Genomic DNA, 129636 nt, shown 5'->3' with positions numbered 1-129636 from the left:
CTACATGATTATCTCAAAGGACGCAGAAAGTACTTGATGAAATGCAGTATCTTCATGACAAAAGCCTTAAGCCAAGTGGGTGCAGGGGGACACTCATTAGCATACTGAAGGCAGGATATGACAAACCCACCACCAGCATCACACTGAATGGGAAACACTGGAAATCATTTCCACTAAGATTTGCAACCAGACAAGGATGGTCGCAGTCACCAGTGTTAATCAATACAGTTCTGGAAGTTTCAGCCAGAAGCATTAGGCAAGAGAAACAAACCAAAGGATCCACATCGCAAAGGAGGAAGTGAGATTACCCCTGTTTTTAGAGGACATGATTCTGTATTTAGGGGATCCAACCACTCCACCAAGACACTGTGGAAACTAATAAGCATTTGATAAAGACGTGGGATAAGAAATCAAGACACAAAAATCAATAGCCTTTGTATACACACATCATGCCATTATTGAGAAAGATCTTACAAGATCACCTCCATTCACAACAGCTAAAAAAAAAAGAAAAGAAAAGATTAAATACCTGGGAATAAATTCAACCATGAAGGTGGAAGATCTATATAATCAAAAATATAAAACATTAAAGAAAGAAATAGAAGCAGAGGGCCCAGCGCAGTAGCCTTGCAGCTAAAGTCCTCGCCTTGAACGTGCCAGGATCCCATATGCGTGCTGATTCTAATCCAGACAGCCCCGCTTCCCATCCAGCTCCCTGTTTGTGGCCTGGGAAAGCAGTCGAGCACAGCCCAAAGCTTTGGGACCCTGCACCCGCGTGGGAGACCTGTAAGAGGCTCCTGGCTCCTGGCTTCAGATCAGATCAGCTCTGGCCTTTGTGGCCAGCAGACAGAAGATCTTCCTTTCTGTTTCTCCTCCTTTCTGTAAATCTACCTTTCTAATAAAAATAAATAAATATTTTTTAAAAAGAAAAAAATACAAGGAGATACACACACAAAAAAAGTGGAAGAATCTTCCATGTTCGTAGATAGGAATAATTTGTATCATCGAAATGCCCACACTACTTACAGAAATTTACAAATTCAATGCAATTCCAAAGTACCAATGATATTCTCAGATACAGAAAAAAAAACTCTAAAATTCATGTGGAAACCTGGACACGCAGCAACACCCGCTTTTTGACATGCACCTTCAGAAAGGCGGGCAATGAGGGGTACCCACATACGATGCAGAATGCCATCGTGGGGACACAGCGTCACGCTGAGGACAGGGGAGGCCGGATGCCATCGTGGGGACACAGCGTCACGCTGAGGACAGGGGAGGCCGTGGGACAGAAGAAGGGATTCTGGCAAGGACGCAGGCGGGAGGGGAGTCCACGGGGCTCAGTCATTAACCACCTGAGGGTGCTCCAGGGACTCCCCCCAAGTTCTTGTAAAGCTGACAGGGACAAGGAAAACAGCAAAGCTGAAACTGGGAGTTAGTTTAACACAAGACAGGACGGAACTGGAAAAGCTTTAGGCAAGGAAGCGACACAGGTGTGGGTCTTGGGGCAAAGCTGTCTGCAGCTGCTACAGACAGGGCTAGGGACTGAGAAAAGCGTCAAACTAAGAGTCATCCCTAAGAGTTTAAAATAAGTGACAGTTTTTAAGCAATGAGGAAAGAAGAGGTGAGTTTTGGAAATAGTGGGAGCTCAAACAGGCAAGCCGTGGCTGTGCTCACTTAAACAACTAGTAAGACAAAGAGGAAGAACAAATGAGAGCTAGCTTTGTAGCGCGGGTGACCAGCCGGTTTCCCGGTTTCCCCTGCACACCGAGAAAGCGCGCCACGGCCGCCCCTTCGCCATCCTAGAGCGACGTTCGAGAATGTTCTGTGTCTGCTCCGTGCCAGTCCGCTCTAGACAGAGACCACAGGGACAGGGACCCATGTCCGGCTCTGCCCATCCCCGTGTCCTCAGCTCAAGCGGAGAGCGTGAGCGAGCAGGCCCGGCGCTTTAAAATACCCGTGGAAAAGAGACAGTACCTCCTCAGTGCATTTCTCCCACAAACTTTTTAAAAGCCCTTTCATAGTTGTCAAAAGAAAAAAAAAGTAAATACACAGGAAGAAAAGACGCTTGCGTGCGCTCCGCCGTGGCCTCGCCGACGCGCACAGGGGCGCGGGGAGCGCCAGGTCGGCACGAGGTCGGGGTGGGCCCCTCGGACCTCCCTCCTCCGCCAGGTGCGTGGTCCCGGCACCCCGGCCTTGCGGAGGTGCACCCAGCCTCCCCCCGGAGTGTGCTGCCCCCGGCCGCCCTGGAGCCCCGGCCAGGCCCCCCCCACCCTGCCGCCCTGGAGCCCCGGCCAGGCCCCCCCCACCCTGCCGCCCTGGAGCACCGGCTGCCCTGGAGCCCCGGCCAGGCCCGGCCCACCTGCCCTGGAGCACCGGCTGCCCTGGAGCCCCGGCCAGGCCCCACCGACCCTGCCGCCCTGGAGCACCGGCCAGGCCCGACCCACCTGCCGGACACTAGGCGGGGCTGGCGCGGGCAGCCGGCTTGGGGTGGGCAGTCTGGAGGCCGCACTTGCCCCACCTGTGCAGCGCTTTCCGCCCTGCGCATCGTCCGGCACGTACCCGCCATGACCTGGGCTGCAGGAGGGCGAGGAGGGTCGCTCCCGGCCACGCCCTCCAAGCCAGGAGGGGCTCATCCTGCAGGCCCCAGCCGGACTTCCTGCACTTCCCCCTCTGCACGGCTCTCCCCTGCTTCCTGCGGGGCGACTCTAAACCAACTGTAGCAACCTCTCTCCCTTAAGCACAAAAAGTATCGGACCCGGCGGCATGGCCTAGCAGCTAGGGTCCTCACCTTGAGCACGCCCGGGATCCCATATGGGCGCCAGTTCTGGTCCCGGCAGCTCCACTTCCCATCCAGCTCCCTGTTGTGGCCTGGGAAAGCAGTCCAGGAAGGCTCCTTCGCTCACGAGCGAGACCCGGAAGAGCTTCTGGCTCCTGGCTTCGGATTGGCGCAGCTCAGGCCATTGCGGTCACTTAGGGGAAATCAGCGGAAGGAAGGTCTTTCTGTCTCGCCTCCTCTCTGTATATCTGACTTTGCAATAAAAGCAAATAAATCCTGAAAAGAATAAAAAGTATCAACCTCTGTCTCTCCCTTACCCTTTTTCTTTCTGCTGCTTAGTCCTGCTGGTTTGTATCCCTCACTCTCTGAATACACTTTTTAAGCAGTGTTGGTGTCTGCGCTTAAAATGCTATTTAAGTAAAAGACAAACAGCTGGGAAATATTTGGCCTAAAACTGTTGTGGTCTTAGGCGGTTGGCTCAGGGTCACCAACTGGTCCTTTCTGCCCACCTGCGACAGCTGCCGCCACCCGGAACCTGGGAGGGCTGTGGTGTTGTGCAAACACTGCCCTCAGAGCCCCCGGAAGGCCCAAGACGGAGAGGGGCTCACTGCGGGCCACCTGCCGGGAGGGGATAGAGAGAGGCAGAAAGAAAAACGGAAACTGCCAATCGAGTTCTTCAGACTTCAGCGTAAAATAAGAGTAAATCTAAACCACACAATTCCATCTGCACGTTTCCTGTTTTAATCAGGCCTGTGAGCAATGTATCTTAATTTTCTTGTGCTGGTGATTTCTATCTGCACAAATACTTGGAGTGACCTTCTTTTAAAATATCCCACTCTGTAGTATATGAAAATCCTTACCCTCTTCTTATAGATGGTTTATCAAAAACGACTCAAGAAAAAGTTGAGAATATTTCAGGTAATTGGGTGAATGGCATATTTTCAGCCACATGATATTTTTTTTAAATTCATTCCTGGAATTTTCCTGAGAAGTGACAAGAATTTCTTTGGTTGGCAAGCAACAGCACAAAAGATAACTTTATTCGTTTTCCCACAATTCTGCCCTGCTTGCTACATTACATAAATTGGACATAGTGCAGACACAAACGTCATTTTTCCAGAGACTCTTGCACTGAGAAGGGCTTTGTCTCCACCTGGTGGACGCTCATGGGATTGCACTGTCAGCGGTAATTCTCTGAATTGTAAATAGTCCCAAACTGGAAACCTACGGAATATATAATGGGATATAGCAATAAAAGTGAAAAATACAACCACATACAGATAATATCACAAATGCAATTTTGCATAAGGTCAATGAATATATAACATTTTTCATTCTATACTATTGAAAATCAAGATAATAGTTACCATGTTCCTTTTTTTTTTTTTTAATGAATTCTTTTCATTGGAAAGGCGGACTTACCAAAAGGAGGAGACACGGAATAAAATTCCATCCACTGGTTCACTTCTCAAATGGCCGCAACAGCCACAGCTGAACCAATCTGAAGCCAGGAACCAGGAGCTTCTTCCAAGTCTCCAGCATGATGCAGGGTCCCAAACACTTGGACTTCCTGCGCAGCTTTCCCAGGAAACATTCAGGGAGTTGGATGGGAAGCACGGCAGCTGGGACATGAACTGGCGCCCAAGTGGGATGCCGGAGCTTGGAAGTGTAAGATTAGCAGGTTGAGCCATTGCTCCAGCCCCTATCATTTTCCTTTAGATATTTCTTTCAATTATGAAAGTTTTCTCCAAGGGCCCGGTGCAATAGCCTAGTGGCTAAATCCTTGCCTTGCATACTCAAGGATCCCATATGGGCACTGCTCGGTATCCCGGCAGCCCCGCTTCCCATCCAGCTCCCTGCTTGCGGCCTGGGAAAGCAGTCAAGGACAGCCAAAGCCTTGGGACCTGCACCCGCGTGGGAGACGCAGTTCCACGTGATCCAGCAGCTGGAGGATCTTTGTCTCTCCTCTTTATAAATCTGCCTTTCCAATAAAAATAAATACATTTTTTAAAGTTTCTTCTAAACATTCTTGAAAATATTTGTTTTTAAAAACATTTTTTAAGGATTTTTTTTAAAAAATTTTGTTTGAAAGGAGAAACACAAGGAGACCCTCAGTCTGCTGGTTCACTCCCCAAATGGCAGCAGTCAGAACTTAGTTGATCTGGAGCCAGGAGCCAGGAGCCTCCAATGGGTCTCCCACGCAGGTGCAGGGTCCCAAGGCTTTGGGCCGTCCTCGACTGCTTTCCCAGGCCACAAGCAGGGAGCTGGATGGGAAGTGGAATTGCCGGGATTCAAATGAACAGGTGCCCATGTAGGAAGCTGGCGCCACAGGCAGAATCTTAGCCTACTAAGCCATGATGTTGGATCACATGATCTCCTGTTATACTCAAGAACAGAGGGAGGGGTCACTATGGTGACAGAGTGTTACACTGGGGCCTGTGACGCAGACATTCCACAGAGGGTCTGTGTCCTGCTGCCTCCACTTTCGTTGTTTTCTTTCTTTTTTAAGATTTATTTTTATTGTAAAGTCAGATATACAGAGAGGAATATCTTCCGCCCGTTGATTCACTCCCCAAACAGCTGCAACAGCTGGAGCTGAGCCAATCCGAAGCCAGGAGCCTCTTCTGGGTCTCCCATGCGGGTGCAGGGTCCCAAAGCTTTGGGCTGTCCTCCACTGCTTTCCCAGACCACAGGCAGGGAGCTGGATGGGAAGCAGGGCTGCTGGGATTAGAACCGGCACCCATATGGGATCCCGGTTCATGTGAGACAGACTTTAGCTGCTAGGCTACGGCGCTGGACCCTGCTGCCCTGCTTCCCATCCAGCTCCCTGCCTGTGGTCTGGGAAAGCAGTGTACGATGGCTCAGGTGTCTGGAACGCTGCTCCCTATGCGGGAGACCCAGAGGAGGCTCCTGACACCTGGCTGCGGCCATCCGAGGTGTAAGCCAGGGAAGGGCTCTAGAACTCTTTCAAATAAGTACAGAAATTTAATAAGAGAAGCAGCAGAGGGAGCAGGAAAACATGGAACAAACTTAGTTTATAGCAACTTTTTTTTTAAAAAAAAAGGTATGCCACTGTTTGAGATTTTCACTTACTTTTGCTAGTTTTTCTAGCTTTAGCTATCCTGGTCTCTATGAAATAGTAATTCATTATGTATGCTAACAATGCAAAGTACATGATAAAATGCACCCAAATGGACAATTTGCTTAATAGCCGCGTGGAGAACGTACAAAAATGCAAGTATAGAACAATCCTTCTCCTCTGGCCTCTTCGTGTCTTTCAGTCCCATTTCCCAAGCCCGCCCCGAGGCAGCGCCTTCGTCCCGGCATCATCAGCTTTGGCCTCACGTCACTCATCTCACTGCTTTTCCTCCGTCGGTCGCTTTCTGGAAACATCTGTTCACGTCCTCCCTGGTAGCCACGGAGCTGTGCTCTCGGCAGCTCTAAGTTTCTTATCTGTGCTCACACACGTCAAGCGTGCGTAACAGCAATTTGGTGAAAAGCTGATAGATTCAGTGACGATCCCACGAGGTGAGTTGGAAACCCCTGTTGCCTGGTGGCACCGGCCGTGCCGTGCTGCGCTGCGTTGCCCGTGTGCCTGCGGCAGATGCTAACACGGCTACCGGCGACCGAGTTACAGCCAGTGACTGCCCCTGGCTCTTGCCTGTATTAAACCAAAACAGAAAAGGCAGCGCGCGGTGCTGTCCCTGCAGCCGCTTCAGACGTCCTGTGCAGCTCTGCCCGATGGCGCCGAGAGGCCCATCCAGCTTAAGTAAACCTACATTTTCCCCCAAAAGGGAATTCTAATGACTTATGACATTGTAAGAATGCGTGCCTCTGTTGACGCGTCTGTATCAAGTCCTTCATCCAATAAACATTTTACAAGTATGTCCGTCTAGCTGGTAGTTGTAAATAGCGTGTCTGCTCGCAAATTTCCTGTTTTTTGACCAGTTTCACAGCCGTGTTTGCAGCTGTAATTCTGTGCGGATCTATCCTGACAATGGCCAAGCTTCTAGATCCACCGTTTCCTCAGAAGTTGAAAATTTTGGATCACTATTTCTTCAAGTATTGTTTTTTTCTTCCTGCTCTATTTTTCCTTTTATCACTTGGGATCTCCAATTACACAAAGGACACGGCGGCTGTTTTCATTTCGTTCTTCCATCTTTTCTGGTCTGAATTTCATGTTTAATGTCTGAATGACAGACTTACTTGAAAGGCAGTTACCAAGAGGGAGAGGGAGAGAGCCTCCACGTGCGGGCTCACTCCCAATCGGTTGCATTAGCCAGGGCTGAGCCTTGCCAAAGCCAGGATCTGGGGTTCATGCTGCTTTCCCACGGGGTGGCAGCGGCCCAAGCACTCAGGCCCTCTCCCACTGCCTTCCGTGTGAATTTGCAGGCCGCTGGGTCCAAAGTGGGGCAGCAGGGGTTCAAGTCAGCTCGCATGAGCTTCTAGCTCTACAAGGAGGAAATAATTTGCATACATGGTTTTGGCAAACAGAAGATCTACACACACTTATTCCCTTAATCCTAATTATAAACCAGTTAGGTAAAGATCGGGTTACAGAGGACAGGAGTGTGGCGTAACAGATGAAGCAGCTACCTCCGAGGGAGGCATCCCACGTGGGTACCAGCTCTAACACACTTGTTGCTGAGCCCAAGTACGAAGCAGGTGACGTTAGTCAGGCGGGAGGTGCAGCTGCAGTCCCAGGCTCCTGCGGCCGCCGGGGGACTGACGGAGATGAAGGGTCTCCACTGCCCTTTCCTCTCTCCCCGACTCTGCCCTTCAAATAAAATTAGTACATCTTCTTTTTGTTTTTTTAAAGTCAGTTGCACAGTCTAGCAGACACTATTAAATATGAGAAACTGAATAATCAGCCTATGACATCATGTGTAGAAAAACACATGAGAATGACAGCGTCTTTGCTAGGATCTTCACTGCTCCAAAGTGGAAACATAGGCTACTTGGAAAGAAACTGGTTTTTGTCATTTTTGTTTTTTAAGATTTTTAAAATATTTATTGGAAAGGCAGAACAGAGAACTTCGGTCCACTGGTTTCACTCCCTAAGTGACCACAATGGCCAGAGCTGCACCAATCCAAAGCCAGGAGCCAGGAGCTTCTTCCGGGTCTCCCACACGGGTGCAGGGTCCCAAGACTTTGGGCCGTCCTAGACTGCTTTCCCAGGCCACAAGCAGGGAGCTGGATGGGAAGTGGAGCTGCCGGGATTAGAACCAGCTCCCATATGGGATCCCAGCACATGCAAAGCAAGGATTTAGCTACTGAGCCACAGCATCAGGCCCAAGAATCTGTTTTTGAAAAGGTTTAAAAAGCAGACAAACTGTTAACTTACTTTCTTTATTGCATTAAAATAACACTATGTATAGAGATTACTGTTTTATATAGAGGTATTTAATGAACCATAATATACAGAGTTATCTTTATAGAGTAGAGCTGAACGTTACAATGATTATACACATAAAGTTACATTGTAATGTCCTCCATGAGCCATTCATTTCTCCATTTTTGCTCGAAGTCTTCGCTTTAGAATCTGGTGGTCACTCTCCTTCAATCCTTGGTCCATTAAAATCTGAAATCAGTAATTTCACAGTCTCAGCAAACGTAAGTGAAAAACAAAAAAAAGCTAGTTTGAAATAGATCATAAGCTCATCCACTTAATTAATAACATAAACAAGCATTTTTTTGTCCTCAGACACCAGAGGCAAACCATTTCCTATAAAAATGCATGCCTAAAAAAGTAATCGATTTAGTAAAATATCTAGCTGCACAATTCTAAAATTAAAAAATAACCTACAATCTGTATTAAATTCCAGACATGGATAGTTTGAAACAATTACCAGAAAGTTGGAGGCAATTGCCTCCAATCATTTTTTTTTAAGATTTATTTTTATTATTTTTTACTGGAAAGGCAGATATACAGAGAGGAGAGACAGAGAGGAAGATCTTCCGTCCGATGATTCACTCCCCAAGTGAGCGCAACGGGCCCATACTATGCCGACCCGAAGCCAGGAGCCTCTTCCAGGTCTCCCACGCGGGTGCAGGGTCCCAAAGCCTTGGGCCGTCCTCGACTGCTTTCCTAGGCCACAGGCAGGGAGCTGGAAGGGAAGCGGGGCTGCCGGGATAGAACCGGCGCCCATATGGGATCCCGGGCGTGCAAGGCGAGGACCTTAACCACTGCGCCACCGCACCGGGCCCGTCTCAAATCATTTTTAAGAAATGGATCTTCCACCGTGGCAATGAGTATGTAACTTACAAAGTACAGTATTCTGCCACTAAGAAATAACTCTCAGCCAAGAACTGAAATTACATACTAATCGCACAGACGGTAACTAGCAGGACAGCCCCAATGTCCTAAGTGACTCTAACTCTGTGTCTTCAAGCATCAATCTAACATCTGGCAGTTCCTGCGGCAAAAAACAAACAAAAAGTCTCTCTTGGCTCTTCTTGACCACTTCCTTTTGAATATTTTTTTATCCTTTAATTACTTTTCTGCCTTTACTTTCATCCACTAAGCAAACAAGAGAATTACAGAAAAGTTTGAGCATTCCTTCTAATGACAGAAGGTCCTGCGTGAAGAGGAGGAGCCATACAGGAGGGCGACAACCATCTCCCGAGCAGAACCTGGAGGGCTCTCGGCCAGGGTGCGAGGACACAGCCACATGTCAGCTGCATCTTCTTACCAGGCGCATCTGGGCCCACATTTATACAAGGTTCATGATAAAGATAAAAAAAAATTAATGGTAGATGCAAAAAAATTACAAAATAGCAACAACTTTACTAATGAAAATATATTCCTATGATAAACTGTCAAATACAAAAAGCCTGACACTTGTTTACACTGATGAGGTGTCTATGTGTCATTATGATAAAGGTGCATCGCCAGCACTGGCTGTCTTAAGAAATATGGTCTACACAGTAGAGATTCAAATCATCAGTACCACTAACATTAGGAATTCTTGAGAAAACAAAACAAAACAAAAAAACAGGAAGTTTATACTGATGAAGAGTGAAACGCCAGCTCACCACTTGGCCAGATATATCCAGAGGCGAGGAGATTTCATTTGTGTATAATTTCCGTTTGGCTCGTTTGGGTCGCGACACATTTTCCTTACTTGCCTCTACGTTTGAGAGGTTTGAAGAGCTCATTGTTTCAATGATCTTCTTTGCTATAAAATAAAAATATTAATTTCTGAATTAAATTATTTTGTTATTGCAAAGCTTGAAGTCCTTAATAAAGAAACAACAGATACAAATTCAAAGAAAAATACTATAATATGAACTGGTATTAGGACATAAACAGAGAATTCACAAACAGGAAAAATTAAATGCCTAAAAAATGCATGGAACAATAGCAAAGGAAACAAAAAGATAAACGATATACATATATAAATTTAAAGATTTGTCTATTTATTTGAAAGGGTTACAAACACAGGGAGAGACAGATCTTCCATCTGGTGGTTCACTCCTCAAATGGTTGCAGTGACGAGGGCTGGGCCAGGCCAAAGCCAGGAGTCAGGGGCTTTGTCCAGTCTGCATGTGCACGGCAGCAGTCTACACACTGGCCATTACTGGGAGCTGGATTCAAACTGGAGTAGTTAGACATGAACCAGAACATACATGGAAGCACGTCAGGGGGCAGATTAACCTCATGTACAAACCTGGCCCAACAAAATACAACTTATCTAATGTTTCATCATCTTAAAACGACATGATAATTTGTAACACAATCATCTTTAATTCGTTTGTCACTTGAAAGAGGTTTCTGCAACAGTAAACTCATAACCAGGCAACTATGCACAATTTAAAATAGTAAGGTACTAGATGTACCTATTCATGTGTGAAGGTGTCCAGTGAACATCGGGGATGGTGTGATGGCTTAGTTGCCCAATCCTCTGCCTGCAAGTGCCAGCACCCTACATGGGCACCAGTTCATGTCCTGGTTGCTCTCTGCTGAAGGCCTGGGAGAGCAGTGGAGAGGGCTCCGGTCGTTAGGCCCTTGCACCCACCCGGGAGACCTGGAATAGCTGCTGCCATTGTGGCCTCTAGGGAATGAATCAGCCTGGCAGATCCATCTCTCCCTCTTGCTGTAACTCTGCCTTTCAAATAAAAGTCAAACAAATCCTTAAGAAAAAAGAGAAGGGTTTGCTACGAATACAGTATGTTTTGTCAAACTGTATTGAATCTGTCAGGCATACTCTGATAGTTTTGACGCTCCGTATCTAAAAGTTCATGCCTGTGGTCCTGCTGAACTATGATCATTTTGCTGTTGGTTCAGCCATTTAGTGGGGCTGAGTCTCTGGCTATAATTGAACATGAGAATGTGTTATCTCACAAAAAATTTTTAATTAAAAAAGGACAGCCAAGAGGCCTCACAAATCTGAATCCCCCAAACTGTGGATGAACACGAAGCTGACTTGTAGGAACACATCAGGGTGTTTTCAATCTTCACCGGAAAGAGTGACACTGACTAGCTCAAAACAGGTTCCAGATGACACCATATTCCTTCTAATGATGACATATTTTTGGAACTTTAGACTTTCACAAGCAAATCTTTCCATGGTCCTTTCACCTTAGGTTCTAATGGTCAGAGTGATTTTTGTAAATAACCGTACAAAGAAAATGATTATTCAAAGTTAAAGGGCACCTAAGCAAGACGTTTGAGAAGCTCTGGGTCGTTTTTCATAGCAAATATTAATCACACAATCCGTTTCACTGAGTTAATGTCTCCCACTGCCAGGCCCTTTCCCTACCCTGCCCATTCTCCCCACCCCTGGTGTCCAGTTCATACTAGTGCTCCACTCGTCTAATCCCCAAAACACCTCATCGTCCACGCTCCCCCGCGAAGGGCTTTCCACCTGCCACGAGCAGGACACCTACTGCTGCCTCAAACTGCATCCACACTCCTGTCCTTTACTGGGTCTCCGCAGGTGGTAAAAGCCTTTCTCCTGCACTGTCAGCAAACACCTGGCTATTTCATCATTTCAACTACTTCTTCTCATTGTACACAATGCAGGACCAGGCCTGTTTAAAGTGCGATATCCGCTAAGCAGCTGTTGAGGCTATGTGCTCATGAGAGATGAGAATGTACTCTACATCTCATGGAAAGATCACCATGCATTACAAACCTTTTGACTGAAGAATTGTTGGAGAACGCTGTAAGAAGTCTCCAAATTTCTGAAATGTTCCTTCTTTTTTCTTAGTGGTCAAGTTTACATCTATCGTGGGTGCCTGACTCCGTAAAGAGTATGTTTTCTTAGGTGATGGACGTATGGAAACCTAATAAACGAAGAGTTTTTGTTACTGTTGAGGAGGAATGCCAGAGGAAACAAGTGATGGCTGCAGGTGAATTAAAGAGGCCACAGATAGGTTATGAATTCTCGTGTAGAAACGCAAGAGGAGCCTCACCGGGCACGTATGACATCAGCAGTGCCCATATTGATCAAATGCTTTAGGTTCCTTCCCAAGCAGAGACAGCCCCCAGGAGAGGGAAGATAACTGAGTTATACCGGGCACACCTGGCATTCTAGATAAGTACTGATCAGAATTTGCTATCTTTATTTATCTCCTGGTTTAAATATACATAAGTTAAAGTTACAGAAATGTTCTTGACAATGAAGACAAACCTTCTGTTCTTTTTTGATGGAAGAATTTCTATGCTCTGAAACAGGGAAGTCCAAATTACTTCTGGGAGTAGCATTCTTCTTATTCTCACATTTCACAAAGTCCTACAAATAATGAATGAGACCAAGGGTTAACTTCCTGACAAAGTGCTGCTTCTCTAGACTCAGAAAAGGAAATCCATAAAATACTACACATGTATTGCCATTTAAAATAGTGGTTTGTAATTGAGGGTGATTTTGACCTCAGGTGACACGAGGAATGTCTAGAAATATTTTGATTTGCCTGGAACAGCAAGCTGTTCTTGGCCACCACTGGGCAGAGGCTAAGGTTACCCATGCAATGAGCACCCCCGCCCCCTAGGTATCCATGCCAAAGTGTCAATTGTGTTGAAGCTTAGCAGTCCCGTGAGAAGATGGGAATTTTTCACATACATCATAAATAGTACCTGAGAAGTATAAAAGGCATAACGTGTTTTAATTCAGATTCATCTTTCAAATACTACATAGCAATACACCTCTGTCTCTCCTCCTCTCTGTATATCTGACTTTCCAATAAATAAAATAAATCTTTAAAAAAAAAAAAGATTATTGCACTCTACCACAAATCTATCAGATCAGAAATCTCTAAAAACAGTCCAGGACTTTGAACATGCACTACAGTTATGCACATTTAAAGCCAGTTGCATATTCATTGTTGGTGTTGCCACCTAGAGATGGAGTCTTGGCTGTATTAGCAAATTTTCATAGAATGTAGTAGAAATAATTTGATGGTCCTCAGGCTGTCTTCCCTTTCTCTGGGAATGCTAAGGTTCAGGACACTGCCCGATGCCCCATCTTAGAATCCTGCCACTGTACGAGGAGATACCATGCCCACAAAAGTCACAAGCTCAGTACAGTGGAATATGAATGAGTCATTTTGTGTTTTCAGCCAAGTTCGGCATGCTGAGTTTATGAAGGTGAAAATGGAAGACAGCATTATAATAAGATTCTCCAAAACTCTGAAACATATAGCAACTTCTAGAATTACTAATGGGAAATTGAAATTTTAAAAATTTAGGAAAATACATACTTAGGGTTAAAAGAAATTTTACGATGTATGACTTCATGCAAATGAGAATCAAACCTTGTTTACAGATTAAAAAACTTTACAGATTCATGCTGAGATTTTCCACAAGCTTTACAGTTTATATTAGTCAATGCTAATTACTTGAAACTACCTAGAACAATCAAGGAAAGGCCAGAAAAAAGGAATGGCTCATGTTATCTTTGCATATGCAAGTATCCTTCTCTTCCCTTCTCCCTCCCTCACAGCCTCTCTTCGTTTTTATGATCCAGTTTGCCATCGACACATCTGTCTTATTAGATTCTCATTCCTTGATGACTGCACATCCTCACTTCCAAACAGGGAGTGCTCCCAATAATCATGGTGAATAATTATTAAAGTAATTTTACCTCAAAAGCTTTTAGTAACATAGAGCTAATTCGTGTCTAATGAGAACCTCTGTACACTTCAAGGTTATTCACAGAACTCTAAATTCAACATAAATCAAGCGAATTCTCAGTGAGTTACAGAAGGTTGATGATAGAGTTATAACATACAATTTCAAGACACAGTAGCAAACAGTGTTTTAGGGGATGCTGCTGCGGCCAGTAGGCACGGTTGATGCACCAGTTCCCCTAGAGGCACCAGTTCAAGTCGCAGCTCCTCCTCTTCCAACCCAGCTCCCTGGTATGCAGCTGGGAAAGCAGTGGATGGTCCAGGGCTTGGATGTCTGCAGTTGGGCATCTGTGGGTGACCCAGAGCTCCTGGCTCTGGGCTGTGGACTGGCCCAGCAATGGCCACTGCAGCCATTTGGGCAATAAACCAGAGGATGGAAGATCTCTCTCTCCTTTGTTCTCTCCTTCTATAACTCTGCCTTTCAAATAAATATAAATCTAAAAATAATACAAATAAAAGTAGAAGACAATGTTTTATTAAAGAAACTCTTTACAGTGAGTAATCACTTTTATCTTTGGTGGGATTTTCAATGACTGATCATCAAATTCATTCACACTAACAGATCTGTTTCTCAGAGAAGATTAACTTTGCTTGGTGATCTAGTTTCCCAGAAGAACTTCACCTTTCCTCGGAAATCTCTTCGCACAACCAACTGTGCAGTAAGCAGCCTCAAACAATAAACTCCAATACGCGTGCAAGCATTCATTAGTGCTGAGTAAATAACTCAAAAGCAGACAGTGCCACCTGACACTCACCTCTGCTGCAGTCCCAGAAACTTTAAAACCTGCTGACTGAGGGATGGAGCTTGTTCAAACCCCAGACCGCATAGGCTGTGAGAAGTTTGACATTATTGCCATTTTACATCATAAAATATGCAAATTTCAGAACATGCAGATAAAATAACATTAGGTCATAAGGTAGTGGGTTTTATATATGTGTATGTCTGTATACATGCATACATATATACACATACATATATATATAACACAAGTAATAAGGAGTTAAGGGAATACACATGTGGACAGTGGCTAAGATGCTGCTTGGACAGAGAGAGATCTCCCATCCATTGGTTAATGCTCCAAATGGCCAATAAAATGGGTTGGGTCAAACTGAAGCCAGATGGCAGGCATTCCATCGAGGTGTCCCATATGGCTCACAGGCGCCCAAGCACTTGGGCCATCTTTTGTTGCCTTCCCAGAATATCAGAAGGAAGCTGAACTGGAAGCAGAGCAGCTGTGACGTAAACTGGCTCCTACATAAGATACCAGCAATGCAGGGAGACTTAGCCGGTGGTAATACAACACTGGACTCCCTTTTTATTGTTGGTTTTAATGAATTCAGTAAAGGAAGGATACATATCTGTAGGTATTGCTTTAGAATAATTTGCAAGACATAATTTAGAGAGGAAGAAAGCAAAGCAGAAAATCACTCTACTTATGCAAACTTTTTAAGACATATGTATCCTTCTATATATGTCCACAAATTTCCCATAAGGCTTATAGAATCTTCCCAATGACCATCACTGAAAAGCAGTATAAAGGTGAAGGCACTTAGACTTCTCAATTTTGTTATCACCGTCTTCATTACTTTTTCTGTAATTGGTTTTAAAATAAACATTTGTAGTAATAAACTGTACTCTTCTACTCCTCATCAAAACAAAGAAATAAAAAAGCTTAAAGTATTACCTTACTAGATTTCTTCAGCCCTTGGACTAATAAATCTGATTCTGAAAAAACAAAGAATTTTGAAAATAAGTTCATATCTAAGAAACGATGACTAAACTCATGAAACACAAGTTTCTATAGTGGACACTTTTATCAGCATTACATTCAGGAAAAAGAATTTTGACAGCATTACAAAGGCACAGCATTCGTCTTACAAGAGAATAATGTTTCAGAAAAATGATACTTTCAAAACCCAGGATAAAAATGAGTGACACGTTAAGTAGTAGAGAACTGGCATGACACCAGAGAAGAGACAGAGTCAGGGCTTTCCTGGTCCACTCCAAAGGCAGAAGCATCACTTACCGGCTGTTTCTCTACCCATCTAGTATTACACAGAAAAGGGAAGATGATTTTATCCAATTTTCTCCAACTCCAAATGTTGCAACTAATCATACAGAAAGATACTTCAAAACCACTAATGGAAAATGAGTATTATGAAAAAAACTATCTGTATTTCAAAAACTTTTACTTCAATACAGACTTTCTCTTTTCCTTTTTCCGTTAAAATTTTGAAGTACCCTCCTACAAATGTAAGATATCCTCAAAGACAGAACAAACCTCCAATCTAGCTTCAGCCACCCCATAGGAGTTAGTCTATTTCAAACTTGTAAGCCAAGAGCATAATCTCCTACACTAGAATGCATAAAGAATATGGAAGAATAATTTCTTCATTTACGGAAAAAGCTAATACTTTCTCTTGAAAAGTCCTTGACCTATAGGTTAAGATGGCAGAAACCTTTCTATCACATGGGAGAACCTGGGACTGATTCAAGGTTCCTAGTCATGCAGATTCTGGGAGGGAGCTGTAGACAGGCCCATTAGGTTCCTGTCACCTAATGGAAATTTGGATTGAATGCCAATACGCAGCCACAGACCAAGCCTTCCTATGGCTGTTGTGTGCATTTAGGGAGTAAACTAATAGATGGGAGTGCTTTCTGCCTTTAAAACTAACTATTTCCCAAAAACTAGTGAAATACGTGATGGTCAAATATATTTCTTGTAGCAAATTTGTATAAATTCATATAAATGATTACATACTAAAACTTACTACCCTAGGTTAAGGAATTTCCTGGTCACTGTAATAAATAAGTTGTGTAATTCTCTTATATTTATCAGATTTTATATGTTTATAATATCTACAAAGGAGTAAAATACATCTACTTACCATTCTCTCTCTTTTTTAACTCTTCTTTGGTTTTGATTAATTCTTCTTTAATTTTATCTAATTCAGTTTTAACTTGACTTAACTTTAGTTGAAAACAAGCCATGGCTTCCTGGGGATCAGCAAGAGATGCAATGCATAAGTGAGCAATTTCAGCCTGTTTCTTAATATCAGTGACATCATCTTGAAGAGAGTCAATAATATCTTCAAATCCTACATAATTATGTGCTTCCTAAAAACAGCAAAAACCACATGCCTAATGTTAACCCTGGGTTTCACCCTGACGTGTTACCACATAATACACAGAGCTTTAGAAACAGCCAAAAACTTATGATAGCCTTTTAGGCAAATCATATAGAAGCCCCCAATGGAAAAAAAAAAATTTCATTCTACTACTGATTTTTTAAGGAACAGAATCATTTTTCCTCATTAAAATGTCACAGGGAAAATGTCCGAAACAGTGAAAATTATACAATTATGGTAAGTTAGTTAGGTATCATCTCAAATAAATAACGATACTTAAAAGACTATGTTAGAATAGCCAAGAAAACTAATCTTCATTTAAACAACTCAGTTCAATTCCAAATCATAGCAGTGACACAGAATGGTGAAATGACAGCAAGAGTCTAGACATCACTGTCACAGGTCCCTGAACTGAGTGACGACAAAGCAAGCAAGTGGTGCAGGCGGCCCTGTGCACCACGTTAAGCCACTGCTTCCAACACTGGATTTCCACACTATCGGGGCCTGCTTGAGTCCTGGCTGCTCTGCTTCCAGTGCAGCTCCCTCCAATGCACTCCACAAAGCAGTCAAAGCAAGATGGCCAAAGCACTTGGGCCACCTCCTGCCACCCATCTGGGAGACCCAGATGCTGTTCCAGGGGACTGGTTTAGCCTGGCACACCCTCTGGCTGTTGGAGGCATTTGGGAAGTGAACCAGCAGATGGGAGATAGTTCCTTCTTTCTCTCTAATTCTGACTTTGAAATTAACGTAACTATTTAAAAAGTGACAACAACAACAAAAAAACCTAGAAAACCCAAGAAAACCTAGTCAGTTTTCTGAGGAAACAGCAGAAAAGGATAAATTTTCCTTAAAACTAGGAAGCTGTAATTATTCAGTAAGAACAAATATTTTTGTGGTAATCAAAACAGTAAGTAAATTACTCCTTTTAGAGTTCCTTATATCTTTAGATAGTCTAATTTAAAAACTGGAAGTTTAAGACTAAGCTGGGGAAGGTTTCTTATAATTAAAAACACTGAACCTCTTTGTCAGTCCATATAATGACTCAAGCAATATCAAAACAATTTGCATTAACATTCCTAACAAAACAGATATAAGTATAATAAAAAAAAAAGAGTTATTTTGCGTTAATTCTAAACTAATGTTTCTCATCAATAATGCCACCACATATTATATCCTGCTATCAAACTCTCCCTGGAAATCTAGCATTTGAGATACAATACCTCAGTTTCAACTTTCACAGCACAAACTCTATTGCTTGGTTCTTCCTGAATGTCACATACACCAACCAATTCCTTGAAGATCGCCAAACGGCATTCAGCATTTTCTTCTGACATCTCTCGTTCCTGAAGGATTGCTTCTCTGCATTACACAAATTAGTTCCATTTAAAAAACAGAACAGAATGCTACACTGCCAAGGGCTAGTACAGATTAAAACAAACTTCATGTAAGACGATTAGTAAAAGCTATTTTCAAACTACTGAAAAGAAATGAGAACTCAGAAAGCAAGAAAAGGAAACAAGGCAATGAAATTCTCAGTTTTTACTAAATCATCAAAGAAACAACTTACTTAAAGTCAGCCTCACGTTCAGCCAAATATTGAGTAAATTCCTGTGTAACTTCTTCTCGAATTTTAAGTTCCAATGTTAACTTCTCTTTTTTTTCATTTATCAGTTTTTTTTTCAGTTCTTCTATTAAATTCAATAGTTTCTAAAATATTTAAATATTAGAATTCTTATAAAAGGATAAACATAACCCAAATACTGTCCAACTATTTCAAAAATAATTTTTATCTAATCAACCACAATTACGTATCCTTTTTAAAAATTGCATTCTCACTAAATTTTTGGCATTTGCAGATTCATTACTTTGTAATCTCTCCACCTCATAGGAAGACCTACATGAAAAACAAACTCAAACATCTCAATGCTCAGCTGAACTAAGAAAAAAGTAAATTTGCCTCATGTATTATCCACCAGGAACTACTATTCCACTTAAACCCAACACTGTGAATTTCATTAGTAGGGATAGCCTCTACTTCTAAAAGATATCAACGCTAGATTAAAAATGACTACACAAACGTGATGCTAAAATCAATGTTTTTTTGTAAACAGAAATTAAATGGTTATTCAAGCTATATTAATACCACCAGAGAAATCTCAGGATGGGTGGCCTAACAGATAGCTTTGTTACATCAATATTAGGCTTCTTAGGTGAAAGAACAGTCATGGAAATTATGAGGAAAATTTCTCATTCTTAGAAAATAAATACCATCATAGTTAGTTTTAAGGTATAATTTTGTATAGGTTTTTACCTACAAGCAAAAGAATCTTTACTTACATATTTATAATATGACAACAATTGGTGACCCAACTACTCATTATACTAGCATTTTTATAGGCTTAAAATTTTTCAAAACATAAACTTGAGATACAAAAAATGTCAACGTATGATTGAAAAAATGGGAGAGGAAACCTTAAGAACTATTAACTCTGTATGCCAATAAATATATACCATTAAAACATTTTTAAAGTTATTTATAAAAATTGCTAATGAACTTCAAATTGGAAAGTCAGATATACAGAGAGGAGGAGAGACAGAGAGGAAGATCTTCCATCTGATGATTCACAATGGCCAATGCTATGCGGATCCGAAGCCAGAAGCCAGGAATTTCTTCCGGGTATCCCACGCGGGTGCAGGATCCCAAAGCTTTGGGCCATGCTCAACTGTTTTCCCAGGTCACAAGCAGGGAGCTGGATGGGAAGTGGAGCTGCCGGGATTAGAACCGGCACCCATATGGGATCCTGGTGCATTCAAGGTGAGGACTTTAGCCACTAGGCCACGCTGCCAGGCCCCAATCAATAAGTTTTTAATACCTACCTTGTTCTCCTTGCAGTTAAGTAAAGTCTTATCTTCCACAGTTCTATCCAAATCTTCATCACTAAGTTCCATTTCTTTATTTTGAGTTTCTTCACCTTCTTCTAGATCCTCAGCCAAATCTTCATCTTCTACCAAATCTTCAAGATTATTTTCCCATGAAACAGTGGCTCTTTTTACATTTAACATTTTATTATCTGAATTATTATTCAGCATGAAAATGACAGCACACTCTGTTAAGTTTTGTTAGCTATTATTTCAGAATATCTAATGATGCACACTTAGCCTCTGGGCCAATGAAGCTGACTGAGCCTCTGGAGCCGCCTTATCTTTCTGGCAGGTATGTGTGTAGAGACATTTCAAACAGACTCAATAATGGATGTCATTCGCATGCTTTGAATTCTGACTTCAACCCCCCTCTGGCAGATGGGGAACAAGGTTGAGATCAGCCTATTGGCCGCAGAAAATTTCCTAGGAAACATATGAACTGAGAGGTGAATACAGAAAATGGAGTATTCTGCTAGTTTAGCTCCTGAGTAGCCTTCTGGATAAACTCTCTAGTTTTCATCTTCAAAGCTTTCTTATGTTAATTAAAAAGACAGAGTGAGGCCTGCATTGACATTGTAGCACCATGGGTGAAGATACAACCTGCAATACCAACATCTTGTGCGTGTACAAGTTCAAGACTCAGCCTGGGAAAAGCAGTGGAAGATGGTCCATGTAGTTGGGCCCCTTTCCTCAGGCAGAGATCTGGACGATGAAGCTCTTGACTCCTGGCTTAGTCCTGGTCCAGCCCCAGCCACTGTCAGCTAGAACCAGCAGATGGAAGACCTCCATCTCGCCCCTCTCCAAATGTCATTCACACAAATCTTTAATAAACTTAACATATGTACAGCATAATAAAAATAAAAGCTGTTTGAGTTCAGTTATGTATGTTTACCTTTACATAAAGGTCTACAAAAATTATGTTTCATTAGCTTTAAAAGTTTCACACGACATTGAAGAATTATCTCAAAAGATATTGGGATATGCTAGTTTGTGCCAATATTTCAAAGAGAATGGATGAACTCAGAATTTGTCCACACGATCATTTAATTTTTGAAGCACGCATGGCTTGTGGCAGATTAAACACTGCGGTATTTGTCATGTGGAAGATACAAATGACCAAAATGCAGCATGGACTCACACATACCTCACTAGGCGGGACACAGAGATTAGTCACTCCTCACTAAGGTATTGAAGATTTCTCTGCACACCCCTCCTAAAACTGTTCTGCACCTCAACTGTTGACATATGCCTTGTTAGAGTTATAAGCCAGCTTGGACTATCCTAAAATTCACCAAGTTCAGTAAAAATTATGCTTCAATACTATAAACTGCTAAATCTAAAAATGAAAATAGACATGAGACAGCTGAATAGTACCCTATAGCCATTTTAAGGTGTATGGCAGCCGGTTGTGTATAAACTAAAATTGAAATGTCAATGAAGTAGTCACAGGATGTGGTTAAGAACTTGCATTTTCTAAAATATTGGTCACTCAATACCATGTCAATTAATAATGTTGTAAGTTGTTATGTTGTGGCTTTTCATTGGACGGGATGATATTCTGCCAGCTCTGCTTTCAGACCAGCAATGGTCTCCAAGAAACTGTTGAATTTATCTGGACAATAAGATGCTGGAACTCTATGCATGGTACATGCTTGCAATGAAGGAATCATCACTGGATTTGAACTGTAATACAGCAACAATGTGGAGGAATCCACCATGGGGAGAAGTCATGGGGAGGGATTAGGGGAATTCCAGAGCCTATGAAACTGTCATAAAATGAAATTAAAAAAAAAAAAAGTAGAATTAGGGCCTAGTGTGGTAGCCCAGTGGACTAAGTCCTTGCCTTACACACGCCAGAATCCATGTGTGTGCCAGTCTGTATCGCTGCAGCCCTTCTTCCAGCCTGGGAAAGCAGTAGAGGATGGTCCAAAGCCTTGGGACCTTGCACCCATATGGAAGACAGAGAAAAAACTCCTGGCTCCTGGCTTCAGATTAGCTTAGCTCCGGCCATTGCAGCCACTTGGGGAGTGAATCAGCAGATGGATCTCTCCCTCTCCTCCCGTCAATCTCATTTTCCAATAAATTTTTTAAAAAGTAAAATAAATGACTGATGGATATATGCAATCTACACACACACAGACAAACACCTGAAGATTTGACAGTCACCTAGATCACCTTCCTCAGAAGATTCTCCTTAAACTGTCCTGTCCTAAGCACTGGGCAGAATCCATGGGACAGAAAACCAGGCATGTCCTCATGGACTAACAAAGAATTGAGCTGTATATATAAAGTTCCTTAGACATGTGGTTCAAGCCAGATACTTGCTGGGTATAAAGCAGACCAAAAACCAAGAAAACTTAAAGCTCACATACAAAGTTCAGATAACAATGAATAACTGCTTTATCTCACGTGTGGAAGTTAAAAATAGTTGATCAGAACAGCAACCGTGATTACCAGAGACTGGGGAGAAAGAGTAGGTGGAGAGAGGAAGATAAAGAGGACCAGAACAGCTTTGGATAAAACAGCACCTGGTATGCATTATCAATTATGTGAACAGGAAGAGAGAAACACCTCAAAAGATACATGAAAATGCCGACTGCATGACTTTAGTTTACACTGCACACTTGTGTTAGAATATTGCATGGCGCTCAGTGAAAAGGTACAATTACAAGTTAATTGTATCCCCTCAGGAAAAAAAAAAAACACTGAATATTTACTGTGCTGGAAGGGACGAATAGGGGAGAATATGGATGAATATGGATGAATTCACATGACATCAAGGGCTTTCAAATTGTATTTTTTTAAATCACCATCCATTCTCTACTTTTTAGCAACCAAGAGGTAGAGTGACCACTCTAAGCTGAGAAGCCAACATAGGCTAAGGCTTAGAGAATTCTCTTCCTGGATGCTGGGAGTTGTGGCTGGTTAAGATGCCTGTAATGCCAGCCACCCCTATGAGTGTTAGTCCTTGTGCCAGCTGTTTCATTTCCTAAGTCCAGCTTCCTATTAATGCGCATAGGAAATCAGTGGGAAACCCAAATAATTGAGTCTCTGCCACTCATACAGAACACCAAGAAGAAACGCCTAGCTTCACCCTAGCCCAACTCAAATTGTTGCAGCTATCCAGGGAATAAAGATATAGATTTAATATTTCTCCCACTCTCTCCTTTCCTCTTTCATTCATTCTCTACCCCTGTCATCACACCTTAACCTGTAACTCAAACCAAAATATGCCCTTAAGAAAACTTTCAAAGCTAAACATCAGTAAGCCACCCCCTTCTCATGTCCCAACACTATTTGTAACCTCTTTCAACTTTGTTCTATTGGTAGAAATGCACATTAACTTTGTCCTCCATTCCTGGAGAAGTTAAGTTTTGTTCAAAGAAACGCTCCCATCTCATTCATCTTCAACCACAAATACCTTCTGGACATCAGCAATCATTTTGTTAAAGATTGTTCCTGGATTCACTCAAATTTTCAGGAACAGTAAATGCTTTAAGGATCATCTAAGCTTCCCTCACTTTATACTGTTGTAGCTGGTATTATAAAACTGAGGGTCATTATGAAAGTACCACAAACTGGCTTTGTATCCCATCAGAAAGCTAGATAAACAAAGTTTCAGAATTGATTCACTTGTTTGGATAGTTAGTTGTTCCTGATTTATCTTTATAATTCTTAGATCCATACAAGCAAAAGAGCAGGACTAAGCAGAGACTGAATAGGATGAATCAAGAGCAAGAAAAAAACTCAACATTTTTTTTCCCTTTAGGACATTTTTTCTCTTAAATTGCACAAACAAGGTAAAATTTGATTTTTTCCTGTGGGTATATCACATACTAGTTAATGTCAAATCTATACATGTATACATTCTTCCTTATTTCAAGGTCCAAAAAAAAAAAAAATCAAGAAATTAAGCAGGAACCACTAGTAATTATAGATCATATTGACAAGCCACCATCCGCAAGGTTGGAGTCCTATATCAGAGTCAATTCAAGTCCTGGCTGTGACAACCTATCTGACTTCCTGCTAACAAGCCTGGGAAAACAACACAAGTAGCCTCTGCCACCCAAGTGGGTGACGTGGATGGAGTTCCTGATTCTTGGCTTCGGGTTGGACCAGCCTTAACTGTTGTAGACATTGAGAGAGAAGATGTGTGCTCTTTTTCAAATGAAACAAATAAACTTTTAAAAACATGTCAATTATTCAAGCCCCAATACCATTTCCATCATGTTATCACACAGTGTATGTAGCAATTACAAATTGTACAATCAGAATCCGATACTACCATGTTCTATAAATTCTAACATTTGGGGCAAGAGGTTTTTTCAATCACTTGACTCATTTCTCAGATTTCCCTCTTTGTTTTAATCAGAATGACAGAATTAGAGAAAGAGAAAGACTTTCCATGCATTGGTTCACTCCTCCAGTGGTTACAATGGTTGGAACTGGATCAGTGCAAAGCCAGGGGTGAGGAGCTTCCTCAAGGTCTCCAACACGGTGCAGGGATCTGAGGACCTGTACCATCCTCTGCTTTCCCAGAACATTAGTAGGCAGCTGAATTTGAGGTGGAGCAGCCAGAACTCCAGTCGGCGCCTATATAGGACACTGGCACCACAGGCAAGAGGCTTAGCTAAGTTACCGTACAGGTCCCACCCAAATCTGTTACCCCTCTAAAAACTGCCTGAATCAGAGGAATAGAATCAAGCTTGGGACATCATTTGACTCAGTGCAACTTCTAGTTTTTAATATGTCCCATTTTGTGAATCTAGACACTTCACTATTAAACTATTTTATCTGAATGCTTTTGGCCATCAAACAGCACTTTGGGTTCTCTGTCTCTTTGGAAATTTGAGTGGATGATTCGGAAACAATTTTATGTGGCTGCTGATAGAGGTAACTGTGTGTAGGCCTCAGCAGAAACAATTAAACAGTGTTCATCCAGGCATTCTCCCACAAGTATGTTTACGCAGACTCAGCTCTTGAGAACAGATTTCTCGTAATTTGCACTTATCTTCACTTAGCCTCATCGGGAGACCAGGAGTCTCCATCTCAACTGCCTGCCAGAGCAAGGTTGGTAACAGAGTTGGACCAGCAAAGGTGCAAGAAAAGGAAGTGGTCAACTGCAGAGTACATATGATATCTGAGTATCTGAAAATACTGAAATGAGTTCAAAATGAAAAACAAGGCAAGACAATTAAGCAATACCACAGGACACTGGCCATGAACTCTCAGGGAAAAAAAAAAAATCAAGATTAACCAACTCAGTATTGTAGCATTAACCAGAAGTATCTTCACTAGTTGCTCATTAAGTATTTGTTGAATTAACTTCAGAGGAAGAGTTTGAGATTTAAACGTACTGACATCTGGTGGTGGGGCCAGGCATTGTCTACAGCTACAGTTAAAAGCCAAGGTCCCCTGTTCAGAGTCCGCGCTTGCCAAGTGCTTCCATGCTGTAAGTGCTTCACATATGGGATCTCCTTTAATGTGCACAAAGGCTCTGAGAGTTAAGTACCATCATCTCTCCATTTCAATTTGATGAAACATGGTCCTTAGAGAAGATGTTCAAGGACATAAGGAGAAGTGAGATTTGACAAGGAATTGCAGCCCTAAGCTTTAGTTTTTAGGGAAGAAAGTCTTCCTCCCAATCTGCATCTGCTTTGTATCACATTAGAAATATGCTTCCTAAACAATCATTAAGTTTCTGTGGAATAATTCAAACAAATATGTTTCTCTGGTTCTAGATAAAATTTTGTTTTCCCAATGGTCTTCTCTAGAAAATCCTATCTGAACTCCTCCTCTACCGTGGTTCTGAGCCCTTTCTTGGGTTTAATTCCTCCTAAAATAGAGCAAGCACACAAATGTGTGCCTTATGCCCTTGAGATGACAGAACCTCCTGCTGGCCTGGGTCCTTACACTGCTGTTCAAAACGCCAGTCTAATTGCCCTATCCCCAGTTTTTATATTTCCTTGCCCTCAGGGAGTAACACCCACCAAGAATGAAATGCTCAGAAAAAGCTGGTGCTGTCCCTAACTGGTCCTGCATTTTTGTGGAATTCTTCCACTTTTAGGAATACCTCAAGATCCCAAACTGTTAAAACCCTGTCTGCTTAAATCTGGGCCTCTGCCAAATAGTCACTCTGTCTATGCCCAGTCAAGTGCCCACCCATTTGGAATTTCTCTCATCGTTTCAATTTGGCTATTGGTTCGCTCCCCATCTCTGACTGCACCTCTTTCAATAATTGGTGTTCCATTTTTCTGTTCCACTTTCCTAACACTTCCCAAGTTGGAAATGAGGCATAGCCACAGCCAACAGGCAAGGCAGACAATGGCTAGAGTCTTGCATGATTGTGCAATTTCCCTTCCAGGTTAAAATGCAAGTGTTTGTCCTCCAAACAGCCCTTCCCTGATAAGAACCTGCACAGCACAGCCAGGATCCCTTCCCTCGGGTTTTGTTTCCTATCACTCTATTAATAGGAGTGCTATTTCTGTTCTGCAGCTCACATCTCCTTTGTGGACTTTCCCAGTCACAATGACCCTTTCTTTATTTCGTTCTTCCACTTATGAGGTTGTCATACTCAATGTTCTCACCTGCCACTTAATCAACAGCAAATGGTCATAGGTGATTTAACAAGTTTTTTTTTTTTTTTTTTTTTTTTTTTTGCTTTAGACTCCCCTGAAACAAACCATCAAATTTCCATTTGAAGATTTTCCCATGTGGGTCATCCACCACTTGTTCCCAGGTCCATCTTTCCCAGAAGGACTAAGCAGAAAAAGCCACAACCTTGCCATGGCTACATATGGGCTTCAAAGGTAACATATGCATACACTGAAAGTGAAGGGTTGGACGAAAATATATAAATGAAAACCAAAATCAAGCAGGAGCATATACACATTTATCAGGCAAACTTTGAGACAGAAGGACATCATATGTTGATAAGAGGATCAATTCAGCATGAAGATTTTGGACACAAATATACATATATCAAATGTTAAACTAAAGATAAAGACAAATTACACAATAGTTGGGGGATTCCAACTGCCTGTCACCAATAGACATGAATCTATTTTCCGTCAAGATGACAAAGTTGAGCTGTAACTATTGATCAAATGAACCTGACATTTACATTATTTCACCGAAAAGCCACAGAATACACATTATCAGCAGCATATGGAACAATTTCTAGAGTATACCATTTATTAATGCACAGAGCAAGAGAAACCACACCACACTCAAGTGTAGGATGTGAGAAGAAGTCTATTGACCAAGCTTGGCGATGGCAGTCTCTGCTACACTCCAGGAACCACTGTACTGCATGATCAAAGCCAGGTGTTTTCAAGCTCTTAACACACAGCAGCCAGGGATTTTGAATCAACTCAGGTGGTATGTATTACGTATCAATTGGCTTACAACTTAGGCTAATCAGGTACAGAAGCAGGTAACTGTGTATCCATACTCAAAATCTAGTACAGACTTAGGGTGCTATTATCAGCTGTACCCTACCACATTCTCCACAGTGTTCTACAACTTGAGTCAAATTGGTGATTCTTTCTCATATCCAGGGGATCACTATATGATTGGTACCTTGATTTCCAAATAAGGAAGTTTAGGATTCAAGTGCACCAGCAATATTCCGCAAGGAGTTTGGAAGTCTTACAATAGGCCCAATGGGGTGGGGGACTACAGAGAACTTAACTGACTTTTGTTGATTCAGAAGCCTCATAGCAGGTTCTCCCCATGCATACCTGAACTTATTTCCTCATGTATTCCCACATCCCACACTGACTTAGACCAATGAGCGATCAGATCAGGATGTTTTATGAACACTGGCTGGGGTACTGGTGGTTAAATTTCTAATATCTGCATCCCAGAGCTCCCACTCATACAGGGTAAAGATGTTGACAGAACAGTCTTTAAGGGATCTCCAGTGTGTTGAACAGTCCATTTTTCTTCTGCTTTAGATGTGACCTTCTTTAACTGGGAATGGTGAACCTAGGGGGTGATTCCTGCCACCTTCACAGCTGTAGAGTGCTCAAGGTCACTGGGTAAGGTCCTTTCCAAGCAGATGCTTGGGTCCACAGTTTTCTTAACCTATGACATCTCTGTGTGTAAGAGTGGCAGTTATGTCAGTGTCCACCACAGGCTGGGAGAGCCACAGCTGATACATCTGCTGCACCACCTGGACAGGCCTATTGGGACCTGAGTAGCCTACTGTAATTTTAACCACCTGGCCTTGTCGGACAGGACTGCCAGAGGAGGCTGTAACCATTACTTCGGAAGGCCCCACTGGTGTTAGCTTCACCTCCTTGGCTACTGAGTTAGTATGGTGGTTGCCGTTAGTCTGGACTGACAGTCACATACAGACTCCCCAAAGGGATCTGGAAGCAAGGTGTGACTTAATTAGTATCTTCCAAGGAGGAAGAATTGAGCCAGTGATCTGCCCTTTAGAGTGACAATGCACAGTGATCTGTGTGCACTGTGGTGGACTATCTAAACGTGACCTATTCCATCTCCCAAGTAACTCACAAATAGCTGTTCTCAGATAAATCAGCAAGCTTCAGGTAACAATGTTACGATCTTGTAATAAGATTCAGTCAATTTGCCTAGCCTTAATCCTTATTTCTCAGATAAAGAGATTAAAGATCTTCCTCAATACCTCATTGAGGCTGCCATATACAGATTCTAGCATTAAGTCATCTGTTTTTAAGTGGGGACCCTCTAGAGGGTACATTTCAACAATCACACATAAAGACCCTCCCTTCAGAACCTGTCAGCTTTCATCAATTTGGCTTAGGATTGACACCAGTGACTCCATCTTGATTTTCATGCCCTCCTTGCAATGAAGATTCATTTCCCAAAAATCAGAGCTAATAAATCATGTTCATGTTCAATTTCTCCCTTGTTGCCAGGTTTAATTTGACCAGGTTATTGATCCAGTCTGATTTTTTGGAGGGAAACATCTGACAAGGAGTCAGTGTCAGATACCCTTTTAAGACACATAGCATCAAAGTGGTTTTAGAAGGAATAGGCCTTACGCTAACCTCACCTGATACTTTTTGTCATCTGTTCTATAGACATGGGTTAACACCTGAGAGTACTAGGCCAACATTACCTTACTAGGAATCACATTCTGTATAATTCTGGCAGGCAATGGACACAAAGCTCAAAGTCAACATAAACAAATCAAGTTTGTATCTTTAACCATAGGACAGGCTTAGGCCTGCTTCCCAAGTGTCTCAAAGGTTGATCAACTGTGGCTAGCTCATGCCAACATCTAGATCATTCTGCTGAACAAGTTTAGTTGCCAAGGAAGCACCAGTTCATAAGACCAGAACTACAACTTCAGGAAGGATGAGTTCCCCTGAATAGAACGGTAGCTAGTCCAAAGCTACAAAGATTTTCAATGCTTGCATCTATTGTAGCCATATGCATTGGTCTGTTAACTTGCACATGATTGAAAACCCAGTGCTATGTTGGTTGCAGGTGTGAGGAAATGAATATGCTACGTGAAGTTGAAGACAACATACAACTTTATAAACAGTGTACTATAGTTTACGTGTACTTTATACAAACAGTCACACGACAATCACAGACTTAACAAACTCCCAGAGACAAAATGCCAATCCAAGGCAGACATTAAGTTGCAATGCTGGAGAACGTCATTGTGCAAAGCCAGATTGCTGTCTGCAGTACGCTCCAGGTGTACTCACTACAGTCTTAAACCCTCAGGCCTCATAAGAAACAGGCTTCCATTGTTTGGTACCCGTGTAACTACTTGACTGATAATTCCCTGTGCCTCTATTTCAGCACGGGTTTGGGGCCCACTTTCTTCACTCAGAACAGTTGCAGATGAAGTATTAAAAAGTGACACTTAATCCTTTGAAATTGTAGGGCTTCCTGAGAATTGCTATTTTACTGTAACCTGAGGGACTATTGAAGACAAGCACTCTAATATTTTCAACCCCATCCTGTTAAAACAATCTCAAAATCCTGACAACAGAAATAGTTAAACTCATTGAATTGGAAAGGAGTCACATGGCAGTTTTGAAAAATCCCTCAGGTGCTTTCAAACTTTTGTCCCTTTTAGCAACCATGATTGATAGTAACACAGAACCATGAAATTTCCCCAACATATTAAGCACGTTTGTATCACAAGAATTATATAGCTTAATTTTACATCTTGGCAATATTTTGCATACAATCCAAATAACCAAATTCGTTTTTTTTTAACCAGAGGGGAAAAGAAATATCTGACTTTCGTATTTTCTTCTCCTTTTGAGATGCCCAGGGGCCCATCTTAATGTCAGAGTAACCAAACCTCCCAAATATGCCAGGAGACCTTACTCAAAGCATCTTTTAAAACTTGGCTCTTTCAAAAACAATAAGAACTTGACAGCATCGTTTTACAATTTCAACTTAGACTTCAAGTAATTCAGATAGTCACTCAAATTTTCTGCAAATATTTTACATGCAACCCAAAGACATTCCATCTGCCAAATTCCTTGATCCTGCACCTAGCTAGGAAGTCAGTTTATAATTTAAAATAATCTTAGCACAGTATTTGCACAGTTTAGCAACACATTAGAAACACATTCAGTATATTTAACAGTTTGTTAAATATTTAAGAGGCTGGGAGTATTTGCTTTCACGATTAGAAATATTTTCCTTGTTTATCTGCCAATTTGTACATTTAACATCTCCTGACCCAGCAAACAATGACACACTCTGAAATTTTCCTAAAGCAACACTAGCTAGAAAGGAGTGGCATAAAACCAAGATCTATTACAAGACCATTCCTCATTCAGTTTCAAGGGACACGATGACCAAACAATGCTACTGTAGAACACCACCTCTTAAGCACATCTACCTTTAGTTTTCTGGAACAGAAAATTCTTTAAACTCAAACTTGCAAACTACACCCCAGGGAACTGTTAGAATAGAGCTCTGATTACCAATTGTCGCAGCACTGGACCTATTTAAACACAGTTTTAACAATATAGACAGACATCACAACAGACGAGTGGTTGCCACACTCGATCCAGAAACCTAACAGGAAACCAAAAACTTGATAGACTGTGCTTTGCCCCATGTTCAGACAAAAATGAAGCTCAAATGAGACAGAACAGAACATCCTTAGAACAACAAATTTCCAAACACCGGTGCCTGCCACTCTCACTAGCGGCTGCTACAACACAAAACTGAGAGGAACTCAAACACCTGAGAATCAAACCTGATGGAAACCCAGAAACCTGGGGACCCAAGCCCGACGGCTCATAATTACATTGTGTATAGAACCCAACTCAACAAGTTATGCTGTGCCCAGCCTCCTCAGAGTCCCAGATGAGTACTCCGAATAGAAACAAGTGGTGGGATATAAACTCACCTATAACCAGGAATGACTCCTCCTCCGAAAACTCAGCACGAAGCCCGTGAGTCAGGAAGCTGGATACGCTGAGGGACCTTATCAAGTCACTTCATGGTGACCTCCCCAGATTGCCAAGCCAGATTCCAGAACAAAGGACGGCCACTGCTAAGCTCTCACCAGAGACTTAACTCTGGCTGGGGCCTCCAAAATCTTGGCGAGAGCACCAACGGACACAAGTGCAGGATGTGAGGAGGAGTCTTCATGGACTAAGCTTGGCAACCGCAGCTCCAAGCCACATCGCAGGAACAACTGCACCACCCAGCCAGAGCTAGGGGTTTTTAAGCTCTCATTAAGCCAAAGCAGCTGGGCATTTTGAGTCAACTCAGGTGGTACCTATTACTAATCAATCAACTTGCATACCAGGCCAATCAGGTACAGAAGCAGATAGCTGTGTTTATCCATCGCTGGAAACCTAGTACTGCCTTGGGGTGCCATTAGCCAGCCAGCTGCACCCTATCACAAAATTAGACCGCAAATCAAGTTTCATAAACTGAAGAAGATTTAAACCTTCCATAGATCTTCACATCACAAAGAATAAAACTAGAAGTCAACAAGAACAACAAAAGAAAATTTACAAATACGTGGAAACTCTACAAGCTGCTCCTGGTTGCCAGCGATTTTACTGAAGAAATTAAAAAGGAAATCTTTCTTAAAACAAATGAACATGAAAATGCAACACATAAAATCCCAAGGGGTACAGCAGAAGTAGTACTAAGAGGGAAGTTTATACCATTAAGGGCCTATAGTGAAAAGTACAAGTAACTTCAACAAAAAAAAAAGCTAATGGTCTACCTCAAGAACTAGAAAAAAAAAAAGAAGAGGAAGAAGAAGAAACCAAACCTAAAATAAGAACGAGGCAAAAATAATAACTACAGAACAAATAAATGAAAATGAAAAAGTACAAAAGATCAACAAACTGAAAAACTCATTTAAAAGGATATAAACAAAATGAACCAACCTTTAGTCAGACTAACAAAGAGAAATATTTAAAATTAAAAAGGAGACATTAAGAGAGATTTTGTTAAAAACAGGACATGGAGATACGTTATGGTCTAGCTAACACACTAATAGGATATCAAAGAGATGACAGCTTTGCCATGTTGACAACAATATGGGTCACAGCAGCCACAATAGGAAATCAACCAAGGTGTCCAACATCAGATGAATGAATAAAGAAAATATACCATGCAGCCAGAATGGAAAATGAAGTCCTGTTGTTTGCAGCAAAATGGATGACACTGAAGGACATAATATGGAATGAAGTGAGCCAGAGAAAGACAATTCTGCATATTCTTCCTTATACATCGGAGTAAAAATTAAAAAAAAAAAAAAGCTCAATCTTAACATAGAATACTGATTACTAGAGATTGGAAGGAGTAAGATATACAAGAAGTTCAGATTAAACACAACAGGGAGAGCTGGGGAATGGTCCGTATATTGTGACAAATTTACTAACATAAGATGTTCTTAGGGGAGTGGGATGAAAGGTATATAAAAACTCTATCACTACCTCACAAATTTTATTATATACATTTAAAATTATTCTGAAATAAATTGTTATAAGGAAAAAAACATGAGCCTATGAAAGACTATGATGGGGCTGGTGTGGTGGCTCAGAAGCTAAACCCCCAGCTTACATGTGCTGGGATCCCATATAGGCACTGATTTGTGTCCTGACTGCTCCACTTCCCATCCAGCTCCCTGCCTGTGGCCCGGGAAAGCAGTGGAGGACGGCCCAAAGCTTTGGGACCCTGCACCTGTGTGGGAGACCTGGAAGAGGCTCCTGGCTTCGGACTGGCTCAGCTCCAGCCGTTGTGGTCGCCTGGGGAGTGAATCATCGGACGGAAAATCTTCCTCTCTGTCTCTCCTTCTGTATATCCGCCTTTTCAATAAAAATAAATCTTTTTTTTTTTTTAAAGAATCTGGTCTGGGAACACCTCAGACAAGGTTTCTTTGGGGATCTCCCCAATGGAACTGCCGGACTCAGAACCCCTAACCATGAAAGGACAGAAGATGGAACAAGTCAATCAACCACCTCAGCTATATGTTGGCAGCAAAATACGGGGCAAATGGAGACTCTATGATGGACTATGTCAATCAGTGGATTCTTCACCAACCTCATCATGTTTGGAGTGGCGAGACTGGCAGCAATTCATAACTGGTAAACTATCGAAACCACGTGAACGAGTATCTCAGAGCATGCCCCACATACGGGACTTGGCGTGGGTGGGAAACTGGGTGGGGCTTCTCCCTTAATATCCCCCTTTACCTCAGATACATGAAGGAAACAATATGGAATTAATAATGTGACCCACTTTCCTGTAGCCCTTGAACCTTTTTATCCAAATTAACTATGTAAAGATTGTCAAAATAAAATTTAAAAAAATAATTAAAAAAAAGAAGAATCAGGTGCTGCTCTGCCTTTTTGAGATGGAACATTCATTTTCTCCTGCCCTGGGGCACCTGATTCTCAGGCCATCCCACTTCAGCCCTTAGACAAGTACTCTGCACCCTGTCCACGTCTGGTTTTGAGGCATCTGGCTCCAGAGTAAGAATTACAACATCAGATGCTCATTCTCACATCATTAGACTTAGCCTAACTGCACTATCAGGAATCCTGCTTCTGCACCTGCACACAGCATGTCACAGAGCCTCTTAGCCTCCATACTCACATAAACAAGTTCCTGTAATGCATCTTCCTGTGTCTCTCCCATTGGTTCTGCTTTCTGGAGAGCCATGTTGGCTAGATGGTGAGATATATGTGTGTGTACATTTTTCACATTATTCTTTCTACATTTCTGGTCTGTGTCTGGAAATTTTCCATGAACATGGAAAATTATTATGGTAAGGAATAGACTGACAAAAACAAGAGAAAACTGTTGTTACCATCCAATCCCTTCTCACAAAGTGTTTAACTCTGAGCCAGTTTGACTGTCAATACAGAGAACTCAAGACCCATTATTATTCTCCACCCAAAAAATGAATTTTGCCATTGACGAATCTTCACAATTATCCAAAATAAGCAAGAAAATTGCTTCTATCATGCTTTGATTAACAGTGGCTTCATTCATCTAGCATCTCAGGCATGTATTCGTATACATCAGTTAAATGTATTATTATGTCTTTTTCTCATATTTTCTCTATTTTTTTAATAACATTACATCATTCTACTTATTTCCATTGCTACTTTCCATTTATGGCAAGTGACTCTTATTTTTCATTTACAGTAGTTTCTTTTCCAAATCAATTAATTTTAAAAAGCAGTTTGGGTAAGAATTATAAAGGTGATAACTGAATGGCTGAAAGTTAAAAGCACTAAGCAAAAAAGAAGAATAAAAACTACATGATTATCTCAAAGGACGCAGAAAGTACTTGATGAAATGCAGTATCTTCATGACAAAAGCCTTAAGCCAAGTGGGTGCAGGGGGACACTCATTAGCATACTGAAGGCAGGATATGACAAACCCACCACCAGCATCACACTGAATGGGAAACACTGGAAATCATTTCCACTAAGATTTGCAACCAGACAAGGATGGTCGCAGTCACCAGTGTTAATCAATACAGTTCTGGAAGTTTCAGCCAGAAGCATTAGGCAAGAGAAACAAACCAAAGGATCCACATCGCAAAGGAGGAAGTGAGATTACCCCTGTTTTTAGAGGACATGATTCTGTATTTAGGGGATCCAACCACTCCACCAAGACACTGTGGAAACTAATAAGCATTTGATAAAGACGTGGGATAAGAAATCAAGACACAAAAATCAATAGCCTTTGTATACACACATCATGCCATTATTGAGAAAGATCTTACAAGATCACCTCCATTCACAACAGCTAAAAAAAAAAGAAAAGAAAAGATTAAATACCTGGGAATAAATTCAACCATGAAGGTGGAAGATCTATATAATCAAAAACATAAAACATTAAAGAAAGAAATAGAAGCAGAGGGCCCAGCGCAGTAGCCTTGCAGCTAAAGTCCTCGCCTTGAACGTGCCAGGATCCCATATGCGTGCTGATTCTAATCCAGACAGCCCCGCTTCCCATCCAGCTCCCTGTTTGTGGCCTGGGAAAGCAGTCGAGCACAGCCCAAAGCTTTGGGACCCTGCACCCGCGTGGGAGACCTATAAGAGACTCCTGGCTCCTGGCTTCAGATCAGATCAGCTCTGGCCTTTGTGGCCAGCAGACAGAAGATCTTCCTTTCTGTTTCTCCTCCTTTCTGTAAATCTACCTTTCTAATAAAAATAAATAAATATTTTTTAAAAAGAAAAAAATACAAGGAGATACACAAAAAAGTGGAAGAATCTTCCATGTTCGTAGATAGGAATAATTTGTATGATCAAAATGCCCACACTACTTACAGAAATTTACAAATTCAATGCAATTCCAAAGTACCAATGATATTCTCAGATACAGAAAAAAAAAACTCTAAAATTCATGTGGAAACCTGGACACGCAGCAACACCCGCTTTTTGACATGCACCTTCAGAAAGGCGGGCAATGAGGGGTGTTAGATGATGGCCACCGACCGCCCGCCCGCTTGGTGAAATAATATCGGCAAGTTGTTCAGAGTTGAGATGGAAGCTTTATTGGAAAATCCGCTCCTGGGCCCCCTTCGCGCAGAGGGGAAGGAAGAGGGAAGCGAAAAGGGCGTCTGAGATACGTGTGGAGGAGTTTTATACCCCTCTAGACACGTGGGGAGGCAAAGGGGCTGTCTGTGCCCCAACTATGCAAGGAATGTCCATTCAGGTGTCCCATTGGTCACCTGGAATCCCGCCAGGTAGGTGACGTAACTGGCTCCTGTGGCCCCTCCTCCTGTTACAGGCTGGAGCCTAGGAGATGTGGGGGCAGGGCAGACCAGACCCTAGTCTCCAGTGCCCTGGGCAGCCATCATTCCGGACTCTTGGTAATAGGAAAGGGGGCGACGAAGTCATTCTGACTACTTCCTGCTGAAGGGGGTCGTAGTCCCTAATTGTGGTCCGGAGAGGGCTCAGTGGGCACCGGAACGTAGGGGTGGAACAGCAGTTGGTTGAGAGTGACCCGTGAGGCTTCTTGGATTTTTTCTTTGGCAAACCTTAGAAAACAAGGGGCAATTGTTAATAAAAGGCCTATAACTATTAATGGGGTTAGTATAGGCATGAGCCAAGTTAGTAGGGGGGATTCCCAGATGTTAAAACCTGAATCCTTGCCCACATTTTGCCAACTATTGAGTTGATCCCTGATTGACTGGAGATTTTTTTTTTTTTAATCCCAGTTACCAGATTCGTTAATATAATAACAATACTGTTCCTGTAGGAAGACACAGGTTCCCCCTTTGCTTGCAGTCAGATCTAGGGCTCGTCGATTCTGGAGTGCCACTTCAGCCAGCGAGGTGGTTTGTCACTGTAAGGATGCCAGGGACCAGGCTGAGTCTTCTATAGCCTGATTGAGGTCCGCTTGGAGCTTGTTGACCTCGATGATGGAGTGACCTAGGGCTCCTGTACTGAGGACTACCGCCAACAGGGAGGTAGCAATAGACATTCCTACCAAAGTTGGAATGAAGACTGCCAGTTTGGTTTTTTCAAGATCCTGGGAATTTGAAATTTCCTGTTTAGCTTCTGATTAAGAAAGCAGTGTTAGTTGGTGCACCTGCTAGAAAATTCATCACAGTTGACTGAAATAGAAGAAAATGACATGAAAGAAGAATTCATGCTGGAGGCAAGACAATTACATTGAGCCATGTTTAGACATGGGGCAGGGGCTGGTCAGCAGAATGGAGATCCCAGACACCTTGCAATATATCTCTGCATAGGATGGTGATATGAGGTTTCCCAGTGCGACACAGCTGTTTGGAATAATAACATTTGTTAAGAGGTGGGCTAGACATGTGCCCTTGACAGTGGCATGGGTTGCAATACACTAATGAGGCAAATCCAGCTGAAATGAAGAGGAAGTGGTTAGCTGTTGTCCAGAAGAGGAGTAAGAGAGGAGTGAGGTAGTCGGGTGAGTTGGTGGGTCAAGGAAGTGGCAGACAATTTATCCTTGATGCGAGCACTAAAATGTTTGAGGTGAGAAATATGATACCAGGAAGTGTGATCAAGGAGTTTGGCAGTCACAGGCATGGTCAGGGTCACAAAGTGAGGCCTGGTCCACTGAGGTTGGAGTGAGCGTGGGTGGAGGGTCTTGAGGAGGACCAGGTCACCAGGCTAGAGAAGAGAGGCATTGGGGTCTGATGGTGTGGTAGCAGCCAGGTCTAGAAGATAGCAGTCAACGTGGTCTCAGAGAAGCTTTTGTGGGCGAGCACATGGGTGAAATCGATCTGCCAATTCTCATCTGGTTCATGTCCTTGCAGCTGGTGAATAGGCAACCTGAGCTTAGGGCTCCTTGAGGAGAAACAGTGGAAAACATTAGGCAGGAGGAGTTAGTGAATGAGGCATTGGTGATGGGCATCCCTTTGGTGGTAAGAAATTCCCTCTCCTGCCAGGTGGCAGGATGGGAGGCAATTGGCCTCTAGGGTGGACTCAGGAATGAGTACCACATAGGCTGCATGGTGCAACCATGCAGGTTGGACAGCGAGCTACCATCCACTAAAGAATGAGATCAGGAGACTGTAGAGGCTGGTACAGCAAGCCTTCCCTAGGTAAGAAGTGAGAATCGAGGACCGGCTGGCAAGAGTGAGAGATTGGAAGTTGAGGAAAGTGTTAAGGGGAGAGGACGGTGGGTGAAGTTCTCAGGAAAGACTCATAGTTACATCTCATTGGTGCATAACCGGAACAACACACAAATTCCACAAGCTGTGGGAAAGGGGAAGCAGGAAGCAGTGTCAGGGTCCAGGTTGGGATGTTGGAATCACTCACATTTTTCCTTTTTGTTACATATTGGGGAGGAATGGCAGGCTCCTAGCCCTGCAAAAGAACTGGTTAATGATTTGGTTAGAAGAAATTTATACATTTGAGTGGATGACACAGGAATGGAGGGAGGGGTTACTTATCAAAATGATGGATTGATTTCCTCCTGAAGCTCACTGGAATATGTAGTCTCTGAGGGTTGGTCTTGAGGAGCTTCTTTGGGGTGCCTCTATGGTGACACACGGATCATCTTGGCAGGTGTTGACCTTCTGTGCAGATTCCACATTCTGGCCATTCTTGGATAGAGAGTCCATTTGACTTAGGCAGAGAACTGGGAACACTTTTACTCAGCCCCGATATCGCGGCTCTATGTTGTATGGAATTAGTGGGGAAGCTTAGGCAGGAACATGCATGACAGCTGATTAAAATTATCTAGTGAGACCTTGAGAAACAAGACAGGATGTATAGTCTGGCCTGCTTCTAATCTTGTATTCTTTCCCTCCCTCTGCTCATGGGGACTCTGGCTGCTAGCAGGAGCTAAGTCAGGGCCTATGGTAAGGCCAGGGCTCCAGTAGATAGTGGCCTTCAAGGTTACAGTGCTAGCTAGTAAAAACCGTTTCTAAGGTCTTACATACACGAACTCTGGAGTTTCAGGTAAGGTCAGGACCACCCCTCTCTTCACATAGAGTACTGGAAGAGACATCATAAAGGAAGTGTGAAACTGTGGAGACATCCCATTGACTCCCATTACCTGGCTGGACAGAGAGGTGAGCCGGCCTGAAAGAGAGGCTAGTATAGAACAGATGTTGTCTCTGGACAGAATATACAGCTTTACCTGTGATGTTGCTGACCCCAGGCCATCCCTCCATAGCGACGGATGCTTTGGGAGCTGGGCAGAGTGAAGGGCTTTCTAGCTTGTGGCCCACCATGGTTCTGACCCAGGAATACTTTGACCCCCAGGGCAGTCCCATTTCTAGTGGCCTGGCTCTTGGCAGAGCTAACAAGACTCTTTGAAAGCCACTTCTATCACTGCAGCTGGCTGCCCAATATTCTGGCTTCCCATATCACAAGCAGGTGCTACTTGAGGGTAGACTAGCCTTACTGGGTCTCCTAGAGAACAGGTTACTGTATAAAGCCGCATTAATGAGCCTCCTGATGCCTAGCTCACTACTCTTCCTCTGGGCCCTGGTTAAAGTGGGCCACAGAGGCAACCACGGGATGTCAGCCAAAGGGATGCTCAATTCTATCCCTGAATGCCTTAATGGGCTGATCTAGGAATTTGTAGTTACAGGCATAGTCCTGATAGTTTTAGGGTGATGCCTACGAGAAGATAATTAGGCTGCTTGGTCTGACAAGTTAGCCATCCCTATAAAGGGTCTGGAAATCAAACTGTGCAGCCTGAGTCCCTCAGTGAGAGAGAGAGAGAGAGAGAGAGAGAGAGAGAGATGAAGAAAGTAGTTGGAAGCATCAGATTAATTACCACCAAGTAAAAACTCTCAAATAGAAGTTCTAGAAAGCATTTGCCAAAGGTCTGATGTCCGCTACAAATTTGAAACAAGCACAGCTTTACAATTAGCTTAAATTGTACATTAGAAAAAGCAATAATATCAGTGATAAATATTTAGAAAAATGCTATAGGCAATTTTAAAGGACAATGATAAATTACATTGCACATAAACCATACAAGATGTATTCCTCTCAAAACTTTCATGACTTCCCATTCCTTCTACGCCATGCTTTAACCTGGAAATACTCTATAAAACAATTGGTAAGAGCACGTGAGTTTACCTCATGGCTTGGAATAACTTAGCAGTGGATTAGAGCAACTCTATACTGGATTATTTTGATATACAAATTTTAAATTAAGTTTCGGAACAACTTAGCAAATTACAGTTTTGTTCTTTTGATAGATGTTAATTAGCTTATCTTTTATCCCACCCATGTTAGATAAGGGGTGGGGGTGGGGATGACGAAAGGAAAAAAAAGAGTTAAAAGCAGTTGCTGCAGCAGCAGCAGGGAATCAGGCATTATTGGGGTTAAGTCAGAAGAACCAAAGAGGGAGAGCAGGTTAGGTTGAGGGTGAGAATGGAGAAAGGCAAGATGGCAGACAGGGTCCTGCCACATGAAGGAAGGCAAGATGGTGGACAGGGTCCCATCAGGTGGAGGAGAAAGGCAAAATGGTGGATGGGGTCCTACCACATGGAGGAGTGGGAGGGGAGCTGGGAAGATGGCATCAGAACAGGAAGTGGAGAGAGGGGGCTTGGGAACATGGTACCTGCGCAGGAAGTGAAGGATCCGAAGGAGGAAGGTTCTGAGTGGGGGAGAGCAAACTGGGGGAAATGTAAGGTAGAGGTCAGAGAGGTTCTTGGGCAGGGACAGGGACCTTCTGTGCAGCAAGGATGTCCACACAGAGGGAAAAAGGAGGAACAAAGAGAATGATGGGGTTAGGTGGAATTAGGTGGGGCAAGATATGGGAGTAGATAGAATAAGGGAGGGGTGGGAACATAGCAAAGAAACAGAAGGTAAAGCAAAAGTGGCACTGGAATCCAGTGGCTACTCAGTAAGTGAAGGAGTCTGGAAACATTACAGAAGGACTGGGAGCGTAGAAGAGGTGACCAAAGAGGAGGTGACCTTGGGGAACATGGCACAGGGACTGGAGGAGTAACGTACAAGGTGGATGGGCCAAAGGCTCCGAGAGAGGCGAAAGTGCAGGTAAAGAGGCTGGCAGAGAAGCAGGTGGGGAAGAAGTGGGGGCTGGGTGGAGTCCTAAAAGTTCTGGCGGCTCAGAAAAGGTAATGGTTAGGTGAAAAGTCTAAGAGATCCTTGGGAGAGTGGGAGGGCTTAGCCTTGGCCTGGAGAATCTGAGTCGTGGAACAGGAGGAACATAGGGAAGGGCAGGAACGGAGTTTCCAAAAAGCTTCCACATTACGAACTTAAGACCATTTACCCTCGCGATGACAGAAATTACCCAATTCCGTGAGGATCTGAAAATCAAACGTGCCTTCCGCTGGCCATTTGGAGCCTTTTCCAACACGTACTGTGGCCAGGCCACGGTTGAAAAATGGACAAGGCGTTTTCTGCGTAAGTCCTGGCCCAGACCCATGGTTTTAAAATTGGCCAATAAACAGCTTAAGGGGGTTGGGGGCCATGGGCTCAGGACATTTTGTTGCCCGTCCTGTCCCGATAAAGTATCTTGCGGCTAATCTAAACACAAAGAAGGCGTCCCCGCTTTGAAATTCAGACTAGAGGGGAACCTGGTTCCCGTTAAGGAGGGCCAGTCAGTAGGGGGGACGTCTCACGTCCCTCTGAGGGCCCTGGATTGGTGGGAGCCGGTCAACGACCAGGGCGTCCCCCGTCTCGCTGAGGGCTCAGGACAGGCAGACCACGTGTACACGGTTTGGGGGGTCTGCAGGAGGTTAGGGATTACTTTTCAGGACAGGAGGAGCAGGGCGGAGGGGCTTACCTCACGTCTGTCGCTTCGCAGCCGGCAAAGGCCTTGGGGCTGGCGGCTTAGAGGTGGAGAGAGGAAGGGGGGAGCTCAACCAGTTTAGGGAGCCCACGCATCCCTTCCCGGGTTCCCGGCACCAAATGTTAGATGATGGCCACCGACCGCCCGCCCGCTTGGTGAAATAATATCGGCAAGTTGTTCAGAGTTGAGATGGAAGCTTTATTGGAAAATCCGCTCCTGGGCCCCCTTCGCGCAGAGGGGAAGGAAGAGGGAAGCGAAAAGGGCGTCTGAGATACGTGTGGAGGAGTTTTATACCCCTCTAGACACGTGGGGAGGCAAAGGGGCTGTCTGTGCCCCAACTATGCAAGGAATGTCCATTCAGGTGTCCCATTGGTCACCTGGAATCCCGCCAGGTAGGTGACGTAACTGGCTCCTGTGGCCCCTCCTCCTGTTACAGGCTGGAGCCTAGGAGATGTGGGGGCGGGGCAGGCCAGACCCTAGTCTCCAGTGCCCTGGGCAGGGATCAAGGGGTACCCACATACGATGCAGAATGCCATCGTGGGGACACAGCGTCACGCTGAGGACAGGGGAGGCCGTGGGACAGAAGAAGGGATTCTGGCAAGGACGCAGGCGGGAGGGGAGTCCACGGGGCTCAGTCATTAACCACCTGAGGGTGCTCCAGGGACTCCCCCCAAGTTCTTGTAAAGCTGACAGGGACAAGGAAAACAGCAAAGCTGAAACTGGGAGTTAGTTTAACACAAGACAGGACGGAACTGGAAAAGCTTTAGGCAAGGAAGTGACACAGGTGTGGGTCTTGGGGCAAAGCTGTCTGCAGCTGCTACAGACAGGGCTAGGGACGGAGAGAAGCGTCAAACTAAGAGTCATCCCTAAGAGTTTAAAATAAGTGACAGTTTTTAAGCAATGAGGAAAGAAGAGGTGAGTTTTGGAAATAGTGGGAGCTCAAACAGGCAAGCCGTGGCTGTGCTCACTTAAACAACTAGTAAGACAAAGAGGAAGAACAAATGAGAGCTAGCTTTGTAGCGCGGGTGACCAGCTGGTTTCCCAGTTTCCCCTGCACACCGAGAAAGCGCGCCACGGCCGCCCCTTCGCCATCCTAGAGCGACGTTCGAGAATGTTCTGTGTCTGCTCCGTGTCAGTCCACTCTAGACAGAGACCACAGGGACAGGGACCCATGTCCGGCTCTGCCCATCCCCGTGTCCTCAGCTCAAGCGGAGAGCGTGAGCGAGCAGGCCCGGCGCTTTAAAATACCCGTGGAAAAGAGACAGTACCTCCTCAGTGCATTTCTCCCACAAACTTTTTAAAAGCCCTTTCATAGTTGTCAAAAGAAAAAAAAAGTAAATACACAGGAAGAAAAGACGCTTGTGTGCGCTCCACCGTGGCCTCGCCAACGCGCACAGGGGCGCAGGGAGCGCCAGGTCGGCACGAGGTCGGGGTGGGCCCCTCGGACCTCCCTCCTCCGCCAGGTGCGTGGTCCCGGCACCCCGGCCGTGCGGAGGTGCACCCAGCCTCCCCCCGGAGTGTGCTGCCCCCGGCCGCCCTGGAGCCCCGGCCAGGCCCCCCACGACCCTGCCGCCCTGGAGCACCGGCTGCCCTGGAGCACCGGCAAGGCCCCCCCGACCCTGGAGCACCGGCCAGGCCCGGCCCACCTGCCCTGGAGCACCGGCTGCCCTGGAGCACCGGCCAGGCCCCACGACCCTGCCGCCCTGGAGCCCCGGCCAGGCCCGACCCACCTGCCGGACACTCGGCGGGGCTGGCGCGGGCAGCCGGCTTGGGGTGGGCAGTCTGGAGGCCGCACTTGCCCCACCTGTGCAGCGCTTTCCGCCCTGCACGTCGTCCGGCACGTACCCGCCATGACCTGGGCTGCAGGAGGGCGAGGAGGGTCGCTCCCGGCCACGCCCTACAAGCCAGGAGGGGCTCATCCTGCAGGCCCCAGCCGGACTTCCTGCACTTCCCCCTCTGCACGGCTCTCCCCTGCTTCCTGTGGGGCGACTCTAAACCAACTGTAGCAACCTCTCTCCCTTAAGCACAAAAAGTATCGGACCCGGAGCCGTGGCCTAGCGGCTAAAGTCCTCACCTTGAGCACGCCGGGATCCCATATGGGCGCCAGTTCTGGTCCCGGCAGCTCCACTTCCCATCCAGCTCCCTGCTTGTGGCCTGGGAAAGCAGTCCAGGAAGGCTCCTTCGCTCACGAGCGAGACCCGGAAGAGCTTCTGGCTCCTGGCTTCGGATTGGCGCAGCTCAGGCCATTGCGGTCACTTAGGGGAAATCAGCGGAAGGAAGATCTTTCTCTCTGTCTCGCCTCCTCTCTGTATATCTGACTTTGCAATAAAAGCAAATAAATCCTGAAAAGAATAAAAAGTATCAACCTCTGTCTCTCCCTTACCCTTTTTCTTTCTGCTGCTTAGTCCTGCTGGTTTGTATCCCTCACTCTCTGAATAAACTTTTTAAGCAGTGTTGGTGTCTGCGCTTAAAATGCTATTTAAGTAAAAGACAAACAGCTGGGAAATATTTGGCCTAAAACTGTTGTGGTCTTAGGCGGTTTGCTCAGGGTCACCAACTGGTCCTTTCTGCCCACCTGCGACAGCTGCCGCCACCCGGAACCTGGGAGGGCTGTGGTGTTGTGCAAACACTGCCCTCAGAGCCCCCGGAAGGCCCAAGACGGAGAGGGGCTCACTGCGGGCCACCTGCCGGGAGGGGATAGAGAGAGGCAGAAAGAAAAACGGAAACTGCCAATCGAGTTCTTCAGACTTCAGCGTAAAATAAGAGTAAATCTAAACCACACAATTCCATCTGCACGTTTCTTGTTTTAATCAGGCCTGTGAGCAATGTATCTTAATTTTCTTGTGCTGGTGATTTCTATCTGCACAAATACTTGGAGTGACCTTCTTTTAAAATATCCCACTCTGTAGTATATGAAAATCCTTACCCTCTTCTTATAGATGGTTTATCAAAAACGACTCAAGAAAAAGTTGAGAATATTTCAGGTAATTGGGTGAATTTTCAGCCACATGTTATTTTTTTTAAATTCATTCCTGGAATTTTCCTGAGAAGTGACAAGAATTTCTTTGGTTGGCAAGCAACAGCACAAAAGATAACTTTACTCGTTTTCCCACAATTCTGCCCTGCTTGCTACATTACATAAATTGGACATAGTGCAGACACAAACGTCATTTTTCCAGAGACTCTTGCACTGACAAGTCATATCAGCTTCATGCTGCTCAGTTTGCTCCTTTTCAAAATAATGGAAATATTCAAATAGGTTACCTTTCACTCTGCATATAAAAGAGCTTGCTTTGTTGAGGATATGTGAGAAAATAACTGAGTAAGATGTCATGCCTAGGTGGTACAGAAGAAAGATTATAGTATTTCCTGATTTGCACATGTGCCTGTATATCCACTGGAGTTTTGAGTTTTGCTTTTGATAGTCAAATGTAAATAAGAGATCCTGGACATAGATGCTAGAAAATTTGGGAATTTTAGGTGTATTGCTATGTAGTATTTGAAAGATGAATCTGAAATAAAACACGTTATGCCTTTTATACTTCTCAGGTACTATTTATGATGTATGTGAAAAATTCCCATCTTCTCACGGGACTGCTAAGCTTCAACACAATTGACACTTTGGCATGGATACCTAGGGGGCGGGGGTGCTCATTGCATGGGTAACCTTAGCCTCTGCCCAGTGGTGGCCAAGAACAGCTTGCTGTTCCAGGCAAATCAAAGTATTTCTAGACATTCCTCGTGTCACCTGAGGTCAAAATCACCCTCAATTACAAACCACTATTTTAAATGGCAATACATGTGTAGTATTTTATGGATTTCCTTTTCTGAGTCTAGAGAAGCAGCACTTTGTCAGGAAGTTAACCCTTGGTCTCATTCATTATTTGTAGGACTTTGTGAAATGTGAGAATAAGAAGAATGCTACTCCCAGAAGTAATTTGGACTTCCCTGTTTCAGAGCATAGAAATTCTTCCATCAAAAAAGAACAGAAGGTTTGTCTTCATTGTCAAGAACATTTCTGTAACTTTAACTTATGTATATTTAAACCAGGAGATAAATAAAGATAGCAAATTCTGATCAGTACTTATCTAGAATGCCAGGTGTGCCCGGTATAACTCAGTTATCTTCCCTCTCCTGGGGGCTGTCTCTGCTTGGGAAGGAACCTAAAGCATTTGATCAATACGGGCACTGCTGATGTCATACGTGCCCGGTGAGGCTCCTCTTGCGTTTCTACACGAGAATTCATAACCTATCTGTGGCCTCTTTAATTCACCTGCAGCCATCACTTGTTTCCTCTGGCATTCCTCCTCAACAGTAACAAAAACTCTTCGTTTATTAGGTTTCCATACGTCCATCACCTAAGAAAACATACTCTTTACGGAGTCAGGCACCCACGATAGATGTAAACTTGACCACTAAGAAAAAAGAAGGAACATTTCAGAAATTTGGAGACTCCTTACAGCGTTCTCCAACAATTCTTCAGTCAAAAGGTTTGTAATGCATGGTGATCTTTCCATGAGATGTAGAGTACATTCTCATCTCTCATGAGCACATAGCCTCAACAGCTGCTTAGCGGATATCGCACTTTAAACAGGCCTGGTCCTGCATTGTGTACAATGAGAAGAAGTAGTTGAAATGATGAAATAGCCAGGTGTTTGCTGACAGTGCAGGAGAAAGGCTTTTACCACCTGCGGAGACCCAGTAAAGGACAGGAGTGTGGATGCAGTTTGAGGCAGCAGTAGGTGTCCTGCTCGTGGCAGGTGGAAAGCCCTTCGCGGGGGAGCGTGGACGATGAGGTGTTTTGGGGATTAGACGAGTGGAGCACTAGTATGAACTGGACACCAGGGGTGGGGAGAATGGGCAGGGTAGGGAAAGGGCCTGGCAGTGGGAGACATTAACTCAGTGAAACGGATTGTGTGATTAATATTTGCTATGAAAAACGACCCAGAGCTTCTCAAACGTCTTGCTTAGGTGCCCTTTAACTTTGAATAATCATTTTCTTTGTATGGTTATTTACAAAAATCACTCTGACCATTAGAACCTAAGGTGAAAGGACCATGGAAAGATTTGCTTGTGAAAGTCTAAAGTTCCAAAAATATGTCATCATTAGAAGGAATATGGTGTCATCTGGAACCTGTTTTGAGCTAGTCAGTGTCACTCTTTCCGGTGAAGATTGAAAACACCCTGATGTGTTCCTACAAGTCAGCTTCGTGTTCATCCACAGTTTGGGGGATTCAGATTTGTGAGGCCTCTTGGCTGTCCTTTCTTAATTAAAAATTTTTTGTGAGATAACACATTCTCATGTTCAATTATAGCCAGAGACTCAGCCCCACTAAATGGCTGAACCAACAGCAAAATGATCATAGTTCAGCAGGACCACAGGCATGAACTTTTAGATACGGAGCGTCAAAACTATCAGAGTATGCCTGACAGATTCAATACAGTTTGACAAAACGTACTGTATTCGTAGCAAACCCTTCTCTTTTTTCTTAAGGATTTGTTGTTTATTTGAAAGGCAGAGTTACAGCAAGAGGGAGAGACGGATCTGCCGGGCTGATTCATTCCCTAGAGGCCACAATGGCAGCAGCTGAGCTGTTCCAGGTCTCCCGGGTGGGTGCAAGGGCCTAACGACCGGAGCCCTCTCCACTGCTCTCCCAGGCCTTCAGCAGAGAGCAACCAGGACATGAACTGGTGCCCATGTAGGGTGCTGGCACTTGCAGGCAGAGGATTGGGCAACTAAGCCATCACACCATCCCCGATGTTCACTGGACATCTTCACACATGAATAGGTACATCTAGTACCTTACTATTTTAAATTGTGCATAGTTGACTGGTTATGAGTTTACTGTTGCAGAAACCTCTTTCAAGTGACAAACGAATTAAAGATGATTGTGTTACAAATTATCATGTCGTTTTAAGATGATGAAACATTAGATAAGTTGTATTTTGTTGGGCCAGGTTTGTACATGAGGTTAATCTGCCCCCTGACGTGCTTCCATGTATGTTCTGGTTCATGTCTAACTACTCCAGTTTGAATCCAGCTCCCAGTAATGGCCAGTGTGTAGACTGCTGCCGTGCACATGCAGACTGGACAAAGCCCCTGACTCCTGGCTTTGGCCTGGCCCAGCCCTCGTCACTGCAACCATTTGAGGAGTGAACCACCAGATGGAAGATCTGTCTCTCCCTGTGTTTGTAACCCTTTCAAATAAATAGACAAATCTTTAAATTTATATATGTATATCGTTTATCTTTTTGTTTCCTTTGCTATTGTTCCATGCATTTTTTAGGCATTTAATTTTTCCTGTTTGTGAATTCTCTGTTTATGTCCTAATACCAGTTCATATTATAGTATTTTTCTTTGAATTTGTATCTGTTGTTTCTTTATTAAGGACTTCAAGCTTTGCAATAACAAAATAATTTAATTCAGAAATTAATATTTTTATTTTATAGCAAAGAAGATCATTGAAACAATGAGCTCTTCAAACCTCTCAAATGTAGAGGCAAGTAAGGAAAATGTGTCGCGACCCAAACGAGCCAAACGGAAATTATACACAAATGAAATCTCCTCGCCTCTGGATATATCTGGCCAAGTGGTGAGCTGGCGTTTCACTCTTCATCAGTATAAACTTCCTGTTTTTTTGTTTTGTTTTGTTTTCTCAAGAATTCCTAATGTTAGTGGTACTGATGATTTGAATCTCTACTGTGTAGACCATATTTCTTAAGATAGCCAGTGCTGGCGATGCACCTTTATCATAATGACACATAGACACCTCATCAGTGTAAACAAGTGTCAGGCTTTTTGTATTTGACAGTTTATCATAGGAATATATTTTCATTAGTAAAGTTGTTGCTATTTTGTAATTTTTTTGCATCTACCATTAATTTTTTTTTATCTTTATCATGAACCTTGTATAAATGTGGGCCCAGATGCGCCTGGTAAGAAGATGCAGCTGACATGTGGCTGTGTCCTCGCGCCCTGGCCGAGAGCCCTCCAGGTTCTGCTCGGGAGATGGTTGTCGCCCTCCTGTATGGCTCCTCCTCTTCACGCAGGACCTTCCGTCATTAGAAGGAATGCTCAAACTTTTCTGTAATTCTCTTGTTTGCTTAGTGGATGAAAGTAAAGGCAGAAAAGTAATTAAAGGATAAAAAAATATTCAAAAGGAAGTGGTCAAGAAGAGCCAAGAGAGACTTTTTGTTTGTTTTTTGCCGCAGGAACTGCCAGATGTTAGATTGATGCTTGAAGACACAGAGTTAGAGTCACTTAGGACATTGGGGCTGTCCTGCTAGTTACCGTCTGTGCGATTAGTATGTAATTTCAGTTCTTGGCTGAGAGTTATTTCTTAGTGGCAGAATACTGTACTTTGTAAGTTACATACTCATTGCCACGGTGGAAGATCCATTTCTTAAAAATGATTTGAGACGGGCCCGGTGCGGTGGCGCAGTGGTTAAGGTCCTCGCCTTGCACGCCCAGGATCCCATATGGGCGCCGGTTCTATCCCGGCAGCCCCGCTTCCCTTCCAGCTCCCTGCCTGTGGCCTAGGAAAGCAGTCGAGGACGGCCCAAGGCTTTGGGACCCTGCACCCGCGTGGGAGACCCGGAAGAGGCTCCTGGCTTCGGGTCGGCATAGTATGGGCCCGTTGCGCTCACTTGGGGAGTGAATCATCGGACGGAAGATCTTCCTCTCTGTCTCTCCTCTCTGTATATCTGCCTTTCCAGTAAAAAATAATAAAAATAAATCTTAAAAAAAAATGATTGGAGGCAATTGCCTCCAACTTTCTGGTAATTGTTTCAAACTATCCATGTCTGGAATTTAATACAGATTGTAGGTTACTTTTTAATTTTAGAATTGTGCAGCTAGATATTTTACTAAATCGATTACTTTTTTAGGCATGCATTTTTATAGGAAATGGTTTGCCTCTGGTGTCTGAGGACAAAAAAATGCTTGTTTATGTTATTAATTAAGTGGATGAGCTTATGATCTATTTCAAACTAGCTTTTTTTTGTTTTTCACTTACGTTTGCTGAGACTGTGAAATTACTGATTTCAGATTTTAATGGACCAAGGATTGAAGGAGAGTGACCACCAGATTCTAAAGCGAAGACTTCGAGCAAAAATGGAGAAATGAATGGCTCATGGAGGACATTACAATGTAACTTTATAGAGTAGGGCTGAACGTTACAATGATTATACACATAAAGATAACTCTGTATATTATGGTTCATTAAATACCTCTATATAAAACAGTAATCTCTATACATAGTGTTATTTTAATGCAATAAAGAAAGTAAGTTAACAGTTTGTCTGCTTTTTAAACCTTTTCAAAAACAGATTCTTGGGCCTGATGCTGTGGCTCAGTAGCTAAATCCTCGCTTTGCATGTGCTGGGATCCCATATGGGAGCTGGTTCTAATCCCGGCAGCTCCACTTCCCATCCAGCTCCCTGCTTGTGGCCTGGGAAAGCAGTCTAGGACGGCCCAAAGTCTTGGGACCCTGCACCCGTGTGGGAGACCCGGAAGAAGCTCCTGGCTCCTGGCTTTGGATTGGTGCAGCTCTGGCCATTGTGGTCACTTAGGGAGTGAAACCAGTGGACCGAAGTTCTCTGTTCTGCCTTTCCAATAAATATTTTAAAAATCTTAAAAAACAAAAATGACAAAAACCAGTTTCTTTCCAAGTAGCCTATGTTTCCACTTTGGAGCAGTGAAGATCCTAGCAAAGACGCTGTCATTCTCATCTGTTTTTCTGCACATGATGTCATAGGCTGATTATTCAGTTTCTCATATTTAATAGTGTCTGCTAGACTGTGCAACTGACTTTAAAAAAACAAAAAGAAGATGTACTAATTTTATTTGAAGGGCAGAGTCGGGGAGAGAGGAAAGGGCAGATGTTGACAATCATACATATTTTCCCTTTACCATTAAAAAAACTTTGAAAATAATGGGTCAGTTTACTTTCCCGGAAAGGCACATGCTGTTGAAACCTGTGAAATAAAAATTTTTTTAAATAATATTAAGTCAAATCAAAGCTCAGTAATTAAGCCAATCAAAGCTGAGGTTAATATGCTGATAAAGTTTACCAGGAATAATTTGATCCACTTAATACAGACTTAAAATTGAAAGTTAAAAATTAGCTTCAACTGTAACAGGCTTCTCTGCTCATTTTCTTTAAACGATTGAACAATGACCTACTAGGAAAAACAAAGAAAAACACATTTAATGGAGCTGTGTTTCATGGTATACAACTGTTGGATAACAGGTAGCACTGCATAATGACATAGAATATTATGCAATGGATACAACTGTTTGATAATAAAAATGATGAAAGAGGACTTATCATTACTCAGCTTACAAAGCTATTTAATGCAAAAATCTCCATTTCTAGAAGAATGCACACAAATTATTAGCAAAAATGAAGTAGCAGGTTTCACTGCGATGGCCAAACTAACTCATCCTGTCTACAAATGCCAGCAACCTAAGTGGGCAGCAGTTTATGTCCCAGCTACACTTCCCGTACAGCCCCCTGCTTAAGCTCTGGAAAAGCAGCAGATGACGGTCCAAAGCCTTAGGACACTAGTTCCTCAGGGGAGACCTGAGAGTCCTCCTGGCTCCCAGCTTTGGATTGGCTCAGCTCTGGCCATTGCAGCCACCTTGGAGAGTGAACCAGTGGATGAAGACCTTTCAGTCACTGCTTTCTATAAAACTGTACAATCTACCTTTCCAATAGAAATATTTTCTTTAAAAAAAAAAGAGGACCTGGGGTGACCTAGTGGCTACAGTCCTCTCCTTGCATGCACCAGGATCCCACATGGGCGCAGGTTCATACCCACTTCCCTTCTAGCTCCCTGCTTGTGACCTGGGAAAGCAGTAGAGGACAGCCCAAAACCTTGGGCCCCTGCAACCACATGGAAGATCCTTAAGAAGCTCCTGGCTCCTGACTTTGGATCAGCTTAGCTGCAGCTACTGTGGCCACTCAGGAAGTGAACTAGTGGATGGAAGATCTTTCTCTTTGTCTGTCCTTTCCATAAAATCTGACTTTTGAATGAAAATAAATAAATCTTTAGAAAAAAAAAAAGTAGCATACAAGCATCATGAGAGGTTCATTTCTAAACTGCTAATACATTTTTGCTTTGGAAAACATAGCTTAACTGATGAGTTACCAATACCAATGAATCTTTTTCTTTATTTCTATCATTTTTTTAATCCAAGATCTCTAAGTATTTAAATAATAAATACCATCATCATGTAAGAAGCAAGTTAACAAATAAAAAAAAAAGCAAACTTTCTAAAATCAGTAAAGTTGAAAGTTTAAATACTAATACATACACTAACAACACCTACTTTGATTTTTCACTGTTCTTCAAAACATTAATGCACTTTCCCAGAGTCAATAAAGAAGTATTGATGTGCCCAGTCTCCCTTAATCTTTCACCTTCATTCTGAGTCTTCATGCTGCGTTCTGAACCAGCAAGATCGCATAAAGACAATCTGAATTAAACAAAACACCAAATAGGTTATTTGAAAAGTTCTTCTAAACAATTCAAAATAATTAAGAACTTGATAAATTTTGAACTTACTCACTGACTCCAATTACACGAGGCATTTCAGAAACTTCAATGTGTAAGATTCTAATAGTGAATATGCTGTGACTAAAAGAAATATACAAAGATTAAATATTACAGATTTTTAATTTTAACATCCTAAATTAGAGATAAGCATCTAAACCAATCTCAATACCCTAGTATTAGCTTTAGTTCATCACAACATTTTTTCAAAAAGCTGCCAGATATTTCAACCTATATACTACCAAGAGTCCTACAATTTGTGTACTGCTAATTCTCCTAACACTTCTCTTCCTGACATTCCAACCACGAGCAATGGAATCACTTATAACAAAATCTCACTCCATCACAAAATCTACATTTGACCTTTATATTTAAATAGACTTTCTGAGTCATAAATTATCTGTAGCCCAACTGAAAACGGAGCCATCACTGTGTATTTTACTTTTTTCTCCCTTAGGAGAAAACCTGTTATATAAAAAACAAAACAAAAAACTTACTGCTTAAACTTAGTCCCTCTGTCACTCATCTCCCAGTGTTTCACTTCTTAGGAGCCAGTATGCTGGCACAGCAGACTTTGCAGCTGTCTACTGTCTGCTTTAAGCTCCAGCTGGCTCATTTCTGATCCAGCTTCACTCTAAAACAACCAGGAAGGCAGCATATGGCCTGGCTCCTTGAGACCCTGACACGCATATAGGAGACACAAACAGAGCTCTGGCCTACGGGCTGTAGGCTAGGCCAGAACTGACTGTTGCAACTGCTGGAGAGTGAACCCATGGATGCATGCTCTCTCAACCAGTGCGTGGGAAATAGCTTGCATGTTTTTCTTTTCACCTCTTTCCCCCTCTCTTTCTTTTCTATCTCTCCATCACTCTGCTATTCAAATTAATAGTTTTAAAAAATCCTCTTAAACTGCTTGGGATAGCAATATTCAGTATGCATATGGCATTTAAAAGGTAAATGGGGAAAATGCAGGGAAAAGCCACAATTATAGATAACTGAAAATAATCAGCTGAAATATCGACATAAATAAAGACTAAATATATCTGAGACTTTCTACAAATTAGCGAAGTTAATATTAGGGCCAGAAATAGCATTGATAATATTATATGTTATTGCTCTTTAGTTTACAAAATGTTTTTATGTGCTGGAATTAATTTAACTTACTACAAAACCAACTACTTCCTTTAATTTAAAACTGACTATATTTAAAATACACAGGATGCCATGGGTGCTTCAGGCTTATCCCACAGAGCCTGTACCTTACCTTCTACTGGAAGCATTATTCAGTTTTGTGAAGGCAACACTCTGGTGCTTTATTCCTAGTTTTAAAAGTTTGTATGCTTCTTTGGAATCAGATACTTGAATCCATTGTAGATCTTTAAACATAAAGAGGATATCAATCAATATACTAAAACAACAGAATCTGTTCTACAATGACAGCCTTTTCTCAGTGACACAGATCAGACTTTCTTCTACTAACACATCTGAGTTTGAATTAAGCTTATACTCACAATCTTATTATACTCCACAAGAAAATAGGTATAACAAGAATTATATGATGTTGGAGTATTCAGGTTCCACACACAAAGTAAATGACCTTCAATAGTCTGCCAGGCGATAGGGGGCTAATTTCCAGGATATACAAAGAACTTCAAAACAACCAAAAAACCAAAACAAACAAGCCACTCAAGAAATGGGCACGGGAAATGGGCAAACATTTCACAAAGAACAAGTCCAAATGGCAAACAAACATATGAAAAAATGTTCCAGCTCCCTAGCAATAAGGGAAATCCAAATTAAAACATCGATGAGGTACCACCTAACACCAGTAAGATTGGCCCACATAAACAAGAACACCAATGACGCTTGCTGGCGAGGATGCGGGGAAAAGGGAACCCTACTCCACTGCTGGTGGAGCTGCAAATTGGTACAGCCTTTATGGAAATCAGTCTGGAGAACACTCAAACAACTCAAAATCTGCATACCATATGACCCAGCAATAGCACTCCTAGGAATATATCCAAAACACCTGTTTTACGACAAACCAACATGCATCCCTATGTTCATTGCAGCACAATCAGTAATTGCAAAAACATGGAAGCAACCGAAATGCCCATCAGCAGAAGATTGGATAAGAAAGCTTTGGTTCATCTACTCCATGGAATACTACTCAGCTATTAAAAAAAACAAAAATGCAGTTCTTTGTGGCTAAATGGGCACAACTGGAAACTATAATGCTAAGGGAAATGAGCGAATCCCAAAAGGTTAGATACCACATGTTTGCCTTGATTTAACCTGTAATTTATTGTTTGGTTGTTTGTCATTTTTTGAACATGTCATTGATACTGTCTCAACCCAGATGTTTCGAAGAATGGAACTTGCATTATTTTTAACATATTGTTTACCCAATACTATGTCAATTAATTCCATAATGTTGTATAATGATACTGAGGCCTTGTTGGGGCTTTTAACTGACCGGATCTTTACTCTGTTAGACCTATCTTCAGACCATAGAAGGTCTCCCCAGGAGGCCACTGAACTTATCTGGACAATAAGACGCTGAACTTTATGCTAGGCATGTGTTTGCAAGCAATGAATCTCAACTGAACTTGAACTATGGTTATGCAACAAGGTGGAGGAATCCACCATGGGGGGAGGGGTATGGGAGGGGTGGGGGGAATCCCCAGCGCCTATAAAACTGTACTACATAATACAATGTAAGCAACAATAAAAAAAAAAAAATAGTCTGCCAGGAATGAAAACTGGAAAAATTCCTTAAAATTAAACACTCAGGGGAAAAAAAAAAAGACAAAATATACAGTACAATTAAGCTCATAAAATTAGCCACAGAGTCATCATTGAGATGTAGCAAGTTAAACCACCACTTGCAACACCGACAAAGCTTATCAGACTCAGTTCTAACCCCAGGTGCTCTGCTTCCAACACAGCCTGCTGCTAACACACACGGCAAGAAAGCAGAGGATGGCCTACATGCTTGAACCCCTGCTGGCCACACAGAAACTTGGTGTTCTAAGTTCCTGGCTTCAGCTGGACCAGCCCCAGCCACTGTGGTCATCTGAAGAGTTCACTAGCAAGTTAAAAGCATGTTTTTTCTTATTTGACATTCTGTCAATATGTACATAAACAAATATTAGAAACAAAGAAAAAAAGAAAACAGAATGGTTTCCAAAGTATTGAAAAATCCCATTATGGGAGAACAGTAACACTTCATAGCTCAAAAACTTGGACAATAACCAAGTAGCATAATAAAGTGACTTAGTGACTTTAATGATACAAAGCATTTCCATGACTAAGAATCCAAACAATGATATTCAAGTAAACACAATAGCAAACTAGGTCCTTTTATATTTGCTTGCTAAACACATCAAACCACTTTCCACAACATACTTCTCTTATTCTTTTGATATTAAAAAGGAATATGCAAATTTTCATATCCCTGCTGGCTTTCCTACAGATGTCCCAAACTCTACAAGGCAATTCATTAGTTTACCTTTTATGAAAGAATAGCCCTTTACATCTTGGGAGAGGCACAGCATCTTTCTCTTTTGGAACTTCGATGATACAGGAGCAAACAAATCATAAATACATTCATTGTAAATCTCAAAGAAAGAAACCCATACAGAAAATTTTATATTATCCGTATTCAAGCTAGATGGTTCACAATCTTTCAGGGATTCTTCGAGCTCTGGAATATTCATAGAGTTGGTGAAGCTTCCTACCAAAAATAGAAAAAAAAAAGGATAATAAAAAATTCAGTTAACTAAAAATGAGAGAAACGTTCAATTGAAGACAAATAGACAAATCAAATATATTTAATCCTATTATATCTATATCAAGCAATTTTAGAAATAAAACAAGATGTAAATCACACATGGATTAAGCAAAGTTTGCCTTTTTGTCCTTTTATTTAGAAACATGCTAATAAACCAAAAGAATGAACAGGTATCCCTCTTGAATTCAATTATTAAAATTACAAGCAGTAGGGACGGGCTCAGTGGTATAGCAAGCTAAGACTCCATCTGTGGCACTGGCATCCCTTACAGGTGCAAATTCATGTCAAACCTGCTCCACATCCAACCTAGCTTCTACCTTACTGCCTGGGAGAGCAACCAATATGGCCCAAGTCCTTGGGCCCCTGTGCCCAAATGCAGACTGGGAAGCAGTTCCTGGTTCTCAACTTTGAACCAGCCCAGCCAGGGCCATGGCAGCCATCTGGGGAGTGATTCAAAGGATGACACATCTGCCTCTCTCTCGGTCTCTCCTTCTCTCTATAGCTCTGACTGTAACTCTCTTCTGTCTGTAACAAATATTTTTAAAATAAATAAGTTATGAGCATTAAATGGATATTTGTGCAATTTAATACAAACAAGACTGATATTTCTAGATATTATTATGAAGTCAAAGAAATTTGTGCAGATAATGCTATAATGCACTACTTCTCTTTAAAGAAAAAAAAACCAACAGAATAGGATTCTGAATGTTTTTCCAATAAAGAAATTTTAGATACTTGAGAAGATATTGGACCATAACTGTGTAACTTACACAATGCACACATATATTAAAATATCACCTAACACCCAACACACACATATAATTTTTGTTAAAAAAAACTAATATTAAAAAAAGAAATCACTCCTAGTAGCCTTTAAAATTAAAATTTAAAACTAAATTTTAAAATTAAAAACTAAGTTTTAAAATTAAAAGCTGCTATATAAATAGTAAAAAATTACAATTTTTTAATTAAAAATTTTAAAATAAAAAGCTGGAGAAGGCGCTCAGCTTAGCAATTCTGCTGGTTGAAACATTGGTGTCCCATATTAAAGTGAACTGGATTCAACTCCTAATTCCAAATTTTTGCTGATACAGAGCCTGGAAAGCAGTATTGGACCAAGTGGTAAGTCTCGGCCACCCATCTTTGAAATCTGGATTGAGTTCCTAACCCATGGCTTGGCACAGTCCCAAGCTACTGCAAGCATCTAGAGACTAAAAAAGATGTCTTCCTCTCTGTATCTCCTTTTCTACACATTTGCCTTTACAATAAAAATAAATAAATCAAAAAATAAACCAAACCAAAAAAAAAAAAAAAAAGATGGAAGAAAACCCACTCTGTCAACCTCTTAGAAAATAAATTCACACTAAAAACTTTTGAAATGTATTTCATTTGATCAACAAATGAAAACCAGGAAAGACCAGAAACCTTACCATGAAGGGTATCATCATTGTCACTAAGTGTAACAACCTAAAAAAGAAAGTTTTTAGAGGTTAAAAATCACGTTTAGATATGAATTACCTACTCACATTCATCATCAACCAAATTTCAATTCAAGATCCCCTAAACACCTGACCTTCATTCATTAAACTGTTTTTAGTTTAATACAATCTTGTGGAAGGAAATCCAGAAAAAAACTAACCCGAGTTAATTTAATAGGCAATCGTAGCCCGTCAGAAGCAATTATCACAGTATCTCACCGTCTCCCCCATCTGTTCTTTCCCTACACTTATGATAAGGCTTTTCTCACTAAAATTAAAAATTATAAATATTTGAGGTCTATGGAACATTATTCCATTATTAAACATTTGCATTATTTGCAAATCTTGCCAGAAATAAACACTAGAATAAGCGTTTTATATATTTCCTACTTCATTCTAATTATTCCCTTGGTTTACACAACTAAAATTGAACTGGCAGATGAAAAGATCAAAAATCTAAAGCTCTCACAATTTACCAAAGTATTGCCAAAATGTTTTCTAGAAATACTTTATAATCAATATATAAAAGTGATTGTCATTTTGTAATATTATTGTATTTCCATAGATGACACATAACTGGACAATGTGTCAGAAAATTTTTCTTCATCATTAATCATGCTCATTTCCTCTGAATTACCTATGCAATTATCCATTAACTTTTACAATTTTAAAAATACTAGTTTTAACTTTCACAGATTGTAGTCATGGACTCTGAAATGTGAATTTCACTGAAAAGCACATTTTTCCTATTTTGTTAGTTTTTAAAACTAAAGATTTGTTTTTATTTACTTGAAAGGCTGAGTTCCAATAAGAGAAGCAAAATGAGAGAGAGATCTCCCATTCATTGGTTCATTCCCTAAATAGCCACAACAGCCGGGCCAGTCATAAGCCAGGAGTCTCTTCCAGATCTCTCAAATGGATGAAGACATGCAAGCACTTGGGCCTCTTTCACTGCCTTCCCAGGCGCTTCCCAGAGAGCTAGAAGGGAAGTGCAGCAGCCAAGACTTGAACAGGTGCCAAAGTAGGATGCTGGTGTTGTGCCAGCTTTATAACACTATATTATATTATTAAAACTCTGATTTCCAAACATCATTTTTTCAAAGATTTATTTATTTTTATTGGAATGTCAGATGTACAGAAACGAGGAGAGACAGAGAGGAAGATCTTCCATCAGCTGACATGGCTACAACAGCTGGGGCTGAGCTGGTCCAAGCCAGAAGCTTATTCCAGGTCTCCCATGTGGATGCAGAGGCCCAAGACTTTGGACTGTCCTCCACCGTTTACCCAGGCCACAGGCAAGCAGCTGGATGGCAAGCGGGGCTGCTGGAATAAAAACTGGTGCCCGTATGGAATCTCAGCAAATAGAAGGCAAGGACTTTAGCCACTATACTATCATACCGGGCCCTCCAAACATCTTTATACACATTCCCACTAATATTTTTAAAATCCACCCATAGCAGATTAGTGCGTTAATGGGCTCCCACCAGTGGGTTTGTTATAAATGTCCATGACCTTGGAACTCTAGAGAACACCGACCAGGAAGAAGTGCCCTCACATAATTCAGGCTAGCAACCATGGACTTCCTACAATCCAGAGTACAAGCTAAAAATAATCCTTATATAATCCCCATACACCTTATAAATTAGTGAATCTGAAGTATTCACGGAACAACAACAACAAAAGAAAAAACACTAGAAATGGACTGAGGGTCAGTGCAATTGTCCAGGTTTTCATCTGGACAATGGTTCATTCCCTAGCTGCTCCAGCTCCCATCCAGCTCCCTGCCTGCGGCCTGAGAAAAGTAGGCAAGGACAGCTCAAAGCCTTGGGACCCAGCACCCATGTAGAAGACGCAGAAGAAGCTCCTGGTTCCAGGCTTTGGACTTGCTCAGCTCTGGCCCTTGTGGCCACTTGGTGAATGAACAAGCAGAGGGAAGACCTTTTTCTCTGTCTTTCCTTCTCTCCTGAAAATCCGTCTTTCCAATAAAAGTAAATAAATCTTTAAAAAAAAAAAAAAAAAAACTAAGGCAGTCTCCAAAAAGGCACTATCGTTTAGCCTTAACAAAAAACACTTCCTGAAGAATCAAGATGGCAGAATAGGGTAAGGACACGTTTAAACAGATGGGGAGAAACATTTAATCTGGATGAAGCAGAGAGGACATATTTCAGGAAATAGGAAAAGGCAGAACAACAGTAGAGGGGTACCTGGAAGCTGACAGACACAGGAAAGCAGCAGGCACAGCAGTGTGGTGTTGCAGTGACCGATATCCAGGACGGCATTCAGCTAACGGCGATCTGAACTCCACCAGCAGCCGGAACTTCACCAGCAACCAGGTGGGAAGGGACTTTCACTGGAAGCTTGGGAGGTGAATCCAGACAAAGAACTGTCCGTCCTGCTGGTCCGTTTGATTTGACCAGGAGCAGAGACAGAGCAGCAAATTTCAAACGGGCAGTGCGAGAACAGAGTGAATTTCATAGCCCAGTCAGCCCCTAGAGCTGAATTGGGTGCCATTTTGTGTAAGGAGGAAAAGAGCAAGGGAAAGGCAAGGGAAAGGACAGAGCATGTGCTAGCTGGGGGTGAGCTCATTTCTGACTTGGTGAACTGCAATGACGCAGCATTCTACGGATTCCATCTGGGGCAGGTCTGGGTAGCCCTAAGACCTGACGGCAAGCTGATCAAGAACTGTAGTGGTGGTACGTTCAGGCGCCATTTTGCACACTGTGGCAATAGCTTTGGGACTGCAAGGAACAGGAAACTGCGCATGTGCTGAACTCACGAGAACTCACTGAGGTCACACAGGAAAATAATAGACTGTGGCATGGTATGTATCAAAATAGGTCTGTGTGGCACCCAGACCTAACGTCCAACATGTTCCGACAAGATCAGCGCCACCAACAACCTAACTAGGATAGGACACCTGGTGTCTCTCTAATCCTGGGACCTGCTCGAACCGGAAGTGGGAGAAAGGTTGCAGAGACAATGGTGTAGCCTCAGCACGGTATCACAGGAGGTAGAGAGTGGTGAGCCAAGAGCTGGGGCTGTGGAAAGCATGGTGGAAATCTGACATAAGAACCCAGACCTGGGGGCCCGGCGCAGTGGCGCAAGTGGTTAAGGTCCTCGCCTTGCACGCCCGGGATCCCAGATGGGCACCGGTTCTAATCCCAGCACCCCGCTTCCCTTCCAGCTCCCTGCCTGTGGCCCGGGAAAGCAGTCGAGGGCGGCCCAAAGCTTTGGGACCCTGCACCCGCGTGGGAGACCCGGAAGAGGCTCCTGGCTTTGGATCGGCATAACATTGGCTGTTGCGCTCACTTGGGGAGTGAATCATCGGATGGAAGATCTTCCTCTCTTGTCTCTCCTCCTCTCTGTATATTGACTTTGTAATAAAAATACATAAATCTTAAAAAAAATACACTACATGTATTACAAAGATATGAAACTATATGGAATATATATATATATACACACACATACACACACAAAAAAAACTGTATACACAAACATATCAAAAAATGTTATTTGGGTTTTACATAGAGAAAAATTTCAGAAATGATACTTTACAATCTGCTAACGTCATCTTCTCAGCAAGCATTTAAAATTGCCATGTTTAAATTTTGTATACCCAAAATTTTTTTAAATAAAAATCAGAATTTTTATAAATTAGTATTTTAAACATACAAACAAATAAGATTTCAGAACCCCTTGTCTTCATAAGGTTTAAAGACTGCTGTTACTTGTATAATGTAAGCACTAGTTTTCTAAGAAACTTCAAACGTTTTCTCAAATGGAAAAAACACAAAAATCTTCTAATATAGCTGAAACGACCTAAATTTATAAAAGATCAATATGTACATTACATTTATATTACTAATTCCATTACATACTGAAATACCTCCATACCTCTTTAATTTGCCGAAGCAATGTACTTTTGTTTATAACTTCTTCTTTCTCTTGGGCGGGTGATAACCGTAAATATTCTCTTGATCTATTCGGTTTAATGTTCATCTTTGTATACAGTTTTTCCTGAAGATTGGCAAACAACACATTCAGAGTTCGTGGAAGAATTCCAATGTTTTCCTCTGTACCTGCAATAATAATTTTTGTGTAATAGTCTCTCAGAGGACTGGTAGGAAAAAGGTAACACAGAATGTCAAGATTTTTATGCTACCGTTAATAAAGAGAATAGCTAAAACAAGAAACATGATGAATGATCACTTTTCTATCACTTTGGTCTTCACCATAAAACCTAAAGTTCTATATTCAGATTTGGCCATAACATTAATATTTGGAATCACTAATCATAAAGCATAAAAGTAATATAAATATGTTTCCCTGGTCAGCCATGCATAATTGCTTGAATTCCATCTATGTTTTTTCTGGACTTTTATTCATCATCTTACTCTATACCATACTGAGAATATAGTTTTTTTATCTAATAAAATAAATTTGAATCAAAATATATCACAGATATATATTCAATATGCTAGATGAGTACTAAATGATAGAAATATAATTATATTAAAGTTTTATGAGAACACTGAGCTAATATTATCTCACTTCTTTCCAACCAAAATAAAACAATATTTACCTCGAAATGTGTATGTTTTTCCAGAATTGGTAAAGCCATAGGTGAAAATTAGACGACTTTGTCCTTTCAATAGGTCTCTTACTGGTTGCATAATACAACCATGAAAGAATTCCTTCTGTGTAGTTTCTGGGCCAAAAACCTAAGAAAGAATTTGTAAGACAGGTCATTTTACAAAATCCAAATTGGTGTAGGGCTGGCACAACGCCTAAACTAGAGGTCTTCCACCTCTAAGCGTGGCATCCCATATGGGCACCAGTTCTTATCCCGGCTGCCCCACTTCCCATCCAGCTCCTTGATTCTGTCCTGGAATAGTGGAGGATAGCTCAAGTGTTTGGAACACTGCACCTGTATGTGAAATCTGGAAGCTTCTGATTACTGGCTTTAGACCGGTTCAAGCTCTGGCTGTGGCAGCCATTTGGGTAGTGAACCAGAAGACTTTTCTCTGTCTCTGCTTCACTCTGTAAAATTTGCCTTTACAATAAAAATAAGTAAATGCATTTTTTAAATCAAGTTGATTTTTAAATCAAGTTCATTGTAAGATCTAGTAAGACCTACTCTGTTGCTCATCTTTCAAAAATTTGTTTTTATCAGATTCATTCTTAAAACAGGTGCCACATATCTACTCTCAAACATCAGAATATGTTCAAGATAAAAATATGACCCAAACAGCAAAGCAAGTTTTCATCTTAATCTTGAAAAGGACATTTAGCTGAGGGGTAGTTAAAGTGGTACCATTCTGGCACAGCAAATTAATATACCATCTGTAATACCAGCAATCCCCATCAGGCACTTCAAGTCCCAGCTGCTCTGCTTCCTGTCCCACTCGTTATTATTGTACCTGAAAAAAGCGTCGGAAGATGACCCAAGTGCTGGGGCCTCTGCCAACCATGTGAGAAAACCAGATTGATTTTTCTGGCTCCTAGTTCCAGGTTGGTTCAGGCTATTAAAATCATTTTGAAAATGTGCCAACAGAACAAAGGTCATCTCTCTCTTTTTCGTGTTTCTAAAACTGATTTTCATGTGAATAAATCTCTTTTTAAAAATGGAGTTTTAAGAGCAGTAAAATGATTTGTTCCCTTTCGATTCTATTACCTCAGACCAGAAATTTCAGACCTACTTTTTACGAAAAAATACCAGTAACTAAGATCTAAGCTGCATAAACAGGATTCATTATATATATTTATATAGGAATTCGACATAAGCAAAGTCTCTCACCACCCTTTTTGTTTTGAATATTGAACCAAAGTTGAATTACAAGAAACAATGAAGAGTACTCCTGACAGACCAGGCAATCATCATAAGAAAGAGCCTGGTCTACAGTCTACATCCAACTTGGAGTTCGAATTTGGTTATGGGTCTTCTCCCTCATCTCTGTCTAGGAGCCTCATTGGGTTTTCCTGAGTGTAGAATTCCTAAAACTCTTCCCAGAACTTCATAATAGCCCTTCTCGTACAAGGTAGACACAAATCTCTTTCCTTTTAAAATAATAAAGCAAAAGTTGAGTTTCACAGAGGCACTTACCTTGGAAAAACTGAATTTTTGTGCCATCAGCCCAGAGCTTTTTTCACTTAAGTGACCTAGGATGCTTTGAGGCTCTTTCAAGAGAACACTGTGTGAATCCAGAATTTGCACACAGCCCTAGAACACATCACAACCATAAATAAGAACAATGGCATTTTACATGTTTAAAAAGTAAATTAAAGTTCAATTAAATGTAATACAAACATTCCAGCTGTAAACAAATTCCTAGGTTGTCTTATACCTAGGCAAGTGTTACAAATCTAGGAGAACAGTCAATAGCTGGTTGGCATTCTGGGACTGGTCAATGCCAAGATTCTGTCAATGACACCACTGTGCTAGCATAGTTGCATATTCTGTTTCTTTTTTGTTTGTTTTATTGTTTTGTTTTGTTTTTAAGAAACATGGGGGATACAGGGCCCCTAGTCACAGCGCCATGCAGCAGGGGTGATAGATTTTCTAGGAAAAAATATCTGGTGATTTATTTGATTGGGAACAGCTGAGGGTATGTTCAACAGGGAAGCAATGACTTCTAGGGACTTCCACCGACTAGGCCACTGCACTTGCAGGTAGGTGAGGGAACCGACACAGAGTGATTCAGAGTGGAAAAACTGGAGGTATGTTGGGGCCAGACAAGACAACCGCCCAAATGGGATACCTGGGCCAGACTAAATAGCATCACTCGCCACCCACAGCAGCAAATGAAAGCTGGGGCTAGGCAGCATGCCTGGCAGGAATAGGCCACCCACCTATGAGTGTCAGGGCAGGGGGTGGGCCATGTCAGACTGAGCTGCAGCATCCATCAGAATGTGAGAGAAGCAGATCTGGGAGCAAATTCTGTAGGTTTGTGGGCTCACCTCTGCAACTGCAGCATCTGCTGGTTTGTGTGACAGCTGGGGGTGGTGACAGGGCAGGCGAGGCTTAAGGGTAGAACTCAAGGGGACACCTGTGGGAGCTGGAGCTGGCAGGAGGCTAAGCTTGGCCAGGGCATAATACCTGCCAGTACATACAAAAGCCAGGTCTGATGGAAACCATGCCAAACAGAACCAAGGCACTCACCAACACACATGAGATGTGGGGATAGGAATAGGTCTCGTAGAGGACTTGGGGTACTCCCTTGTTAGCACATAGCTCCCACTAGGGAGCACTGGGGATAGGCTAGCAAGGTAAGGCAGTACTTCATGTACTCTAGCAGGTGCCATGACCTAGTCAGGTAACCTCCAATAACTCTCACCAGGCCTGCCCCCAGCCCTGGTTTTTGCCTCTGTTGGATTGTGCTGCAGCCTAGCTTGGCATGCTCCATATCTCATCCAGCTCTTAGGCAAACCAGTGGGCACTGTGGATTATCTCAGCCTGATGGGTTCCCCAGACCCGTCTTACGCATATGCCAAAGGGTACTACAGCCTTGTCCAGCATGGCGTACCCCCAGCTCTGGCTCTCATGCTCACCAACAGGACTGGGCGAGATCTGGGGCAGACTAGGCTGGGTCAGATCAGAGAATCAGCTGACATGCACAAGAGATAGGATGGGATGTGGGCTGCAACACTGGCCAGTGAAAGCTCAGAATAAGCCACATCAAGCTGAGTCAAAGCACTCACTAGCACACATAACATCTCGGATTGAGAGCAGCTTAGTGGGGGAACTGCAGAGACTACCTTGTTAAACTTCAAGTCCTGTTGGCCTGGTGAGGGTTATTGGAGATTACCTGACTAGGTCATGGCACCTGCTGGAGTACATGAAGATCAGACTTGTGGCATCCACCCATATGTGCACTGGCTGCTGCAGGTGATACACCACACCTTATCCTGCACTGGGTGATACACACAAGAGTCAAGTCTGAGGTCATCCCAAGCAACATTTCTTGAGGCACACTCCAACTAGATTGCTGGACTCAAAACCAACCACAGGGAGAATCACAAGTAATACAGTCTGATCTTGGAGTGCACATATTACTACTGGGCCTCCTCAGCTACTGATGTCTATGCAATGGACAGCATGACCAGATGCACATATGGGGACATGACAGCCAGCTCATCTAGCCAGCAGAAGACAGTGTTTCATCAGAGAATGGATGGAAAGCAGAACAGGTTGGACAGCCTTCACAGTAAAGCTTTGAGCCAACCAATAGACCCTGAATTTTCCTCAAATGCTGGGGTCCATGCAGTGTGTGTAGATGACATGAAGGTGTAAGGAGAATAGCTCCCCTGTTGGCAAGGCTTCCAGCTGTATGGCAAGGCCTGGCGGATGTTTCTCTAACCACCTCGACACAGTTTTATCCCCTTTGCATGGACATTCAACCACCCTGCTAAGAATTCTGTAATCTACTAAGGCAGTGTTGTTCGCCCTTGTGAGATGGCTTTTGCAGCCAATGTGAGCTTTGGGAGTTAATGTTGCTGATAATGTCTTGGCGAGTGGGCCTTTAACAATTTGCACACAGGAGTACAATTAAGTCCATGCTATTTCTGGACACCTTATTTTGTCCCAAAATCTGGCCCAGACATGTATCACGCTTTCTGAGAAACGGCTTGGTAAGAATCTCAAAAATTAAAGAAAGCGATGGGAGCATGAGTTGAAACTACTATGACAATAAACATAGTTACTGTGACCTCAAAGGCTAGCCTGTCCTTGCAAATCTTTGGATCACAGAAAATGTATCTGTTTCAGTCACTTTTATAATTTTTTGGCTAGAGGAATTCTAGGGTATTTCCATTAATATTACAGATATGATTTTAATCATTGTTTGACTGTTTATAGGGTTATAGAGTCTATAGTTGTAGAGAGATTTAATGTTTGAAACTTTTGTCTTGGCACTGTTATGGTTTTTTCCCTTTTGATGTATTTCTCCCATTAAATGATAGACAAGTTGTAGCAATAGCAATGTAGTAGGAGTGTATTACTGATTAAGATCTAATTGCATGTGCCCTGGCCTTGCAGTCCTGCCTGCTGCCCAGTGGCTACTACTAAAGAATTAATAATGGTTTCCTTTGAAGAAAAATGATTATAGTACCTTATAGAATTATCTTTAAGAGCACCTGGTCTACCATGAAGAAAAAATTAATTAGTTGAACATCTGTGTATGCCAGCTTACTCATGAGGTTAAAAATAGAACAATCAAACGTTTGGGCAGAAGTTTGTGATGTGTCTGATAGAATCAAAACGAGCTTCTTGAGCTGTCAGTAGAGGACATCAAGTGACTGTCCTGTCTCTTTTCCTCGCTGTATCCACACACCGTCTTGAGGTCCAGACTCAGCAAGAGCTGGCCTCTGGCACTCAATCCTCATGCAGCAAAGCCGAAATGTTCCAGAATTATCAAAGGCACTCAAGTGGGCCCAGCATGATGTCTCAGTGGCTAAATCCTCACCTCACATTCATTGGGATTCCATATGAGTGCCAGTTCTCGCCCCAGCTGTTCTACTTCCCTCCCAACTCCCTGCTTGTGGCCTGGGAAAGCAAAAAAGGATGGCCCAAGTTCTTAGGACCCTGCACCATGTGGAAGACCCAGAAGAAACTCCTGGCTTCAGATCAGCTCAGCTCCAGCCATGGTGGCCATTTAGGAAGTGAGCCAGTAAAAGGAAGATCTTTCTATCTGTTTCTCCTTCTCTCTGTAAATCTGACTTTCCAATAAAATTTTAAAAATGTAGTTTGACCAAAAAAAGAGCAGTGTCTCCCCTTTTCCCTAGCGGAAAAAAAAAAAAAATGTAATACAAACCTCTGATTCATGTTCTTTCTCTGACTGTGTGAATGGTCTTATTCGAAGACAAACCTGGAGATAATCTTTTGATTCCAAGTTGTTTACCTTGAAAAAAAAAAAGAACAATATTTTGTGTTTTATTTATTTAAAAAGCAGAGTGACAGAAAGAGAATGAGAGAATTTTGCATTTGCTGGTTCACAGCCAAAACAACCTCACAACAGTCAGGGCAGAATTAGGCCAAAGTCAGGAAACAGAAACTCTATCTGGATCTCAGATATGGGTGGCAAAGAACCAAGTATGTAAGCCACTTCTGCCGCACATTAGCAGGGAGCTGGAATCAGCCATGGAGCAAGGACTCAATCCTGTGTACTCCAATGCAGAATACAGGCATCACAAACGTATTTTAAACCAAAAATGTAGTCGACACTGTTAACAAAGTCATCCAAACAACTTAATGAAGGGCTGGCATTTTGGCATAGTGGGTGAAGCTATGGTCTGCAATGCCAACATCCCACACGGACAGCGATTCAAGTCCCATCTGCTCTATTTCCAATCCAGCTCCCTGCTAAAGCAGCAGAGGATGGCAGAGGTAACTGGGCTCCTACACACACACACACGGGAACCCAGATGAAACTTCAGACTCCTGGCTCCTGCCTGACCCAATACTGGGGAATAGGTTAGAAAATTGAAGACCTTTCTCTCTCTGTCTCTCTTTCTTCCTCTGTAACTCTACCTTTCAAATAAATAAGCTTTACAAACAAACAACTTAATGAGGAAATGAAAGCTTTTACAGTATATGTAAGTGATACCAAAACAGATGAGTGTTCAAAACCTGAAAAAAAAAAACCGAAAAAAGAATAGCAACCTAGATCCCTGGGCTCATCTATCAACTCACATAAACATTCTATGATGACTCCCAGATAGAACCATGGGGGGAAAAAAAACAAAATCTCTGCCTAATTTTTGCTCAAAGTATTTAAGACAAAGTGAATGCCTAGGTCCACAGAGAGGCCTGCCAAAGAATGCTGAAAGCAACGTTATTTGTAATGGTCCAAAACCAAAACCACCTAAGTGTCAATGAATCCTAAATGCAAACGTGGCACTTACGCACAAGAACTATTACAAAGAAAGACAAAAGCAACAAACTACTAACCTACCATGTATGATGACCCAAAAACAGATCATTAATATTTTAGGCTCTATAGACCCGATAGCCTCTGCCACAACTATTGAACAATACAGTGCAAAATACAGAAAATATGTACACCAGTGAGTTTAGCTTTGTAGGAGGACATTGTGACCCTAGAGGGTCAGCAAGCACAGGATTACAGCTGATTGGATAATATTTGCATGAGAACAACTGATTGGCTACCTTTTGTATACCTGATTGGATATCATTTGTATAAGAACAGTTGAATGGGCAGTATGTGTGTGAGAACACTTGGTGCAATATACAAGACAAAAGGAGTTCCAAACAAAAACATAAAACTGTTACTGGATTTTGTTGATGAGCTCAATACTTCCTCCCTTAGCCCATATGACTCTCAGTGTATAAAGTCTGATGCCACTAATAAACTTCGGGTTTGAGCATCTGTCAGGGTCCATGCGTGTTATTATCGGCTCCGTGCACCAAGTCCATCGCTGCGAGACGACGACATAGCATGACACAACAGAACTTTAATTATAGGCAGGTAAGTGTCATATAATTTTCAAATCATTAAACATTCTTTTATCCACAACTATTTAAAAATGTAAAAACCATTCCTAGCTTGTGAACGAATTCAAAAAATAAGCACTAAAAAGAGAGGTAATTATTTGCAAATCATTCTGTTAAATGAATGAAGGCAGACACAAGCAAGTATGTAATAAATAGTTTCAATTATATACTAAAAGCACATGTTACAGAGTTCCTTTCCTCTGCTTTATATTCATTTATGGCAAATAAGTTAAAGTGTCAAAATACTTAAACCTGAAACATCACAAATACTAAATAAGTATTTTTCTTTTTTTAAAGATTTATTTTATATTTATTGGAAAGTCAGATAAACAGAGCGACAGCAAAGGCCAGAGCTGAGCAAATCCGAAGCCAGGAGTCAGGAGCCTCTTCCAGGTCTCCAACACAGGTGCAGGGTCCCAAGGCTGTAGGCTGTACTCAACTGCTTTCCCAGGCCACAAGGAGGGAGCTGGATGGGAAGTGGGTCAGCTGGGACACGATCTGGTGTCCACATGAGATCCTGGTATGTGCAAGGCAAGGACTTTAACCGCTAGGCTACTGTGCTGGGCCCAGTATTATTCTTTTATCTGTGTGTCTTAACTTCCATTGTGCTACTCTATAAAATGGGTCAGTTCAAGGGGCTAGCAAAGTAGTATAGCAGGCTAATTCAACATCCCATATGGGCACAGGTTCGAGTTCTGACTGCTCCACTTCCAATCCAGCTCCCTGCTAATGGCCTGGGGAAGCAGCAGAGGTGGACCTTAAGCGTTGAGTTTCTGCATCCACATACGAGAACCGGAAGGAGCTCCTGGCTCCCAGCTTCAGATCAGCTCAGCTTTGGCAACTGAAGCCATCTGGAGAATGAACCAGCAGATTAAAAATCTCTCTCTCCCTCTCTCTTTGTAACTCTTGAATTTCAAGGAGAAATAAATAATAAATGTTAAAAAAGAGTAAGTTCATATTTAAGAAATCAAAATTAATAACTTAAAATGTAATAAATACAATATAAAGTCATTTAAAGTAGATATTCAAGAATGTCCATAAGCTAGGTAAGACAGCAGAAGGACTCGACCTCTTAGTTTAAATACTACTGAGTTACATAATTTGTTAAAATCTCTATTGTTGTGAAAATTAAGGGACATAACTCCTGGGGGCAGGGCAGAATACAGAAGCACCTGTGTAGAAGACAGATTTTTTGAAAAAACTATGCATAAATTTCAAAATGCTATTGAACTAAAATGAACCTCATCTTTAATTCCATTTTCCTACGAACTTTGACATCCCCCATAGTTCACATTTTGAAGGGAATCACAGCAGTGCTTGCCATGCCGGTAATCACGAATGGCTAAGCAGGTACAGTTCCACTTTATATCATATTTCCCTCTTGGTTTGGTCATATATGTGATAACGGCATCTTTCAGTGACTGCCCATGATAAACAAGCTTAGCACTATTTCAAAACAGTGAAAATCAGCAAATGAGGGTGGTTGAAGTCTAGTTGGATTCCAAGGTTTAAGAAGTTGTAGAATGCCCAATAAGCACCTATCTCATCAATAACATTGCTAGAGGGTCATGAAAGGGTAAAATATTCAAAAATTTTCTTTTCATATTATTTGCCTAAACTGGCTACTAGGTTAAGGCAAAGATACTTACTAAGTTGTTAAGACTTGAAAAGGGATGCCTAATAATTTTTGCAGCTCACAGCTTCCATAAGAAAGTTACTGATACATCACTGCCCCAGAGAGTTTGGGTATCTCTTCTAGGTACAGTAAAAAATGTACCTACACATACACATTTCCATTCAATCAAATAATCTTCACAATACTTTTCTTACACTTACCTCAGTCTTTGAAGCAACTAAGGAAAACTCATGAGAGAGATCAAGCTTGATACCATCAAAATTTATTTCTGAAGGTCTTGCAATTGAGTCAGCACTAAAAACATAAGATGGCCTAGGCACTCCATCTTGATTCAAATTAGACTCCATTCTGTAAGAATAACCATATTTTTTAAGACAACTTTAATAAATAACAATGTAAGCCACTCTAACTTTAAAAAGCCTAAGTGTTCAGCCTACTACTTCACTCCATTTCAAACAACCAGATTTCAGGCAGGGAGAATCTTAGTCTACTTTATTGACATTACAATGACCTATGGAAAAGAGAAAAAAAAAAAAATTCACACTACATTTATGGATTCTGAGTCTAATAATACTAGACACGGCCTAATACTTTTTATCAGACTCAAACGTTGAACAGATTCATCCAACAAGATTTGGTCAGTAAAGGTCATCTGTGAAGTAAGGCAGCATAAAATAATCCCATCTTCCCTGACATCTTCTCAGAGAGTAAGTAGTAGGAAGATGAAAGAATAAAGTTAAACTCTGTGTCTTTTAAGATTCATTTATTTTTATTGGAAAGTCAGATATAGAGAGGAAGAGAGACAGAGAGGAAGCTCTTCTTCCCATTGATTCACTCCCCAAGTGAGCGCAACAGCTGGTGCTGCACGGATCTAATGCCAAGAGCCAGGAACTTCCTCCAGATCTCCCACATGAGTGCAGGGTCCCAAGGCTTTGGGTCGTCCTTGACTGCTTTCCCAGGCCACAAGCAGGGAGCTGGATGGGAAGTGGCGCTGCCAGGATTAGAATCCGGTGCCCATATGGGATCCCAGCATGTTCAAGGCGAGGACTTGAACTGCTAGGCTACCACACAGGGCCCTCTGTGTCGTTTTAATTACTTAGCATCTTGCAAACACTGATAAGGTCTAGACTTTGTCTTTGCATTGGAACTCAGTTACCTAGAATATTACTTTCAATTTAAAAAGTAAAATATGAAATAATGCCTCAGTGAACTACTATAAGTGAATGAAACATCAGATTAAATGTAAAGGGAAGCTGAAGGGTGATCTTACTAAGATATATTAATACTCAAAAAATTCACAGAGACTCTACCAGGTGCCAAACACCAAGGAGAAGGCGAGCACTCAGTGCGCTGCCCTTTAACAAGACGATAAGACATCCAGAACAGCAGCTCTCAAACTGGGATTCCTGGCTTCAGGAACTAGTTCAAAAGTCTGTTAGGTAGACAAAGCTTGGTGATGTCAGCACAGACAGTCCAAGAAACTGTGGCATTGAGTGTGCTGAACCCAGACAAATAACAGTATACACACAGTCAAATTTTAAGAGAAAAGTTCTTTCTTTAGGCTTCAAACACTGTTACATGGATCAATCGGCTAATCTACCATCAAGTTCCAAGATTCCATATTGGTACTGGTTCATGTCCCAGCTGCTCCAACTCCCACCCAGCTCCCTCTTTGTGACCTGAGAGCGCAGTGGAGGATAGCCCAAAGTTTTGAGACCCTGCACTCACGTGGGAGACCCAGAAGAGGCTCCTGGCTTCAGATCAGCTCAGCTCTAGCTGTTGAGGCCAATTGGAGTGTGAACCAGTGGATGGACGATCTTTCTGTCTCTCCGCCTTTTCAATAAAAATACATAAATCTTTAAAAAGGAAAAAAAAAAAAAGAAAGAAAACACCAGTTACAGATGTATAACCTATAGCAAAACTAAAAATCTGTTGCAAAGTTATTGGGCAGAGGGGGCAGAAACTGCATTGCAGCACCAAATTTAAATATACATCCATCCATTTGCTTTAAATACAGCCCAGAGACGCATTAGCCATTTAGAGTCAACCTGACATGCACATCCCATGAAACTACATTCAACACCTGCTAAGCACAAAGAACACCTGGGACAAGCAGGACCTCAGGCTACTGCAGGCTTTCCAAGGTATATGACCCGGAAGCCACCAAGCACTAGGAAGAGGAGCAATGCCACTTAGACAAATAAGTTCTTCATTAGTTTTTCTCCTTCTCTCTTAATTTTCTCTGCCTCTGATCCCCTTAGATGGAAGCCCCTAACCACTCCTAAGGCAAGGCCGACAACGAGGGGCTGCCGCAGCAGGTAATTCTGTCAAACCACTGTCCAAATAAAGCTTGTTGTTCACCACCGCCACACAACCCCACATTTCTGCTTGACCCCTGAAATTATCAAACTGTCACAGCACCGCTGGTTTTCCTCCTGAATAATAAATCAGGCTAAAGAAGCCACACATTTGCTTTTGACAAGGCCCACGTAAACAACAAAACCAACTATATAATTCAACAGGTTTTATATCTTTCATGCTTAAACTATTGATAGACTGTTCCAAGAACAGTCTATGTATGGGTGAAAATTAATAAAAGTGGCACAGTAGCAGATACTGTGGCATCGTGGAGTTAAGCAGCTTCTTGGTAAGCCCATATGCCACATTCTAGTTCTTGGATTCCTGCCTCTCTTCTAGCAGAACCAGACAGAGTTCCTAGCTCTTAGTTCCAGCCTGGCTATCATGGGCAGTTGGAAAGCAAACCAAAAGAAATGAAAGATCTTTCTCTTTCTGTCACTGTGCCATTCAAAAAAAAAATTTCAGTATAGTGAAGACTAATCACTGCTGTGAAACACAGGAGAAAAGTTTGCCAAAAGCATGAGAGTACTAACTCACTAGTTCACATTGTGTACTTCCTGCAAACACCTGCAACACGGAAGGTAACCTCGACTCTGGCTTCCACGAATGGTGCTGATTTTAAGGTACTGACAAAATGTTCGTTAAAAATAGTTCTGTCTCCCCCAAAAATGCTGTAATAAGGCAGTTTGTATTTGTTCACATGCTCATTTTCAATGAATAAACAACTCCCTAATATATCTAAAACTGCTCAGATATGTGTCATTTCTTACATCTCAGAAGGCTTAGGTGAGTGGCCTTTCTGACTGGATGACACCTTAAGACAGGACTTTACAACAAAGTCACAGGCTTACAAGACAAAGATTCTCTGTCCAGCAGAGAAAAAATGGTTAAAAAACAAACAAACAAACAAACAAAAAAACCCCACAAAATTCCTTTGCAGGAAGGAAAAAAAAAAAAAGATCCTACTCAAGTGCCAGCAGGATTCAAGATCTCATTTCTCATTGGAAAGAACAGTCTCATGACTGTAAAACTCCAGCTTCTCTCCCGCAAGCTCCTGTGACTGAAGACTTGAATGAAAAACCAGAGTCTGCCCTTGAATGGGGCTTCTGAATGTGGTGCGCAATATGTAACTTCAAAAAATGTATGCTAATTCTATACTGCAATAATCTACATATTATAATATTAATTATATCATATATTAACATTTTATCGCTTGGTACCTTGGAACATGGGGTCTAGGAAATGGAACACATCATATGCATGCTGCCACGCTACTCCTGGATAAACTGCCTAAGCATGCTCCCTTCTCAACAAAGCTCAATGAAGCTTAAGCAGAGACTTCAAAAGACAACTCATAGGGCAACAACGTGTGTCCAACGAGTCGGTTACCAATGAGGCAGCCAAGAAACAGGACTAGGAAGAGGCGGGGTGTAGCCTACCCTGAAGGGCTCCCGTGATCACGGGCACACGGACCCACCCACTGCGCCTGGCACCAAGCCCTGCCACATGGGAACCCAGCCCCTGCGCCTGGCACCAAGCCCTGCCAGGATCCCATGGCCATCAATCAGGACGAGAAAGCGGCCAGCTCAGGCACACTGCTCAGCTGAGGGAAGTAGGCCGGGCACCAGCGCCTCGCCAACAACAACAACGACAGCACTGTCATTCGTAACTGGCCACAGTCCCCCTGCGTGCCAACAGGGTGGCACGAGACCATTCAATCCAGACAAGGGTCCCAAGTGGGCACCAGGAGGACACTGAGGCCTAAGAAGATGAGGCGAACCCTTATGTGCCACTCAGGGTGGAGATCACCCAAGTGAAATGGCTTGATTCTCGCCGAGCCGTTCTCAACCGAGTTCCTGACACACGGCCGTTCCCTCACCCCAGGCCCGGTACCTGACCCAGTCGCTGCCCCCTCGTTCCCCAGCCTCGACCGCGTATCACTTCACCTTCTATCATCACCAGAGCAGACAGAACCGTAAACACCAGCGCGATGCTACGCCGGGAGTGGGCGGGGCTTCCGGAACGCCTCCGGTTCTCCAACAGGCTCCCCCAGGGGCTCGCTCCCGAAGCTTTCAAATCTAGGGGCGGGACGTGGGCCTCGAGGCGACCAATGCGCGCAGGAGGGCGGGACGTGGGCCTCGAGGGGACCAATGCGCGCAGGAGGGCGGGACGTGGGCCTCGAGGCGACCAATGCGCGCAGGCGGGCGGGCTCGTGGGCGGGCCCAGGGTGCGGAGCTCGTCGTTTCCCTCAGGGCTGCCGGCTGCGGGAGGAGACAGCCTGCCTGTGAGCTCCTTGGAGACAGGCCGGTGAGGCTGCAGCCCTCGCACCGGGCTCCACAAGGACTGACTGCCGATTGGCCGGCTAGCTCTCCTCTCCGAGGACCTGTACCATCCTCTACTTTCCCAGAACATTAGTAGGGAGCTGAATTTGAGGTGGAGCAGCCAGAACTCCAGTCGGTGCCTATATAGGACACTGGCACCACAGGCAAGAGGCTTAGCTAAGTTACCGTACAGGTCCCACCCAAATCTGTTACCCCTCTAAAAACTGCCTAAATCAGAGGAATAGAATCAAGCTTGGGACATCATTTGACTCAGTGCAACTTCTAGTTTTTAATATGTCCCATTTTGTGAATCTAGACACTTCACTATTAAACTATTTTATCTGAATGCTTTTGGCCATCAAACAGCACTTTGGGTTCTCTGTCTCTTTGGAAATTTGAGTGGATGATTCGGAAACAATTTTATGTGGCTGCTGATAGAGGTAACTGTGTGTAGGCCTCAGCAGAAACAATTAAACAGTGTTCATCCAGGCATTCTCCCACGAGTATGTTTACGCAGACTCAGCTCTTGAGAACAGATTTCTCGTAATTTGCACTTATCTTCACTTAGCCTCATCGGGAGACCAGGAGTCTCCATCTCAACTGCCTGCCAGAGCAAGGTTGGTAACAGAGTTGGACTAGCAAAGGTGCAAGAAAAGGAAGTGGTCAACTGCAGAGTACATATGATATGAGTATCTGAAAATACTGAAATGAGTTCAAAATGAAAAACAAGGCAAGACAATTAAGCAATACCACAGGACACTGGCCATGAACTCTCAGGGAAAAAAAAATCAAGATTAACCAACTCAGTATTGTAGCATTAACCAGAAGTATCTTCACTAGTTGCTCATTAAGTATTTGTTGAATTAACTTCAGAGGAAGAGTTTGAGATTTAAACGTACTGACATCTGGTGGTGGGGCCAGGCATTGTCTACAGCTACAGTTAAAAGCCAAGGTTCCCTGTTCAGAGTCCGCGCTTGCCAAGTGCTTCCATGCTGTAAGTGCTTCACATATGGGATCTCCTTTAATGTGCACAAAGGCTCTGAGAGTTAAGTACCATCATCTCTCCATTTCAATTTGATGAAACATGGTCCTTAGAGAAGATGTTCAAGGACATAAGGAGAAGTGAGATTTGACTAGGAATTGCAGCCCTAAGCTTTAGTTTTTAGGGAAGAAAGTCTTCCTCCCAATCTGCATCTGCTTTGTATCACATTAGAAATATGCTTCCTATGGGCCCGGCGTGGTGGCGCAAGTGGTTAAGTCCTCGCCTTGCACGCCCGGGATCCCATATGGGCGCCGGTTCTAATCCCGGCAGCCCCGCTTCCCTTCCAGCTCCCTGCCTGTGGCCTGGGAAGGCAGTTGAGGGCGGCCCAAAGCTTTGGGACCCTGCACCTGCGTGGGAGACCTGGAAGAGGCTCCTGGCTTCGGATCGGCATAGTATCGACCCGTTGCGGCTCACTTGGGGAGTGAATCATCGGATGGAAGATCTTCCTCTCTGTCTCTCCTCTCTGTATATCCGCCTTTCCAATAAAAAAATAATAAAAATAAATCTTTTAAAAAAAAAAAAAAAGAAATATGCTTCCTAAACAATCATTAAGTTTCTGTGGAATAATTCAAACAAATATTTTTCTCTGGTTCTTGATAAACTTTTGTTTTCCCAATGGTCTTCTCTAGAAAATCCTATCTGAACTCCTCCTCTACCGTGGTTCTGAGCCCTTTCTTGGGTTTAATTCCTCCTAAATAGAGCAAGCACACAAATGTGTGCCTTATGCCCTTGAGATGACAGAATCTCCTGCTGGCCTGGGTCCTTACACTGCTGTTCAAAACGCCAGTCTAATTGCCCTATCCCAGTTTTTATATTTCCTTGCCCTCAGGGAGTAATACCCACCAAGAATGAAATGCTCAGAAAAAGCTGGTGCTGTCCCTAACTGGTCCTGCATTTTTGTGGAATTCTTCTACTTTTAGGAATACCTCAAGATCCCAAACTGTTAAAACCCTGTCTGCTTAAATCTGGGCCTCTGCCAAATAGTCACTCTGTCTATGCCCAGTCAAGTGCCCACCCATTTGGAATTTCTCTCATCGTTTCAATTTGGCTATTGGTTCGCTCCCCATCTCTGACTGCACCTCTTTCAATAATTGGTGTTCCATTTTTCTGTTCCACTTTCCTAACACTTCCCAAGTTGGAAATGAGGCATAGCCACAGCCAACAGGCAAGGCAGACAATGGCTAGAGTCTTGCATGATTGTGCAATTTCCCTTCCAGGTTAAAATGCAAGTGTTTGTCCTCCAAACAGCCCTTCCCTGATAAGAACCTGCACAGCACAGCCAGGATCCCTTCCCTCGGGTTCTGTTTCCTATCACTCTATTAATAGGAGTGCTATTTCTGTTCTGCAGCTCACATCTCCTTTGTGGACTTTCCCAGTCACAATGACCCTTTCTTTATTTCGTTCTTCCACTTATGAGGTTGTCATACTCAATGTTCTCACCTGCCACTTAATCAACAGCAAATGGTCATAGGTGATTTAACAAGTTTTTTTTTTTTTTTTTTTTTTTTTTTGTTTTTGTTTTTTTGCTTTAGACTCCCCTGAAACAAACCATCAAATTTCCATTTGAAGATTTTCCCATGTGGGTCATCCACCACTTGTTCCCAGGTCCATCTTTCCCAGAAGGACTAAGCAGAAAAAGCCACAACCTTGCCATGGCTACATAGGGGCTTCAAAGGTAACATATGCATACACTGAAAGTGAAGGGTTGGACGAAAATATATAAATGAAAACCAAAATCAAGCAGGAGCATATACACATTTATCAGGCAAACTTTGAGACAGAAGGACATCATTATGTTGATAAGAGGATCAATTCAGCATGAAGATTTTGGACACAAATATACATATATCAAATGTTAAACTAAAGATAAAGACAAATTACACAATAGTTGGGGGATTCCAACTGCCTGTCACCAATAGACATGAATCTATTTTCCGTCAAGATGACAAAGTTGAGCTGTAACTATTGATCAAATGAACCTGACATTTACATTATTTCACCGAAAAGCCACAGAATACACATTATCAGCAGCATATGGAACAATTTCTAGAGTATACCATTTATTAATGCACAGAGCAAGAGAAACCACACCACACTCAAGTGTAGGATGTGAGAAGAAGTCTATTGACCAAGCTTGGCGATGGCAGTCTCTGCTACACTCCAGGAACCACTGTACTGCATGATCAAAGCCAGGTGTTTTCAAGCTCTTAACACACAGCAGCCAGGGATTTTGAATCAACTCAGGTGGTATGTATTACGTATCAATTGGCTTACAACTTAGGCTAATCAGGTACAGAAGCAGGTAACTGTGTATCCATACTCAAAATCTAGTACAGACTTAGGGTGCTATTATCAGCTGTACCCTACCACATTCTCCACAGTGTTCTACAACTTGAGTCAAATTGGTGATTCTTTCTCATATCCAGGGGATCACTATATGATGATTGGTACCTTGATTTCCAAATAAGGAAGTTTAGGATTCAAGTGCACCAGCAATATTCCGCAAGGAGTTTGGAAGTCTTACAATAGGCCCAATGGGGTGGGGGACTACAGAGAACTTAACTGACTTTTGTTGATTCAGAAGCCTCATAGCAGGTTCTCCCCATGCATACCTGAACTTATTTCCTCATGTATTCCCACATCCCACACTGACTTAGACCAATGAGCGATCAGATCAGGATGTTTTATGAACACTGGCTGGGGTACTGGTAGTTAAATTTCTAATATCTGCATCCCAGAGCTCCCACTCATACAGGGTAAAGATGTTGACAGAACAGTCTTTAAGGGATCTCCAGTGTGTTGAACAGTCCATTTTTCTTCTGCTTTAGATGTGACCTTCTTTAACTGGGAATGGTGAACCTAGGGGGTGATTCCTGCCACCTTCACAGCTGTAGAGTGCTCAAGGTCACTGGGTAAGGTCCTTTCCAAGCAGATGCTTGGGTCCACAGTTTTCTTAACCTATGACATCTCTGTGTGTAAGAGTGGCAGTTATGTCAGTGTCCACCACAGGCTGGGAGAGCCACAGCTGATACATCTGCTGCACCACCTGGACAGGCCTATTGGGACCTGAGTAGCCTACTGTAATTTTAACCACCTGGCCTTGTCGGACAGGACTGCCAGAGGAGGCTGTAACCATTACTTCGGAAGGCCCCACTGGTGTTAGCTTCACCTCCTTGGCTACTGAGTTAGTATGGTGGTTGCCGTTAGTCTGGACTGACAGTCACATACAGACTCCCCAAAGGGATCTGGAAGCAAGGTGTGACTTAATTAGTATCTTCCAAGGAGGAAGAATTGAGCCAGTGATCTGCCCTTTAGAGTGACAATGCACAGTGATCTGTGTGCACTGTGGTGGACTATCTAAACGTGACCTATTCCATCTCCCAAGTAACTCACAAATAGCTGTTCTCAGATAAATCAGCAAGCTTCAGGTAACAATGTTACGATCTTGTAATAAGATTCAGTCAATTTGCCTAGCCTTAATCCTTATTTCTCAGATAAAGAGATTAAAGATCTTCCTCAGTACCTCATTGAGGCTGCCATATACAGATTCTAGCATTAAGTCATCTGTTTTTAAGTGGGCACCCTCTAGAGGGTACATTTCAACAATCACACATAAAGACCCTCCCTTCAGAACCTGTCAGCTTTCATCAATTTGGCTTAGGATTGACACCAGTGACTCCATCTTGATTTTCATGCCCTCCTTGCAATGAAGATTCATTTCCCAAAAATCAGAGCTAATAAATCATGTTCATGTTCAATTTCTCCCTTGTTGCCAGGTTTAATTTGACCAGGTTATTGATCCAGTCTGATTTTTTGGAGGGAAACATCTGACAAGGAGTCAGTGTCAGATACCCTTTTAAGACACATAGCATCAAAGTGGTTTTAGAAGGAATAGGCCTTACGCTAACCTCACCTGATACTTTTTGTCATCTGTTCTATAGACATGGGTTAACACCTGAGAGTACTAGGCCAACATTACCTTACTAGGAATCACATTCTGTATAATTCTGGCAGGCAATGGACACAAAGCTCAAAGTCAACATAAACAAATCAAGTTTGTATCTTTAACCATAGGACAGGCTTAGGCCTGCTTCCCAAGAGTCTCAAAGGTTGATCAACTGTGGCTAGCTCATGCCAACATCTAGATCATTCTGCTGAACAAGTTTAGTTGCCAAGGAAGCACCAGTTCATAAGACCAGAACTACAACTTCAGGAAGGATGAGTTCCCCTGAATAGAACGGTAGCTAGTCCAAAGCTACAAAGATTTTCAATGCTTGCATCTATTGTAGCCATATGCATTGGTCTGTTAACTTGCACATGATTGAAAACCCAGTGCTATGTTGGTTGCAGGTGTGAGGAAATGAATATGCTACGTGAAGTTGAAGACAACATACAACTTTATAAACAGTGTACTATAGTTTACGTGTACTTTATACAAACAGTCACACGACAATCACAGACTTAACAAACTCCCAGAGACAAAATGCCAATCCAAGGCAGACATTAAGTTGCAATGCTGGAGAACGTCATTGTGCAAAGCCAGATTGCTGTCTGCAGTACGCTCCAGGTGTACTCACTACAGTCTTAAACCCTCAGGCCTCATAAGAAACAGGCTTCCATTGTTTGGTACCCCTGTAACTACTTGACTGATAATTCCCTGTGCCTCTATTTCAGCACGGGTTTGGGGCCCACTTTCTTCACTCAGAACAGTTGCAGATGAAGTATTAAAAAGTGACACTTAATCCTTTGAAATTGTAGGGCTTCCTGAGAATTGCTATTTTACTGTAACCTGAGGGACTATTGAAGACAAGCACTCTAATATTTTCAACCCCATCCTGTTAAAACAATCTCAAAATCCTGACAACAGAAATAGTTAAACTCATTGAATTGGAAAGGAGTCACACGGCAGTTTTGAAAAATCCCTCAGGTGCTTTCAAACTTTTGTCCCTTTTAGCAACCATGATTGATAGTAACACAGAACCATGAAATTTCCAACATATTAAGCACGTTTGTATCACAAGAATTATATAGCTTAATTTTACATCTTGGCAATATTTTGCATACAATCCAAATAACCAAATTCGGTTTTTTTTAACCAGAGGGGAAAAGAAATATCTGACTTTCGTATTTTCTTCTCCTTTTGAGATGCCCAGGGGCCCATCTTAATGTCAGAGTAACCAAACCTCCCAAATATGCCAGGAGACCTTACTCAAAGCATCTTTTAAAACTTGGCTCTTTCAAAAACAATAAGAACTTGACAGCATCGTTTTACAATTTCAACTTAGACTTCAAGTAATTCAGATAGTCACTCAAATTTTCTGCAAATATTTTACATGCAACCCAAAGACATTCCATCTGCCAAATTCCTTGATCCTGCACCTAGCTAGGAAGTCAGTTTATAATTTAAAATAATCTTAGCACAGTATTTGCACAGTTTAGCAACACATTAGAAACACATTCAGTATATTTAACAGTTTGTTAAATATTTAAGAGGCTGGGAGTATTTGCTTTCACGATTAGAAATATTTTCCTTGTTTATCTGCCAATTTGTACATTTAACATCTCCTGACCCAGCAAACAATGACACACTCTGAAATTTTCCTAAAGCAACACTAGCTAGAAAGGAGTGGCATAAAACCAAGATCTATTACAAGACCATTCCTCATTCAGTTTCAAGGGACACGATGACCAAACAATGCTACTGTAGAACACCACCTCTTAAGCACATCTACCTTTAGTTTTCTGGAACAGAAAATTCTTTAAACTCAAACTTGCAAACTACACCCCAGGGAACTGTTAGAATAGAGCTCTGATTACCAATTGTCGCAGCACTCGACCTATTTAAACACAGTTTTAACAATATAGACAGACATCACAACAGACGAGTGGTTGCCACACTCGATCCAGAAACCTAACAGGAAACCAAAAACTTGATAGACTGTGCTTTGCCCCATGTTCAGACAAAAATGAAGCTCAAATGAGACAGAACAGAACATCCTTAGAACAACAAATTTCCAAACACCGGTGCCTGCCACTCTCACTAGCGGCTGCTACAACACAAAACTGAGAGGAACTCAAACACCTGAGAATCAAACCTGACGGAAACCCAGAAACCTGGGGACCCAAGCCCGACGGCTCATAATTACATTGTGTATAGAACCCAACTCAACAAGTTATGCTGTGCCCAGCCTCCTCAGAGTCCCAGATGAGTACTCCGAATAGAAACAAGTGGTGGGATATAAACTCACCTATAACCAGGAATGACTCCTCCTCCGAAAACTCAGCACGAAGCCCGTGAGTCAGGAAGCTGGATACGCTGAGGGACCTTATCAAGTCGCTTCATGGTGACCTCCCCAGATTGCCAAGCCAGATTCCAGAACAAAGGACGGCCACTGCTAAGCTCTCACCAGAGACTTAACTCTGGCTGGGGCCTCCAAAATCTTGGCGAGAGCACCAACGGACACAAGTGCAGGATGTGAGGAGGAGTCTTCATGGACTAAGCTTGGCAACCGCAGCTCCAAGCCACATCGCAGGAACAACTGCACCACCCAGCCAGAGCTAGGGGTTTTTAAGCTCTCATTAAGCCAAAGCAGCTGGGCATTTTGAGTCAACTCAGGTGGTACCTATTACTAATCAATCAACTTGCATACCAGGCCAATCAGGTACAGAAGCAGATAGCTGTGTTTATCCATCGCTGGAAACCTAGTACTGCCTTGGGGTGCCATTAGCCAGCCAGCTGCACCCTATCACAAAATTAGACCGCAAATCAAGTTTCATAAACTGAAGAAGATTTAAACCTTCCATAGATCTTCACATCACAAAGAATAAAACTAGAAGTCAACAAGAACAACAAAAGAAAATTTAAATACGTGGAAACTCTACAAGCTGCTCCTGGTTGCCAGCGATTTTTCTGAAGAAATTAAAAAGGAAATCTTTCTTAAAACAAATGAACATGAAAATACAACACATAAAAACCCAAGGGGTACAGCAGAAGTAGTACTAAGAGGGAAGTTTATACCAGTAAGTGCCTACAGTGAAAAGTACAAGTAACTTCAACAAAAAAAGCTATTGGTCTACCTCAAGAACTAGAAAAAAAAAAAAAAAAAAGAAGAGGAAGAAGAAGAAACCAAACCTAAAATAAGAACGAGGCAAAAATAATAACTACAGAACAAATAAATGAAAATGAAAAAGTACAAAAGATCAACAAACTGAAAAACTCATTTAAAAGGATATAAACAAAATGAACCAACCTTTAGTCAGACTAACAAAGAGAAATATTTAAAATTAAAAAGGAGACATTAAGAGAGATTTTGTTAAAAACAGGACATGGAGATACGTTATGGTCTAGCTAACACACTAATAGGATATCAAAGAGATGACAGCTTTGCCATGTTGACAACAATATGGGTCACAGCAGCCACAATAGGAAATCAACCAAGGTGTCCAACATCAGATGAATGAATAAAGAAAATATACCATGCAGCCAGAATGGAAAATGAAGTCCTGTTGTTTGCAGCAAAATGGATGACACTGAAGGACATAATATGGAATGAAGTGAGCCAGAGAAAGACAATTCTGCATATTCTTCCTTATACGTCGGAGTAAAAATTAAAAAAAAAAAAAAAAAGCTCAATCTTAACATAGAATACTGATTACTAGAGATTGGAAGGAGTAAGATATACAAGAAGTTCAGATTAAACACAACAGGGAGAGCTGGGGAATGGTCCGTTTATTGTGACAAATTTACTAACATAAGATGTTCTTAGGGGAGTGGGATGAAAGGTATATAAAAACTCTATCACTACCTCACAAATTTTATTATATACATTTAAAATTATTCTGAAATAAATTGTTATAAGGAAAAAAACATGAGCCTATGAAAGACTATGATGGGGCTGGTGTGGTGGCTCAGAAGCTAAACCCCCAGCTTACATGTGCTGGGATCCCATATAGGCACTGATTTGTGTCCTGACTGCTCCACTTCCCATCCAGCTCCCTGCCTGTGGCCCGGGAAAGCAGTGGAGGACGGCCCAAAGCTTTGGGACCCTGCACCTGCGTGGCAGACCTGGAAGAGGCTCCTGGCTTCGGACTGGCTCAGCTCCAGCCGTTGTGGTCGCCTGGGGAGTGAATCATCAGACGGAAAATCTTCCTCTCTGTCTCTCCTTCTGTATATCCGCCTTTTCAATAAAAATAAATCTTTTTTTTTTTTTAAAGAATCTGGTCTGGGAACACCTCAGACAAGGTTTCTTTGGGGATCTCCCCAATGGAACTGCCGGACTCAGAACCCCTAACCATGAAAGGACAGAAGATGGAACAAGTCAATCAACCACTTCAGCTATATGTTGGCAGCAAAATACGGGGCAAATGGAGACTCTATGATGGACTATGTCAATCAGTGGATTCTTCAGCAACCTCATCATGTTTGGAGTGGCGAGACTGGCAGCAATTCATAACTGGTAAACTATTGAAACCACGTGAACGAGTATCTCAGAGCATGCCCTACATACGGGACTTGGTGTGGGTGGGAAACTGGGTGGGGCTTCTCCCTTAATATCCCCCTTTACCTCAGATACATGAAGGAAACAATATGGAATTAATAATGTGACCCACTTTCCTGTAGCCCTTGAACCTTTTTATCCAAATTAACTATGTAAAGATTGTCAAAATAAAATTTAAAAAAATAATTAAAAAAAAGAAGAATCAGGTGCTGCTCTGCCTTTTTGAGATGGAACATTCATTTTCTCCTGCCCTGGGGCACCTGATTCTCAGGCCATCCCACTTCAGCCCTTAGACAAGTACTCTGCACCCTGTCCATGTCTGGTTTTGAGGCATCTGGCTCCAGAGTAAGAATTACAACATCAGATGCTCATTCTCACATCATTAGACTTAGCCTAACTGCACTATCAGGAATCCTGGTTCTGCACCTGCACACAGCATGTCACAGAGCCTCTTAGCCTCCATACTCACATAAACAAGTTCCTGTAATGCATCTTCCTGTGTCTCTCCCATTGGTTCTGCTTTCTGGAGAGCCATGTTGGCTAGGTGGTGAGATATATGTGTGTGTACATTTTTCACATTATTCTTTCTACATTTCTGGTCTGTGTCTGGAAATTTTCCATGAACATGGAAAATTATTATGGTAAGGAATAGACTGACAAAAACAAGAGAAAACTGTTGTTACCATCCAATCCCTTCTCACAAAGTGTTTAACTCTGAGCCAGTTTGACTGTCAATACAGAGAACTCAAGACCCATTATTATTCTCCACCCAAAAAATGAATTTTGCCATTGACGAATCTTCACAATTATCCAAAATAAGCAAGAAAATTGCTTCTATCATGCTTTGATTAACAGTGGCTTCATTCATCTAGCATCTCAGGCATGTATTCGTATACATCAGTTAAATGTATTATTATGTCTTTTTCTCATATTTTCTCTATTTTTTTAATAACATTACATCATTCTACTTATTTCCATTGCTACTTTCCATTTATGGCAAGTGACTCTTATTTTTCATTTACAGTAGTTTCTTTTCCAAATCAATTAATTTTAAAAAGCAGTTTGGGTAAGAATTATAAAGGTGATAACTGAATGGCTGAAAGTTAAAAGCACTAAGCAAAAAAGAAGAATAAAAACTACATGATTATCTCAAAGGACGCAGAAAGTACTTGATGAAATGCAGTATCTTCATGACAAAAGCCTTAAGCCAAGTGGGTGCAGGGGGACACTCATTAGCATACTGAAGGCAGGATATGACAAACCCACCACCAGCATCACACTGAATGGGAAACACTGGAAATCATTTCCACTAAGATTTGCAACCAGACAAGGATGGTCGCAGTCACCAGTGTTAATCAATACAGTTCTGGAAGTTTCAGCCAGAAGCATTAGGCAAGAGAAACAAACCAAAGGATCCACATCGCAAAGGAGGAAGTGAGATTACCCCTGTGCTCCAGGGTCTGGGGGCCTGGCCGGTGCTCCAGAGCAGGTGGGTCCTGGCCGGTGCTCCAGGGCAGTCGGTGCCCAGGGCGGTGGGGGGGGGGGGCCTGGCCGGGGCTCGAGGGCGGCCGGGGGCAGCACACTTCGGGGGAGGCTGGGTGCACCTCCGCACGGCCGGGGTGCTGGGACCACGCACTTGGCGGAGGAGGGAGGTCCGAGGGGCCCACCCCGACCTCGTGCCACATGTTATTTTTTTTAAATTCATTCCTGGAATTTTCCTGAGAAGTGACAAGAATTTCTTTGGTTGGCAAGCAACAGCACAAAAGATAACTTTACTCGTTTTCCCACAATTCTGCCCTGCTTGCTACATTACATAAATTGGACATAGTGCAGACACAAACGTCATTTTTCCAGAGACTCTTGCACTGACAAGTCATATCAGCTTCATGCTGCTCAGTTTGCTCCTTTTCAAAATAATGGAAATATTCAAATAGGTTACCTTTCACTCTGCATATAAAAGAGCTTGCTTTGTTGAGGATATGTGAGAAAATAACTGAGTAAGATGTCATGCCTAGGTGGTACAGAAGAAAGATTATAGTATTTCCTGATTTGCACATGTGCCTGTATATCCACTGGAGTTTTGAGTTTTGCTTTTGATAGTCAAATGTAAATAAGAGATCCTGGACATAGATGCTAGAAAATTTGGGAATTTTAGGTGTATTGCTATGTAGTATTTGAAAGATGAATCTGAAATAAAACACGTTATGCCTTTTATACTTCTCAGGTACTATTTATGATGTATGTGAAAAATTCCCATCTTCTCACGGGACTGCTAAGCTTCAACACAATTGACACTTTGGCATGGATACCTAGGGGGCGGGGGTGCTCATTGCATGGGTAACCTTAGCCTCTGCCCAGTGGTGGCCAAGAACAGCTTGCTGTTCCAGGCAAATCAAAATATTTCCAGACATTCCTCGTGTCACCTGAGGTCAAAATCACCCTCAATTACAAACCACTATTTTAAATGGCAATACATGTGTAGTATTTTATGGATTTCCTTTTCTGAGTCTAGAGAAGCAGCACTTTGTCAGGAAGTTAACCCTTGGTCTCATTCATTATTTGTAGGACTTTGTGAAATGTGAGAATAAGAAGAATGCTACTCCCAGAAGTAATTTGGACTTCCCTGTTTCAGAGCATAGAAATTCTTCCATCAAAAAAGAACAGAAGGTTTGTCTTCATTGTCAAGAACATTTCTGTAACTTTAACTTATGTATATTTAAACCAGGAGAGAAATAAAGATAGCAAATTCTGATCAGTACTTATCTAGAATGCCAGGTGTGCCCGGTATAACTCAGTTATCTTCCCTCTCCTGGGGGCTGTCTCTGCTTGGGAAGGAACCTAAAGCATTTGATCAATACGGGCACTGCTGATGTCATACGTGCCCGGTGAGGCTCCTCTTGCGTTTCTACACGAGAATTCATAACCTATCTGTGGCCTCTTTAATTCACCTGCAGTCATCACTTGTTTCCTCTGGCATTCCTCCTCAACAGTAACAAAAACTCTTCGTTTATTAGGTTTCCATACGTCCATCATCTAAGAAAACATACTCTTTACGGAGTCAGGCACCCACGATAGATGTAAACTTGACCACTAAGAAAAAAGAAGGAACATTTCAGAAATTTGGAGACTTCTTACAGCGTTCTCCAACAATTCTTCAGTCAAAAGGTTTGTAATGCATGGTGATCTTTCCATGAGATGTAGAGTACATTCTGATCTCTCATGAGCACATAGCCTCAACAGCTGCTTAGCGGATATCGCACTTTAAACAGGCCTGGTCCTGCATTGTGTACAATGAGAAGAAGTAGTTGAAATGATGAAATAGCCAGGTGTTTGCTGACAGTGCAGGAGAAAGGCTTTTACCACCTGCGGAGACCCAGTAAAGGACAGGAGTGTGGATGCAGTTTGAGGCAGCAGTAGGTGTCCTGCTCGTGGCAGGTGGAAAGCCCTTCGCGGGGGAGCGTGGACGATGAGGTGTTTTGGGGATTAGATGAGTGGAGCACTAGTATGAACTGGACACCAGGGGTGGGGAGAATGGGCAGGGTAGGGAAAGGGCCTGGCAGTGGGAGACATTAACTCAGTGAAACGGATTGTGTGATTAATATTTGCTATGAAAAACGACCCAGAGCTTCTCAAACGTCTTGCTTAGGTGCCCTTTAACTTTGAATAATCATTTTCTTTGTACGATTGTTTACAAAAATCACTCTGACCATTAGAACCTAAGGTGAAAGGACCATGGAAAGATTTGCTTGTGAAAGTCTAAAGTTCCAAAAATATGTCATCATTAGAAGGAATATGGTGTCATCTGGAACCTGTTTTGAGCTAGTCAGTGTCACTCTTTCCGGTGAAGATTGAAAACACCCTGATGTGTTCCTACAAGTCAGCTTCGTGTTCATCCACAGTTTGGGGGATTCAGATTTGTGAGGCCTCTTGGCTGTCCTTTCTTAATTAAAAATTTTTTGTGAGATAACACATTCTCATGTTCAATTATAGCCAGAGACTCAGCCCCACTAAATGGCTGAACCAACAGCAAAATGATCATAGTTCAGCAGGACCACAGGCATGAACTTTTAGATACGGAGCGTCAAAACTATCAGAGTATGCCTGACAGATTCAATACAGTTTTACAAAACGTACTGTATTCGTAGCAAACCCTTCTCTTTTTTCTTAAGGATTTGTTTTATTTGAAAGGCAGAGTTACAGCAAGAGGGAGAGACGGATCTGCCGGGCTGATTCATTCCCTAGAGGCCACAATGGCAGCAGCTGAGCTGTTCCAGGTCTCCCGGGTGGGTACAAGGGCCTAACGACCGGAGCCCTCTCCACTGCTCTCCCAGGCCTTCAGCAGAGAGCAACCAGGACATGAACTGGTGCCCATGTAGGGTGCTGGCACTTGCAGGCAGAGGATTGGGCAACTAAGCCATCACACCATCCCCGATGTTCACTGGACATCTTCACACATGAATAGGTACATCTAGTACCTTACTATTTTAAATTGTGCATAGTTGACTGGTTATGAGTTTACTGTTGCAGAAACCTCTTTCAAGTGACAAACGGATTAAAGATGATTGTGTTACAAATTATCATGTCGTTTTAAGATGATGAAACATTAGATAAGTTGTATTTTGTTGGGCCAGGTTTGTACATGAGGTTAATCTGCCCCCTGACGTGCTTCCATGTATGTTCTGGTTCATGTCTAACTACTCCAGTTTGAATCCAGCTCCCAGTAATGGCCAGTGTGTAGACTGCTGCCGTGCACATGCAGACTGGACAAAGCCCCTGACTCCTGGCTTTGGCCTGGCCCAGCCCTCGTCACTGCAACCATTTGAGGAGTGAACCACCAGATGGAAGATCTGTCTCTCCCTGTGTTTGTAACCCTTTCAAATAAATAGACAAATCTTTAAATTTATATATGTATATCGTTTATCTTTTTGTTTCCTTTGCTATTGTTCCATGCATTTTTTAGGCATTTAATTTTTCCTGTTTGTGAATTCTCTGTTTATGTCCCAATACCAGTTCATATTATAGTATTTTTCTTTGAATTTGTATCTGTTGTTTCTTTATTAAGGACTTCAAGCTTTGCAATAACAAAATAATTTAATTCAGAAATTAATATTTTTATTTTATAGCAAAGAAGATCATTGAAACAATGAGCTCTTCAAACCTCTCAAATGTAGAGGCAAGTAAGGAAAATGTGTCGCGACCCAAATGAGCCAAACGGAAATTATACACAAATGAAATCTCCTCGCCTCTGGATATATCTGGCCAAGTGGTGAGCTGGCGTTTCACTCTTCATCAGTATAAACTTCCTGTTTTTTTGTTTTGTTTTGTTTTCTCAAGAATTCCTAATGTTAGTGGTACTGATGATTTGAATCTCTACTGTGTAGACCATATTTCTTAAGACAGCCAGTGCTGGCGATGCACCTTTATCATAATGACACATAGACACCTCATCAGTGTAAACAAGTGTCAGGCTTTTTGTATTTGACAGTTTATCATAGGAATATATTTTCATTAGTAAAGTTGTTGCTATTTTGTAATTTTTTTGCATCTACCATTAATTTTTTTTTATCTTTATCATGAACCTTGTATAAATGTGGGCCCAGATGCGCCTGGTAAGAAGATGCAGCTGACATGTGGCTGTGTCCTCGCGCCCTGGCCGAGAGCCCTCCAGGTTCTGCAAGGGAGATGGTTGTCGCCCTCCTGTATGGCTCCTCCTCTTCACTCAGGACCTTCTGTCATTAGAAGGAATGCTCAAACTTTTCTGTAATTCTCTTGTTTGCTTAGTGGATGAAAGTAAAGGCAGAAAAGTAATTAAAGAATAAAAAATATTCAAAAGGAAGTGGTCAAGAAGAGCCAAGAGAGACTTTTTGTTTGTTTTTTTTCTGCAGGAACTGTCAGATGTTAGATTGATGCTTGAAGACACAGAGTTAGAGTCACTTAGGACATTGGGGCTGTCCTGCTAGTTACCGTCTGTGCGATTAGTATGTAATTTCAGTTCTTGGCTGAGAGTTATTTCTTAGTGGCAGAATACTGAACTTTGTAAGTTACATACTCATTGCCACGGTGGAAGATCCATTTCTTAAAAATGATTTGAGACGGGCCTGGTGCGGTGGCGCAGTGGTTAAGGTCCTCGCCTTGCACGCCCGGGATCCCATATGGGCGCCGGTTCTATCCCGCCAGCCCCGCTTCCCTTCCAGCTCCCTGCCTGTGGCCTGGGAAAGCAATCGAGGACGGCCCAAGGCTTTGGGACCCTGCACCCACGTGGGAGACCCGGAAGAGGCTCCTGGCTTTGGACCGGCATAGTATCGACCCCGTTGCGCTCACTTGGGGAGTGAATCATCGGACGGAAGATCTTCCTCTCTGTCTCTCCTCTCTGTATATCTGCCTTTCAAATAAAAAATAATAAAAATAAATCTTAAAAAAAAATGATTTGAGGCAATTGCCTCCAACTTTCTGGTAATTGTTTCAAACTATCCATGTCTGGAATTTAATACAGATTGTAGGTTATTTTTTAATTTTAGAATTGTGCAGCTAGATATATTACTAAATCGATTACTTTTTTAGGCATGCATTTTTTTTTTAAAGATTTATTTTTATTATTTTTTTTATTGGAAAGGCGGATATACAGAGAGGAGATACAGAGAGGAAGATCTTCCATCCGATGATTCACTCCCCAAGTGAGCCGCAACGGGTCGATACTATGCCGATCCGAAGCCAGGAGCCTCTTCCGGGTCTCCCACGCGGGTGCAGGGTCCCAAAGCTTTGGGCCATCCTCAACTGCCTTCCCAGGCCACAGGCAGGGAGCTGGAAGGGAAGCGGGGCTGCCGGGATTAGAACCGGCGCCCATATGGGATCCCGGGCGTGCAAGGCGAGGACTTAACCACTTGCGCCACCGCGCCGGGCCCAGGCATGCATTTTTATAGGAAATGGTTTGCCTCTGGTGTCTGAGGACAAAAAAATGCTTGTTTATGTTATTAATTAAGTGGATGAGCTTATGATCTGTTTCAAACTAGCTTTTTTTTGTTTTTCACTTACGTTTGCTGAGACTGTGAAATTACTGATTTCAGATTTTAATGGACCAAGGATTGAAGGAGAGTGACCACCAGATTCTAAAGCGAAGACTTCGAGCAAAAATGGAGAAATGAATGGTTCATGGAGGACATTACAATGTAACTTTATGTTATAATCATTGTAACGTTCAGCCCTACTCTATAAAGATAACTCTGTATATTATGGTTCATTAAATACCTCTGTATAGAGATTACTGTTTTATATATAGTGTTATTTTAATGCAATAAAGAAAGTAAGTTAACAGTTTGTCTGCTTTTTAAACCTTTTCAAAAACAGATTCTTGGGCCTGATGCTGTGGCTCAGTAGCTAAATCCTCGCTTTGCATGTGCTGGGATCCCATACGGGAGCTGGTTCTAATCCCGGCAGCTCCACTTCCCATCCAGCTCCCTGCTTGTGGCCTGGGAAAGCAGTCGAGGATGGCCCAAAGCCTTGGGACCCTGCACCCGTGTGGGAGACCCGGAAGAAGCTCCTGGCTCCTGGCTTTGGATTGGTGCAGCTCTGGCCATTGTGGTCACTTAGGGAGTGAAACCAGTGGACCGAAGTTCTCTGTTCTGCCTTTCCAATAAAAATTTTAAAAATCTTAAAAAACAAAAATGACAAAAACCAGTTTCTTTCCAAGTAGCCTATGTTTCTACTTTGGAGCAGTGAAGATCCTAGCAAAGACGCTGTCATTCTCATGTGTTTTTCTGCACATGATGTCATAGGCTGATTATTCAGTTTCTCATATTTAATAGTGTCTGCTAGACTGTGCAACTGACTTTAAAAAAACAAAAAGAAGATGTACTAATTTTATTTGAAGGGCAGAGTCGGGGAGAGAGGAAAGGGCAGTGGAGACCCTTCATCTCCGTCGCTCCCCCGGCGGCCGCAGGAGCCTGGGACTGCAGCTGCACCTCCCGCCTGACTAACGTCACCTGCTTTGTACTTGGGCTCAGCAACAAGTGTGTTAGAGCTGGTACCCACGTGGGATGCCTCCCTCGGAGGTAGCTGCTTAATCTGTTACGCCACACTCCTGTCCTCTGTAACCCGATCTTTACCTAGCTGGTTTATAATTAGGATTAAGGGAATAGGTGTGTGCAGATCTTCTGTTTGCCAAAACCATGTATGCAAATTATTTCCTCCTTGTAGTGCTAGAAGCTCATGCGAGCTGACTTGAACCCCTGCTGCCCCACTTTGCACCCAGTGGCCTGCAAATTCACACGGAAGGCAGTGGGAGAGGGCCTGAGTGCTTGGGCCGCTGCCACCCCGTGGGAAAGCAGCATGAACCCCAGATCCTGGCTTTGGCAAGGCTCAGCCCTGGCTAATGCAACCGATTGGGAGTGAGCCCGCACGTGGAGGCTCTCTCCCTCTCCCTCTTGGTAACTGCCTTTCAAATAAGTCTATCATTCAGACGTTAAACATGAAATTCAGACCAGAAAAGATGGAAGAACGAAATGAAAACAGCCGCCGTGTCCTTTGTGTAATTGGAGATCCCAAGTGATAAAAGGAAAAGTAGAACAGGAAGAAAAAAACAATACTTGAAGAAACAGTGATCCAAAATTTTCAACTTCTGAGGAAACGGTGGATCTAGAAGCTTGGCCATTGTCAGGATAGATCCGCACAGAATTACAGCTGCAAACACGGCTGTGAAACTGGTCAAAAAACAAAGAGGAAATTTGCGAGCAGACACGCTATTTACAACTACCAGCTAGACGGACATACTTGTAAAATGTTTATTGGATGAAGGACTTGATACAGACGCGTCAACAGAGGCACGCATTCTTACAATGTCATAAGTCATTAGAATTCCCTTTTGGGGAAAATGTAGGTTTACTTAAGCTGGATGGTACGGGTCTGTCTCTGGGCCTCTCGGCGCCATCGGGCAGAGCTGCACAGGACGTCTGAAGCGGCTGCAGGGACAGCACCGCGCGCTGCCTTTTCTGTTTTGGTTTAATACAGGCAAGAGCCAGGGGCAGTCACTGGCTGTAACTCGGTCGCCGGTAGCCGTGTTAGCATCTGCCGCAGGCACACGGGCAACGCAGCGCAGCACGGCACGGCCGGTGCCACCAGGCAACAGGGGTTTCCAACTCACCTCGTGGGATCGTCACTGAATCTATCAGCTTTTCACCAAATTGCTGTTACGCACGCTTGACGTGTGTGAGCACAGATAAGAAACTTAGAGCTGCCGAGAGCACAGCTCCGTGGCTACCAGGGAGGACGTGAACAGATGTTTCCAGAAAGCGACCGACGGAGGAAAAGCAGTGAGATGAGTGACGTGAGGCCAAAGCTGATGATGCCAGGACGAAGGCGCTGCCTCGGGGCGGGCTTGGGAAATGGGACTGAAAGCCACGAAGAGACCAGAGGAGAAGGATTGTTCTATACTTGCATTTTTGTACGTTCTCCACGCGGCTATTAAGCAAATTGTCCATTTGGGTGCATTTTACCATGTACTTTGCATTGTTAGCATACATAATGAATTACTATTTCATAGAGACCAGGATAGCTAAAGCTAGAAAACTAGCAAAAGTAAGTGAAAATCTCAAACAGTGGCATACCTTTTTTTAAAAAAAAAAAAGTTGCTATAAACTAAGTTTGTTCCATGTTTTCCTGCTCCCTCTGCTGCTTCTCTTATTAAATTTCTGTACTTATTTGAAAGAGTTCTAGAGCCCTTCCCTGGCTTACACCTCGGATGGCCGCAGCCAGGTGTCAGGAGCCTCCTCTGGGTCTCCCGCATAGGGAGCAGCGTTCCAGACACCTGAGCCATCGTACACTGCTTTCCCAGACCACAGGCAGGGAGCTGGATGGGAAGCAGGGCGGCAGGGTCCAGCGCCGTAGCCTAGCAGCTAAAGTCTCTGTCTCACATGAACCGGGATCCCATATGGGTGCCGGTTCTAATCCCAGCAGCCCTGCTTCCCATCCAGGTCCCTGCCTGTGGTCTGGGAAAGCAGTGGAGGACAGCCCAAAGCCTTGGGGCCCTGCACCCGCATGGGAGACCCGGAAGAGGCTCCTGGCTTCGGATTGGCTCAGCTCCAGCTGTTGCAGCTGTTTGGGGAGTGAATCAACGGGCGGAAGATCTTCCTCTCTGTATATCTGACTTTACAATAAAAATAAATCTTAAAAAAGAAAGAAAACAAAGTGGAGGCAGCAGGACACAGACCCTCTGTGGAATGTCTGCGTCACAGGCCCCAGTGTAACACTGTGTCACCATAGTGACCCCTCCCTCCGTTCTTGAGTATAACAGGAGATCATGTGATCCAACATCATGGCTTAGTAGGCTAAGACTCTGCCTGTGGCGCCAGCTTCCTACATGGGCACCTGTTCATTTGAATCCCGGCAACTCCACTTCCCATCCAGCTCCCTGCTTGTGGCCTGGGAAAGCAGTCGAGGACGGCCCAAAGCCTTGGGACCCTGCACCTGCGTGGGAGACCCATTGGAGGCTCCTGGCTCCTGGTTCCAGATCAACTAAGTTCTGGCTGCTGCCATTTGGGGAGTGAACCAGCAGACTGAGGGTCTCCTTATGTTTCTCCTTTCAAACAAAAATTTAAAAAAAAACTTTAAAAAATGTTTTTAGTAACAAATATTTTCAAGAATGTTTAGAAGAAACTTTAAGAAACTTTTAAAAATGTATTTATTTTTATTGGAAAGGCAGATTTATAAAGAGGAGAGACAGAGATCCTCCAGCTGCTGGATCACGTGGAACTGCGTCTCCCACGCGGGTGCAGGTCCCAAGGCTTTGGCTGTCCTTGACTGCTTTCCCAGGCCGCAAGCAGGGAGCTGGATGGGAAGCGGGGCTGCCGGGATACCGAGCAGTGCCCATATGGGATCCTTGAGCATGCAAGGCAAGGATTTAGCCACTAGGCTATTGCACCGGGCCCTTCGAGAAAACTTTCATAATTGAAAGAAATATCTAAAGGAAAATGATAGGGGCTGGAGCAATGGCTCAACCTGCTAATCTTCCACTTCCAAGCTCCGGCATCCCACTTGGGCGCCAGTTCATGCCCCAGCTGCCGTGCTTCCCATCCAACTCCCTGAATGTTTCCTGGGAAAGCTGCGCAGGAGGTCCAAGTGTTTGGGACCCTGCATCATGCTGGAGACTTGGAAGAAGCTCCTGGTTCCTGGCTTCAGATTGGTTCAGCTGTGGCTGTTGCGGCCATTTGAGAAGTGAACCAGTGGATGGAATTTTATTCCGTGTCTCCTCCTTTTGGTAAGTCTGCCTTTCCAATGAAAAGAATTCATTAAAAAAAAAAAAAAAGGAACATGGTAACTATTATCTTGATTTTCAATAGCATAGAATGAAAAATGTTATATATTCATTGACCTTATGCAAAATTGCATTTGTGATATTATCTGTATGTGGTTGTATTTTTCACTTTTATTGCTATATCCCATTATATATTCCGTAGGTTTCCAGTTTGGGACTATTTACAATTCAGAGAATTACCGCTGACAGTGCAATCCCATGAGCGTCCACCAGGTGGAGACAAAGCCCTTCTCAGTGCAAGAGTCTCTGGAAAAATGACGTTTGTGTCTGCACTATGTCCAATTTATGTAATGTAGCAAGCAGGGCAGAATTGTGGGAAAACGAGTAAAGTTATCTTTTGTGCTGTTGCTTGCCAACCAAAGAAATTCTTGTCACTTCTCGGGAAAATCCAGGAATGAATTTTAAAAATATCATGTGGCTGAAAATATGCCATTCACCCAATTACCTGAAATATTCTCAACTTTTTCTTGAGTCGTTTTTGATAAACCATCTATAAGAAGAGGGTAAGGATTTTCATATACTACAGAGTGGGATATTTTAAAAGAAGGTCACTCCAAGTATTTGTGCAGATAGAAATCACCAGCACAAGAAAATTAAGATACATTGCTCACAGGCCTGATTAAAACAAGAAACGTGCAGATGGAATTGTGTGGTTTAGATTTACTCTTATTTTACGCTGAAGTCTGAAGAACTCGATTGGCAGTTTCCGTTTTTCTTTCTGCCTCTCTCTATCCCCTCCCGGCAGGTGGCCCGCAGTGAGCCCCTCTCCGTCTTGGGCCTTCCGGGGGCTCTGAGGGCAGTGTTTGCACAACACCACAGCCCTCCCAGGTTCCGGGTGGCGGCAGCTGTCGCAGGTGGGCAGAAAGGACCAGTTGGTGACCCTGAGCCAACCGCCTAAGACCACAACAGTTTTAGGCCAAATATTTCCCAGCTGTTTGTCTTTTACTTAAATAGCATTTTAAGCGCAGACACCAACACTGCTTAAAAAGGTTATTCAGAGAGTGAGGGATACAAACCAGCAGGACTAAGCAGCAGAAAGAAAAAGGGTAAGGGAGAGACAGAGGTTGATACTTTTTATTCTTTTCAGGATTTATTTGCTTTTATTGCAAAGTCAGATATACAGATAGGAGGCGAGACAGAAAGACCTTCCTTCCGCTGATTTCCCCTAAGTGACCGCAATGGCCTGAGCTGCGCCAATCCGAAGCCAGGAGCCAGAAGCTCTTCCAGGTCTCGCTCGTGAGCGAAGGAGCCTTCCTGGACTGCTTTCCCAGGCCACAACAGGGAGCTGGATGGGAAGTGGAGCTGCCGGGACCAGAACTGGCGCCCATATGGGATCCCGGGCGTGCTCAAGGCGAGGACTTTAGCCGCTAGGCCACGGCGCCGGGTCCGATACTTTTTGTGCTTAAGGGAGAGAGGTTGCTACAGTTGGTTTAGAGTCGCCCCGCAGGAAGCAAGGGAGAGCCGTGCAGAGGGGGAAGTGCAGGAAGTCCGGCTGGGGCCTGCAGGATGAGCCCCTCCTGGCTTGGAGGGCGTGGCCGGGAGCGACCCTCCTCGTCCTCCTGCAGCCCAGGTCATGGCGGGTACGTGCCGGACGACGCGCAGGGCGGAAAGCGCTGCACAGGTGGGGCAAGTGCGGCCTCCAGACTGCCCACCCCAAGCCGGCTGCCCGCGCCAGCCCCACCGAGTGTCCGGCAGGTGGGTCGGGCCTGACCGGTGCTCCAGGGTGGGGGGCCTGGCCGGTGCTCCAGGGCAGCCGGTGCTCCAGGGCGGCAGGGTGGGGGGGGCCTGGCCGGGGCTCCAGGGCGGCCGGGGGCAGCACACTCCGGGGGGAGGCTGGGTGCACCTCCGCACGGCCGGGGTGCCGGGACCACGCACCTGGCGGAGGAGGGAGGTCCGAGGGGCCCACCCCGACCTCGTGCCGACCTGGCGCTCCCCGCGCCCCTGTGCGCGTCGGCGAGGCCACGGCGGAGCGCACGCAAGCGTCTTTTCTTCCTGTGTATTTACTTTTTTTTTCTTTTGACAACTATGAAAGGGCTTTTAAAAAGTTTGTGGGAGAAATGCACTGAGGAGGTACTGTCTCTTTTCCACGGGTATTTTAAAGCGCCGGGCCTGCTCGCTCACGCTCTCCGCTTGAGCTGAGGACACGGGGATGGGCAGAGCCGGACATGGGTCCCTGTGGTCTCTGTCTAGAGCGGACTGGCACGGAGCAGACACAGAACATTCTCGAACGTCGCTCTAGGATGGCGAAGGGGCGGCCGTGGCGCGCTTTCTCGGTGTGCAGGGGAAACCGGCTGGTCACCCGCGCTACAAAGCTAGCTCTCATTTGTTCTTCCTCTTTGTCTTACTAGTTGTTTAAGTGAGCACAGCCACGGCTTGCCTGTTTGAGCTCCCACTATTTCCAAAACTCACCTCTTCTTTCCTCATTGCTTAAAAACTGTCACTTATTTTAAACTCTTAGGGATGACTCTTAGTTTGACGCTTCTCTCCGTCCCTAGCCCTGTCTGTAGCAGCTGCAGACAGCTTTGCCCCAAGACCCAGACCTGTGTCGCTTCCTTGCCTAAAGCTTTTCCAGTTCCGTCCTGTCTTGTGTTAAACTAACTCCCAGTTTCAGCTTTGCTGTTTTCCTTGTCCCTGTCAGCTTTACAAGAACTTGGGGGGAGTCCCTGGAGCACCCTCAGGTGGTTAATGACTGAGCCCCGTGGACTCCCCTCCCGCCTGCGTCCTTGCCAGAATCCCTTCTTCTGTCCCACGGCCTCCCCTGTCCTCAGCGTGACGCTGTGTCCCCACGATGGCATCCGGCCTCCCCTGTCCTCAGCGTGACGCTGTGTCCCCACGATGGCATTCTGCATCGTATGTGGGTACCCCTCATTGCCCGCCTTTCTGAAGGTGCATGTCAAAAAGCGGGTGTTGCTGCGTGTCCAGGTTTCCACATGAATTTTAGAGTTTTTTTTTTCTGTATCTGAGAATATCATTGGTACTTTGGAATTGCATTGAATTTGTAAATTTCTGTAAGTAGTGTGGGCATTTTGATCATACAAATTATTCCTATCTACGAACATGGAAGATTCTTCCACTTTTTTGTGTATCTCCTTGTATTTTTTTCTTTTTAAAAAATATTTATTTATTTTTATTAGAAAGGTAGATTTACAGAAAGGAGGAGAAACAGAAAGGAAGATCTTCTGTCTGCTGGCCACAAAGGCCAGAGCTGATCTGATCTGAAGCCAGGAGCCAGGAGTCTCTTATAGGTCTCCCACGCGGGTGCAGGGTCCCAAAGCTTTGGGCTGTGCTCGACTGCTTTCCCAGGCCACAAACAGGGAGCTGGATGGGAAGCGGGGCTGTCTGGATTAGAATCAGCACGCATATGGGATCCTGGCACGTTCAAGGCGAGGACTTTAGCTGCAAGGCTACTGCGCTGGGCCCTCTGCTTCTATTTCTTTCTTTAATGTTTTATGTTTTTGATTATATAGATCTTCCACCTTCATGGTTGAATTTATTCCCAGGTATTTAATCTTTTCTTTTCTTTTTTTTTTAGCTGTTGTGAATGGAGGTGATCTTGTAAGATCTTTCTCAATAATGGCATGATGTGTGTATACAAAGGCTATTGATTTTTGTGTCTTGATTTCTTATCCCACGTCTTTATCAAATGCTTATTAGTTTCCACAGTGTCTTGGTGGAGTGGTTGGATCCCCTAAATACAGAATCATGTCCTCTAAAAACAGGGGTAATCTCACTTCCTCCTTTGCGATGTGGATCCTTTGGTTTGTTTCTCTTGCCTAATGCTTCTGGCTGAAACTTCCAGAACTGTATTGATTAACACTGGTGACTGCGACCATCCTTGTCTGGTTGCAAATCTTAGTGGAAATGATTTCCAGTGTTTCCCATTCAGTGTGATGCTGGTGGTGGGTTTGTCATATCCTGCCTTCAGTATGCTAATGAGTGTCCCCCTGCACCCACTTGGCTTAAGGCTTTTGTCATGAAGATACTGCATTTCATCAAGTACTTTCTGCGTCCTTTGAGATAATCATGTAGTTTTTATTCTTCTTTTTTGCTTAGTGCTTTTAACTTTCAGCCATTCAGTTATCACCTTTATAATTCTTACCCAAACTGCTTTTTAAAATTAATTGATTTGGAAAAGAAACTACTGTAAATGAAAAATAAGAGTCACTTGCCATAAATGGAAAGTAGCAATGGAAATAAGTAGAATGATGTAATGTTATTAAAAAAATAGAGAAAATATGAGAAAAAGACATAATAATACATTTAACTGATGTATACGAATACATGCCTGAGATGCTAGATGAATGAAGCCACTGTTAATCAAAGCATGATAGAAGCAATTTTCTTGCTTATTTTGGATAATTGTGAAGATTCGTCAATGGCAAAATTCATTTTTTGGGTGGAGAATAATAATGGGTCTTGAGTTCTCTGTATTGACAGTCAAACTGGCTCAGAGTTAAACACTTTGTGAGAAGGGATTGGATGGTAACAACAGTTTTCTCTTGTTTTTGTCAGTCTATTCCTTACCATAATAATTTTCCATGTTCATGGAAAATTTCCAGACACAGACCAGAAATGTAGAAAGAATAATGTGAAAAATGTACACACACATATATCTCACCATCTAGCCAACATGGCTCTCCAGAAAGCAGAACCAATGGGAGAGACACAGGAAGATGCATTACAGGAACTTGTTTATGTGAATATGGAGGCTAAGAGGCTCTGTGACATGCTGTGTGCAGGTGCAGAAGCAGGATTCCTGATAGTGCAGTTAGGCTAAGTCTAATGATGTGAGAATGAGCATCTGATGTTGTAATTCTTACTCTGGAGCCAGATGCCTCAAAACCAGACGTGGACAGGGTGCAGAGTACTTGTCTAAGGGCTGAAGTGGGATGGCCTGAGAATCAGGTGCCCCAGGGCAGGAGAAAATGAATGTTCCATCTCAAAAAGGCAGAGCAGCACCTGATTCTTCTTTTTTTTAATTATTTTTTTAAATTTTATTTTGACAATCTTTACATAGTTAATTTGGATAAAAAGGTTCAAGGGCTACAGGAAAGTGGGTCACATTATTAATTCCATATTGTTTCCTTCATGTATCTGAGGTAAAGGGGGATATTAAGGGAGAAGCCCCACCCAGTTTCCCACCCACACCAAGTCCCGTATGTAGGGCATGCTCTGAGATACTCGTTCACGTGGTTTCAATAGTTTACCAGTTATGAATTGCTGCCAGTCTCGCCACTCCAAACATGATGAGGTTGGTGAAGAATCCACTGATTGACATAGTCCATCATAGAGTCTCCATTTGCCCCGTATTTTGCTGCCAACATATAGCTGAGGTGGTTGATTGACTTGTTCCATCTTCTGTCCTTTCATGGTTAGGGGTTCTGAGTCCGGCAGTTCCACTGGGGAGATCCCCAAAGAAACCTTGTCTGAGGTGTTCCCAGACCAGATTCTTTAAAAAAAAAAAAAGATTTATTTTTATTGAAAAGGCGGATATACAGAAGGAGAGACAGAGAGGAAGATTTTCCGTCCGATGATTCACTCCCCAGGCGACCACAACGGCTGGAGCTGAGCCAGTCCGAAGCCAGGAGCCTCTTCCAGGTCTCCCACGCAGGTGCAGGGTCCCAAAGCTTTGGGCCGTCCTCCACTGCTTTCCCGGGCCACAGGCAGGGAGCTGGATGGGAAGTGGAGCAGTCAGGACACAAATCAGTGCCTATATGGGATCCCAGCACATGTAAGCTGGGGGTTTAGCTTCTGAGCCACCACACCAGCCCCATCATAGTCTTTCATAGGCTCATGTTTTTTTCCTTATAACAATTTATTTCAGAATAATTTTAAATGTATATAATAAAATTTGTGAGGTAGTGATAGAGTTTTTATATACCTTTCATCCCACTCCCCTAAGAACATCTTATGTTAGTAAATTTGTCACAATATACGGACCATTCCCCAGCTCTCCCTGTTGTGTTTAATCTGAACTTCTTGTATATCTTACTCCTTCCAATCTCTAGTAATCAGTATTCTATGTTAAGATTGAGCTTTTTTTTTGTTTTGTTTTAATTTTTACTCCGATGTATAAGGAAGAATATGCAGAATTGTCTTTCTCTGGCTCACTTCATTCCATATTATGTCCTTCAGTGTCATCCATTTTGCTGCAAACAACAGGACTTCATTTTCCATTCTGGCTGCATGGTATATTTTCTTTATTCATTCATCTGATGTTGGACACCTTGGTTGATTTCCTATTGTGGCTGCTGTGACCCATATTGTTGTCAACATGGCAAAGCTGTCATCTCTTTGATATCCTATTAGTGTGTTAGCTAGACCATAACGTATCTCCATGTCCTGTTTTTAACAAAATCTCTCTTAATGTCTCCTTTTTAATTTTAAATATTTCTCTTTGTTAGTCTGACTAAAGGTTGGTTCATTTTGTTTATATCCTTTTAAATGAGTTTTTCAGTTTGTTGATCTTTTGTACTTTTTCATTTTCATTTATTTGTTCTGTAGTTATTATTTTTGCCTCGTTCTTATTTTAGGTTTGGTTTCTTCTTCTTCCTCTTCTTTTTTTTTTTTTTTTTTTCTAGTTCTTGAGGTAGACCAATAGCTTTTTTTGTTGAAGTTACTTGTACTTTTCACTGTAGGCACTTACTGGTATAAACTTCCCTCTTAGTACTACTTCTGCTGTACCCCTTGGGTTTTTATGTGTTGTATTTTCATGTTCATTTGTTTTAAGAAAGATTTCCTTTTTAATTTCTTCAGTAAAATCGCTGGCAACCAGGAGCAGCTTGTAGAGTTTCCACGTATTTAAATTTTCTTTTGTTGTTCTTGTTGACTTCTAGTTTTATTCTTTGTGATGTGAAGATCTATGGAAGGTTTAAATCTTCTTCAGTTTATGAAACTTGATTTGCGGTCTAATTTTGTGATAGGGTGCAGCTGGCTGGCTAATGGCACCCCAAGGCAGTACTAGGTTTCCAGCGATGGATAAACACAGCTATCTGCTTCTGTACCTGATTGGCCTGGTATGCAAGTTGATTGATTAGTAATAGGTACCACCTGAGTTGACTCAAAATGCCCAGCTGCTTTGGCTTAATGAGAGCTTAAAAACCCCTAGCTCTGGCTGGGTGGTGCAGTTGTTCCTGCGATGTGGCTTGGAGCTGCGGTTGCCAAGCTTAGTCCATGAAGACTCCTCCTCACATCCTGCACTTGTGTCCGTTGGTGCTCTCGCCAAGATTTTGGAGGCCCCAGCCAGAGTTAAGTCTCTGGTGAGAGCTTAGCAGTGGCCGTCCTTTGTTCTGGAATCTGGCTTGGCAATCTGGGGAGGTCACCATGAAGTGACTTGATAAGGTCCCTCAGCGTATCCAGCTTCCTGACTCACGGGCTTCGTGCTGAGTTTTCGGAGGAGGAGTCATTCCTGGTTATAGGTGAGTTTATATCCCACCACTTGTTTCTATTCGGAGTACTCATCTGGGACTCTGAGGAGGCTGGGCACAGCATAACTTGTTGAGTTGGGTTCTATACACAATGTAATTATGAGCCGTCGGGCTTGGGTCCCCAGGTTTCTGGGTTTCCATCAGGTTTGATTCTCAGGTGTTTGAGTTCCTCTCAGTTTTGTGTTGTAGCAGCCGCTAGTGAGAGTGGCAGGCACCGGTGTTTGGAAATTTGTTGTTCTAAGGATGTTCTGTTCTGTCTCATTTGAGCTTCATTTTTGTCTGAACATGGGGCAAAGCACAGTCTATCAAGTTTTTGGTTTCCTGTTAGGTTTCTGGATCGAGTGTGGCAACCACTCGTCTGTTGTGATGTCTGTCTATATTGTTAAAACTGTGTTTAAATAGGTCCAGTGCTGCGACAATTGGTAATCAGAGCTCTATTCTAACAGTTCCCTGGGGTGTAGTTTGCAAGTTTGAGTTTAAAGAATTTTCTGTTCCAGAAAACTAAAGGTAGATGTGCTTAAGAGGTGGTGTTCTACAGTAGCATTGTTTGGTCATCGTGTCCCTTGAAACTGAATGAGGAATGGTCTTGTAATAGATCTTGGTTTTATGCCACTCCTTTCTAGCTAGTGTTGCTTTAGGAAAATTTCAGAGTGTGTCATTGTTTGCTGGGTCAGGAGATGTTAAATGTACAAACTGGCAGATAAACAAGGAAAATATTTCTAATCGTGAAAGCAAATACTCCCAGCCTCTTAAATATTTAACAAACTGTTAAATATACTGAATGTGTTTCTAATGTGTTGCTAAACTGTGCAAATACTGTGCTAAGATTATTTTAAATTATAAACTGACTTCCTAGCTAGGTGCAGGATCAAGGAATTTGGCAGATGGAATGTCTTTGGGTTGCATGTAAAATATTTGCAGAAAATTTGAGTGACTATCTGAATTACTTGAAGTCTAAGTTGAAATTGTAAAACGATGCTGTCAAGTTCTTATTGTTTTTGAAAGAGCCAAGTTTTAAAAGATGCTTTGAGTAAGGTCTCCTGGCATATTTGGGAGGTTTGGTTACTCTGACATTAAGATGGGCCCCTGGGCATCTCAAAAGGAGAAGAAAATACGAAAGTCAGATATTTCTTTTCCCCTCTGGTTAAAAAAAAACGAATTTGGTTATTTGGATTGTATGCAAAATATTGCCAAGATGTAAAATTAAGCTATATAATTCTTGTGATACAAACGTGCTTAATATGTTGGGGAAATTTCATGGTTCTGTGTTACTATCAATCATGGTTGCTAAAAGGGACAAAAGTTTGAAAGCACCTGAGGGATTTTTCAAAACTGCCATGTGACTCCTTTCCAATTCAAAGAGTTTAACTATTTCTGTTGTCAGGATTTTGAGATTGTTTTAACAGGATGGGGTTGAAAATATTAGAGTGCTTGTCTTCAATAGTCCCTCAGGTTACAGTAAAATAGCAATTCTCAGGAAGCCCTACAATTTCAAAGGATTAAGTGTCACTTTTTAATACTTCATCTGCAACTGTTCTGAGTGAAGAAAGTGGGCCCCAAACCCGTGCTGAAATAGAGGCACAGGGAATTATCAGTCAAGTAGTTACACGGGTACCAAACAATGGAAGCCTGTTTCTTATGAGGCCTGAGGGTTTAAGACTGTAGTGAGTACACCTGGAGCGTACTGCAGACAGCAATCTGGCTTTGCACAATGACGTTCTCCAGCATTGCAACTTAATGTCTGCCTTGGATTGGCATTTTGTCTCTGGGAGTTTGTTAAGTCTGTGATTGTCGTGTGACTGTTTGTATAAAGTACACGTAAACTATAGTACACTGTTTATAAAGTTGTATGTTGTCTTCAACTTCACGTAGCATATTCATTTCCTCACACCTGCAACCAACATAGCACTGGGTTTTCAATCATGTGCAAGTTAACAGACCAATGCATATGGCTACAATAGATGCAAGCATTGAAAATCTTTGTAGCTTTGGACTAGCTACCGTTCTATTCAGGGGAACTCATCCTTCCTGAAGTTGTAGTTCTGGTCTTATGAACTGGTGCTTCCTTGGCAACTAAACTTGTTCAGCAGAATGATCTAGATGTTGGCATGAGCTAGCCACAGTTGATCAACCTTTGAGACACTTGGGAAGCAGGCCTAAGCCTGTCCTATGGTTAAAGATACAAACTTGATTTGTTTATGTTGACTTTGAGCTTTGTGTCCATTGCCTGCCAGAATTATACAGAATGTGATTCCTAGTAAGGTAATGTTGGCCTAGTACTCTCAGGTGTTAACCCATGTCTATAGAACAGATGACAAAAAGTATCAGGTGAGGTTAGCGTAAGGCCTATTCCTTCTAAAACCACTTTGATGCTATGTGTCTTAAAAGGGTATCTGACACTGACTCCTTGTCAGATGTTTCCCTCCAAAAAATCAGACTGGATCAATAACCTGGTCAAATTAAACCTGGCAACAAGGGAGAAATTGAACATGAACATGATTTATTAGCTCTGATTTTTTGGGAAATGAATCTTCATTGCAAGGAGGGCATGAAAATCAAGATGGAGTCACTGGTGTCAATCCTAAGCCAAATTGATGAAAGCTGACAGGTTCTGAAGGGAGGGTCTTTATGTGTGATTGTTGAAATGTACCCTCTAGAGGGTCCCCACTTAAAAACAGATGACTTAATGCTAGAATCTGTATATGGCAGCCTCAATGAGGTATTGAGGAAGATCTTTAATCTCTTTATCTGAGAAATAAGGATTAAGGCTAGGCAAATTGACTGAATCTTATTACAAGATCGTAACATTGTTACCTGAAGCTTGCTGATTTATCTGAGAACAGCTATTTGTGAGTTACTTGGGAGATGGAATAGGTCACGTTTAGATAGTCCACCACAGTGCACACAGATCACTGTGCATTGTCACTCTAAAGGGCAGATCACTGGCTCAATTCTTCCTCCTTGGAAGATACTAATTAAGTCACACCTTGCTTCCAGATCCCTTTGGGGAGTCTGTATGTGACTGTCAGTCCAGACTAACGGCAACCACCATACTAACTCAGTAGCCAAGGAGGTGAAGCTAACACCAGTGGGGCCTTCCGAAGTAATGGTTACAGCCTCCTCTGGCAGTCCTGTCCGACAAGGCCAGGTGGTTAAAATTACAGTAGGCTACTCAGGTCCCAATAGGCCTGTCCAGGTGGTGCAGCAGATGTATCAGCTGTGGCTCTCCCAGCCTGTGGTGGACACTGACATAACTGCCACTCTTACACACAGAGATGTCATAGGTTAAGAAAACTGTGGACCCAAGCATCTGCTTGGAAAGGACCTTACCCAGTGACCTTGAGCACTCTACAGCTGTGAAGGTGGCAGGAATCACCCCCTAGGTTCACCATTCCCAGTTAAAGAAGGTCACATCTAAAGCAGAAGAAAAATGGACTGTTCAACACACTGGAGATCCCTTAAAGACTGTTCTGTCAACATCTTTACCCTGTATGAGTGGGAGCTCTGGGATGCAGATATTAGAAATTTAACTACCAGTACCCCAGCCAGTGTTCATAAAACATCCTGATCTGATCGCTCATTGGTCTAAGTCAGTGTGGGATGTGGGAATACATGAGGAAATAAGTTCAGGTATGCATGGGGAGAACCTGCTATGAGGCTTCTGAATCAACAAAAGTCAGTTAAGTTCTCTGTAGTCCCCCACCCCATTGGGCCTATTGTAAGACTTCCAAACTCCTTGCGGAATATTGCTGGTGCACTTGAATCCTAAACTTCCTTATTTGGAAATCAAGGTACCAATCATATAGTGATCCCCTGGATATGAGAAAGAATCACCAATTTGACTCAAGTTGTAGAACACTGTGGAGAATGTGGTAGGGTACAGCTGATAATAGCACCCTAAGTCTGTACTAGATTTTGAGTATGGATACACAGTTACCTGCTTCTGTACCTGATTAGCCTAAGTTGTAAGCCAATTGATACGTAATACATACCACCTGAGTTGATTCAAAATCCCTGGCTGCTGTGTGTTAAGAGCTTGAAAACACCTGGCTTTGATCATGCAGTACAGTGGCTCCTGGAGTGTAGCAGAGACTGCCATCGCCAAGCTTGGTCAATAGACTTCTTCTCACATCCTACACTTGAGTGTGGTGTGGTTTCTCTTGCTCTGTGCATTAATAAATGGTATACTCTAGAAATTGTTCCATATGCTGCTGATAATGTGTATTCTGTGGCTTTTCGGTGAAATAATGTAAATGTCAGGTTCATTTGATCAATAGTTACAGCTCAACTTTGTCATCTTGACGGAAAATAGATTCATGTCTATTGGTGACAGGCAGTTGGAATCCCCCAACTATTGTGTAATTTGTCTTTATCTTTAGTTTAACATTTGATATATGTATATTTGTGTCCAAAATCTTCATGCTGAATTGATCCTCTTATCAACATATGATGTCCTTCTGTCTCAAAGTTTGCCTGATAAATGTGTATATGCTCCTGCTTGATTTTGGTTTTCATTTATATATTTTCGTCCAACCCTTCACTTTCAGTGTATGCATATGTTACCTTTGAAGCCCATATGTAGCCATGGCAAGGTTGTGGCTTTTTCTGCTTAGTCCTTCTGGGAAAGATGGACCTGGGAACAAGTGGTGGATGACCAACATGGGAAAATCTTCAAATGGAAATTTGATGGTTTGTTTCAGGGGAGTCTAAAGAAAAAAAAAACAAAAAAAAACTTGTTAAATCACCTATGACCATTTGCTGTTGATTAAGTGGCAGGTGAGAACATTGAGTATGACAACCTCATAAGTGGAAGAACGAAATAAAGAAAGGGTCATTGTGACTGGGAAAGTCCACAAAGGAGATGTGAGCTGCAGAACAGAAATAGCACTCCTATTAATAGAGTGATAGGAAACAAACCCGAGGGAAGGGATCCTGGCTGTGCTGTGCAGGTTCTTATCAGGGAAGGGCTGTTTGGAGGACAAACACTTGCATTTTAACCTGGAAGGGAAATTGCACAATCATGCAAGACTCTAGCCATTGTCTGCCTTGCCTGTTGGCTGTGGCTATGCCTCATTTCCAACTTGGGAAGTGTTAGGAAAGTGGAACAGAAAAATGGAACACCAATTATTGAAAGAGGTGCAGTCAGAGATGGGGAGCGAACCAATAGCCAAATTGAAACGATGAGAGAAATTCCAAATGGGTGGGCACTTGACTGGGCATAGACAGAGTGACTATTTGGCAGAGGCCCAGATTTAAGCAGACAGGGTTTTAACAGTTTGGGATCTTGAGGTATTCCTAAGAGTGGAAGAATTCCACAAAAATGCAGGACCAGTTAGGGACAGCACCAGCTTTTTCTGAGCATTTCATTCTTGGTGGGTGTTACTCCCTGAGGGCAAGGAAATATAAAAACTGGGGATAGGGCAATTAGACTGGCGTTTTGAACAGCAGTGTAAGGACCCAGGCCAGCAGGAGGTTCTGTCATCTCAAGGGCATAAGGCACACATTTGTGTGCTTGCTCTATTTTAGGAGGAATTAAACCCAAGAAAGGGCTCAGAACCACGGTAGAGGAGGAGTTCAGATAGGATTTTCTAGAGAAGACCATTGGGAAAACAAAATTTTATCTAGAACCAGAGAAACATATTTGTTTGAATTATTCCACAGAAACTTAATGATTGTTTAGGAAGCATATTTCTAATGTGATACAAAGCAGATGCAGATTGGGAGGAAGACTTTCTTCCCTAAAAACTAAAGCTTAGGGCTGCAATTCCTTGTCAAATCTCACTTCTCCTTATGTCCTTGAACATCTTCTCTAAGGACCATGTTTCATCAAATTGAAATGGAGAGATGATGGTACTTAACTCTCAGAGCCTTTGTGCACATTAAAGGAGATCCCATATGTGAAGCACTTACAGCATGGAAGCACTTGGCAAGCGCGGACTCTGAACAGGGGACCTTGGCTTTTAACTGTAGCTGTAGACAATGCCTGGCCCCACCACCAGATGTCAGTACGTTTAAATCTCAAACTCTTCCTCTGAAGTTAATTCAACAAATACTTAATGAGCAACTAGTGAAGATACTTCTGGTTAATGCTACAATACTGAGTTGGTTAATCTTGATTTTTTTTTTTTTTCCCTGAGAGTTCATGGCCAGTGTCCTGTGGTATTGCTTAATTGTCTTGCCTTGTTTTTCATTTTGAACTCATTTCAGTATTTTCAGATACTCAGATATCATATGTACTCTGCAGTTGACCACTTCCTTTTCTTGCACCTTTGCTGGTCCAACTCTGTTACCAACCTTGCTCTGGCAGGCAGTTGAGATGGAGACTCCTGGTCTCCCGATGAGGCTAAGTGAAGATAAGTGCAAATTACGAGAAATCTGTTCTCAAGAGCTGAGTCTGCGTAAACATACTTGTGGGAGAATGCCTGGATGAACACTGTTTAATTGTTTCTGCTGAGGCCTACACACAGTTACCTCTATCAGCAGCCACATAAAATTGTTTCCGAATCATCCACTCAAATTTCCAAAGAGACAGAGAACCCAAAGTGCTGTTTGGCCAAAAGCATTCAGATAAAATAGTTTAATAGTGAAGTGTCTAGATTCACAAAATGGGACATATTAAAAACTAGAAGTTGCACTGAGTCAAATGATGTCCCAAGCTTGATTCTATTCCTCTGATTTAGGCAGTTTTTAGAGGGGTAACAGATTTGGGTGGGACCTGTACGGTAACTTAGCTAAGCCTCTTGCCTGTGGTGCCAGTGTCCTATATAGGCACCGACTATGGGATATAGCAATAAAAGTGAAAAATACAACCACATACAGATAATATCACAAATGCAATTTTGCATAAGGTCAATGAATATATAACATTTTTCATTCTATACTATTGAAAATCAAGATAATAGTTACCATGTTCCTTTTTTTTTTTTTTAATGAATTCTTTTCATTGGAAAGGCGGACTTACCAAAAGGAGGAGACACGGAATAAATTTCCATCCACTGGCTCACTTCTCAAATGGCCGCAACAGCCACAGCTGAACCAATCTGAAGCCAGGAACCAGGAGCTTCTTCCAAGTCTCCAGCATGATGCAGGGTCCCAAACACTTGGACTTCCTGCGCAGCTTTCCCAGGAAACATTCAGGGAGTTGGATGGGAAGCACGGCAGCTGGGACATGAACTGGCGCCCAAGTGGGATGCCGGAGCTTGGAAGTGGAAGATTAGCAGGTTGAGCCATTGCTCCAGCCCCTATCATTTTCCTTTAGATATTTCTTTCAATTATGAAAGTTTTCTCCAAGGGCCCGGTGCAATAGCCTAGTGGCTAAATCCTTGCCTTGCATACTCAAGGATCCCATATGGGCACTGCTCGGTATCCCGGCAGCCCCGCTTCCCATCCAGCTCCCTGCTTGCGGCCTGGGAAAGCAGTCAAGGACAGCCAAAGCCTTGGGACCTGCACCCGCATGGGAGACGCAGTTCCACGTGATCCAGCAGCTGGAGGATCTTTGTCTCTCCTCTTTATAAATCTGCCTTTCCAATAAAAATAAATACATTTTTTAAAGTTTCTTCTAAACATTCTTGAAAATATTTGTTTTTAAAAACATTTTTTAAGGATTTTTTTAAAAAAATTTTGTTTGAAAGGAGAAACACAAGGAGACCCTCAGTCTGCTGGTTCACTCCCCAAATGGCAGCAGTCAGAACTTAGTTGATCTGGAGCCAGGAGCCAGGAGCCTCCAATGGGTCTCCCACGCAGGTGCAGGGTCCCAAGGCTTCGTGCCGTCCTCGACTGCTTTCCCAGGCCACAGGCAGGGAGCTGGATGGGAAGCAGGGCTGCTGGGATTAGAACCGGCACCCATATGGGATCCCGGTTTATGTGAGACAGAGACTTTAGCTGCTAGGCTACGGCGCTGGACCCTGCTGCCCTGCTTCCCATCCAGCTCCCTGCCTGTGGTCTGGGAAAGCAGTGTACGATGGCTCAGGTGTCTGGAACGCTGCTCCCTATGCGGGAGACCCAGAGGAGGCTCCTGACACCTGGCTGCGGCCATCCGAGGTGTAAGCCAGTGAAGGGCTCTAGAACTCTTTCAAATAAGTACAGAAATTTAATAAGAGAAGCAGCAGAGGGAGCAGGAAAACATGGAACAAACTTAGTTTATAGCAACTTTTTTTTTTAAAAAAAAAGGTATGCCACTGTTTGAGATTTTCACTTACTTTTGCTAGTTTTTCTAGCTTTAGCTATCCTGGTCTCTATGAAATAGTAATTCATTATATATGCTAACAATGCAAAGTACATGATAAAATGCACCCAAATGGACAATTTGCTTAATAGCCGCGTGGAGAACGTACAAAAATGCAAGTATAGAACAATCCTTCTCCTCTGGTCTCTTCGTGGCTTTCAGTCCCATTTCCCAAGCCCGCCCCGAGGCAGCGCCTTCGTCCCGGCATCATCAGCTTTGGCCTCACGTCACTCATCTCACTGCTTTTCCTCCGTCGGTCGCTTTCTGGAAACATCTGTTCACGTCCTCCCTGGTAGCCACGGAGCTGTGCTCTCGGCAGCTCTAAGTTTCTTATCTGTGCTCACACACGTCAAGCGTGCGTAACAGCAATTTGGTGAAAAGCTGATAGATTCAGTGACGATCCCACGAGGTGAGTTGGAAACCCCTGTTGCCTGGTGGCACCGGCCGTGCCGTGCTGCGCTGCGTTGCCCGTGTGCCTGCGGCAGATGCTAACACGGCTACCGGCGACCGAGTTACAGCCAGTGACTGCCCCTGGCTCTTGCCTGTATTAAACCAAAACAGAAAAGGCAGCGCGCGGTGCTGTCCCTGCAGCCGCTTCAGACGTCCTGTGCAGCTCTGCCCGATGGCGCCGAGAGGCCCAGAGACAGACCCGTACCATCCAGCTTAAGTAAACCTACATTTTCCCCAAAAGGGAATTCTAATGACTTATGACATTGTAAGAATGCGTGCCTCTGTTGACGCGTCTGTATCAAGTCCTTCATCCAATAAACATTTTACAAGTATGTCCGTCTAGCTGGTAGTTGTAAATAGCGTGTCTGCTCGCAAATTTCCTCTTTGTTTTTTGACCAGTTTCACAGCCGTGTTTGCAGCTGTAATTCTGTGCGGATCTATCCTGACAATGGCCAAGCTTCTAGATCCACCGTTTCCTCAGAAGTTGAAAATTTTGGATCACTGTTTCTTCAAGTATTGTTTTTTTCTTCCTGTTCTACTTTTCCTTTTATCACTTGGGATCTCCAATTACACAAAGGACACGGCGGCTCTGTTTTCATTTCGTTCTTCCATCTTTTCTGGTCTGAATTTCATGTTTAACGTCTGAATGATAGACTTATTTGAAAGGCAGAGTCACCAAGAGGGAGAGAGCCTCCACGTGCGGGCTCACTCCCAATCGGTTGCATTAGCCAGGGCTGAGCCTTGCCAAAGCCAGGATCTGGGGTTCATGCTGCTTTCCCACGGGGTGGCAGCGGCCCAAGCACTCAGGCCCTCTCCCACTGCCTTCCGTGTGAATTTGCAGGCCGCTGGGTCCAAAGTGGGGCAGCAGGGGTTCAAGTCAGCTCGCATGAGCTTCTAGCACTACAAGGAGGAAATAATTTGCATACATGGTTTTGGCAAACAGAAGATCTGCACACACCTATTCCCTTAATCCTAATTATAAATCAGCTAGGTAAAGATCGGGTTACAGAGGACAGGAGTGTGGCGTAACAGATTAAGCAGCTACCTCCGAGGGAGGCATCCCACGTGGGTACCAGCTCTAACACACTTGTTGCTGAGCCCAAGTACAAAGCGGGTTAGTCAGGCGGGAGGTGCAGCTGCAGTCCCAGGCTCCTGCGGCCGCCGGGGGAGCGACGGAGATGAAGGGTCTCCACTGCCCTCTCCTCTCTCCCCGACTCTGCCCTTCAAATAAAATTAGTACATCTTCTTTTTGTTTTTTTAAAGTCAGTTGCACAGTCTAGCAGACACTATTAAATATGAGAAACTGAATAATCAGCCTATGACATCATGTGCAGAAAAACACATGAGAATGACAGCGTCTTTGCTAGGATCTTCACTGCTCCAAAGTGGAAATATAGGCTACTTGGAAAGAAACTGGTTTTTGTCATTTTTGTTTTTTAAGATTTTTAAAATTTTTATTGGAAAGGCAGAACAGAGAACTTCGGTCCACTGGTTTCACTCCCTAAGTGACCACAATGGCCAGAGCTGCACCAATCCAAAGCCAGGAGCCAGGAGCTTCTTCCGGGTCTCCCACACGGGTGCAGGGTCCCAAGGCTTTGGGCCATCCTCGACTGCTTTCCCAGGCCACAAGCAGGGAGCTGGATGGGAAGCAGGGCTGCTGGGATTAGAACCAGCTCCCGTATGGGATCCCAGCACATGCAAAGCGAGGATTTAGCTACTGAGCCACAGCATCAGGCCCAAGAAACTGTTTTTGAAAAGGTTTAAAAAGCAGACAAACTGTTTTCTTTATTGCATTAAAATAACACTATATATAAAACAATAAAATAACACTATATATAAAACAATAATCTCTATACAGAGGTATTTAAAAAACCAATACAGTTATCTTTATAAAGTAGGGCTGAGCATTACAATGAGCTCCTCCATTACAATGAGCTCCTCCATGAACCATTCATTTCTCCATTTTTGTTCGAAGTCTTCGCTTTCGAATCTGGTGGTCACTCTCCTTCAATCCTTGGTCCATTAAAATCTGAAATCAGTAATTTCACAGTCTCAGCAAACGTAAGTGAAAAACAAAAAAAAAGCTAGTTTAAAACAGATGATAAGCTCATCCACTTAATTAATAACATAAACAAGCATTTTTTTGTCCTCAGACACCAGAGGCAAACCATTTCCTATAAAAATGCATGCCTAAAAAAGTAATCGATTTAGTAAAATATCTAGCTGCACAATTCTAAAATTAAAAAATAACCTACAATCTGTATTAAATTCCAGACATGGATAGTTTGAAACAATTACCAGAAAGTTGGAGGCAATTGCCTCAAATCATTTTTTTTAAGATTTATTTTTATTATTTTTTACTGGAAAGGCAGATATACAGAGAGGAGAGACAGAGAGGAAGATCTTCCGTCCGATGATTCACTCCCCAAGTGAGCGCAATGGCCCATACTATGCCGATCCAAAGCCAGGAGCCTCTTCCGGGTCTCCCACACGGGTGCAGGGTCCCAAGGCTTTGGGCCGTCTTCGACTGCTTTCCCAGGCCACAGGCAGGGAGCTGGAAGGGAAGTGGGGCCGCCGGGATAGAACCGGCGCCCATATGGGATCCCGGGCGTGCAAGGCGAGGACCTTAACCACTGCGCCACCGCACCGGGCCCGTCTCAAATCATTTTTAAGAAATGGATCTTCCACCGTGGCAATGAGTATGTAACTTACAAAGTACAGTATTCTGCCACTAAGAAATAACTCTCAGCCAAGAACTGAAATTACATACTAATCGCACAGACGGTAACTAGCAGGACAGCCCCAATGTCCTAAGTGACTCTAACTCTGTGTCTTCAAGCATCAATCTAACATCTGGCAGTTCCTGCAGAAAAAAACAAACAAAAAGTCTCTCTTCACCTTTCCTCGGAAATCTCTTCGCACAACCAACTGTGCAGTAAGCAGCCTCAAACAATAAACTCCAATACGCGTGCAAGCATTCATTAGTGCTGAGTAAATAACTCAAAAGCAGACAGTGCCACCTGACACTATCCTTATAAAAGGATAAACATAACCCAAATACTGTCCAACTATTTCAAAAATAATTTTTATCTAATCAACCACAATTAAGTATCCTTTTTAAAAATTGCATTCTCACTAAATTTTTGGCATTTGCAGATTCATTACTTTGTAATCTCTCCACCTCATAGGAAGACCTACATGAAAAATAAACTCAAACATCTCAATGCTCAGCTGAACTAAGAAAAAAGTAAATTTGCCTCATGTATTATCCACCAGGAACTACTATTCCACTTAAACCCAACACTGTGAATTTCATTAGTAGGGATAGCCTCTACTTCTAAAAGATATCAACGCTAGATTAAAAATGACTACACAAACGTGATGCTAAAATCAATGTTTTTTTGTAAACAGAAATTAAATGGTTATTCAAGCTATATTAATACCACCAGAGAAATCTCAGGATGGGTGGCCTAACAGATAGCTTTGTTACATCAATATTAGGCTTCTTAGGTGAAAGAACAGTCATGGAAATTATGAGGAAAATTTCTCATTCTTAGAAAATAAATACCATCATAGTTAGTTTTAAGGTATAATTTTGTATAGGTTTTTACCTACAAGCAAAAGAATCTTTACTTACATATTTATAATATGACAACAATTGGGGACCCAACTACTCATTATACTAGCATTTTTATAGGCTTAAAATTTTTCAAAACATAAACTTGAGATACAAAAAATGTCAACGTATGATTGAAAAAATGGGAGAGGAAACCTTAAGAACTATTAACTCTGTATGCCAATAAATATATACCATTAAAACATTTTTAAAGTTATTTATAAAAATTGCTAATGAACTTCAAATTGGAAAGTCAGATATACAGAGAGGAGGAGAGACAGAGAGGAAGATCTTCCATCTGATGATTCACAATGGCCAATGCTATGCGGATCCGAAGCCAGAAGCCAGGAATTTCTTCCGGGTGTCCCACGCGGGTGCAGGATCCCAAAGCTTTGGGCCATGCTCAACTGTTTTCCCAGGTCACAAGCAGGGAGCTGGATGGGAAGTGGAGCTGCCGGGATTAGAACCGGCACCCATATGGGATCCTGGTGCATTCAAGGTGAGGACTTTAGCCACTAGGCCACGCTGCCAGGCCCCAATCAATAAGTTTTTAATACCTACCTTGTTCTCCTTGCAGTTAAGTAAAGTCTTATCTTCCACAGTTCTATCCAAATCTTCATCACTAAGTTCCATTTCTTTATTTTGAGTTTCTTCACCTTCTTCTAGATCCTCAGCCAAATCTTCATCTTCTACCAAATCTTCAAGATTATTTTCCCATGAAACAGTGGCTCTTTTTACATTTAACATTTTATTATCTGAATTATTATCTACTGATATGTCTTCAGAAGACTTGGAAGTTACACCAGCTCTCTCTCGAGAGGAATTTAAAGCATCAGGAACATAAACCTGTTAAGATACCCAATGTAACTTTTAGAATAGCAGCCAGTTGTGCATATACTAAAATTGAGATGTCAAGAAAGTAGTTACAGGATGTGGTTAAGAACTTGCATTTTCTAACATATTGGTCACTCAATACCTTATTAATTAACGTGAAAAAAAAAAGAAAGAAAAGGCAGGGCCTGCCACAAAAAATTAATCTTGTAAATTAGATCAAATATCTAATTGAGTGTTAAAAGATTAAACAAACAAACATACAAAAGTTTTTGATAAACCATCTATAAGAAGAGGGTAAGGATTTTCATATACTACAGAGTGGGATATTTTAAAAGAAGGTCACTCCAAGTATTTGTGCAGATAGAAATCACCAGCACAAGAAAATTAAGATACATTGCTCACAGGCCTGATTAAAACAAGAAACGTGCAGATGGAATTGTGTGGTTTAGATTTACTCTTATTTTACGCTGAAGTCTGAAGAACTCGATTGGCAGTTTCCGTTTTTCTTTCTGCCTCTCTCTATCCCCTCCCGGCAGGTGGCCCGCAGTGAGCCCCTCTCCGTCTTGGGCCTTCCGGGGGCTCTGAGGGCAGTGTTTGCACAACACCACAGCCCTCCCAGGTTCCGGGTGGCGGCAGCTGTCGCAGGTGGGCAGAAAGGACCAGTTGGTGACCCTGAGCCAACCGCCTAAGACCACAACAGTTTTAGGCCAAATATTTCCCAGCTGTTTGTCTTTTACTTAAATAGCATTTTAAGCGCAGACACCAACACTGCTCAAAAAGTGTATTCAGAGAGTGAGGGATACATGTCCCGTCTAGCAGGACAGTCAACGGGGGTCGCAACCACTTAGGAGAGATTGGGGGACAAGAGACACGAAGAATGGACAGCAAGACAGGATGTCTGATCAAGCTGTCAGTTTATTGATTTTAGTTGAGGGTTTTTATATTCTTCAGTAACTAAGGCTCAGGGAGGAAAGGAGAAGCTAGGACGCAAGCCATGGTCTCCAGACCAATTGTTCTTGAGCAGTCACCATATCCACAATAGTAACCAGCATATCAACAATAGCATAGGTAATCAGTAACAAGATGTCGGCAGGTACAGCATAAATCACATTCTAAAACAGTTGCTACAAACAATTGAAGCTAAGCGTGTGATTAGTTTCATAACTTCTTTCTCAAGCATCTAGCCAGCCAGGGATTTTCCACTGGCCCATAGTTCTATATTCAAAATGGCTTCAGTGTGGCTATAGTACACGGCTCCTGACATCTCCCCCTCTTTTCTATATATCAATGAAAGCGGCGAAAAGAAAAAGGTTCCTTGAGGCAAGATAAGCACTGCCTGTCTTAGGCTCATTCTGAGGGACCCTCAGCTCTTACCCGTCTCTGGGCAGCCCTGCCAGTCACCAGGGCTCCCTGTCTTAGGTTGGCGGGGTATCAGAAAGATGCCCGTCATTGGCTAAATGCTTACCCAGGAAAAGCCATGCCTCATTATATTAGATGAGCCTCTTTGAAGACTGGAGCCGCATGGCACGATGTGGGGGGTTATCACTTGGGGAGCCTGAGCCATTGCAGCAATGTCAAGGTTTTTAAGGCCATAACCTTGCTGCATTTATTGAACATGCAAGCTGCCAGCTTAATGCCATTTAGAATAACTTTCCCCGACATGGGTAGAACTCAGGTCTCATTTACTTTAATTATACTGGTGGCTAATTGACTGGTGAGATTTAGGAAGGCGTTAGACCATTGTCCCCAGAGGTATTGATTGGTTTTTATCACTCTCGCCAAAATATTGTGAACTCATACTGGGGTGATACATATATGATGGTATATTGGGGAACAGCTGGCTGGTGAGATTCAAGAAGACATACTTAACAATGTACAAGTATTGTTGAAAATACTAACATTCCAGAATCACATAGTGCTAAGATGTTACATGTATACAAAACAGTTTTATCAGGAACCAGAGACTCTAACTGCCTATCATCCCATCTGACTCCTACATTTTCAAACAGAAATGAACCCCAATTGTTTTTAGGGAGAAGGGGCGTTGTCATCCGCTCTTAGCTACTTCCTGCTGAGAAGGGGGCGCCGTTTGGTAACAGCAGCTGTAGGGGGTCCATCTTGTGGTTCCTGATAGAAGGCAGAAGTCATCAGGTGTTTGATGTACATCCTGGCACTTGAAAAGTTTCTCTGTGTTGAAGTCTAAATAGCAAAACATAACATAGTTATAACTCTTCCTAGCCTAGCATATTGTGAGTTCAGTTAGCAGTTTGAATATTTGAACCTCAGAACTTAGATGTAAAACAATTGTTAGGTTTCAACTTTTGTCAGAGTGAACATTAATCTAAGACTATGGACTAGATTTGTGTCTGTCTAAATTAACTTCTTTAAGTCTCAAATTTTGGAACATACCCAATAAGCTTAATGGAACACATGAAACTTCTGAGCTGCATAAAACTGGTAACCTAGATTAATCAGAAGGCACAGTAACAATGCAAGGATTAGCATACAGCATCAGGATATAAGCCCATCACAGGACAGGTAAATGCAAACTGACTTCTTAGGGCAAAAGAGTTAAATATTCAGACATAACCAAAACTGAGATGATAAATCTTTATACTAAAATACAGCAAGGTGTACTATTAATTTTACTATGACTCTGAACATACAGATCCTGCATTGGAAGACAGTGTACACAGTGACTAGTGGATTTAACAAATTAGCACTCTTATGTGTGACGTCAGTGATAACCTGAGGTTCCAGACAAATGGTGTTTAGGCTGTGGAAGCCTCTTGAATCCACAACAACCCCATTAGACAAGACCACACACAAAGTGGAAGTTCTCTCCTCCATTGAGAGAAGAGCACAACTGTCCTTGATGGCTGCTTCTTTGCACTGGGGTGTGGACCACTGAGGTCCTTCAGGGAGGGACACTCTTAGCAGTAGTGTCCTGGCATTCCACACTTGATATGCTTGTTCTTTTGCTGGCTCTCCTGTCAGACCAGAATGCCTTTTGGGCTGATTCTGAGGCCACTGAGTGCTACTCAAAATTGTCAGTCTATGAGTCTGCTGTAGGAGCTGCTTCCCATGTTGGAGCATTTTAACATTCTCTGAGATCTGAGTTATCATTAAACACTTACATACATATACCCATATATTTTCCATTTAACTTATGTGGATTTGGGCTCCCATGGCCAGTCTTCAAACTGTACCCTAGCAGTAAATGCATTTGAAATCATGTTAAACTATTGAGCTGAACAGATCTTGTAGATCCTGAGAAAACAATAATGGACATGACTCTCTAAGAGCCTAATTATGCATCTATACATTATTTTCAAAAAGGATTTAGCTTAACAATTCTCATTCATAAACATGCACATACATATTAGGTAACACACATATAACAACAGCTTTTAAGAGCTACTTGAGAATTCTCTTAAGTGTGTTAAAGTTACCAATGTTTTAGAATTATTATTATTATTATTATTATTATTGCTCTTAGTATTACAATTAAACTTTAGCTTTAATGGATACAATAGGTCTGCTGGAATCCTAGAATACAAAGTCTCTATGTTTGGCGCTGATATGACCTGTTGGATTTTACACACTCTTGTACTTTTTAGATCTATCCTTCCCAGCAGGATTGATTCTAGTCCTGGCTCCCCACTAGCAAGGTTTCCCAATGTCTTTTCTGCAATTCCCCCTGCCCCCTCAAATTTTTATTATTTTATTTATTTACTTATTTATTAGAAATCCCAGAACCAGAAGAGTTAAGTCTATTAATTATGCTAAGAGGCCTTAAAGTATTTGATCAAAGATTTCTCATTATAATAACCACCCATTTAATCAGACTGATTCAAACAGCAACAGATCAGAATTTTTTTTTTTCACTTATAAATGATCACCCAAACATTTTAAACACAGTTTTTTTTTTAAATCATGAGAATTTAACAAAGACAATATACAGAACGCAAGGGATTACCTAACTGAAAGGCAAAATGTATATTTCCTTAGTCAATCACCTAAATGGAAATATAACCTTAAATACAGGAATTACTGTATAAAATTATCTCATAACTTTTTCAGAACTTTAACAAATTCAAAAGTTGGAATAAGAATAGAGCTTACTGAAGCTGGATAGAGAATTGACAAATTCACCAATTAAACAGAGACTACCTAAGGTTCAATGCTTCAATTTTTTTTTTTTTAACAGTTTTCAAAATTGGAGATATTTTTATCTTTAGATATTTACTAGCATTTCTGTGTATGCACACTTTAAAAACTTTTTGAACACAGGTATCATTTCTAACGTCAGCTCGTATTAGGTATTAATGTTAAAAACTTAAACAATGTTGTAATAGTATCTTTAAAATTATAGCCAATTATATGTAAAGCTTATAAGATTTATTCCTCAACTTTTCTTAAGACATTTTCTAAATAAAAGCATACTAACTTTTAAATACAATGCTTTAAACAATTTTCAACCATTTTTCTAATTCATGGAAACATATTTGAGCACAAATCCACTTTAAAACCAGGAAAGAGAAGTTTTTTTTTTTCAAACAACCTTCTTTTAGCTGATTTGTTTGTTTGTTTGTTTTTTAATGAAGGCAGATAAGAATTACCACAACTGGGACAAACTCCCAAATTCTTCAAAGCGCAGACTCCAGGCATACCCCTTCCTTGTTTTATGACTGATGGGCCTGGAGCTTTTCTTTAGTTTCTGTTTTATTGAAGTTAAAAGAGCTGAAAAAACTTCAATTTGGCTGTTGTCTTGAGAGACTACCTTGGAATTTACTGAAGTTAGTTAATAGGTTTAGTTATTAATAAGATGAAAATAACTTACAGGAGATTTAAAACACTGTTGTTTTTTTACAAAGAATCAGACTTCAGTTCCATTGTTTTAAAGGCAAACATTCAGAAAATATACACATTTTGAGCAATTTTACTATACATCTTTAAAGAATTCATTGTTCTCCTGCAAGGCAAAATCTCACATACTTCCTTGTAAATAAGAACACAAGTAATTTACAATCTGAATCAATTTTATGAATAGGAAATATTTTGACCAATAAACATAAATAATCACCTAGTTTAATAGCATATATGATGCAACAAATTTAGCATAATTTTATAATATTGTGAGATTATAATCCAAATTATTTTAATTGACAAGTACATTATTCAGATTTTGTCTCAAGCTTTGAGAGTTCCAGGGATCCTACTAGAACCCTCAAATTTATGAGACTTGGTTTAGAACTATGAAGAATTTAGAGGTCTAAATGAGTTAAACAAAAAGTACCTTTAGCATTTAACTGAACATGTTAAATAGTGTATGTTAGACTTAATCAATGCAAGGACAACACTCTAAGTTGAAGACCAAACAGCAAGAAAATGACACAAGAACATTTCCCTGGTGGAGATGGGGAGTCTGTTCTGGCCAGGTCCTGTTAAATTTGTTAGACCTCTCTAAAATTATTTACCAGGAGAGAAAAAGGAGGTTAGTCTCGGTCCGTCCCAACTCGTCTGTCAGTCAGTCACACACGCACCCAATTCAGAACAAGAACAACAACTTATCAATTCAAGACAAAGACACAACTGGAGGAAGAGTATTAAAACAAAATTTAGTTTTTGTCCGGACAAAAATAATAGAACACCAACAATATTGACAAAGCAAACATAAACACAAACACCAAACATGTCAGAACAGAGACACATAACTATCAAATCTTTTGCAACTTCCAACCTCTTTTTTGAAATACTTTAGCCTGGAGATATTTTGTAAAACAAGCACACATAATTCATCTCATGCTTTAGGTTAATTTAACAGTGGATTTGGACCACTCTATATCAGATTACTTTTGTTAAACCAAGTTACAGAACACATTTTTTTTTTGTTTTTTGTTTTTTTATATAAACCTTAATTGACTTATATAGAACCTTCCTGGGGATGCCAGGGAAAAATCTGACCAACAAAATCGAAAAAGGTTTTGAGGTCTTTTTTAATCACCCAAATTCCTCGTGTCTTGAATAAGTCTATAAGACTGATAAAACCTTGCAAGAATAATTCTTGCTGTGATAATGCTTGTCCCATCTTACCTTAACCCCGTAAGATTTGCGCCACGAATTTCCACGAGCACGACTTCCGGCGGGTCAACCGTGAAACTGCTCACCCGGTGTTCTACTCAACACCACTTCGAGAGGCCTCTCCTTTTGCGTGGCGATCTCCCTGTCGGTGGTCTGCACACCAGCCACGTTGGGCGCCAAATTGTCCCGTCTAGCAGGACAGTCAACGGGGGTCGCAACCACTTAGGAGAGATTGGGGGACAAGAGACACGAAGAATGGACAGCAAGACAGGATGTCTGATCAAGCTGTCAGTTTATTGATTTTAGTTGAGGGTTTTTATATTCTTCAGTAACTAAGGCTCAGGGAGGAAAGGAGAAGCTAGGACGCAAGCCATGGTCTCCAGACCAATTGTTCTTGAGCAGTCACCATATCCACAATAGTAACCAGCATATCAACAATAGCATAGGTAATCAGTAACAAGATGTCGGCAGGTACAGCATAAATCACATTCTAAAACAGTTGTTACAAACAATTGAAGCTAAGCGTGTGATTAGTTTCATAACTTCTTTCTCAAGCATCTAGCCAGCCAGGGATTTTCCACTGGCCCATAGTTCTATATTCAAAATGGCTTCAGTGTGGCTATAGTACACGGCTCCTGACAGATACAAACCAGCAGGACTAAGCAGCAGAAAGAAAAAGGGTAAGGGAGAGACAGAGGTTGATACTTTTTATTCTTTTCAGGATTTATTTGCTTTTATTGCAAAGTCAGATATACAGAGAGGAGGCGAGACAGAGAGAAAGATCTTCCTTCCGCTGATTTCCCCTAAGTGACCGCAATGGCCTGAGCTGCGCCAATCCGAAGCCAGGAGCCAGAAGCTCTTCCGGGTCTCGCTCATGAGCGAAGGAGCCTTCCTGGACTGCTTTCCCAGGCCACAAGCAGGGAGCTGGATGGGAAGTGGAGCTGCCGGGACCAGAACTGGCGCCCATATGGGATCCCGGGCGTGCTCAAGGTGAGGACTTTAGCCGCTAGGCCATGGCGCCGGGTCCGATACTTTTTGTGCTTAAGGGAGAGAGGTTGCTACAGTTGGTTTAGAGTCGCCCCGCAGGAAGCAGGGGAGAGCCGTGCAGAGGGGGAAGTGCAGGAAGTCCGGCTGGGGCCTGCAGGATGAGCCCCTCCTGGCTTGTAGGGCGTGGCCGGGAGCGACCCTCCTCGCCCTCCTGCAGCCCAGGTCATGGCGGGTACGTGCCGGACGACGCGCAGGGCGGAAAGCGCTGCACAGGTGGGGCAAGTGCGGCCTCCAGACTGCCCACCCCAAGCCGGCTGCCCGCGCCAGCCCCGCCTAGTGTCCGGCAGGTGGGTCGGGCCTGGCCGGGGCTCCAGGGCGGCCGGGGGCAGCACACTCCGGGGGGAGGCTGGGTGCACCTCCGCACGGCCGGGGTGCCGGGACCACGCACCTGGCGGAGGAGGGAGGTCCGAGGGGCCCACCCCGACCTCGTGCTGACCTGGCGCTCCCTGCGCCCCTGTGCGCGTTGGCGAGGCCACGGCGGAGCGCACGCAAGCGTCTTTTCTTCCTGTGTATTTACTTTTTTTTTCTTTTGACAACTATGAAAGGGCTTTTAAAAAGTTTGTGGGAGAAATGCACTGAGGAGGTACTGTCTCTTTTCCATGGGTATTTTAAAGCGCCGGGCCTGCTCGCTCACGCTCTCCGCTTGAGCTGAGGACACGGGGATGGGCAGAGCCGGACATGGGTCCCTGTCCCTGTGGTCTCTGTCTAGAGCGGACTGGCACGGAGCAGACACAGAACATTCTCGAACGTCGCTCTAGGATGGCGAAGGGGCGGCCGTGGCGCGCTTTCTCGGTGTGCAGGGGAAACCGGCTGGTCACCCGCGCTACAAAGCTAGCTCTCAGAATTTGTTCTTCCTCTTTGTCTTACTAGTTGTTTAAGTGAGCACAGCCACGGCTTGCCTGTTTGAGCTCCCACTATTTCCAAAACTCACCTCTTCTTTCCTCATTGCTTAAAAACTGTCACTTATTTTAAACTCTTAGGGATGACTCTTAGTTTGACGCTTCTCTCCGTCCCTAGCCCTGTCTGTAGCAGCTGCAGACAGCTTTGCCCCAAGACCCACACCTGTGTCGCTTCCTTGCCTAAAGCTTTTCCAGTTCCGTCCTGTCTTGTGTTAAACTAACTCCCAGTTTCAGCTTTGCTGTTTTCCTTGTCCCTGTCAGCTTTACAAGAACTTGGGGGGAGTCCCTGGAGCACCCTCAGGTGGTTAATGACTGAGCCCCGTGGACTCCCCTCCCGCCTGCGTCCTTGCCAGAATCCCTTCTTCTGTCCCACGGCCTCCCCTGTCCTCAGCATGACGCTGTGTCCCCACGATGGCATCCGGCCTCCCCTGTCCTCAGCGTGACGCTGTGTCCCCATGATGGCATTCTGCATCGTATGTGGGTACCCCTTGATGGCTGCCCAGGGCACTGGAGACTAGGGTCTGGTCTGCCCTGCCCCCACATCTCCTAGGCTCCAGCCTGTAACAGGAGGAGGGGCCACAGGAGCCAGTTACGTCACCTACCTGGCGGGATTCCAGGTGACCAATGGGACACCTGAATGGACATTCCTTGCATAGTTGGGGCACAGACAGCCCCTTTGCCTCCCCACGTGTCTAGAGGGGTATAAAACTCCTCCACACGTATCTCAGACGCCCTTTTCGCTTCCCTCTTCCTTCCCCTCTGCGCAAAGGGGGCCCAGGAGCGGATTTTCCAATAAAGCTTCCATCTCAACTCTGAACAACTTGCCGATATTATTTCACCAAGCGGGCGGGCGGTCGGTGGCCATCATCTAACATTTGGTGCCGGGAACCCGGGAAGGGATGCGTGGGCTCCCTAAACTGGTTGAGCTCCCCCCTTCCTCTCTCCACCTCTAAGCCGCCAGCCCCAAGGCCTTTGCCGGCTGCGAAGCGACAGACGTGAGGTAAGCCCCTCCGCCCTGCTCCTCCTGTCCTGAAAAGTATTCCCTAACCTCCTGCAGACCCCCCAAACCGTGTACACGTGGTCTGCCTGTCCTGAGCCCTCAGCGAGACGGGGGACGCCCTGGTCGTTGACCGGCTCCCACCAATCCAGGGCCCTCAGAGGGGCGTGAGACGTCCCCCCTACTGACTGGCCCTCCTTAACGGGAACCAGGTTCCCCTCTAGTCTGAATTTCAAAGCGGGGACGCCTTCTTTGTGTTTAGATTAGCCGCGAGATACTTTATCGGGACAGGACGGGCAACAAAATGTCCTGAGCCCATGGCCCCCAACCCCCTTAAGCTGTTTATTGGCCAATTTTAAAACCATGGGTCTGGGCCAGGACTTACGCAGAAAACGCCTTGTCCATTTTTCAACCGTGGCCTGGCCACAGTACGTGTTGGAAAAGGCTCCAAATGGCCAGCGGAAGGCACGTTTGATTTTCAGATCCTCACGGAATTGGGTAATTTCTGTCATCGCGAGGGTAAATGGTCTTAAGTTCGTAATGTGGAAGCTTTTTGGAAACTCCGTTCCTGCCCTTCCCTATGTTCCTCCTGTTCCACGACTCAGATTCTCCAGGCCAAGGCTAAGCCCTCCCACTCTCCCAAGGATCTCTTAGACTTTTCACCTAACCATACCTTTTCTGAGCCACCAGAACTTTTAGGACTCCACCCAGCCCCCACTTCTTCCCCACCTGCTTCTCTGCCAGCCTCTTTACCTGCACTTTCGCCTCTCTCGGAGCCTTTGGCCCATCCACCTTGTACGTTACTCCTCCAGTCCCTGTGCCATGTTCCCCAAGGTCACCTCCTCTTTGGTCACCTCTTCTACGCCCCCAGTCCTTCTGTAATGTTTCCAGACTCCTTCACTTACTGAGTAGCCACTGGATTCCAGTGTCACTTTTGCTTTACCTTCTGTTTCTTTGCTATGTTCCCACCCCTCCCTTATTCTATCTACTCCCATATCTTGCCCCACCTAATTCCACCTAACCCCATCATTCTCTTTGTTCCTCCTTTTTCCCTCTGTGTGGACATCCTTGCTGCACAGAAGGTCCCTGTCCCTGCCCAAGAACCTCTCTGACCTCTACCTTACATTTCCCCCAGTTTGCTCTCCCCCACTCAGAACCTTCCTCCTTCGGATCCTTCACTTCCTGCGCAGGTACCATGTTCCCAAGCCCCCTCTCTCCACTTCCTGTTCTGATGCCATCTTCCCAGCTCCCCTCCCACTCCTCCATGTGGTAGGACCCCATCCACCATTTTGCCTTTCTCCTCCACCTGATGGGACCCTGTCCACCATCTTGCCTTCCTTCATGTGGCAGGACCCTGTCTGCCATCTTGCCTTTCTCCATTCTCACCCTCAACCTAACCTGCTCTCCCTCTTTGGTTCTTCTGACTTAACCCCAATAATGCCTGATTCCCTGCTGCTGCTGCAGCAACTGCTTTTAACTCTTTTTTTTCCTTTCGTCATCCCCACCCCCACCCCTTATCTAACATGGGTGGGATAAAAGATAAGCTAATTAACATCTATCAAAAGAACAAAACTGTAATTTGCTAAGTTGTTCCGAAACTTAATTTAAAATTTGTATATCAAAATAATCCAGTATAGAGTTGCTCTAATCCACTGCTAAGTTATTCCAAGCCATGAGGTAAACTCACGTGCTCTTACCAATTGTTTTATAGAGTATTTCCAAGTTAAAGCATGGCGTAGAAGGAATGGGAAGTCATGAAAGTTTTGAGAGGAATACATCTTGTATGGTTTATGTGCAATGTAATTTATCATTGTCCTTTAAAATTGCCTATAGCATTTTTCTAAATATTTATCACTGATATTATTGCTTTTTCTAATGTACAATTTAAGCTAATTGTAAAGCTGTGCTTGTTTCAAATTTGTAGCGGACATCAGACCTTTGGCAAATGCTTTCTAGAACTTCTATTTGAGAGTTTTTACTTGGTGGTAATTAATCTGATGCTTCCAACTACTTTCTTCATCTCTCTCTCTCTCTCTCTCTCTCTCTCTCACTGAGGGACTCAGGCTGCACAGTTTGATTTCCAGACCCTTTATAGGGATGGCTAACTTGTCAGACCAAGCAGCCTAATTATCTTCTCGTAGGCATCACCCTAAAACTATCAGGACTATGCCTGTAACTACAAATTCCTAGATCAGCCCATTAAGGCATTCAGGGATAGAATTGAGCATCCCTTTGGCTGACATCCCGTGGTTGCCTCTGTGGCCCACTTTAACCAGGACCCAGAGGAAGAGTAGTGAGCTAGGCATCAGGAGGCTCATTAATGCGGCTTTATACAGTAACCTGTTCTCTAGGAGACCCAGTAAGGCTAGTCTACCCTCAAGTAGCACCTGCTTGTGATATGGGAAGCCAGAATATTGGGCAGCCAGCTGCAGTGATAGAAGTGGCTTTCAAAGAGTCTTGTTAGCTCTGCCAAGAGCCAGGCCACTAGAAATGGGACTGCCCTGGGGGTCAAAGTATTCCTGGGTCAGAACCATGGTGGGCCACAAGCTAGAAAGCCCTTCACTCTGCCCAGCTCCCAAAGCATCCGTCGCTATGGAGGGATGGCCTGGGGTCAGCAACATCACAGGTAAAGCTGTATATTCTGTCCAGAGACAACATCTGTTCTATACTAGCCTCTCTTTCAGGCCGGCTCACCTCTCTGTCCAGCCAGGTAATGGGAGTCAATGGGATGTCTCCACAGTTTCACACTTCCTTTATGATGTCTCTTCCAGTACTCTATGTGAAGAGAGGGGTGGTCCTGACCTTACCTGAAACTCCAGAGTTCGTGTATGTAAGACCTTAGAAACGGTTTTTACTAGCTAGCACTGTAACCTTGAAGGCCACTATCTACTGGAGCCCGGCCTTACCATAGGCCCTGACTTAGCTCCTGCTAGCAGCCAGAGTCCCCATGAGCAGAGGGAGGGAAAGAATACAAGATTAGAAGCAGGCCAGACTATACATCCTGTCTTGTTTCTCAAGGTCTCACTAGATAATTTTAATCAGCTGTCATGCATGTTCCTGCCTAAGCTTCCCCACTAATTCCATACAACATAAAGCCGCGATATCGGGGCTGAGTAAAAGTGTTCCCAGTTCTCTGCCTAAGTCAAATGGACTCTCTATCCAAGAATGGCCAGAATGTGGAATCTGCACAGAAGGTCAACACCTGCCAAGATGATCCATGTGTCACCATAGAGGCACCCCAAAGAAGCTCCTCAAGACCAACCCTCAGAGACTACATATTCCAGTGAGCTTCAGGAGGAAATCAATCCATCATTTTGATAAGTAACCCCTCCCTCCATTCCTGTGTCATCCACTCAAATGTATAAATTTCTTCTAACCAAATCATTAACCAGTTCTTTTGCAGGGCTAGGAGCCTGCCATTCCTCCCCAATATGTAACAAAAAGGAAAAATGTGAGTGATTCCAACATCCCAACCTGGACCCTGACACTGCTTCCTGCTTCCCCTTTCCCACAGCTTGTGGAATTTGTGTGTTGTTCCGGTTATGCACCAATGAGATGTAACTATGAGTCTTTCCTGAGAACTTCACCCACCGTCCTCTCCCCTTAACACTTTCCTCAACTTCCAATCTCTCACTCTTGCCAGCCGGTCCTCGATTCTCACTTCTTACCTAGGGAAGGCTTGCTGTACCAGCCTCTACAGTCTCCTGATCTCATTCTTTAGTGGATGGTAGCTCGCTGTCCAACCTGCATGGTTGCACCATGCAGCCTATGTGGTACTCATTCCTGAGTCCACCCTAGAGGCCAATTGCCTCCCATCCTGCCACCTGGCAGGAGAGGGAATTTCTTACCACCAAAGGGATGCCCATCACCAATGCCTCATT

At 43.1% G+C, this 129636-nt stretch overlaps 1 protein-coding gene and 2 long non-coding RNA genes across 3 annotated transcripts; 2 read left to right on the top strand and 1 right to left on the bottom strand.

The window, feature by feature from the left end:
- Nucleotides 1-8218: 8218 nt before the first annotated feature.
- LOC121157008 (kinesin-like protein KIF20B) lies at nucleotides 8219-116600 on the bottom strand. Its single transcript, XM_040980960.1, has 23 exons — nucleotides 116456-116600; nucleotides 70854-71001; nucleotides 67318-67404; nucleotides 63612-63728; nucleotides 62091-62229; nucleotides 61403-61587; nucleotides 57458-57494; nucleotides 55746-55970; nucleotides 53499-53610; nucleotides 52247-52318; nucleotides 52011-52157; nucleotides 50556-50653; nucleotides 49693-49778; nucleotides 44253-44361; nucleotides 19916-20145; nucleotides 18606-18745; nucleotides 18259-18397; nucleotides 16799-17027; nucleotides 15595-15635; nucleotides 12415-12516; nucleotides 11917-12067; nucleotides 9815-9957; nucleotides 8219-8360 (listed from the first exon to the last, which is right to left on the bottom strand). The coding sequence occupies exons 1-23, from the start codon at nucleotides 116512-116514 to the stop codon at nucleotides 8283-8285; spliced, it is 2874 nt and encodes a 957-aa protein (XP_040836894.1). The 5' UTR covers nucleotides 116515-116600; the 3' UTR covers nucleotides 8219-8282.
- LOC121157007 lies at nucleotides 45433-49807 on the top strand. The gene is made up of 4 exons (XR_005883974.1): nucleotides 45433-45669; nucleotides 46017-46167; nucleotides 48128-48270; nucleotides 49725-49807. It is a non-coding gene; the product is annotated as an uncharacterized LOC121157007 (long non-coding RNA).
- Nucleotides 87325-92181, top strand: LOC121157006. Its single transcript, XR_005883973.1, has 4 exons — nucleotides 87325-87539; nucleotides 87887-88037; nucleotides 89996-90138; nucleotides 91937-92181. It is a non-coding gene; the product is annotated as an uncharacterized LOC121157006 (long non-coding RNA).
- Nucleotides 116601-129636: the final 13036 nt, after the last annotated feature.

The sequence above is a fragment of the Ochotona curzoniae genome, unplaced genomic scaffold, assembly GCF_017591425.1.
Source record: "Ochotona curzoniae isolate NIBS_2020 unplaced genomic scaffold, NIBS_Ocur_1.0 contig_3503, whole genome shotgun sequence".
Classification (NCBI taxonomy): Eukaryota; Metazoa; Chordata; class Mammalia; order Lagomorpha; family Ochotonidae; genus Ochotona; species Ochotona curzoniae.
The sequence above is the reverse complement of the archived record's forward strand: the minus strand, read 5'-3'. Positions and strand labels throughout refer to the sequence as shown.

Bases quoted from the DNA above. Each gene is read 5' to 3' on its own strand.
- LOC121157008 (XM_040980960.1), bottom strand. From the start codon at position 116,514: ATGAAGATTTGGATAGAACTGTGGAAGATAAGACTTTACTTAACTGCA. The intron at 18,746-19,915 runs GTAGGTATTAAA...TAAATATTTTAG, and splicing joins TTAACTGCAAGGAGAACAAG to AAACTATTGAATTTAATAGA. The intron at 17,028-18,258 runs GTATTGTATCTC...TGCTGTTTTTAG, and splicing joins CTGTGAAAGTTGAAACTGAG to GAAGCACATAATTATGTAGG.